The 144,179-nt window shown below is 33.1% G+C and overlaps 2 protein-coding genes across 2 annotated transcripts; one reads left to right on the top strand and one right to left on the bottom strand.

Moving 5' to 3' along the window:
• Positions 1–21,717: 21,717 nt before the first annotated feature.
• Positions 21,718–25,901, bottom strand: LOC129226122 (lysine-specific demethylase 3B-like). The gene has a single exon (XM_054860721.1). The coding sequence runs from the start codon at positions 25,818–25,820 to the stop codon at positions 22,023–22,025; it is 3,798 nt and encodes a 1,265-aa protein (XP_054716696.1). The 5' UTR covers positions 25,821–25,901; the 3' UTR covers positions 21,718–22,022.
• Positions 25,902–33,758: 7,857 nt separating this feature from the next.
• Positions 33,759–108,568, top strand: LOC129226839 (EF-hand calcium-binding domain-containing protein 6-like). Its single transcript, XM_054861469.1, has 14 exons — positions 33,759–33,929; positions 36,369–36,488; positions 37,973–38,067; positions 39,723–39,774; positions 41,156–41,292; positions 42,772–42,942; positions 56,900–56,999; positions 58,241–58,389; positions 70,159–70,307; positions 70,746–70,891; positions 78,686–78,874; positions 86,610–86,843; positions 89,560–89,793; positions 108,215–108,568. Exons 1-14 carry the CDS (start codon positions 33,759–33,761, stop codon positions 108,491–108,493), a joined length of 2,226 nt encoding a protein of 741 aa, XP_054717444.1. The 3' UTR covers positions 108,494–108,568.
• Positions 108,569–144,179: the final 35,611 nt, after the last annotated feature.

Below are 144,179 nucleotides of genomic sequence, written 5' to 3'. Positions count from 1 at the left end.
CATAAGAGGGATGTCCGCCTATGAGGGGTGTCCGTTAGGAGGGGTTTTACTGTATTTAATATTTTATCGACGGTTTAGACTTTTGCATGTTTACGACCGTAAAAACGATCCTAGTAAACGTAGAAAAAAAACCAATGCATCACAAGATAGGAAAAATAATTTTCTTCAAGAATATGGTTTGTTTGAAGTTCTAACGTAATTAACCGAATTTCTAAGAATTTACAAAGGGAGGTCACTTTTTCGACTTTTTCAATTATTCAATCAACAATGTAAACTAAAATTCCTGCATCCAATGTTCTAATAATGTTATGGCTCTGAAACTTTTTAAGGAAATAATATAAACACCTTACCTTCATTTACAGCGAAAACGGTGAAGTTATGTTGTTTCACTGATTTATATATATATATTTTTTTTTCACTGAGTTGAAATAAAAATTTTCAATAATTTTCACTCGATCCGAAATGGATGCCACAGTTGGCTTCTTGCCAATAATGCTTAGTCAAGTGATAAGTAAACATGTTCGATGCGAATGGCTGTTTTTCTTTGAAGATATGTAATTAAGTGCACTGTTCGAGGGGGGGGGGGGAAAGCAAAAAGCGGTTAAAAAATCCTAGTATTCTGTACAAAACACTAATTTGAAACCAAAAAAATAATCAATTTTATTCTTTTCGTTTGGTTTCAATCATTAAAACTCCGAGTTAATCATGCACAAAAAGAATTAAAGACAAGGGTTTCGGGGTTACAAAGAACCTTTTTTCTATTGTAAAAATAAATAAATGAACTAGGATGTTATAACTGTAAAAGTACTCAAAAATGGATATTCTGAAGCACTTTGTTTTTGAATTGTATATATTGTAACCGTACCTTGGGTCGATCCTTAGTTTTACATAGCGTGATGTGTCCCGCTAAAAATTTTACGAACAAAAACTTGGAACTAAAATTTTATATAACTTAAATTTTACAATGAGCAGGTAAAATGTCTTAAATGTGGATAGCTCGCTAGCGTTAGGAGACAGTTACAATTGTCTCCTAATGCTAGCAAGTGTGTGTGGGGGGAGGGTATTTTCCTCCTTTTGCTACGTATAAGGGGGAAAAGACCGGCACAATATTTGCTGCAATGATCTGAAAAAATATAAACATTTATTTATTTTATCTAAAATCTATCTCAATTTTAAGGAAGGGCAAATTTTCTTAGCGAGATCACAAAATAATTTAATTTAGTTACTCATTAACGTACATGAGAAAATTAGCATAATTGAACGCAAACACATGTTTTAGGGGTACAACGAATCTCTTTAGCGATGCATAAAGGCAAGCGTTTCGAAATTAAATGGATGATTCTCATTCCATAGCTTACATCTTTATACATTGATGAAGCAGATTCTCTTAACCCTGAAACTCGTGTCTGAAATTTTATTGCTGTTTGTGCGCTCAATTATGTCGATCTTTTCATTCAGTAGTACTTATGATAACTTTTTACAAATTTATTAAATCTTTGTAGGTAAATTCAGTTTAAAATCATGACTTGTCACAAAAAAAAAAAAAAAAAAAAAAACGGATTATGCACTTTTTCAAAAAAAATCATTTAACAAGAAGTTCCGTCTAGAACTAGACGAGCCTACTTTCCCGTATACCCATACTACTTTCTAGTGCCTGATCAATATTCTCAAAAATAGCTAAAATCGCTAATTTTTTCAAACATATTTTTTTTAATATGTTAAGCTGATTTCTAGGAATAAAATATTCCTTACTTTTCTTCAAAAAAACGAACAAATAAAATAGCAGCACCTTTTAAACAAAGCAGCTAATACACTTCTTTCCATTAAAAAATTTTTTTAACAGCTTTCAAAACGAAAAAATAATAATAATAAGTTCATTAAAATAAATACATCATATAAAAAAAATCGTTTCTTTTTCCCCTGTTGCCAAAAATAATTTTTTAAACGAACTTACCAAAATAACTTACCAAAATAAAAAAAAAACAATAAAATGTCAACTTAAAGAAATAATTTTCATTGTCAAAAAAAAAAAAAAAAAAAAATCGTCTGCGCATATTTTTCGATATTTTTCACCGAAAACTAAATACCTAAATTAAAACTTTAGCTCGAAAATAAAAACAAATCATATCAACAATAATTATTTCACAGTTAAAACCACAGCAGCGGAGTCGGAGTCGGAGTCAATCTCATTTTGGGATAAAAGAGTCGGAGTCGAATATCCAAGAATCGGAGTCAGTCATTTGTCCTCCGTGTATAAATGCTTGCCAAAGCTACGAAGTCAGAGTCGAAGTCGGGGAGTCGGAGTCCGATTAATTGTCGGGAACAGGAGTCAGAGTCGGTGTCAGGTGCCCCTAAATTCTCGGAGTCGGAGTCGGGAGTAGGTCGTCAAGAGCTATTTCCAACAAAGTTTGTTTAAAGTAAATCCGCCTTTCAGTTCGGAATCTATATTGACTTTCAGTTTCCCCTTAGGCGCTATTGTTAAGAGATTTGAACTGTTCAAAATTGAACGAAAACTTGTTCAAATCAAAAAGATATTTTTCGATACATATTTTTTATCAAAAGTTTTTCCCTACAAAGTTTGTTTGAAGCCACTTCGCTTCTAAGTTCAAGATTTATTTTTGATTTGAATTTCCCCGTAGGCGCTAATGTTAAGTTTTTTTGAACTGTTCAAAATTGAACGAAAAATGGTTCAAATCAAAAAATGAATTATGGGAATGAGATGTCCTCGCCGAGATCTTTCTAACAAAAAAAAATTTGTTCGAATCGGACTATTCATTCAAAAGTTATTAGGGGGGGACAGACAGACAGACCGACAGACAGACCGACAGACAGACAGACCGACAGACAGACAGACCGACAGACAGACAGACCGACAGACATTTTTCCCCATCTCAATACCCTACTTTCCAATTTTTAATTTTTCAATATTTATCTAACTATTTTATTTATTTTTGACTTTTTTTTGTTTTTCGGGATATTTTTAAGATGTATTAAGCCTTCTTTCATGCTTTTTTCTTCTTTCTCTGATTTTTACTGGGAAAGTAGGCTAAAAAAAGGGCAGTAGTAGGCCGGCTGAATTTTTTGCTGAAATTAGCACTAGAGACTTTGCAAAATACGATGCAACTTTCAAAACAGCCCGACCAAGCCCGACACCCATTTAAAAAGCTTTCTCTAGTTACAAATTAAGGTGAAAAGCCTTTAAAAATCTCACGTACCAAGTTTTCTTTATTTTTTTCACAAAAAGAAAATAAAAATATTTATTTTGATTTATGATTAGCACAAAGCCCTGACATTACTTTATACCGTAAAATTGATTTGGTTCAATTCCATTCATTTAGAAAGCCACAAAAAAATCTACATTGAAACGTAATAATTAAGCTGAAACGTAACAAAAAAGCGAAAATTCTTATAGAAATCTTATCTTTCACCGAGGCTGTGAGCAGTTGTACGCAAGGTTCATACTCTTTCAGACAAAATGAATTTCAGGAGTTTTCAGGAGTCAAAAGCAAAATTTTCAGGAGTAATAACACGAGCGATTTTTACAAGAAAATTAGTTTCAGTAACATTTCATCTACTTTGTCAAATTTTTAATCGATTAGTAATTTTTTCTTTCACATACTATTCAATCAAAAAAAAAAAAAAAAAAGAATTAAAAATTGGATTCAAAATATTTGAAAATAACAGGAATACACAAAATATTAGATATATCGGCATATTATCAGTACTAAATATACTACAAAATAGCAATAGCACTACTAATTAGCAATATAGAAAGTACACTTAATAGCTGTTGCTGTTAACACAAAAACTAGCACATGCTCTTGTTTCGTTCTCTATTGGCAGTTACAATCAGTAACCGTAATGGGCATTTTTGAACAGAGTAGCAGGTCAGTCGGATAAAACACAAAGATGTCTTTGCAAAAAGCACTGGGTGCTCTGTATAATACGAGAATTTTGATTGGTTGCCAGCGATTCAATATGGCAGCCTAAACGGAGATGACATGGAATTAAAATTAGCGATTGTTGTTGAAAATTATTTTTAGGAGAGAGGGGAAAAATCAGGAGATTAAAACAAAAATTCAGGAGTTTTAAGGGCCTTTAGAAGAATAAATTAAATTTCAGGAGTTTTTCAGGATTTTCAGGAGGCGTACGAACCCTGTGTACGTGACTCAAGTTTCCAAAACAGGTTCCGATCGATGCACCAGTTAGTCAACTATCATAGAATAGATTTTCATAAAAATCGAGTAAATTTTTAATTTTGGACTTTTAGCCAGGATTTTCAGTCAAATACTCCACTGTGCGGCATCCCACTCCATCTCTATTATATAAGTGCACCAAATACGACCACCCAGGGGTTCATAACCTAGTATCTTGCTCATTTAGAATTGAATTGGCTCCAGCTTTTGCATGCTTTCTAGATGACTCATAAAAATTAACAAAAAAATTAAACAATTGAAAATTTAAGTCTTAATTATATTTTTCGGCAGTTTTAACAAAAAAAAAAAGACGGTTTAGCCTTATTAGGAACATAAATTAGGCTCCGAGAACAACAAATACCTTTTTTCATGCTAGTAACCTACAGTGATCCATGTCGAAACGAAACGTACCGTAAAATATGGTCAGGTAATTTTGACATCACTCTTCTGTAGGACTGGGCGATATCAGAATTTTAATACCGCGATATATCGCTCTCGAAATATCGATATTTTCGATATATCGATATATTCTTGGGGAGGGGGGTGGAAAGGTTATAGTTTAGAGCATAATATATCGAAAAACAACAAAAAAAGAACATTTTCAAATATAATAAATACAATTATTTCTACAATTCAAAACTTTCCTGGAAGGGGGGGGAGGGGGGGAGGCGTGCAAATGGTATATTTCAATGCATGACAAAAGTGTTTCGCAACGAAAAAGTTTTAAATATTCAATTCAATATTTTCTTTTAATCTTTCAATTTGAGCAGTCTCAATAATTTGAATGTACTTTGAACTATGTTTCGTATTGACGTCTTAAATAGTTTATTTTTAGTCATTTAATAGCTCTTGCTTTAAGACTTTTTATTTCTTAGTTCAGTAACATTAAGTAAAATACTAATAATAAATCTTTAAAGAATGCAGCTATAAATTTCGGAAACTGTCACACCATACACCCATTAAACACACAGAACTATGAAATATACCATTAATTTATATGTCATTAGGTGCATTACCCGATGTTGCACGGTCTACCTCGAAAATGAAAGTTTCGCCTAGTGACACATGTATAACAATCAGATTTAAAAAAGACGGAAAAAAATAGTGTAAACATTTCCCGCCAATGTGTAGAAAGCAATGTGTAGAATGACTCAAAATTTAAATTTAGACATCATTGGATTTTTTCGTAATCATTCTGGATTTTCTGGTGACACCCCCCAAAGTGGTCCCTATAAACCTCATTTTGATAAAATATAACTTATGTGAGTTTCTGAGCATCAAAGGACCGCTGCGCCATGTTTGGAAAAAAATACGACGAAAACTGGATTTGCATAAGGAAAACCCCTCGTGGGGTGCATTCGCACACTCCCATCCTTTCCTCATAGGTAGGCGAAAACTCCTATGACAATTCCTGACCATCAAAGAACCGCTGTGCCAAATTTGGCAAAGATCCGACGAAAACTGTGGATTCGTAAAAGGAAACCCCTGATGGGAGGAAGAAAGATCCGATTGCGAACGAAAACTGCCCTATATGTGAATTCTTAAATATCAGTGAACCTCTATGCAATATTTTGCAAACATCCGACGTAAACTGGATTTGCATACGGAAAACCTCCGTGGGGTGTTTTCGCACCCCATCCCCTCCCTCTTAGGTAGGCGTAATACCACATCTGGTAATACTCCCTATGAAAATTCCTAACCAGGAAACATCACGATCAAGGAAATTCAAAAAAATTCCAAATTGGTGGCATTCGAAAGAGCATTGGAAAACATGTTTATGGCACTGAAACTACGTGCCCTCGTGACCACGTTATCAAAATATGAGGTCTTAAAAATCGCCGAAATTTTTAGTAAAGTCGCCAAATTTAGCGAGTTTTGTTCAGAAATGGAAGTACGGCGCGATTTCAACATCTTTATCTGACAAGACATTTCACTTCCATATTTGGTCACCACCAAAGCGCGTGAGAAATAGCGCATTAATTCTTTACTCGGGGTGACTACCATTAGCGCGGAGTGTCGTGGCACAGACTGCGGCATTGAAATTTTTAGGGGCTTGTGTTCCGGGATATTAACGTGCAACTGTATAGGGGAAAACGCCACCGCCCGAAATATTTGTTTTATTTTAATGTAAAAAACAATGGAAATATAATGTATATTGACTTCAAATCATATTTTCTTTTGACGAATCCCCTAGACCCCGAGGGGAGTTCCTTCAAACATTTATTTCCAACTACAGAAATGTGAATGTAGGTGTGTCTTTTGTTGCTTTTCGAATAACTAAAAGTAATTTTCTCGAATAATTTAATTTGAACCTCCCCTCTGTAAAATGTTATGGAGAAGGTCAAGATAAAAATGTCTTTTAGCATTTTAGGTAGTAGTAGTAGATGTAAGTAGATTTTTCTTCACTAGTTTTCGTGGTTATTACTATTGGTGAAATATATTTTATTTCTAAACAAGGTTCTCATAAGTATTAATTATTTTTTCTTTTAGGTTCTGTGCAAAGCTAATTTGTTCTGATTTTTGACATTTTACTTTAGTAACAAAGCAAATTAAAATATACTGCAGTGAGAGGTTCCCTGAAGTAGGAATATTAGGTAGTAGTAGTAGATGTAAGTAGATTTTTCTTCACTAGTTTTCGTGGTTATTACTATTGGTGAAATATATTTTATTTCTAAACAAGGTTCTCATAAGTATTAATTATTTTTTCTTTTAGGTTCTGTGCAAAGCTAATTTGTTCTGATTTTTGACATTTTACTTTAGTAACAAAGCAAATTAAAATATACTGCAGTGAGAGGTTCCCTGAGCTTAAACTTTTGGGAAAGCAAAAATTCTCAATTTACCGAAAGAAAATTCAAATTTTGCCGAGCGATAAAATGCGAGTATGCGCAAATAATAATGTATGAAAAGTGACTTTCGGGAGTTAAAAAATTGTAATTATGTCCTCTAATTTGCCGAACTGTCAGACGAACTTTGTGGAACAAGGAAAATATTTGGGAGGTCACAGTGACCTCCCATCAGTGCGCTTCTAACTGCAGTCAACAAGAACGATCTCCTATTACTGCGACCGATCTGTCATAGGGTTCGAGCACAAAATCTCGTTTAAAATTCCACAGATGTGTAATGATATTTTAGCATCCAATAGAACGTATTAACTGAATACATTTGAATATACCGTTCAAAGTTTAAACTTTTTTGTTATTCTTAAGACTGTCTGTTAAAAAACTGATGTTTAAAACTTTTATGCTTCTGCGGGTGAAATATTTCCACTGAAAGAGTTTATTCGATGATGAAACTGTTTTGAAAAAAATATGATAACCGTAGAGAAACGGTAAACACACTTTAAAGTCTTTTTTTTTTTTTTTGAAAAGTCGTAAATCTGAAGTCTTTAATAGTATCTAAATACGAAGAAAACGACAATTTTAAAGATTTCAAACCATGTTCTCAAATTAAAAAAAAAAAAACGATTTCTGTCAGCTATTTCCAGTGTGTTTTTCGTTATGTGTATCGTTTTCAAGTTATGTGTAAGCCCTCTAACAAGTCAAATAAAAAAAAAAAAAAAAAACTGTATTAATTTTTATTTTGCTCGTATTTGAATTCCCTTTTAACGTGAAACATAATTGGTAAAAGTGACTTCAGTATTTTTAAAAATGACTAAATAACATGCAATATGATGTGCATTTACGTTATAGCGACTTTCAGTTGCAGTGACAGACTTTTTCGAACTACAGGGGTTGTTGTAATGAACGTCGACTATAACATTTTTGATAAGAATCTGTTATGAAATAACTTCCGACATCGTTAGTTTTGCTGTGCAAATTTTTGACATTTACTATCCGTTGTTTTCTTTTTTTTTTAAATTGTTATTTTTTTATTTTAAATTAAAAATTAAACATTTTCGCTAGCAGTGGTCAGACAATAAAACTTCATGAATGATAATAACTTTTGAAAAAATAAATAAGAGCTGGGATACTACAATCCATGATCATTTTCTTTCAACATCAAAAACTATCCATTTTATTTTCAATATGTAGGCTTTAATAAGCATGTTTTTTTTTACTTGTTCATATTAATTCTCGTACATAATTATTAATTACTTACAACACATTTCATAACAAGAGTACAAACTTGAATTAGTTAAGTAAAGCACACTTGAAATACACTTAAATTCTAAAATGCATTATTATCACGATTACAAAGTTAAATCCTACGTTCAATTTCGTTATAAAGTTGTAGCTCCTCTGGATAAAGCTCTCTAGTTTCCATTTCACAGGCTTCATAGTTACTTTTTAATTTTACACACACAAGTAAAGGGTTAATTCGAAACATCGTTTACGCGCTTTGCAAGATGACCAGAAATGGGAATGAGAGTCTTGCTAGACGCAGGCAATGAAATCATGTGGTATTTTCCATTTCTTGCCAAGTCTTGAAATTTGGCGAATTTTCGTAAGATTTCGACAGACTTTGACCCCCCATATCTCAAAAACAAAAGGACGAGGGCACACAATATTTGGGTCAAATTTTTTTCTAAAGATACTCTTTCGAATGCGACCATTTTTAACTTTATTCATGATTACTGAACTCGTGATGTTTCCTGGTAAGCATCAAAGAATCGCTGGTCCAAATTTGGCAAAGATACGACAAAAACTGTGCATTCGTAAAAGGAAACCCCCCAGTGGGAGTGGGGGGGGGGAGGTCCGATTGCGAATGGAAACTGCCCGATATTTTAATTCTTGAGCATCAAGGGACCTCTATGCAAAATTTTGCAAAAATCCGACGTAAAATGGATTTGCATAAAGAAAACCCCTCGTGGAGTGTTTTCGCACCCTCCCCCTTTCCTAATAGGTAGGCGAAAACCCCTGCGACAATTCCTGACCATTAAAGAACCTCTGTGCCAAATTTGGCAAAGATCCGACGAAAACTGTGGATTCGTAAAAGGAAACCCCTGGTGGGAGGAGGGGAGATCCGATTGCGAACAAAAACTGCCCTATATGCGAATTCTCATATATATCAAGGGACCTATGGAAAATTTTGCAAAAATCTGACGTAAGCTGGTTTTGCATAAGGAAAACCTCCGTGGGGTGTTTTCGCACCCCATTCGCTCCCTCATAGGCAGGCGAAAAACTCCCCATGAAGATTCCTAAGCATCAAAGAACCGCTGTGCCACTAGCGTAACTACGTACCGCACGACTCCGCAACGCGGGGGGGGGGGGGGGCGGAGTCGGAAGGGGCCAGAAAGCTTTCGAGCTTTGTTTTCATTCAATTTTTAAAAAAAAATTCTTTAAATCAAACACAGTTTGAAAAGTTTATGCTGGTTCTGGGGCTCCTAGAACCCCGGAACCTATCGACATTGACCTCTGATTAAGATATCGGGGACCCAAGGTCAGACATTTTTTCGGGGCCCTCTTGTAGCCAAACATTACAATTTTTGCCATTAGCTAAAACAGTTTTCGCCAATTTGGGGCTCCCAAATAGCAGGGGCCCTAGGCCATGGCCTATTCAGTAATCGGCCTAAAAGTAGAAAAAAAAAGGCCCACGGACCACCTTCCATGTGCGAAAACCAAACCTTGGTACTGCACGGAGCAAAAAGTGGAGAGAAGAGGAAAATCCCTGGTAAAGAAAGGGAAAAGAAGGAAAAACTCCTGACCAAAGGATCCTGAAAAAGACAGTCAAGAGAAGTTTTTTGTGTTGGATCTGGATCTTGAGGGGGGGGAGAAGAGTCGACAAGGGCCCGAAAATTTTTGAGCTTTGTTTTTATTCAATTTTACTAATTTTTTCCATAAATTAAACTTGATTCTAAAAGCTTATATTGGTTGTGAGTCCCCCTAGGGCTATAATATCATTCAAGATCGTCTAAAATTGAGATTTTGGAGCAATACTAAAAAAAATCCGGGGCTGAATCCTGAAAACCGTCTTTTCTTATCATTTTTAAATATGGTGTACGTTTTCTTGGCTATGGCTTTTATAGAAACATTTTCGGGGGAGGACTCGAACCCTACGTCATCCCAATATCATCGAAAATCGCCTAAAATTTGGGGCTTTAAAACTTTGATTTTTAAAAAATCCCCAGAAACTTATCTTTTTTGTCAGGTCATCAAAGGCAATTCTATTTCAGGAGTTCAATTTTGGAAAAGTTCCGGGGGAGAGCCTCCGTACCCCCTTTTCTGTAAAATTATCGAAGATTCATCTAAAACTGCGTTTTGAGAGCTTCAATATCAAAAAAATTCCTGAAGTCTTATCTTTCAGCCCCTTCCCTTTACATAACATCCTAAAAACGCATTTGTACATCACTTTCGATGCTGTCAGGGCAAGGGATGAGGGGGTTTTCAACTTGCCCCGAACTTTTCCGAAATAGAAATCCATAAAGGTAACTTAATGATGGCAAACAATCGCATTTTAAATACTTCAATTTCAAAAAAAAAAAACAAAAAAAAAAAAAACAAAAACAAAGAAGGTCCCCAAAGCTTCCCCTCTTTTTAATATTGCGTTTTGGAATCTAAATCTTTAAGTCACCCTATCTACCCTTGTGATCACCAGCTAAATTTTTTTTGCAAAATGCGCAATTACTAGGGGATTTACCCTACCTTCGGATAAATACCCCAAAAAATATTTACCTTCCCACCCTAAATCATTAATTGCGTGTATAAAAAATTGTTTGAATACATTTTCATCACGAAGCACCGAGGAGCAAATGCAAATGAGCAAGGCATCAGAAAACTTCATTTTGACTTTTTTTTTTTTTTTTTGCTTATTAATGTGAAAACTGTATCTATATTTGCCACGTTACCACTTAAACAGCAATAAAATAAATAAATAACATCATAGTGTCTTAATAACTTCTCAGTTTATTCTTCCAAGTATCTTGCTTCCTTTTTTTTTCATTTTGGATATGACTAACCTAGATTGTGATTTTGAAATCCTGAAGTTCATCATTGAATTGCTTATACTTCTCCAATTATGACATTGAAAAGAAAGATTCTTTGGTTCACGATATGTTTCTTTCAGAACTTCATCAAGTCTTTCAATAAAAAATATTATAAACTGTGCAATACATATGTATGTATCAGTTTTACCAATTAGTTCATATTTAGATTTAAAAAAAATTCCCATTCACTTTTTGCATTTTTTTAAAATACCCAGTTTTTGGGTATTTACGCAGGCCTTGGGTAAGTACCCGAGTCAATACCCAAAAAATATTTACCCGATCCACATCACTAGTCCTAAAGAACAAAAATAATTTCACCTTCTAAAAATTTTTTAATAATATTGTTTGAAAATCTTTAACTACTAAAAAAGTACTAAAAGTTTCATAAATAGACATTGGCACGAATGAATAATCACTTATTTATTGTGATAGTTAAGACATGATTCCAGAGCCGTGTCCAAGGGGAGGGTTTTTAGGGGTTAAACCCCTCCCATTAAAAAAAAAAATCAATGAATCATTAAACGATTTTCCAAAACGTATTTTAGGTTTTAATTAATTTTAGAGTTAAACTCGGATACAGTATTCACCCTCTTTAATATTTCCCCAACTTTAACAATTAACAATTTCCTGAATTGTAGGATTCCCAAGCACCTTCGCTTCTAAGTGCTTGAAATAATGGAATGGTTGGAGAGTCCGGCAATGCTGTAAGCATGCAGGGGAAAACTATTTAAAAAAATATTAGACAATGACGTAGCCCCCCCCCCCAAAAAAAAAAAGAACTTTGGGGCAGGGAAAATGGTTACTTTGCTTACTGTTTTTTTATGGTACTCCTTTAGTGTTGGATGAATTAGTCGTTTCACACAGTAGAAAAATGTTTTTATGCGAAACAGCAATTTTTTTTTAAATAAAATTTTTATTTTCATTTAATTCCTGCTCAATGTTATTTGATGGAAAAACAAAAGAAAAAAATTGATAATTAATTTGAGTTCTGAATTCAAATTATGTTTTTTGCAATCACGAGTTGCAACAGGGCCCTGCTCATTGGGGGCTATTGTTTCTAGAAACAGCTCCTGTCCCCTCAAGCCTACCCTTCCTCCTGGGCGGTTACGTGTGTATAGTTGTGTGAGTGCAGGGGTATGCGTAGGTGTGCGTGTGTGCATGTGTTGGCTTTTGTGTGTGCGTAGACCTGTGTGTATGCACGTAGGCGTATGTGTATGTGTGTAAAGGCTTGTGTGTATGAGCGTGTGTGTATGAGCGCGCGTGTATGTAGGACATGGACGCCACCGGCCAGGAAAAACGGATTCCAGAACGCAATGCTCGGAGCCGCACCTGCAGAAGCCGGTGGTGCTGGTGCCCCTGGTCCAAGCTGAAAAAGGAACTAAATATCAAAGACGGTCAAGGGAGAACAATAAGCAATCGTGATTGCTCAAAAAAAAAAGAAGGAAAGTGAGGTGGCATAAAAGAAATATGTGTGCTTTTACAAAATGTTCAACTGTACAAATTATTTCATTTAAAAAAAAAACGCAAAACGTATAAAAAAAAGTCTAGTTATCGAACTAAAATGAACTATTCAACACGCGTAGTTAGTTTTCCTTTGACAACGTAAGTTACAAAGGGAAAAAGTTTCAACCCCTCCCTTTATGAAATCCTGGACACGGGCCTGTAAATAACCAATAATAAAATCTTGTAATTCAGTTTCCTCATATATTATAGTTTCTACGATAAATATATAAACAAAAGTGAAAAAGAACTCAAAGCATAGAAAGTATTTTGCAGTATCTACAAATGAATCACTTGTCTGATGAACATAACACAATTAAAAAAATCACGACTAACTCATATTTTGAAATAAGAAATAACAACGTCAAAAAGTACAAATTGTGCTTTTTGACATTAATTTCTTATTTTACTTTTTAGCAAAGGTATTTATTTATCCAACTCATATTTTGTTCAAAGATTTAATTTAAAAAAAAAAAAACAGTTACAGATCATGTAGGTAATAATTTACGTAATGTATAAAGACTTGTACACAAATAAGCTTAAGAAAATCATTATGTTTTCATCATAGACATTATTTCTCCATTGTAGACATCATTTTCTATAGTTTAATGCATTTAGGAAGACAATTAAAAAAAATCATTTTAATTAAAAGTCTCAAATAAAAAGACAAGTTCTGATGTTTTTTCCCCCAATCCCTAATCTATTCTTTATTTTATACAATCCAAATCCAAATGAGGAAACTATTCTTTTAACACATCTCAATAATAAAGACGTTGTATCATTAAAAATTAATGTTCTTTTATTATCATTACTATCCTACCATTCATACATCATTCTTTTATAGTACTGGGATTAAAAAAATTCTTCAAAAGGTGAAAATTTGCCATTAAACTTAGTTCTAAAAGTACAAACACAGATATTTTCTGTTTTCAAAATTTTATACTCCCCCCCCCCCCCCCCAAATGCTCTCACTTCATTGTCTATCGTAGATGCCAAAAAGCATGCAAAGTTTTTTTCTCTTGTCATTTAAATATTCGACAGAGTTTATATTTATATACACTACAGATAGCTTAAATGATACATGATTTTTCTCTATAAATCTTAAATAATTAAGCAAATTAGGTAGTAAAATGAAATTTTGGCTGAAATATGCTTTTGGGGCTATTTTGAAATGTAAATGTAAAATGAAAGAAAATAAGCGAATAGATAAAGACAACAAACTACTTAGAATTTTTCTCGATCTAATTTTAGAAAAAAATATTTGTCTTTGCTAATTCTATATTAGGGGTACCAGTTTTGTTGGCTCTCTTGGCTTGGCTGACAAGTGCTAATAAAAAAAAAAGTGTTTTTTTAAAAAAAAATGAACTACAATAAAACCCCTCGTAATGGACACCCCTCTTATGCGGACAATTTTTAATTCCCCAGTTCCAATGCAAATAACATTATTAAACCCCTGTCCTGCGGTCACATCTCTATTGCAGACAAAAAAAATTTGTCCCGTTAGTGTCCACATTAGAGGGATTTTACAGTACTTGGTTTAAAACAAATATCCAGATAGATACATCTGAGGGTGGGGAAAATTTTAACCAAGCAGTTTTGGGGAGGATGAAGATAGTTTCATATTCATGTGAATTCACGCCATTAGTCTTTGCAATTTTAAATTATTAATATTGTTTTACTTATGGTGTCCAAATGTGTCAAAAGCATGTTCAAATGTACACCATATCATGGCCGTATCCAGAAATTTTTTTCGGGAGGGGCCCGGATTAGCACATTGCCCTAACACACACACACACACACACACACACACACAAATAGTATATATAGACACACCAAACGCATAAAAATGTTAACATAGAAGACTTTTTGTCTCGATTTTTAATGATTGGACCGTTGTTATTTTAATTTCTTATTATTTTTCTTATTCACCTTGTAGTGATAAGGATAACAGGAGAGTGTCCCTTTAAGTCGGATGTAGAAAATTCTGTATTTTGAGGCCTTATATTAGGTAATTGAGACAACAAAAATATTTAAAAAAAATAGACAAAGTCTTTTAAAAGTTATACATTCTTTTGCAAATCAAGATCACACAAAATAAAAATTGCTTGCTCGACAAATCATGGAACTTAATGGACAGAAAGGAAAAACGAGAGAGGAGAAAAGAGAAGCACCCCGCCATCTGCTCATATTGGCTTTTAGTGAAGTTTATTTTTGATCACTCCCCCTACCCCCTATTTTTTTTCCATTAACTGCCCTACAGTATGAAAAATGTACAAAACAGTTTAAAAGAAATGGTGTAGACATTCAGAAAATAAGAACGGAAGAGTAATATTCTGGTCCTTTGGACAATTCATACTTTATTTTCTTGACAAAATACAAAATTGAAGAACTTTTCAAGGAATTTCAAAAACTTAAATAATTTTCAAAGACTCTCGAACAGTTGAAATTATTTGAAGCTTTTTATTTACACTTTTCAGAAGTTGATTGCACAGTCTTACAAAACGATTATAACTTTGTAAGACACACCCGTTTTAAGTAAAAAATAAATGCAACGAAATATTTCTCAAAACAAACTTTTTTTTTTTCAATCACAAGTAGTGCAGAAAATGAAAGAGAGTAGAGTAAGTGATATTTTTTTTCTCATACTTTAAGGTATTAACAGTATGCAGTAGAAGTAAGGGGAAAAAAACAAGCAATAACAAAAGAACTTCCATGATACTGAATTCGGCATTAAATAAATGCAAGACAAGAAACATATCAGTCACAAAAATGATCTTGAAAATTATGCTACAGAAACTCGAGAATCGTGATTTTTGCATTTTTTACTCAGGATGTATCAAGGAGCTGAATTTGGCACATCTTGGTAACAAGATACTCGCCTAATCGGAAACTAGGGGCCCAGCCTTTGGGGAGTTCCCGGCTCGAAATCAGTACAGTGTATGTTTTATAAGAGTTTCAGGGGGAGGAGGGCAGGGTCGTGCACAGAGGAGAGAAGGGACACCTGTTGGCCCGGGCCCGAGCTTAAATGGGGCCCAATATTTTTAAACCTAGGGTTGAAAATATGGGTAAACAATATGGAGGGGGCCCAAAAAAAAAAAAAGCATTTGTGACAGCCCCAAAATTTCTGTGCACGCGTCTGGAGGAGGAAGTGCACAGAAGTAGACTTGAAAAGTCTACCGAACTGACAAAGGGCCTGCCTTGACCCTGGACTGCCCTGAATTGAATTGGCAAAGAGAGCAGGAAGTCCTAATAAAAGGTCTAAATTTCAAGTGTGCCTTGCAGCTAATGAGAACAAGAACTGCTTTTTCTGTATTTCTTCAAAATATTATAAATTTTGAATAGTATCAAAATTAAGAATTAAAAAAAAATTGTTATTTTCCTTTTCTGACAATAGGAATTTAAAAAAAAAGAAAAAAAAAAGCTTCCTCTGTTTTACGGTACAAAACATTGCGGGTTTCGGGGGGGGCCCGGGCCCGTCAGGCCCCCCCTCTGGATACGGCCTTGCACCATATCATGTGGCACACGCAGGCAATTCTTGCATTTTAAAATATTTTTGTAAAATAAAATTGAATTTTATACCTCTTAATATTTGAGTATGCACATTTGAACGGATTAGGGGTAAGATCATGGTTAGTAAAAAAGATTGGGAAAATAAAATGAAAAAGGTTACTTCTAAGCAAAAAAAAAAAAAAAAAAAAAAAAACGCCCACATGTTCCCTTTCCACCTGACGAAAAATATCTTATAATATCAGGTATTAACACACAAACAAATATCAGAATTCTGGTATGAAACCAGAACATAATCATCCTGAATTAAATTTTATAAACAAATATAAATTTTTCATGTCAGTTTAAATCATGGTTTAAACTGTAAAAAACTAGTGGCAAAACATTGCTTTCCATATTATATTTGCTTTCACAGTATAGTCGGGGAAAACCTAACCTGGCAGCATTGTAACGCTATGCTTAGGATCTGCCTAGCCTTCATAATGCTGTCAGGTTAGGTTTTCCCCAACTATATAAAAAATATTTCCTCCTTATTTTAATCTAAACCAATATTCTTCCCGAAAAAGTAAATTTTATTAAAAAATAGACAATAGACAAAACTTTTAGGCCGACTAAAATTCACAATAGAAATTCTTTAATAGCACTAAAACACTGTGCTTCAGTATTTACAGAAAATAAACTTTTGCAACACATAAAAATAGCACAATTTCAATTTTTTAAAGTACTCTTCAGTCGTCAATCACAAAAAAATATTAGAAAATTTCATGAGAGAAAACTTTTTTTCAAACACACACATGTAACTTGAATTTAACATTTTAAAGAATAGGAATTTACTCGACATTTATTCTGATTTTTTTTAGAATTTTATAAATAAATATCATCTATTCTATAAATAAACACAAATAAACACCTCAACCCTGAACATAACTTGGAATTTTTTTACAGTCATACCAACATTGCTCAAAATACAAAAAAGAAAGATTAAAATTTTAACTACCAATCCATATTTTATGCCTACAGGCTACATTAGTTTAAACTGAGCAGCGATTGGGCAGATATTATCATTATGTAAAAAAAGAAAAAGAGTTTTCCAACAGAGCATGTAGGGCACACATTTTACAGTGTATCCCCGTTTAACCTGCAAGACCTCCGTGACACATCCCGATAAAAACGAGATAAACTCCCGATTATCCATGAGCGGATTATCCATGAGTCATTTAACAATCAGGAACATGTCCTTTTCACAGTAAAAAAAAAATACCAATGGGCCCTTTTTTTACGAAATTTTTTAAATAAACTTAGTTTTTATTTATTTACTTATTAATTGGGCATTCTTCATGGAACATACACTTTTTCTTTATTGATATTAAATTCTGTTTTGCAAAAATACAAAAGATTCTTATTGTAATGTATATATTTTTTGGAGAAAGTATTATGCATCAATACAGCTAAATAGTACGTTTTTGAAGAAGAAATTTTTTTACTTTATTTATCCCTCGATTAAGCCTTTTTGCGGTTAATCCGCGATTATTATTATCCGCAGCACTTGTGCCACCCATCTTTGGATAATCAGGAGTTTAATGTACTTCCATTTGCAAAAATGGTCAAAAGAGAGATGCAGAGTTAAGACGTTGAGAGTTCGAAGTAAAAAATTATTTAGTGAAAAAATAAGAAAAATTTTCTTTTATATGTTCCTTTCATCTCCATATTCATATTAGGGAAATCACAAACAAGCTTGATTCAAACTAAAATGTTGAATTTAAATTTCACTGACAGCTTTAGAATTTAGGGGAATGTGGAGCAAAGTGAAATAGTTAAGATCACTTTTTTTTTCAAAATGAACAAATTGGAACTTTGTTTTAAAAATTATTGTACACTAAGAAAGAACACTATATTTAAAAAAACTTGCGCTGAAACATTTTTTATTTTTGACAGTAAATTTGTACCTTTAAGAAAAGGTGGAAATCTTTCCCTTCTCTTTTTCATGGGGCAAAGTGAAAAGAAAAAATTTTTTGAATGAAATATTTTTTATTTAATTGTTAAAGATATTTTTGATAGAATAAATGAGTAAATAAAAGAATGAATGAAGAAATGAAAATAAAATGAAACAATAAATGAATATATAAACTAGTTGATATATGATAAAGATTAAATGAATAAGATAGCAAATAAAGAAGAAAAGTAGTGAATAAATGAACAAATATAAGGGAATTTTTAAATGAAAGAATGAAACTAATTAACTAATACGTAAATGATTTTATAAAAGATTGAATAAGTAGAGAACTATGTTTCACTTTGCTCCGCATGCACTTGACAAAAGACAAACTGTACAAAGCAATTGAAATACAAATAAGCTTAATGTTAAGCAAATAAATACTGCACAGAATATTAGAAGAATATATAATATTTAAAATATTAATAACAATAACTTTATCATTTAATAATGGCAAAAATAATTTTTGACTTGCAACAAAATATGACAATATGAGTATCTGTTTTTGAAAATTGCTTGTATTATCATATTCCTTGATTTTCAGAGATAAGTTTTTCTTGACTGGAATAGACTACATGTGTTACTAGATAGTTAAAATATTACTAGGCAGGTGATGCTAAAAGCAGAGTAAATATTTGAACATTTCACTTTGCTCTATATTCCCCTACCTAAATATAAAGGTACAGTAAAACTTGTAAAGTTGACCGCTTTTGTCAGGAACGGAATTAGTACTATCTCATACAATGAAGGAAAACCTCTGTAACTTGACCACCTCTCTATCTTGACCACTAATGTTTGCCAAATTTAGTTTGGAGTATTGTAAAAAACCCTTTGTAAACTGACCACTTGTTTTTTTTTTTGTTTTTTTTTTAACTTTCTTCAGCAAATTATTTTATTTTATTATTTATTTATTTTTTATTATTTTTATTTATCTATTTATTTTTTTTCATAGCTTTCTAAGAATGTTTTTAATACTTTGATGAGGAGAACAGCATTTTACTAACTAAACCAGCAGCATAAAGCTTAATGCTGCTTTTTATTCTTCAAACTTGTTTTTCATTTGTTGTTCTATTTGAGATAGTTTTTTGTACTCTGTTCAATGAAAATAGGTGTGAGTAGAAAAGTTCAAAGTCTTTCCTTTCAGTTGCAATATGTTGTGAGAACACAGGAATTGTGCTAAAAAGAGCAGGCCCGGATCTATACATTTTGATTCCCCTGCAACAAAATATGTATTGACCCTCCCTAGTGGCCAGTAGTGTCTATTAGTAAAGTGAATAAGTCTTACTGCTAGTTTTTTTTTTCTATTTTTTCTTCAATTTCTAGGGCGGTTAGCCCCTTTAAGGATGCGGGCCTCTCGCACTGCGGGTGCGCAGATCTGGGCTTGCTAATGAGCAAAGTTACATTGGGCAATCCCTTGGTGCAAGGGATTAAAAGATAGGACATTTTGATTTTGCCTTTATGAACTGGGAGTAGAGCTTGTTGCTCTTTGTGCAATAAGTTTTACATAAAAAGGCTTTAAAAAGAAAATTAGCTGAACTTGAGATTTTAATAAAAAGTATGAAATATTAAAATTAACTGAAAATGGAAAAAGCCAGAGAATATTAGCTGTCATATATGGAATGTGTAAAACTAAAGTGTCTAATATAGCTAAAAAGAAAGACAAACTAACAAATTATTTGAATAGTATTTTTAATTATTGTATCACTTTCAATAATGTTAAACAATGAAAGTGAGTAGAACAGAAAGAGTAAGGGTGAATTCCTCAAAAAATGAATACATGGTGCAAAAAATGACAAAAAATATAAAAAAAATTATTACCGCCCTTTATAAGTTGACCGCCAAACTACTGCACCGCGAGTGGTCAACTTACACAGGTTTTACTGTATTAAGATTAACTGCAATATTTTGGGGCCACGTCAGCCTAGTTGGGAACTATTGCACATACTCGCATATAAGTCAACCCCCTACTTTTAGGAGGAAAATCGGGGAAAAATTGAAAACCCATATATAAGTCGAGCCCCTACTTTCTGAAAATATCGGGAAGTCTTCCCGCTAATTTTGAATTTAAACGTTATGAATTGAAATTCTTTTGCACAAATAGGTTCATTTCTGTGATCACGATTTTTGAAAAGCATTCGATTCTGCTGTTACGATGTTCGTTACTTGTATTTATTTTTGATTAATAACAATAAAATTTTGTGCTGTAGCCTGCCATATTACGACTATTTGCAAATATGGCAATTCCCACTTTTTCGGCAGTCGGCTGTATGATGTAAAGTCTTTATTCCACAGTCAGAATGTGTAAAATTATAGCAGAATGTTTAAATATTTACTTCTTCCGCATCTACCTAAAAGGGTTGGACTTGAGTCAGGAAAATTTGCAGGTGTTATTATCGCAAGAATTGTTCGTGAAAATTTTTCGGAAATTCTGCCCCGCATATAATTCAACTCTCTAACTTTTAACATAATTTTCTGTGCTAAATTTCTTGACTTATATGTGAGTATATATACGACAGGGGTCTTGTGGGGATCCTGCTTACAATCAGAATAGCATAAATTTTATGGTGGTAGAGTACTTGGTGATCAAACTCACAAGAGGCCCAACTTGGCTCTTGGTAACAAAAGCATTGCGTCAGTCTTGCAATCCGAAGATGGTGGTTTTGATTAACACCCTCCCCTTGGTTCCAATTTCCTTTTCTATGCCATCAATTCTGTCCTTCACTATGAATGTATCATATTATGTGCAATATTGAACTTGATAATAATTGGATCTTGTGTGATCAAGTATACAAACTCAAAATGCACGTTTTCAATAAATGTCAAAAAAAAAAACTGCAAGTTTTGAGTATTGTAATCAAGAAACCATTCTTATTTTATTTTATATTTTTCAGTGCAAACTAGGTTGAAATAGTCTTTAGAATTTAAAAAAAAAACTATATTTTATTGATAATTTTAGAAGCTATTTTTGCATTTTTAAAGAAATCTTAGGTTATCAGCATTCGAACAAACTAATTCCTACTAGTGTAAAAATACTATCCATTTCCCAGAACAAACATTTGTGGAAAGTTCGAGAAAAAGCATAAAAATTCCCCAAGGAATTAGACAAGTTGGCAGCTGTGCTAGGGATGATTCTTGAACTGCAAATATATATATATATTTTTTTTTGAATGTGCATGTAAGAAATTTAGAGCCCCCCCCCCCCCCCATGATTCAGATAATATATAGAAATAATCATATTTAAGTTTTTTTTTTTAAACAAATTAATGAAAACATTTTGATACTCCAAATTGATTTTTTATTTCTTTTACATTTTTGAATTTATGACCAACTTTTAAAACTTATACTGAATAGACAGCCAAATTATCTAAATTTTTGGAATGGAATCAATTAGCCCTAAATTATGCCACAAACGAAAAATTAAGACAAACCTAATTAATTTGGAAATTTTATTTTAGATTTTTTTTTTTTTTTGCAGACTTTTGCCCACTCAGAAAATGACATCAGTTTCAATCAATTCAAAAGATACTAACTAGACTACACAATTAATAGAAATTTAAAAAGACATCAATCAAAGCATTTTTACAGTAACACCGCAGCAGTTGAATACTTTAGAATGAAATAGATGTAGATATCACTCACTTGCAACTAACCATTCCTCATTGTAATGTCACTTATATTGAGGTATATTATGAAATCCAAGCACTACCAAGAATGAAAGTTTGACAATATAAATACACATAAATTATGGCTCACAACATTAGATTTGTTCAAATGATATTGCATAGGCTGAAATGACTCAGCAGTTTAAAATAGGCAGTGTTTGCAAAACATCTAAAGCAAATGTCTTGTGAAACGAAAGTTGCACACAAAATTTTGCATAAACTTTATACTGTCAATTGAAATATCAACTTAGATTGTCAGGAAGTAAATGAGCAAGAGAATCTCTCACTACATGATAAATGATATTTTTTATTTGCAGTTTGTCTTCGTGATTTGTATGAGTATCTGATAAATGACGGAATTCTTGCGTTAATTTAAAGCAATGGGCAATGTTTTCAGGAGAAACAAAATCCTCCGCCACTTTTACACAACTATGTAGATTTCGGACTTGATGTGGAGCACCTGCCGGGATAAAGACAGCATCCCCTAGACACTGTGCAATAGCATAGCCTTCAACACCATAATCTCTGTATAAACGTTTGCGAAGTTCTGCATCTATGTACCAACTCTGATCATGAATGGGATCATTGTTCGCTTCGAGTTTTTCTCCCCTTTCAATAGCAACTTTAGTCAGCATATCTCGGATCTTATCAGCATCTCTGGCATTATATATGTGCCATAGTGCACCAGGAACTACAGTAGGATGTCTAACTCTAGCTCTCATCAGGGAATCGCAGCCTCCTTCATCAATGGCCTTTAATGCTTCTTGAATATGAAGGTGTGCATTCCCACCAGATGGAATACCTACATAAACCATGACATTGACAGCATCACTCACATCAAGATGTAAATTTGTTGTTCCTTTTGTGGGAAACAATGCTGAGCCGTAGGCGTTGTACATTTTCGGGCCAAGATCGGGCCTCACAAACCAAGAAGGTAACCTTCCAGCAAGATTCAAAACACCATCCCTGTGAGTATATTCAGGTAATGGCAAAGCTTGCATAAGATCTTTAAATCTACTGGGTAGCTTTTCACTGAAATCTTCCCCAGGAGGCCAGTCTTTCAATTTCAACAACATGTATTCACCATTATCATCTTTTAATCTTTTGTTGAAATTCTGAAATCCTTCCCAGAATCTTTTCATTGGAAGATTTTTGATGACTGCACCAGTCATACAATCTACTAAATCATTCCTTACTTCTCCAAAATCTCTACAGAATGCATCAGGGTGCCACAGATTTTTGTCAAGTTGTTCTTCTACTCCTCTGACTAATATTGGTTGTCCTCTTTTCCATTGCTCTTGAAATAAAGAAAGGTTAGATGGATGATTTGCTTTGTGGAGAAATAACAAGCGTCCATTGCAAAACCAAGAATGTGGTATACTTTCAAAGACTAAATTGCTCTCTAATTTGGTGTAAATTCGTATTGGCAATGGATCCCGACCACTACTTGCTTTTGGATATCTACGAGAAAAGTGTTTTAACAATGCTTTTTCTGAACTCTCCTTGGGATCACCATAGGCTTTTGATACACTTGCAATTATTTCATCAAATGAAAACCCAGAACATATTCCTTCAGTATCTGAAAAGGTTTCTTCATCTGGAAGATCTTGCAAAAGATTTCCTCTTAAAAGAGCAAAATCTTCATAGCTGTAAAAATCTTCTTTTTCTTTATTGTCATCTGAAGCATCGTTGGTTTCTTCAAGCCATTTTAAAGCAGAACCTGTAACCTCAATGTCTAAATCTTCATAGTTCAGTTCAGTATGGTTTTGATCTATCTCATTGTAAATACTTGGCTGTTTCTTTTCAGTACTAAAAGATTTAGTAACAAAACTCATAAGCTGCTTACATATTCCAGTAGTTATACTTTTGCCAGCAGAATCTGCCTCCTGTGGTACACATTTGCAATATGCAGGAACATTCCACTGATCACGAGCTTTATGTAATAAATCTCGCATAATCCATAAAGCTTGTCCAGGAATTATTTGAGCCATCACCATATTTTCTTGAACATGTAGTTCTTTCTGAGTACATAAGAGCCATTTATATTCATCACGATTTCTTGGTCTATCTTCTTCATCTTCAATGCTGCGTATACCTTGTTTTCGCATTTTATAACAGTCAATACATACTGCCAACCCACAAATTGGACAAACCCAATGAATGTTAAAAATGGTAGTATAACAGACATCACACATTTCTCGAACACCCTGTACAATCCTTTTCCACGTAATTGTTTTATCTTTCCCTATGTGAAGAGAAAGAGCTTCTTTCTCTTGCTCGATAAGATCACAAAATTGATCACCAATATGCTCAAGAAGAGCTTTTGCAGTTTCAATGTTCAAATCTTTGGGTGGATTAGAGGTTTCAGGAAGCCACTGACTTAAATGTTCAGATGTTGCATCAGAAGGTTCTGAAAATCCAGCATTTAAGATAGTACCTTGCCTGTTATAGCAGAGCTTACGATACTGCATAAAACGACAGTAAGCATTAAACATTCGGCAGTTTTTTCTGTGAAATGCTATACGACATTCTCGACATTTAGGAAGTTTCGGTGCAACGTCAAAACAAAAAGAGTTCTGTAGAAATGGGACTTGCCTGCGATCAAACACCAAGGGCATTTTACTTGGTACTGGTTTATTTTCACAAAGTCTAGGTCTGCCTCTTTTGCGCACTACTTTTTCAGCAGCATGTGCTTTACGTGCAAATTTACTCTTTGTTTTTCTTGGTTTTTCCCGAGATTTCTCTTTTTCTGCAGCAGAATCATTGTCAGAATGTGACATTTCTGAGGTAGATTTTGAAGAATCTTCTTCAGCTTTAGATGCTTTTAAATTTGCTGTTTCTTTCTTTATAAGTTTTCCACCTGTACTCTCTTTCTTATCTATTTTTAGTTTTAAAATTTTTTTATTATTTTTCAGACTTGAATCAGCAATTTCTTCATCTTTTGAAACAGTGCTATCTAAGTTATCAGTGGGCGAATTTGCTTCCTCACTTTTAGGATTTGAACATTCCAGATTTTCATCTCTTGAAATTTGATCATCCTCATTTCTGCTTTCTGATGCGTGATCTTCATGATTTTCTGTTTTTGGCTCAACATTTACATTTTTCAATGTCAAATTATCAGTCTCTTCAGTTTTGGAAACAAAGTTATCACCTTTTGCTTTCCTACTGGGAAGTTTTTTACCTTTTTGCCCATCCTCATTTTCAGTTTTTACTTCAACAAGCACTCTATCTTGATTTTCATCATCAACGTTACTTTGAACACTTCTTAACCTTTCATTATCCAAATCCAAGTTTTCATCAGCAGTCAAGGGTATGCTAGAATTTTTTATCAAATTGATATCATCCATGATACTTTTCTGTAAATCACTGTTATTTTTCTTGCTCTTTTTCGAAACTTTCTCACTGCGCAATGTACTAAGTCTAGATGTTTCACTAGGTGCATCGTTTCTGGAAGAACCTCTTCTTTTTTCACCTGATTGAGAGCTAACAGAATTTCTTTTATTTAAAGGATTTAGCCGTTCAGGCTTTTTTTTATTTTGAAATTCAAATCTTTTTCTCAGACTACGAATCTGTAGCTTTCTTACTTTTTTAAGAGGACGTCTTTTGGGTTTGGTATGATGTCTTACTGGTATTTGAGTTTGAGATAACTTTTTCACCAAATATTGCTTTCTTTTACAACTTCCTGAAGGAATCTGCGATGGTTTTGGTTTTGGCTTCTTTTTCTTTTTAACTTTTTCATATTCTGTTGATGAGGATGAATCAGAATCTTTATAGCTGGTAACATGTGTACATGAGCGCATCTGAACTCCAAGTTTTCTTATCAGTTCACCCCTAATTCTGGCTGTTCGATTTGGGCGAGAGCTGACAGTTGATTCAACATCATCACCACTATCAGAGTCCAAAGTAATTAAGATAGGTTCACTTTTCGTTTTTCTTACATCAGAATCAAGAGTGCTTGTACTGCTGGCAGTTCGCTTAGATCTTTGTCTGTCAAGTCTACGTCGCCTTGATCTTGTTGATCGGGGGTTAAGATCAGACATAGGTGAGTAAGGAGGATCTGATAATTCTTCTTGTTTTATCGGAGTACTCGCATAATCATCGATTTCAACGGGCGAATCATTCTTTGCTTCTCGCTCACTTTTACTTCGGCAATCCATGTCTGCACTTCAAATGCGAATTCGAAATATTATCGAATTTTTGGAAACAAATGGTTCTGCATTATGTTCTCTCTAACGCAAAGATATTTCAAAAAGTTATTGAAGTTTACTAAACTAATGGTTGTACATTATGTTCCCTCTATTATTGATACTTCATGCATCATGCTTTTCTAGTTACAAAATGTTTTCGTAGTTATTTCATTCACATAATCACATGGTTGGTTTTGCTTTTCGAAAACATACAAAAGAAATGACGAAGAACCTGCTTCTTGTTTTGCAGAAGTTCGATTGCTTGAAGTTTAGTTGAAAATGTAGTGTTTGGAAGCGGGAAATGAAGACGTTGATTGCTATGAAAGACAAACGCAAAGTATATGTCTGCTGTTCAAAAGCTCATGATGAATTACATTAAAATATACTCTAGGATAAAAAGCGTCAATTAGAAGTTTTAAAATACTGGAGACCTCAAAAATAATACAGCAACAACAAACATCTATGCAGTGCTGCAATATTAAACATTGTTTATACGTTGCCAAATGAAAATTTATTTTAAATGGGCGAAAAAAAATTAAAGAGTACAAAAATTAGATATGATAGAAAAATAATGAAAAATTTAATCAGCAATGTTTTCTATATCATGTATTACAACGTAATACAAAATTTGACATGACAAACCACTCTGATGTCACCGGTATTCCTTTCCGAACGCAACTAAAGTGGAAGTTTAAGTAAATGCTCAATTTATAAACATGACTATTTTCAAAATTTTAAATATTTTTAAGCTTTTGGAACCGTGCATAGTGTTTTGAGACTATGTCCTTTTGAAAACTGCGAAAAGCAAATAAGTTTTCTAAATCAGGTTTTTTTCTCCTGCAGCTTTTTATTTTCTTAGTTTTGTGATATTTCTAATAACCAATGCAATGTTCTACTTTTCATGAATATTTTGGGAAGATATATCATAGAAAACAAAAACGGACAGCCGTAGAAGGTTATAATTTTACATTTTGGCTGTGTTTAAAGCAGTGTTTTCCCATCTACTGAAGTCTCTGAGCAACCGTGCAGTTTTAAAGCAATATATAGTGTGCTACTGGCCCGTGCCCAGGAGTTCATACAGGGAAGGGTTATGGTTTCAATGTTTTCTCTTTTTTGAATACATTGTCAGATAAACACAATAATGTGTCAAATTATTCATTTCAATGGTCACAATGAGGGACTTAGGAGGAGGGGGGGGGGATTTTTCAAATCACCTGAAGATTTAGTGAAAAGAAATATTACCAATTCTGTTATTATATTTTTCAGTAGAACCTTGTTTGTCCGGATCAAATTTGTATAGTTAGAACACATATATCGACTGAAATAATAATTTCAAATTAGAGGAGCTTTAAGAAAAGATGTGTTAGCTCATTTAAGAACGTTTTTGCTTATTACTCAGATTTTCCGGATTTTGGTTTATTCAGATTGCTTTTGGTCCAAGTTAGTCTTGATAAACGAGGTTGTACTGCTCATGTAAGGACCGTTATGAACCCCATCTTCCATAAAGTCAATTCTGGCTGCACTACTAACCTCAGTATTTATGCATTTTAATTGTTTCTTTAGATTCAAACCTTATTATATTTACTGTGCGATTGATTGCAACAAAAACTAAAAAAATCATTGTTTTGTGACACATGTTTTCTTGTTTTATAATTCTAAGATTCCTCGCAAACTAAATAGGAAGGGGTTTGTTTCATATTCAAATTACATTACCAAACACAATTACTTTGCATCTTCATAGCCAGCAACACTTACCTCTTTTGTTTTTAAATGCACAAGTCGTCGTAACCCTTTGTAGGGGAAGCAATATTAAATGCGGTGAATGCTTTGTATTGACAATCTATTCAGAGGTTCAGCCATCAGTTTTTCCAAAATATTATTTTAGCCGATAAATAGAGGCTGTTTCTAAATTACCAGAAAACTAAAGGGAATATAAAATTTAAAAAAAAAATGCTGTGCACAAATTTCTTTATTACAGGTTAATTTTAAGTTAAATGTGCTTTTTTCTTCTTCGTGTTTTTATTATGTTTGCCCTAATGGGCAAGGTTTAATCCCTAAAACTCTCCCCTTAGGCTGGGGGTCTACTGCCTGCCTCATAAAGTTCAAATCTGAATCAGATTTTATATTTCAGAAAACAAGAGCGATATTAACCATTGAAAGGTATCTTTCCATATTCCTTATGTTTATGTCGGCAGTATTTTTTTGAGTTTCATTCTGACTCGCTATACAAATTTGCCATGGGAAGGTAAAACACAGTATCTGCAGAAATGATTTTTTGAGATATTCGATTAAAGATGTTTTGGGTTCCTTACCAACAACAAGAAAATATTGGAATTTGACATTTTCTTCATGCTTGAATTTCAGCTGAAACCAAATAACAAACTTGTACAATACTGCTGTAAGCAGGTGTAGGTAGGTGCTGCAGCAGGCGTCAGTGTCTACGGAAAGGAGTTTTCAAGACTATTAAAGAAATGCGTTTTGGTTTCAATACTAGCTATAGAGAAATGTTGGAGTAGGATATTTATTTCAGGGGAAAACCAAATAAGCAAGCTTGTATAATAAAGATAACATAGAATATATGACAAAAATGCAAAAAAAAATTAAAAATTTGCAGTTACTGCACTTTAGCTTTCCACGGCGGAAATAGTATTGCTGAAAAACAGTTTCAGTCAATCTTTTATCATAGTAGGAGAAGGAGAGGTTTGTTCCCACTAGGGAATTTTTTTAAAATTCATGTTGAAAATCATAATTACGTCCAGTTTTTCGTAACAGGAGAGGGAGAATGGGGTGTCCCCCAATTTTTTTTCTTCATTGAAGTCTGTTTTAAACTATCTTTGACAAAGTTGTCCCTCTCTTGGAGATTTATTGAAATTGACTGAACATAATTTTCACATGAATAAATATTACCATACAAAACGTGAACATTTCAGTGTTTCAAACAGCAAACAACCCTCAACATACTCAATGGATTTTAGTGTGCAGAAAAACTTCAAATTTTTTTTAAACCAAAGATGCAAATCGCAATGTTTTTTTAGCCATTAGTTTTCTTTAAAAACAATAGCACACAGAAAAAAGAATAAGGTATTACAAAATTTGCCAACAAACTTCTTTAGTACTGCACGGAAAAAAAAAATCTTGCATTTCTAAGTTTTAGAAAAAAAATTCAGACAGGTTTTTCCTGAGCACTCGGTTGTTATGAGGAAATATCACGGTCCCTTTTCGCTGCTCATAAGTAGTGATGTGCCGGATCGTTAAAAAAGTAGATCCACGGATACGGATACGGATCATTAGTGTCAAGATCCACAAATACGGATACAGAGCTCAATTTTTTTTAAAACCCAATTCAACTATCCAAGTAAAATATGTTACGGAAGGTATTCCCATCAGAATAATGGCAGTTTCTACAAAAAATGTCAACTGCAGCAAAAATATAATCAAGACTATGATTTACTCTTTAAAGAAATCTCCGTTAAAATTAAGGGAGAGTTGGAAGGAATGGGCCAGCGCTGCATTTATGATTAGATGGAATGTGAAAAATTATTTCTAGCTTGCTCGGTAGATGTAGGATACCGGAACAAGAGTGTAAAACTGCTACTGGACAGGCTAGAAATAATTTTTCTCATTTTATTTCAGCATAAATGCAGCACTGACCCATTCTACTGAACTTACTCCGCCCGACAAAATACAAAGGCGGGAACACCCTTTACAAACAGTAAATACAATAGAGAATTTAATCTCACTTTTTTGAAAGGATGCCGAGAAAAACAAAAATGAAGAATAACAGAAACCCCAAATCAATAACAAAAGCTAATATTAAATTAAAAATTAAAAAACCAAAACATATCCCAGAGAGCCGACCTCATATTAAGATGAATTTCGCGGGTCAGATTACACATTTGTGATCAAATATGAACTGACAGCAGTTAAAAATTTTAAATCATTGAACTTTTTCTCCTTATCTTCCGACTATGAAATCTCTACCAATCACGCATATAAAGGCTTAGAATTGCAATTAATATTTACTTAACAAGCTCCTACTGTATATCAGTTGGAAGTTTCAAATAAATACCAAACACGGGAAAACTTTGTTCTTTCAATTAGGGCCAACATTTTTTACGTACGGGTAAATTTTTACTACACTGATTGTGAAAAACGTTAAGTCAGTTTTTAATTAATATCTCCTTTAATTAAAGCTCTACAAAAACGAGGCCAAGCTAAGAGCACTTTCGATCAAGTCACATTTTGAATGAAAAATGAAATATCAAAATCGGTTTATCTGTTTAGGAGCTACGATGCCACAAAAAGATACACTAATACACACTTTTAAAACTTATTTCCCCTTCCTTTTTGCAACAGGGAGGGGGGATGCCAATTGGCTTCTGAAATGATACCTTAAAATTTAAATAGGGAATAAAAACCTAATTTAAACGGAATTTAAGAGTCTTTTATTCAAATATTTAAAAAATTTTAGAATAGAAATGATCCGTTTAAGATCCATCAAAAAAGTAACGAATACAGATTTTTATTTTCCCCTCGGACATCCACGGATACGGATATCCGGAACATCACTACTTATAAGTGAGCTTGACGGTATTATTGAAATTTCTGCAGCGTATCTTTTCAAGTTTCACTCTGGTAGTATTATTTTGCCAAATTGAATAAAAAATGAAAATATCATTGAAATATAAATTAATATTTTTTTTTGGTTTAGTTTGAAATGTCATCAATAGATGAAAATGAGTTCGATTCTTCACACATTATGGATAGCGCATCGTCTGCAGACCTCCCTACAGCTATGGATTATCCAATTGAGGAACTGGAACAAGCTGATGAACTAAGTCCTTTAAGCCCCCGACTCAACAGAGCCTGAAGATGTGAAAGACTCTAAAAGTTTAGAAAAGAATTCTGCATGTTCTAGAAATTGGTAATTGATTTTTATAACATGATAAAATTCACATTCATTGGTTTGCCCATGTGATTATTTTTAGTTTGGATAAGTTTCTGAAAATTTAACCTTTGAGTTAGTAATTGTTTCTTTTTAAGTTATTTTTGATCAATGTTTTCTGATTAAAATCAGCTTGATTTAAAGTTCATATTGTTACTAAACTATATTAAGTAAAATGCAAACATTGAAGCACATTTTTACAGCTGGGATATTATTGAAAGCAATTAACCATAAAAAGATTTTAAATAATTATTTGTAATTAAAAATAATGTCTCAATTATATTTCCAATGAGACTGACTCTCTCTGGTCCAAAAAAAAAAAAAAAAATTTGTAAGCTTCTCGTGAGCCGGACAAAATCTGTTCGCAGGGCCGTAGATTGGAGAGCCCTTGTTTAAACTATTGTTTCTAAACAAAGGTGATATTTTTCTTTTACATTGGAACCTTTGCTCTCAAAATCTACTATTATATTTATCTTATAGAAAAAAATATTAACGAATTCATAAACAAGTTACAAGAGGTTGACTTTGAATGTGACGCATGCAAATAAATTAAATTTTAAATAACAAAATTATTAAACAAAAATATAACTGTGTTATGAGTATCTTTGTATCAAATGTAAAGATTGAAAAATTTGTTTACCCCTGTTTAATTTAAATACCAAAAGAAATGACGAAAGTTTATTAAATTTAAGGGTCTTTTTGTCCTGCATGTGACGGATGAATGGCCCAATATCTGTTTCAACGAAAGAAATTTCCATTCCCCGCTTTTTTTCCATTATGTTGCTTGAATTCTATTACAACAAATATCTCAATACAATGAACAAAATTTGTGCTTTCCTTTAAGTTAACAGGATTTCACTGAAAATCTTTTTCTTCTTTTCAAGCAGCTAAATACAGGGAAATCGTGTTACAACGAACTTCAAGGGACCACAAATTTTGTTGGCTGTAACGGGAATTTCGTTGTGACGGAATCCAAGCAATGTATCAGCAATTACATTGTAAATAAACATTTATTTTATTGAAATGGAAATTTCGTTGTATTGGTACTTGTTGTAACGAGATTTCACTGTAATAATTATTTAACTAGGAATATATTTTGATAGTCAGCAATTAAGAGGGGGGAAAAATTTGTAAATTGCATGTATGTTGATAATTTTTGTTACTCTATATAACCCAAGATTGGATCCAGCTTCTGGTTTTGAAGGGGGTCGCTTCCTGGCAATGTTGTAAGAGTTTCGGCCAATGGTGGTTTTAACCATGGATAAAACCGCTTAAAACTGACCTGGATAAAATCAGTTTTATCCAGTTTTGGCCACTTAGATAATTATCAAATTTTAAATGAAAACCGAATAATTTATTCAAAAAAAAAAAAAAAAAAAAAAGCAAACATAATCAATCACCTTTCAATTATTTATCTAAATAGTACATTTTACAGTTTGTAGAAATTACAGCATGTTTAGAAGATGAGGTTTAACATGGAAAATATGCAGTAACATTAAAAAATAATAGAGTGAAACATTGTAAGCTGAATAGATAGGTTTTAATTCTCACACACGAACGTACAAAGTATTTCAAGTAATTTTGAAGAATAAATGAGAGAGAAAAAAAAAGAACTTCTTTTTAAAAGATATAGGCATATGTTAAAAACAAAACTAAAGGAGCAAGGGGGAAACACTTTTAAAAATTAAAAGGCAACACTACTGAAAAGTTACTATATTTATGTTACAAGCTGTTTTGTATTCCTTATGTCTTTTGTTTTAGTTGTGAACAATTTCAGTTATTAATTTTGAAGAAAGTTAAAATTTGCTCACTACTATTGTTATAATAATGTAAATTATTTCACTAATATTATATTTAATTAACTAAAATTGTTATGCTTAATTAAACAACTTCCAACTAACATATTTATTAGTTGCAAAACACACATCTCTCACATACATACAAATTAGAAGTGTATTTTCACGTAATTTAGTTTTTGCCAGCTCTATGGTGGTTAAATCCAGTTTTGGCCGGTTTTAACCAATTTTAGCCTGTGGCCTGGATAAAATCAGTTTTGTCTGACCAAAACTACAACCCTGCGTCCTGGGGGCGGGGATCCATAAGTGTCATTTTTTTGGGCAAAAATAGGGTGTCTGAGGGCAATTTTTTTGAAAGATAACTCCTAAAAATGCATTTTCAGGCAATTTTTGGTCTCTTGAAGAGGAATTATGACCCCTACCCCATACTGAAAAAATGTTATTAACATGATATTTCTTCAATAACGAGTAAATTTAAAACATTAGGGGTAAATTTCGACTGTCCATTACCTATTTGCGACCCATTAAGTTAATATGCAGTTAATACTGTACTTGTCTTGACTACTGTCACTTCTCCTTGACAAACTTTTAAATATTAAATTTTAACTGTTACAAAGCGCACCATAAATCAATTTCAATGTTCAGACTTACTGCTGCATATTTCAACTTTAAGGAATCAAATTCTGAAAATCCAGGTTTTCAGAGATATTGATCTAAAAACTGCTCTAAAAATCTCTAAAAAAAAGGCAATCTTGAGAATACTTAAATGTTACCTAAAAATTAAGCAAATTACAGTTTGTTGTTCTTTTTTCACTGTATTTTTAAAGACATTCATGCCTCGCTTGAAATTTTTCCATGTCCCACTGGAGGGAGGGGGAGCACTACCCCCAGGTTGAGAACCTGTTTTATATAAGGATTCAATTTCGCATGTCATTCACTCTAGTGTGGTAAAAAAGCTTTTTGTGTGTTGATTTTAGTTTTAAAACAAAAGGGGAATTTCTTAGCTGCTAATGTTATTCAACTTTTAATGTTGTTCAAGTTTTCTTTCACATGTTGATCGAAACTGTAAAATTGCATTTTACTATCTTAACAGCTTCCTCTGCTAATGTATCATCAATCCCTTCATTTCCTGAGTATGATTTAAATTCCAGTTTGTTACCATTAGAAATAAGGCAGAAGTTAACAGAAATAGTTCAAACCAAAGGATCAGACTTACTACAAGTAAGCATCTTTACTATGTTAATTATTATGTTTCACAATGTTTTGGAACTTTTTTTTTATTATTTGTGTTTACTTTGACTCAGCAGAAAATCAAATGCACCAAAAACGTATTGTATTAATGTAACAAGGCATTTTTCTTGTGTGGAACATTTTATTCCAAAGATCCAGATAATTTTGATTTTCCTGATAAAAAAAATTGTCCTGATTTTCAACTTTTGTCTTGATATTTCCGATTCTTTTAGAGTGTTTTACTTCATTTTTATAGAGCTATACTAGACAGCTAGTGTTAGTGTAACACCAAAACACACGTTTTGCTTCAAGAAGGCTGAATTTGTGCCATGCCAGAGTTAATTTTGGATTATGCTGAAGATACTCCAGTAGAGCCATGATATCCTATTGACCAGTGGTGGCGATTCCGCCCCCCCCCCCACTTTTTATGGCCTTTTTTTCTTTCAATTTAGGAACCATAACTAAAAATTATTTAAAAAAAAGCAGAAATGTCAAAATTTTCAGAACATAATTTTTTTTGTTGTATTTATGAAACATTTACCACAAGCAGTAACTTTTAGTTTATGCATTCATTGTTTAAATATTAGTAAATCAATTGTTTTACTTAAACATGCCATACTTGTTCAATGAAATTATTACCAAGTGTTTGTGACATCTCAAAATACTTTGGGGTAAAAAATGTAAGCCTAATTCATGTCTACGTGTTTCTTCGGGGAACGTTATGCCGTACAAAATTCATCAATCTTAATGATCTTAGTAAAAACGTGAGTTAAGTTGTTAGATTTACATCAATTACCACTCATCTGCTCTCAAAACAGCCCAGCAAAATTTTGAACTTTTTTCTTTCTCTTTCTTTCTTTTTTTTTTTTTCATATATAAATTTCTCTCTTTTTTTTTTTTTTTTTTTTGCCGCCTCACTGTTTAGTCCCAATCGCCGCCTCTGCTATTGACAATAGCAACATTCTAAAAAAAAAAAAATTGTGGCTAAACTATATTGCACTGTAAGATGGGGAAAGACCAAAGCTGCACTGTGTGGATACTGTGGAAGAAGATTGTATTGTGCTTAAGTCAAAGAACTGGAAGAGCTTAACTACAAATAGTAGAGGTTGGAAACAGCTGATAGGAGATAACACTGTTACTTGTATGACATTTTTACGCTATTTTTTCTTTTCTAAGTTCATTTTCACTGGCTCATTTTCAAAAAAAAAAAAATCAAGCATTTGTTAATGTTGTCTTATTTTACATTGGTATTCTACTAAAACTATCAAATACACAATATAATTATTCTCAGTTTTATGATTAATTATTAATTTAATAACACTTGCAACTTGTGTGTCAGTTTGGGATTTCAGTTGTCACTCACACACATTACAAGTTTTATTACATCAATAACTAATTACAAAAAAGTGAAAATAATTATACTGTGCATGTAGTTGTTTTAGAGAAATATGTAAAATAAATGCTTGATTTTTTTATGCTGAGTTAGTGAAAAAGAACTTGGAAAATAAAAAATAGTGTAAAAATTTTAAGATGGAATCGCCCTGGTACAGAAGGGATTGTCTCACTCTTGGCTGCCACACCATGGATGATGAGGATAAAGATACTGCAGCTCAGAAAAGTCTAATCTTTCACTGTACAAGTTTTTTTTTTTACTTTGTCTACTAACATTCAGCATTTGACTAGCAATCTCCTCCTCCCTCCAAATTAAAATCTTCAGTTCTCACTGTGAGATTTTTTAAGGAGAAAACAAAACTTTTTCTGCAGGCTTATAGTTGTATAAATGTCACTTTTTCATCTACACTTAGTTTTTTTTTTACTCTCCAGTGTTATAATAAATACAGGATCGAGCTATTAAAACCAATATTCATTTTAGTAACTAGTCGCCAGGTTGGCTAGATAAGCTTCATTCGGCGCTTGGCTCGATATTTGCAAATTCTACAGGTTTCTACTGAAAATCATCTTGCCCGAACCTGCTTTATGCCTCTTAAGCTCCATACAGGAGCAAGAGTTTTCTGGCTTTTTGGTAAAATTAGAGCTTTTTTTATGCTTGTATTGTAAAAATTTCCTCCTTGTTTCACTTTTTCAGGCCTCAGAGCGATCCTATATCTATAAATATAAAAATTGAAATTTATTTGTAGTGTGAGTATGTATATATTCCTTGTGAAATTCCAGTTTTTCTTAAATCTTTTTCAACTTTTGGCACAGAAGTTCTTTGATGCTCCGGAATCGTCATAGGAAGGGGGGGGGGGGGTCTAATGCAAATCTAGTTTACGTCAGATCTTTGCCAAACTTGACACAGATGTCCTTGGTATTTAGGAATGCACGTAGGGCTTTCCCTCTAAAGTTTCAGCGTATATACCCCCTTATTTTTTAAATTTATGTACTACAATACTGACTAAAACTATATAGATATATTTTTTCTATTTTCAGGCATGTAAGAACTTTGATCGCAGGGCTACAAATAAAATTTCTAAGACACAACTTAGGCAGGTTCTTAGAATGTTTTGTTTCCCCATTACTGCTGCACAATTTGACTCATTATGTGAATATGTAAGTATATATTATAGTGAATTTCAAAGCAGCGACTGATTTGTTTTTAAAACCATGATATAGTTGAGGTAACATATTGATACTACATGCCCTTTCCATTAATATTTTGGTTTTGCCAAGAAACTACCATGTGATTTTTTTCATTTTTTATAAGCTGAAAAAGAAACCTAATATTTTGCAAATAATTCTAATCAAAATGACGCTTCCAGGTAAAGCGACACATTTTTTTAAAATGTTAATTATAGGCTCCATTAAAGATGAATTAATGGTCAAATCGCATTATTTTGTTCCCTCAAATTCCAAACCAGGGAGTTAAATGTATTTTGCCACTCTGACTTCTAACTTCAGTAATACTTCTGTTGCAAACAAAATACTTTTGTTCAAATATGCTTTGTGTTCTTTTTAAACAACTGTTAAAAAAATTCTATATATGTTATAGAGAAGTGAATTAAAACATAATAAATGAAATAATTAAATTAATTTATACCTTTTTTGGAGGGAGGGCTGGCCCCTTAGGCTTGTGCCACTGAAATATACTATTATACTATATTTCAATTGTGCATATCGGAAAAATGGGAAAGTTGCAACGACCCTCACCTTCGAATTCAGTGTCCTGGATATGTGTTAGAACCATGTTTCAATTTTTTCTGGAATAACAAGTTCATATCATTCCCTTGTTGGAATTAAAACTAATTCTTATAATTGGCACTTCATTTATGCATAAAAATTAACTCCTATATTACGTTCTTTCAGATCAAGTGCAATGTTAGTGGAGTGCCAATTTTCCCTAGATACAATTAGATATGTACATATTGTTTCAAGGGCCCCCATGTAGGGGCAAGTGGGGGTTAAAGGCTCCCCCCCTAGAAATGAGAACTTCTTTGCTTTTGGTACTTTTTTCTTTGCAAAAATTTTTAAAAATTTCTTTTCCAACCATTAATGAATAAGCTATTAAAAATGTCAAATTTGAATATCTTTAATCTGTACTGAAATCGGTTTCTATGGGGAAAATGTTCTGCTAAACCATGGGGAAATTTTCTGAATCCCCCCCCCTCTTAAAATTTTGCAAATGTGTGCCCTTGTATTGTTTATAAACCCACTAAAATTTTAAACAGAAAAAAATGCTCAATTCCATTTCATGTTGTTTTGCTTTCTTCTGACCAAGGAAATTTAACCAAGGACTAAGTATTTGGGGAGACATTATTCAGAAGTTTTAAAGAACTTTAAAATTATTTTTAATTTGTTTTAAGTTGAATATATTTGAGTTTAAACCAAAATTAACATTTTGACAAACTAAAACTAGCATTTTAATTAAAAAAAATTGTCTAGTTTTTTTTTTTTTTTTTTTTTTTTTTTTATGAGGAAGGCAAAGATTCAAATTAAGAAAGTAAATTCTTTTCCCTTCTTTCAATACCTATATTTATTTTCTTTTATGCATATATTATTTTACCAACATTCATTTCGTGCCTTTTTTTTTCTTTTAGGCAAAGTTGAGCTCCACTGGAAAAATAAACTATCGAGATTTTTTCTTGAAAATATCGAATCTTAAAAAAATTTCCGATTGTAAGAAATCTGAAAGGTAAGTATCAAAATATAAGAAAGTTGGAAATCAGATTTGTGAAAGATTTAAATGTTGAAAAAATTTTGTAAAAAAACTTATCACTTTTCAGAACATGAAGTAAAGTTGATGAGAAAAAAAAATTATTTATTGTAAAACAGTTTTCTTAACTAAGAGTGGATCCAGTTTTTGATTTTGAAGGGGTCTTTTCGAGAAAAAAAGGGAAATGGGTGATAAGTGTCCTTTTTAGCATAAGTAGGAGTCTGGAGAATATGTTTCGAGACTTTAGCCGTCAAAATGCAACTTTAGGCTATCTCTCATCACTTAAAAAGGAGATCTTGACTCCCACACAGCCCCCCCCCCCCCCCGTTTTTTGAATCCATTCCTGTACTTAACACATACATTGTACGTATAGTTTCTACTACATTTATGGAGCTGTTTTAATTTTCTTTTTTTTCAAGAAAGATTGCATTCTAACATTGCTGTTTTGAAAACTGCCTCCACACATTTTTCTACTAAATCTGGAAATTCAAATTTTTAGTTAATCTCCAGTGACAGGTAGAGTGCTAAAAACGGAACCAGGGATGATTTTTTTTATGTGGGGGAAAGGGGGGGTCAATAGTCTTTTTCCGGAAATTTTTATAATATTCAAACTTTTTGGAGGGGCGATCGACCCCCTGTGGATCTGTCACTGGCTACATGGAGCACTATACAAAATAGAGATAACAAAATAGAAATGATTTGTTTTGGGGGGGAAAAAATCTGTTAAGTAATAATTACTTACGGCCATTTTGCTTTTTAAAAAACGACCGGTAGAGTATTTTTTTTAGTATTTTGTCTCCAAAATAAGACATTTAGCTGTCAAATAGCGAGTGGTCATTTTCAGGTCTGATTTCTATGCCAAAAAAAAAAAAAAAAGATTAATTTATGTATCAACTAAGGATTGAAGAGAAAATATCATCAATTTGAAGATTTTTTTTCTTTTGTTTCTAGTAGCCGCCAGTGGTGGAGTTACTATATTGCAATTGATACCCTCACTACCATTACAGGCTCTGAAAGGGATTCTAAAATTGTACATGATGCATGTTTTACATAGTTCTATGATAGACAAAGAGTAAACAAGGGGGGGGGGGAGTAAAAAAGTATCCTTTGCAAAGAAAAAAAGTAAAATGAAGTAAATAAAATAAGCAAATGAAACAATGGATAACGATCTGCCTTTAAAAAGATATGAAAATGAAAATATATCCCGAAGAAACTTAAAGTTTAACAAATTTGTTGTGTATTTAAAGTTAAAGTGTATTGTGTTTATTGCCTGACCAGATTTATGTTCATTTACTGATCAGAGGTGTTCATTCATTTGGTAGTTGTGCCACTTTTCCTTTAAACACCGGAGAAAGCCAGAAGCAATACCATTTAAATTTCAGCAGTTTATTTTACATATTTACATAGATCAATTATGATGTTCTAACTATCACAAACTAAACATTTTTGTGTTTAAAAATACTAGATTTTTTAAAAATGAAATTGTGTTTAAGTGTCTACTTACAAGAAATAAAGTTTAATTGCTATATTCTTATTATATGGTGTCAAATTTCCTTATGTTCATTTCAGTTTAGCTTTTTTTCCATGTAGATATTTTTAAATATTCATACTAAAATGCTTCACTTTCTCCTTAGGATTTCTGACAATCTTCCTGTAGATGAAGTTGAACTTAGAATTAAAGAAAAAGTAAAGTTTTGAAACTTTCTAACTTTATTATTTTCTGTATTTAAGGAAGGATATAAATTTATTCATAAACATTTATTTATAAATTTCAATTCAATTCAATTCATTTTATTTCAATCAGGGAAATATATATATATATATATATATATATATATATATATATATATATATATATTACAAATATGCATTTCACATATAAATTAAAAAGAAATTACAAACAGAAATATATTTCTCTCTGTCGAATTGAGAATCCCTGATTCAGTAGATGGGAGTAAAGGCTATACAATATCCTGACTAGCTCCCACCACTCAGAGAAGAGCTTAATTTAGAGCCAGTTTATAACATAATATAAAATTAACAAAAAATAAATGCATAATCATACAAAGAACACATAAACACAACACAAGTAATGCAATTAAAGTACGTCTAATTTTATAACAGAACTGAGGCATACTATTACGAATATGCTACTTTATCCTAAATTGACTGCAGTAGAATTGAGTATAAAATTTTTTAGCCTATTCTTAAACAAATTTCGATTATTAATGGTTTTTAAACAATAATAATTGTTTGTTTTTATAAGTTGCTTTAATTTCTTTCTTCTTCTTCTTCTTTTTTTTTTTTTTTTTTGCATCGAAAATGGAATTCCTTTTAATATCTGAACTTTTGTTTCTATTTTTGCTCTTTTAATACCATATTGTAATAATTGTGTTTTAACTTTTTGCACATTAGCAAACATTTGTAATTCTTGTTATACTAAAATGTAGAAGTTAAGTAAGTGTAATATTGTTCTTGAAATATATACTATTCATAACTTTAAAATTAAGAGCAATTTAGAGTAAACTGAGTAGCAGTAAAGAAGAAGGTAAGGCATTTACTACAATATAAAGCATTTGGCACCAAAATTTATGGTACTAAACAAGTGTTAACGAGTGCTGGTTTCAATAACTGCATTAATATTACTGATTTTGCAACAACACTGCTTTTTAATAGTGACAAAACTTCTTTGACTTTTTTTTTATCAGCATTGCATTTTAATTATGGCAAAACTTCATTTCATCAAGATACTTTTGAATAAATATCTTGTTGTAAAGTAAATTTGTAACTCAAGAGATTTTAATATTGTAACCATCTAATATTTTTTTGCACACTTGCTTTGCTTTTTCATGGATGGAAATTTTTGTAACAGAATGAGAAGATGTGGCAAACTGTCCTGCTGACTATAGTTTTTTTAAGGCTATTTCAAAGTTGAACTTGAATTTAAAAACCTCTGCAAAGGAAATAGAATTATTGATTTAAAACAAAATAAAATCAACTATGTTTTAGGGTGTCAAATTAGTGTTGTATGCTTTTACAGTCTTTTAAAATGAATGTTTATTCGTAGATAAAACCTCGATTACGTGACATCATTCGTTCCTTCTGGCTATTTGATATCAACAAAGATGGATTCATTCAGAAAAGTGAATTGAGACGAATCATTCGCAATTATTGTTTTGATTTGAGTGATAATGCTTATGAGGAGTAAGATTTTTATTAACAGTCTCAGTATCAGCAAATATTAGACAAATAAAATACTTTTAATAAATGATTATGTTATCTGTTACATCTGATTTTAGATATCAACTATTGTGAAATAAACAATTACAATGAAATGCGGCCAATGTGTTTTTAGTGGGTTGAAATTTTGTAGTGTGACTATTTATGCAAAGTATTGAAACCTTTTTATCTGTAAAATGTGCCTATAGCACATTTTTTAACCTATTTTCCTGGTAAAAGTCAAAGGGAAAAAAAGCATAAAAAGAAGACTGAATGCATTTTTAAAATATCGCTAAAAACAAAAAAAAAAGTCCAAAACAGATTTAATGCTTGTAAAAGTATTGAAAAATTTAAATTGTAAAGTATGGTTTTGAGATGAGGAAAATAGTGTCTGTCACAAGAAACAACAAACAAAATGTTACTGGATATATTTTTAAATGTTAAGATAAATGCATACACCAAAAAGAAGTATTTTACAAATGTTGAAAATTTAAAACAAATGCAAGCAATCTATAACCAAATGAATACAAATATGAGAACTCATACAAGCTTTGGTTTATTAATAAGTCAAAATATTTCTCTCTCCTGACACAATTACTTTTCTGGGAATTTGGGATTGTAAAAGGTTGTAAATGCATAACAAACCTTATACCAGAAAGTAAAAATCGTGATTGTCAAAATGGACCATTCTTTTTATTTGACTAGTTATAAAATCATCAGGAATTTTGTTATGTTAACTGGAAACACAAGAGAGGGACTCATAGAGTGCTCACACGTAAATTCTCTTTAAGGTACAACAATGCCACCATGCACGCGCAGTATAGTTAGAGCACCATCAGTGGTCTTGGCTATGGATGTTTTGCAAGGGGGAAATAAGGATAAGATTGGATTGAAAGCAGTTGTCGTAGTGCAATATTATGTTTAACAAAGGAAGAAACACATAGTTTTCACATTTTGACTGGAACTTAAATTTTTTGTAGCCATTTTCAATGAAATGGTCGTCTGTTTGTGACTGGCAGCCGCTAATCTAGAGCTTTACTGAAAATTAATGTCTAACGCTTTGAAATTATTTATTTTGTATCATTTTCTGTCTTAACTAGGGAAACTAGTTAAAATGGAAAGTTCCTTTTTATATAAAAGATTTGGATTGCCTTGCAACATTTTTTTTAAGCATTGAAAAGGTATTTTTAAGATAAATTAAAGCCAAAGGTAATTGAGAGGGAGAAGGGAGGTAGAGAGCTAATGGTTACAAATGATTTTGGATTTAATCTACTAGGAAGTAGGATTGTTTAGTTCTATATGAATTTGTTTTACATTTGAAAAAAAGAACAATTAGTAGTAAATGATTCATTTAAAAGATTTTAAGTTGGACATTTTGACTTTAAGAGAAATATAAATTCATATGATTGCGTCAACTTTTCAAAGTGTGTAGTTACATAACAATAATATTAATTTTAATTTTAGACTTTGGAAAAACTATGATCCTAAAGGATCTAGTATCATCAAGTATCGGGATTTCTTGGTGAAGCTCGGTATTAATACGGATAGATATGAAAAATATATGCCACCTGAAAATGTTGCAAGTTCTCTTAGTTGGACTGACAAAAAGGCAAAGGATAAAGTGGATGGTATCAGGTAATAAAAGAACGAAAAATTATCCTATATCTAAAAAAATGGAATAATTATTAAAAAATTTGATTTAATCTAATGATTTGTCTAGGGTTTGAAAATATATGCATATATTTTTTTTTTCCTGTAAAACTCTGAAATCTGGAAATTTTGACATTAGCCAGTGAATATCAACATTCATATGGCAAAGAGATAGGTGAAAGATTGAATATTTCCATTTGATCACAGGTGAAAGTCGACCTTTTCCATTTTTGTCTTTCTTGGTAACATGTATATTATCACCTCAGAGCAACAGTAAGATGACTCAGTGTTATTTCTGAGATTAGATATCTTACTGTTGCTCTGAGGCGATGATATATATAGTAAGCTTCATACCACATATCTTGAAACCGGAAGCTTTGCAGTTTGTAGGTTCTGCCCTAATATTTCACAGATCAATTTAATGATTGGCAAATTAGCGATGTGTGCACCAAATTAAAATAATTTAAAAGTGCAAATAGTAGTAAACCGCTAATCATTAAACTGAATAACAAGCTATAATAATTCAGAAAAAAAAAATGCTTCACAATAAAAATTAATTTTATTATATGTGTTTTTTCTTGCTCAGTTGTTTGCTCTAAGCTTATGGTGGCTTAAGCTAGTGGTTTGCTAAGGTATTTATGAATCCAATACTGTGCCACAATTTGACTGTAGTAATTCTAATATGCATTAAGGAACTTTGAATCAACGATAAAATATGAAAATCTAACTTGAAACTTAATTTACTGGAGAATACTACTAGTCAATATTGTAGGATATGGGATTTATAAACTACACAACTTACTGTATACTTGCAAAAAGACATAATTCATAGAAAATTTTCTTTTATGGATTAGCATTTTAAAGAACTACTGCAAAGCATTTCTCGCTCTTTCTCTCTGTGTACACATGTCATTGCTTCAGGAAAACAGTAAGGTATCTTAGTGTTATTTCTGCGATTAGATATCTTATTGTTGCTCTGAGGTTACGATATATATATATTAGAGATGTTATAAAATTTGACTTGTGTAGCTTTATCGGTGGTTCCAAAAATCAACACTAATTTAAAAACTAACTTTTATTTAAAACTTAAAAGAGAATGAAGATAACGAGGCAGTGCTCGTTCTTGCCAGTATTATGAGGGCTGGCGGCTCCCTTCAACTGATGTAACATAACATCACCAACATAAGCTTAACATAACATAACACAAAAGATACAAGACAACTTGCTTAAATAGGTGAGGAACACGCCCTCTTACGGCAAATCGCAACACTCCCCACCTAAACTCTACTTAGAGTTTACAAACTTACCAGATAGGACATCTAATGTTTCCTTTCTACATAAATGATAAACATAACATTTATTCTATGACTACCTTGTCAAAATATAAACAACAATTATTAACACAATACAGTTTTAAATACATTTAAACAAAAAATTTTAATATGCTTACTAAAATTTTCAAATTTTGTGCACAAACTTAACAGTCTATTTGCTCAAGTGAGCTCTAAGTTGTAAATTAGTTGAACAGGTCTTCTGATAATTCCTGTCTTAGTTTTGATCGAACAAGAGCGCACTTTGTTATCCCTGCCATGAAAAATTTCAGTAATTTTCCCTAAAGACCACATATTTCTTGGGTAATGATCATCTTCGATTAAAACAACATCATTAGGCTTAAATTCCTTATTTTTTGAAGTTTGCTGACACACATGAGCAGATCTTAACATTAATAGATAATTTTTTCGCCAGCGATTCCAAAAATGATTTAACACATTTTGTTGATGTTTAAATTTTTTAACTGTGGATTTTCTAGATCCTAATAAATCATCCTTTGAAATTCTCGTTGGAGGGAGGGATAGCAATCGTTTACCTACTAAAAAATATGCAGGAGTGAGGGGAGAGGGTTCTGAGGGATCATTATATACGTAAGTAATGGGTCGAGAATTAATTATTGCTTCAATCTCAATAAACACCGTTTCAAGTTCATTGAGAGAGAGCGATGAGCTCCCAACAATTTTTCTTAAGCTTGTTTTAATTGTTCTTACCATTTTCTCCCAGAATCCTCCCCACCATGCACCTCTTTCTACAATATATTTCCATTTTATATTGTAATGTGAAAATAAATCTTTAACAGAAGGATGACCAAAGCATTTAAATACTTTTTTCAACTCAATATCTGCTCGTTTAAATGACTTTGCATTGTCAGAATAAATTGTATTACACAGTCCTCGTCGAGATATAAACCGTCGGAAGGCCAGTAAAAATGATTCAGTGTTCATGGAAGGTACCAGTTCTAAGTGGATTGCGCGCGTAACTGCACACATAAATAAAAGCAAATAATGTTTTTCATTATTTTCTCTGCAATAAAAGGGTCCTGCGTAATTGAGTCCAGTTACTGCAAAGGGTGGTGACTCAATTATTCTATCTGCAGGGAGTGGAGCTACAACCTGAGCCCCTGGACGCGCGTTGAATCTTTTACAAATCAAACACTTGTGAAGAACCGTTTTAACTCTTTGTCGTGCTTTAATGATCCAGAACTTTTCACGGAGATGTGTTAGTGTGGCTTCTACTCCAGAATGAAATACTCTTTCGTGTGCATCCATTATTAAAAGTTCCACGTATCTGCACTTTGATGGCAATATCAATGGGTGCTTTGCTGATTCTTGACAATCTGCAAACTGTATTCGCCCCTTTAAACGCAGAAGACCATTCTCATCAATTTCAGGATGCAACAAATATAGGCTGGAATTTTTGTCGATATTCTTTCCATCGGATAGGGTTTCAATTTCCTTTTTGAAGTGTTCCATTTGCGTGGTTTTACTCCAAAATATTTCGGCAGTCATAATTTCTTCTGCTGCAATTGGTCCACACAACTTCTCAGATTTTGGTTTGCAGTTACTGATGAATCTCATTATCCATGCGGTAATACGATACACTTTCTTCAAAGTGCCGAATTCATCTAAATCAAATAGTGAACTATCAGATTGCTTGGGTTCACTATTAGCGGAAATTTGTAGGACGTTTCGCGATTTTCTGCTTTCAATGGACATTTCTCCCTTGTTGAACTTTGCTATTTTCTTTGGCCATAACTCTTCGGATTCGGTAAGCTAACTAGGTCCATTTCGCCACAGTGGACTAGAAGCCATTGTTTCAGCTTGTTCTCCTCTTGTTAACATATCTGCTGGATTACTTCTTGAATCGCAGTAGAAAAACTGATTTGGACTGCAAATTGCCTGAATTTCTGCTACGCGATTGCTAACAAAGGGCTTCCACTCATTTGGAGATCTTCTTAGCCAGTGTAGTACAATTGTTGAATCGCTCCAACAATACAGATTTTCGGTTAAGTTCGGAAAAATGCCTTTTAAATATTTCGCTAATCGAGCACCTATAAGAGCTCCCATTAGCTCACATCTTGGCAAAGATAAAGTTTTCAAAGGTGCAACTCTACCCTTGGCCATTATGAAGGAAGTTTTAATCTCCCCGTAACTATTAGAGTATCTAAAATAAGCAAACGCTCTAGGAGAGGCGTCGCAAAAAATTTGAATGCTCAGTTCCGTGTAATCAGCCTCACTGAAGAATTTCCTTGGGAAAGTCAGATTTTTTAAGAACTCAAGTTCTGAGCACCAATTATTCCACCTTCCTTTTAAAGCACTAGGAAGACTTTCATCCCAGTTTAGACCTAACAGCCAAATATCTTGTAACAATATCTTCATCCGCACAGTAAAAGGTTGAAGAAATCCCACTGGATCGAATATTTTAGCTACAGTTCTTAAAACTGTCCTTTTTGTGTCGTCTAGTTTGCTTTTCACAGATTCAATTACAGAGGTTAGCTCTAAATTGATAGAATCATTAATGGGATTCCAATTCATGCCTAAAAATTTTGATTTCTTACTCAAATTTTCATCCTGTTTAATATTATCCTTGAGCCACAAAGCATTAAGTTCAATTGAATTTGATTTCAATTTTCTCAAATTCATTCCTGCGTCACGGAAATATTTACTGCATCTACAGACAATTTGTATGCATCTTCCACCGTTTTAGCACCATAAAACAAATCATCTACATAAATTGATGAATTAAGCATTTCAAATACATCAGGGTTTTTATTTTTATATTTTTTAATATGATATTTAATAGTAGCGGCTAGTATAAATGGGCTAATACTGGTACCGAACGGCGTGCGGCACATACGCAAAATTTTGAACTGTTCGTTTGATTCCCCAAACCAGAGAAATCTCAAAAAATCCCGATCTTGTTTAGCTATCCCAATCATAAAAAACGCCTTTTGTAGGTCTCCACTAAATGCTATTTCATGCTCCCGAAACCTAAGAATAATATCAAGAACGGACGGATTCAAGTTAGGACCAATTTCTAAACATTCATTTAAGGATTTACAATTTTCAGATTTAGAAGATGCTTCAAATACGATACGAACATTCGTCGTTTTGCTATTACGAATGACTGCTCTGTGGGGCATATAATAATCTTTATCTTTGATTTCATTAGCGCATTTCAAAACTATATTTTCGTTTAACTGCTGTTCTATTATTTCCTTATACTTCGCTAATATTTCTGGAGTTTTATCCAGTTTTTGTTTTAAAGTTTCAAAGCGTCTTTTAGTTACCTCAAAATTATTTTCGAGACCGTCAGTTGTGGTTTTCCAAAGTAATTTACATTCGTATCTCCCGTCTACAAATCGCAAATCTGTTTCGAAGCGATGAATTAAATCTTCATCTTTTTTGGAATATTTACTAGATTCTTCATTTAACCCCATAGAATCCAATTCCCAAAATATTCTTAAATCATTTAAAATAATTGCATTTCCTACCGATACATTTGAATGCTTCGAAAAGTTGGCTTGCTTAAACGTATTTCTGTCTAAACCCACTAAAAACCACCCAAATATAGAGTTAACGGCCTGAAGATCTCTATTTATGCATTTTCTCGCTGTAAACACTACATCCCAAAATTTGTCGGCCCCAATTAATACCCCCAAATGTCGTAAATCGGAGACATTATCTACAATATCGGCCGGCTTTAGTCCCAAGCACTGCATTTTTTCGAGTGAGCATAAACTTGGACCCTTCACAGGACATGAGGAAATTGTGTCGGTTACCAAACATTCTAATCTTATTTTGTTTTTCAACTCCCTGTCGCAAAGTTCAATTATTACCACATGATAATTTTTAACGATGGGTTTTTCCGCTCCGAATGCGAAAACTGATAATTTCTCAATGCGTATGGGTTTCAAATTCAAAGATTTAACCAAAGTGTCTTTTATGAAAGAACGTTCACTACCTTGGTCCAAAATTGCACGCGTAGTTTTCGAGTCTGATTCTGTACAAATTACTACAGTACACGTTTGTAGCAATACATTTTTCGCGCTCAAAGCATTATTATAGTTCTGAGAAACAAAAGCGTTTGCATTTACGTTAGGAACTACAGATTCATTATTTGAATTAGAAGCGACTAAAGTATTTTCCGAAGTTTTAAGTTGCTCTAAAGATTTACTTGAGTTAGAACGTTCGTCACTATTTCTGAAACAAATCGATTCATGATGATTTTTCCCATTACATTTGAAACAAACACTCTTATCATTACAAACCCTACTCAAATGAAATTTCTTAAAGCATTTAAAACATCTGTTATCCGTTTTAAGCTGTTTTAATTTTTCCGTTGCACAAATGTTACACTTGTAGGAACTATGCGCATTTTGGCAGAAGATGCATACTTGATTTATGGAAGTATTCAATGCACTGGCTGTAGAAATATCTCTATCGTACTTTTTACTAACATTCTTTTGATTACTATAACCTTTAGAAATTGTCGAAGCTTTATTTTCATTACATGCTGCTAAAGTAATTTCCCAACATTCCACTTCTTTCCTTAAAAATGAAATGAATTCAGAAATTTCAATATCACCGTCCTCTCTCTGCTTGTTAAATTGCAGTATTAAATCATGAGGTAGCTTTTTTTGCAAAATAGGCATTAATAAGAGTCCGAAGGACTTAGATTCTACATTCATTGCCTCTAAATTTCTCAAAGCGATTTCAATTTCGTCATGAATTCTCCGTAGCACTTGAACATTGGAAGAGCTCTTAACCTCTTCTAAGTTAATTATTTTGTTCATAAAAGAGTTAATTATGATATCTCTTTTGCCAAATCTATTTTTTAGCATTTCTTTACAATTATAATAGTTTTCGCTTGAAAGATCGAATCCAGACACAACATTAGCTGCCTGACCGATTAAAAGAGCTTTTAAATACGCGAATTTTTCGACTTCTGAAATTGTTTCATTTTTGTCTATTGTGCTTTCAAAGCTGTTCCAAAAACTTTGCCAATGCTTTGGATCTCCTGAGAACTTTTCTATAACTAGCTTAGGTAATTTAACTGAACCTTGTCTAGAGTTTTTATTAATTCTAGCATTTGTACTTTGGTTGCTTGAAGAACTTAAATTTCGATTGCCTTTATTTTTGTCTTCTAAATAACGCAATATTCTTTTAGAAAACTTTAGGCATTTAGCTTCGTATTCATCATTTAAAGTTACTTCTTTCTCTATTTGTTCGAGTTCAATAAATTCTAACATTTCGCTATCAAGCACTGTCAATCCGTTAGACCTTGCAATTAAAAGTTCATAATTGTCGCGTAATTCTGCTTCATCAATTTCACCTACATGTTTTAACTTTTTCTCAACTTGATTGACTAATTGAGTAGTCAACCTTCGCAAAACAGTTATCTTTGCTGTAAGTTTTTGAAACTTATCGCTTTCCAATTCTTGGATTGAAGTCATTTTTTTAAACTTATTTTCATACAATTGAAACTTGAGATAAACTGAATAATGAAGTTTATGAGCCTACCTTAGTTTCTGTAGAAGCTTTAATTCACTGTACATTCTCTTTTACTCAAATTCATAGCAGCTCCATTCGTGGCCGTAATGCACCATATAAAATTTGACTTGTGTAGCTTTATCGGTGGTTCCAAAAATCAACACTAATTTAAAAACTAACTTTTATTTAAAACTTAAAAGAGAATGAAGATAACAAGGCAGTGCTTGTTCTTGCCAGTATTATGAGGGCTGGCGGCTCCCTTCAACTGATGTAACATAACATCACCAACATAAGCTTAACATAACATAACACAAAAGATACAAGACAACTTGCTTAAATAGGTGAGGAACACGCCCTCTTACGGCAAATCGCAACAGATGTACCGAGTACTCGGTAACTACTCGGCACTCGGCCTACTTGGCCAATTTGCCGAGTACTCGGTACTCAGCCAAATTCTGATCAGATACTCGGCCAATACCGAATAGTTGCAAAAAATTGAATATTGTCCAAGACAGATAATAAAATTTATAAAAAGAAAGTGCAAGCATTATATTCTGCAATCATTTACAATCTTACTACTATTATGTATGCGGAAGTTTGTCTGTATGGATGTTTGTTACTCTTTCACGCAAAAACTACTGAATGGATTTTGATGAAACTTCATAATAACATAGTTTATGCATCAGAATAACACATAGGGTAGTTTTCACCCCGTTATGGGGGGCGAAACCCCCATGGGGGGCGATAAAACCCAATTTTTTGTATAAATTCTCTAGTATGAAGATGAAAAAATACTTGCACTTATTAACAATATAAGTCCATCGAAAGCTCTGATTTTTCTGCCAAAGATGACACCTGTTCCAAATTTCTAAGTTGAGTAAAACACGAGTTATGAGCATTTTAGTTCCATGTTCGAAGGCTTTCCTCAACACAATATAGTATTTAGGGTATCATCTCAACTTCTTGTCGACAGCGACAATTGTTGTATTGTTGACTATTTTTGCTTTTCGTCTGACAGTTCAAGGCTTTTCTCAAGTGAAATTTTAAAGTAAGATTTTTTGCACAAGATAGGCAAATAATACATGGATTTGGCTCTCTATTTTCCAGTTTTACGCAACTTTGAGGCAATTAATGTTTTTTTTTTTAAATTTATTTGTGTTGACTGGGTGCTTGATCGACAAGCAGGAATCTCGCCAAACTTTTTTTGCGGAATCATTTTAATAGCTAAGGCATGTGGCAATTTTTTCAATTGTCGCTATTTTTGAAGCTAAAAACTGCGCGAAAACTGTTTCTCAGTTTTCCCCATGTAACCAAAATATTGTCATTTCTTTAATATTTCTTTCTTTATATCATTTGTTAACATGTAAAATGATCCGTCAACTAAATTAATCAAATCCATAAACAGCACAAGTTTGCGCACAATTTCAAACACAATTGCCAAACTTTACTACTTATTTGGAAACATTTCGGATAGCATCATTTCATGGTCACCAGAAGTATCTCAGTATTTGGAGACACTATCTCTTAGATAAAATTAGTAACACACAGTTTTACAAAGTAGGGAGGGGGAGACTTATCCAAGGTATCCCAAAACAATTACCTAAAATTTCGTAGCGTTTTAAATCGCAGTAAAGGATTACGGACGGCTACATTTTTTTAAAGTTTGTACTTCAATAGCAATATAGAGACGATTTTAGAATGATTTTTAATCACGTCAAGTCGGTGTGTTTTTGAGTTATTTCAGTTACAGAGGAAAACAAATTAAAGTAACTATATTGTTTCTTACAATTATTACACACCCAGGCAACGCCGGGTATTTTTGCTATGTACAACAATCCTGCTGCCCCCCTGCCCCCAGTTACTGTCGAAAAAATATTTATTTTTTACTAGGAAATCCCAAATACATACAAAACATTTTCTTTGTAGCATCTTCTGTTCAGAATTAAAATTCATATCTTATGAATGTAGATTAAGCAAACATTTTACGCAGTTTTATAAACTTGGCAAGTCTCTGGCGAATGTATGGCACTGTGGTCCTTTTCCGATAAATAATGGATTTGGATTATTTTACATTTTTACGCTGCTTTTAATTGCAAAAATAGATAATGAATTAGATTGCATTTATTGAAAATGAATTTAATTGCAAAAAAACAAAATGACATTTTAAAAACTTATTCGATCGGCAGAGTTATGATAACGCGATCGGGACAAGTGTTAAAAAATCTTGGCGCTACAGTTATTACAAAATTCGCACTAAAATGTAAAAACTTCACCAAACAAATTTTGGTAAAAATATCATTAAATACTATGTAAAGGGTATTGCAGTTAAAATTAATCCACCAAGTTAGTGAAACAACACGCTCAAATAACATTAAAACTGCTGCTAAAATGAAAATTAATCCACCAAGTTCATTTTATATCTCCAGACTCACCCGGCGACTACGTTAGCGCATTGGCGATTTTTTAAAAATTTTCATGAAACTTTCAATTTTCTTTCTTTTTTTTTTTTTTGTGTGTGTTTTTAAAGATTAATGGTGCTAATTAGGATTTTGCGGAATTAATATCCCTACTGTAATAGCAACACGAGAACATTGTTCTTTCTTTCTTTCTTTTTTTTTTTTAAATTTGTTTTTTATGCTATCGGACCTGTACTGATGAAGATTTTTGGAATTAATCATGAAGGAGGGAGATGTTATTTGAAAACGCTGATATCACCATTCTAATAGAGACATTAGGGAATGTTTCTCTTTCCGAAATGAGAATTTTTTTGTACTATTGTCCTCATTTAAATGGGAACTTTAAAAAAAAAAAAAACTGTTGTGATTACTCTGATTTCAATGGTACTTTTACTCCGAACTTTTTTGGTATTTTAATCAAGACTGTTAACGTTGTTAAAAAGCAGTTGATTTCCTGCACGTGTGGGATTTTAAAGGTTTGATGTTCTCACTCTAAAGGGACATTATTAGAATCTGGATTTGTAGTGACTGTTGACCCTATTTTGGGACGATTTCTCCGGGAAGAAGCTATACAATAATTTAGATAGCAGGTGTAGCGCTGGACACCATTTGACGGGGATGGAAATTATAAGGGAAATGGTTGACTTTATTTAAGAATTGTTGACCTCACTCGAATTGGAATTTTTGAGAATTACCCAAACTAACTTCTTTACAACTCCTGAACGTTTTCCTGATTTATGTTGTGTGATTTTTTGGGTGTTTTCCCAGTTTCGCCGACATTTCATTTACCCGCCCCCCTTTGTTTTTCAGTTTAATATCATATCTATTGATATATTAAAGTGGGGAGGCCATTTTAAATGTCGGTGAAACTGGGGAGAAACCATTTTTTGGTAATTGTATGATCTCTCCCTGTGTTGACTATTAACTTGAATCGATAAAAAAAAACTACATCAACGTGAGCGAAGCCGCGGGTAAAAACTAATTAAAATTTATAAGTCAAATTTAAATTTTGAGAATAATGAAGTTTAATGCTTCAGTGGAATAAATCTCTATTTCAATGTTCCCAAAGTTAATAAAACTTATTTATTAAAAATGATGCAAAAAAGGTAAGTATAGAAAATATGGAATTTTTATATTAAAAATGGATTTTTGCTACAAACAAAAATTAGTTATAAAAAAATTTAAAAATACCTTTGCTTAAAAAATAAAAGGAAATAAAACAATGTTAAAAGCACTGTACAGGAACACTGCAGACACGTGTTTTGGCGTTACAAGGAATTCCTTTTTCAATGCACAAAATGGGAACTTGTGGATTTAAAGGCATCCAACAAAAGCCGGATTTTTTTGTCGAATGTCTTTACAATCTTTAGCTCACAAGTTATGCACTGAAAAAGACGTTCCTTGTAATGGGGAGGTGGGGGGGGGGGGGGGCAGAAACACGTGTCTGCAGTGTTCTTGCACATTTGTTGTATTAAAATTATTTATATTTGGCGGACTAAAACTATAAATGATTGGTATACAGTGAAACCCCTCCTAATGAACACCCCTCAAAGGCGGACGTCCCTCTTATGCGGATAATTTTTAATTCCCCACTTCCAATGCAAATAACATTATTAAACCCCTGTCCTGCGAACACCTCTCTATTGCGGACAAAAAAAATTGTCCTGTTAGTGTCCGCATTAGAGGGATTTTACTGTAATTTGTTTTAATTCCAACTTGATTAATTATACCTTTTATTTATTTATTTTTAATTTTAAAAATAATTTTTTTGTAAAATTTTTGACACAAACAAAATTGTTTATATAATGCGTAATTAAATTTCAGCAGGAATTTAGTTTTAAAAACTATTATATGGACAAGGTCTATACTACTATTCCAATAAGTTCAAAATTCATCACATGTGTGTCGGTGGTTCTTCTTAAAACATAATTGGTACTTGGTAACTCGGCCAAAGTGCTACTCGGTACGTCTCTAATATATATATATATATATATATATATATATATATATATATATATATATATATATATATATATATTAAATACATAAACCTATACAAAGTAACAAAAATACCAATTTTATTTGTTTGTATAAAAGCAAGTGGTGCATGTAACCTAGTGCTGTGATGCTGTGTAAATATTCAGAACTTATGCATTCCTCTCTTAGTTTATTTTAAAATATTTTTGGTTTTTCAACCATAGATGGAGTTTTCACTGCTGATGAGTACTGGCTCCATTTATTAATTAATTTTTAGTCTTCTTTCTAATTTTTTTGTGGTACCATAATGTATTTTGTTTAAAACTCAAACTCTTTTATAAGTACCCGTACAGCGATGCCCATGCTAAAAATTTAACAGAAGTCCGTTGAATAAAGAATTGACGCCCCCTCCCCCTCTGATGTGAAATGATCATTTTTCTTTGTATAAAGTACATACACACCTTTTCGAAAAGAAAAAACTATTAAAGTTTCTTTGAAATTTAAAACTTTTCGTCAAATCATTAAATTAGACTTACAGTTGCTTTAAAACTCTATTTAGCGAGTGAAGCGATTTTTACTGCAATTTAAAATATTTCGCCAAATAAACAAAAAAAAAGACATCAAATATCTTTCAAATGTAAAAATAGTTCCTCAACTCTATTGTTTATCGCCAAACTCGCCCAGCAACCACACTATCATAATCCATCCATCTAACGAAAAAAAAACATCCAGTGAAACATTCAAAAATCATCATCAGAAGAAAAGAAGAAAATGTCGTACATTTCACTCGGATAAAAACAAATCAAAAGTTTCTTTTCTTTCAAAACAAATCGCCTAAACAGTGAATTACATTTACAGTTGCTTTAAAACAATAATCCTAGACTGAACTGCTCAGCACCTAATGAGCCAAGCGACCACGCTGCTGGAACCCAGTCCTTTTGCGAGTGAAGCGGATGTTTTTTCTTCGGAAATAATAAATGTTTTGCCATACAAATAAAAAAGTATAAAATCACATTAACAGTAGTTTTCAAATCTTTATATATTAGGAGCTGTGTTGCTCAGCTTTGCCCGGTCTACCTTGAGAGTAAAAATTGTGTCAAGTGACATATATTCAACAATCAGGCTTAAATAATAATAATAAAAAAACATGCAAAATTATCCTTTGAAACAATGACGACAGATATTAAAATACTTTTAAGAAATTACAATGCGAAAGAATGGATTTCAAAAGCATAACCATGGAAACACGAAATAAAATAAGCTTAAGATATTAAATGCAAAATAAGGAAAGAAACAATGGATTCAAAAAGCGTAACCGTGGAAACGCGAAAATAAAATGGTTGACAACCGGAATCAACATGACATTTTTGGAATTTGATTTTAAAATGCTTGTAACATTTTTTTCCTTTGAAAATAGAAGCTAAGTTTTTCAACCATAGATTAAGAGAGATCTAGAGTAATAAATGTCGGTTTTTCCAATGGTGTCAAAAAGAAAACTGTGGGACAATTCCTTCGCTTTTTATTGATAGCTTTAAAGAAGAAAGTAGCGCCTAAATTTCAGCTAAGCCTAAAAAATTTCGAGCTAAAACGCAAATTTCTCCCGCCGTAATTAAGCTAGAGCATTGAAACAAAATGTTTAGAATGCGTGAAATTCTACCCTTTTTAGCGATATGTAATATTAATATGTGCAAGTAATTTTTCACTCCCATATTCGGGAATTTATGTGAAATTTGGGTTTAAATTGGAATTAAAAAAGAACTATTTATCAAATTTTTTCGAATTATAGCCTGTGTCACTCAGTAAGAAAGCTCCTTTCATATATTGAAGGAATTTTTCAAATAGGAGCAGTGGTTCCAGAGATTACCTCAAACATATAAACACACAAAAATCCGCTCTCTCTCTTTATAATATATATATATATATATATATATATATATATATATATATATATATATATATATATATATATATATATATATATATATATATATATATATATACAGCTCTGTTTGTCTGCCCTGTTGAAACTCATTAGGGTGATTCTTGAAAAAATGTCCTGTGTGTAACTCTAAGTTTTTTATTTTTTCCAGCTGACCAAAACCTTTAAAAAATAATGCTGTTGGAGAATAACACATGCTTTAATATACTATCAAAGCATAACAGTTAATCCCATATTTAATTAATAGTTACTTGTATAAAATAAAAAAACTTAGCATTATGCACAGGACTTTTTATCGAGAATCACCCATTAGCTGCTTGTTGACACACCTTTGGACAACTTCCGTTGGGTATCCTTTGGCTATCCATCATACATTGGCATCCCAGTGAACCCCACACCTACTAATTGCTTAGTTTATAAGTCATCCATGATATGATCCTTATTTGGCACCATCAGACTTTTCATCTTTTTCCAAAACTTTTGGAATTTTTTGGTCAAAAGTGCTTTCAAAATGATAACATGGTGCAGGAAACTGTTACTAAACTGGCTAAATAGTAAGGTGCCAGAGTTTATTGAAGAGAAGATACAAAAGCTGGTGCCACACCTTAACAAATGGACCATTAATGGTGACAATATGGAAAGTAATAAAATGTTAATTTCTTGGGCTGTAATGTGTGTGTGTGTGTATATTTTGTAACGAGTTGAGGTTTTTTTTTTCTGAAATTTTGTTACCATTTCTCTTTCAGCAATGAACAGAAATGTAAAAGAGCTGCTTTAGAAAATAGAGATGATCCAATTATTCAGGGTCTTCCCATGGAAGAAGTGATGATTATTTTTGCTGACAGAGTAAGAAAAATAGTTTAAATACCTTTTCATAGCTAATTTTGTTCCAAACATGTTCGAGCTTTTTGCCTTTATTGCATAAATCAATCACTCAAAATTTTCAGAACTTTTAACCCTTTTCTAAGTTTACTGGTTTTTACTAAAGTTTTCAAGTACATACAGATTTTTTTTTCTTTTTTTTCTAGTGCATATACTTTTTAAGACATTTTTAAAAAATTCACTTTTTTAAAAATAAGCAAAATATATTTTTAAAATTATGTAAAAATCAAACAAAACTTTTTGGTTTCCTGAAAACCTGATAAAAGATTCTATAGTGTAGTTAAAATCTTAATTACCTTTCTTTCTTGAATTTGGCAGTGAAAAAATATTTGCACGTTTAAAATTTTGAAACTAATTAAAAGAGCAGATTTTTCTGCAATAAAATGAGTAATAGGATTATATAAGTTATTTCAAGCTGAATTTCTGAAGCTTTTTGGTGGTACAAATTCTAATTTTTCATTTATTACATTAGCAGTCATTTCTTTTTCACCAATGATTAATATTTCTCAGGTGCATAGCTCAGAAAAGAATTTGCGGATATTTCCTTCCAGAAATTTTCCTTTTTCAACTATGAAAAATAGCTAAAACTAACCATATCCCTCTCCAAAACTTTTTCCTGGCTTTGCCACTGATATTACTCAATGATTTAAACATTATCTGTTACTGTTGCCTATAAGGAGTATTAATATTGGAAAACTATATTAATAATCGTAACCTTTCCCTTATTAACCTACAAGCCATTTGATGTTTTATTTATTACTTGCTGTCACCACACCGCGATGTCCATGCTAAGAATTTAGAGGCATTTTTTTTCTTGTTCGGAGAAATGAGGAAGTTTTTTTTCTTGAATTAATGAAAATCCTTTTATTTGACTTAAAATATACTTCTTTTAACTTTGAGTTTTACGGTAGGTTCTCAGGCATGCCGTACATGCTGGTACAGCATTTTAAAATGTTATTATGTGAATAAATTTACTTTGATGAAATGAAAAGCATTGCAAATTTAAAGCACCATTTCACCATTTTATGTTTATTCTCGTGGCTGTTGGTCATATATTGTCTGCTGTGTTAATCTCAATGTTTAAAATTATTTTTTAATTATTAGGTATAATTTCCTGTATCAGGCATCAGTATGAAATTGTAAATTTTGTGAAGAAACATTTTAATTTGCTATGATACTGAATTTTGTCCTATTTTCTCACACAGATTCAGAATAGAGAAAAATTACTGAAGAAAACTTTTAAATTGTTTGATTATGAAAAGAATGGCACAGTTTCTTTATCTGATTTCCGTGGAGTTTTAAATTTTTTCGTTATGGCTATGTCTGCTAATTTGTTTAATCGTATTATCAAGAGGTATATTAGAACTTTTCCTTTGAAATGCAATTACTAGAGCTACTTTAAAAAATAAGAGCTTATGTGTAGTTCCATTTGGCAGTTATTTTAGATGAAATGATACTGATCTCAGATTTACAATTTAGAGGAAATTAAAATAATAATTCTTGTCCAAAAAAAAATGATATTTTGAGTCTTGCACAAGACCTCATGATAAAACATATATTAATTTACAGAAAGTTCAAACTTTTTCAGAGAAAAAGAATAATCTATAAATAAATTATTGTATGGTTTCAAATGGTGGCAATTCAGATTTTTTTTTTTTTTTTTCTTTAAAAAGTTACTTGATATAAACAAAACACAAGTATTAAAAAAAAAAATTTGTTTAATATTTGAAATTCTGTTTGCTTAATTTTATATTTACTTGGCTTTTTAGTTTTGCTGCGTTGCGCATCTATGGGCTTTTGGTGTGGTCTTTTCAATATTTTTCACTTTTATTATATATATATATATATATATATATATATATATATCGTAATATATAAAAATCTTCTGTGCGTACATTTGTCACCATAAGGCTTTTAAACGGTTGGACCGATTTTGATCAAATTTTTTGTATGTAATTAAATTGTGGCAAGCATGGTTTCGAAGCATGATGGATCGAATTGGAAACGCTTTTGTTAATTAATTAATTAATTTAAACATTGGATGACGAAATCTCCCAAATGATTAATATTTATTTTAACCTATTGTTGAGCGAGAACTGAAATAAATATTTAACATGTTGCCAAAGGACAATAAGAAAGCCAGCTCTTCTTTTTATAATGAAATTTCCTACTGTGATATGTCAACTGATAATAGATAAAACGTAGAGAGTGAGAGTGAAGCCTTCATTTCTTGAAAGCAACGATTTTAGGTCCAGTGATATATTTTGAAGTAAAGTACTGCAAGGTTCACCCAAAACGTGTATTCTATCGTCGCAGTTGAACCATGTGACCGGATCGGTGCTTTAGATTTTCCTAAAATGATCAGAAAGTACCGTACCTAGCAACATTTGTTTCTCGGCTGAAATCCATCTGAGTTTTGGCACCAATGTCCCGAAAACTTTAAAGATTATCTAACTAATCAGTACATTATTAAAGGAAAAGATGATGGAATTTAAAGACGAAACAAATTTTATTTTCGTCCAGATAAATTACAACAGGGTTGTTCTGTACACAAAAGGTCAGTGCAGTGGAAGATCTTTATCTTTGGTGGAAAGAACAAATTAGGCAATATATGAAGCTTAAAATGTTTTAGTTCAAAACATCGCACCACTAATTGGTCGGAGTTGGCTTCTCTCACTTATCGGCTGGACTACAGTAACGTGGTGACTTGGCAAGTTTGGCCATAAACAATTTTGTTGCGCAACCATTTGTTTACATTTTAACGATACTGTTAATGTAATTTATTGTATTTTTTTGTTTATTTGGCGAAATATTTCAAATTGCAAAGAATTGTTTTTCGTTTTTAAAGGGTTTTTAGTCATTTTAGTTGAGAATGTGTTTATTTTACATCGGGAGGGGAGGGGAGGGATGAGTGATTTTCGCTTATTCAGAGAACTGTTTTTATCTTCATCATTTTTCTAAACGATATCCTTTCGATTGTTTTATTCTTTTTCATATGCGGGATGTTGCAGCGGGATTTCCCGTTTGTTATAGATAGGCAGTTAGATTTCTACACTTAATATCTGAGGACACTTTTTATCTTCTGAGTATGGCTAAAAGAACAAAATATCAAGTACGAGAGAAAAAATAGTTAATAAAACAACTGCTCAGTGGGCATTAGATAAATCAAGTTGTAATAAATATGCGCATTCTGACATCATAGCAACTTAAAACATTTTTTTTACTTATTTTTTTTCAACAGAATGGTTCAAACACTTGATTGTTTACTTATACATGTATAAATTGATAATATATATCTATTTATTTCTCTATTTTTCAAGTAACAATTCAAGCAAAAGTTTAAAGTTAATCAACAAAGCTTCAAATTTGTCCTGGATTCATTGCGATACAAAAAGCTAACTCATCTGTTTTACTTAATTTTTTTTTTAATTTGATGTTGCATTTTTCTCCAAAATAATTCTCAGAAAAGTAAATGCTGATGCGAAATAAATAAATTATTACTTGTTTTTAAGGCTGGAATTTGTGATACCTGTGAACAGTGATGTAAATTATAAAGACTTTTTGCGGCATTTCAAGAGTACCAACGAATATGCAAAGATGTGTGAAAGGTAGTTAAATTTATTTAATGGAAGCATTTAAGTAGTTTTTCTTGTTTTGATTTCTTCTTGTAGTTATCTGAATGTTATTTATATGCAGACACACACACAGAAACATGTATGCAGGGCTGAATTTTGCTGCATGCTACCTGTTTGTTGGCTTGAAATCTACTTTTTCCTTTAAAATAACAATGAAACCTTTTTTGATTTACTATCAAAACCTCTAATAAGAGTTTTCAAAAATTGTTTTAAAATAATTTAGAAGAGTTTTTGAATTTATTAGCGACGTTCAGAGAGTTTTTAAAATTGATTTTAACTGTTGCAATAGCTCCTTGACAGATTGTAATGCATAAATTCCAGGTTGCTATGCAAATTCACTCACAAGCAGGGGCGTGCACAGTAGTTTTGAGGCCCATCACGAATGACTTTTATGGACCCTCTCCATATTGTTTACCCTTTCGCCTTACCCCTGATTCACCCCTGATTTCAAATATCTGAGGCCCCCTTCCGGCTCAGACCAACAGGTGTCCCTTCTTTCCTCCCCCCCCCCCCCACATGCATGCCTCAGCTGCCAGGCCCCTCCCTATTTGAAATTTATTATTTGGGACTGAAACAGTTTTTTTTTTTTTTTTTGCAGTTCTATGCAACTATAAACAGTGACTAAAATAAATACAGTATTTATGACATAATTAAAAAAGTCAAAATCTTAATTTTTTTAAATCTATTTTTATAAAATATCATCAAGTCTGTTTTTCTATTGAAATACTTTTGGAGCCCTGGCCCCCTCCAAATTTTATATCTGTGAGTGCATTAAATTCATCACAACATTGTACTTTAATATAAATAAAGACTGGGTCTTGTGGGGTCCTCTTTAAACAATCATCTTCCTAAATAACTGAAACTCCTTGAAATGTTGCTTTTCTCATGGATTCCATCTGTATTAACCCTCCATTAAACAATCGTGTTTTCATAGCTCTTTCTTCCAATTACCACTTATTTTTGTTTTAAGCATTGATTTTTACATAAACAATTTTCTGGAAGTATTTTTGTCTTAGCCACATGTCTCTCACTCCTGTCAACGACATTTATTTCAAAAAACGTGATTTATCAGGAGAGTGATTTTTAAGTTAAAAAGTAAGATATCATGAAGTAAAAGAATATTTCAAGCCACTGATTGAACTTTTTCGTACACATAAGGTCTTTTTCAAAAAAATCTGGTGTTTCTTCTCTGTTTCAGGAAGAAGAAGTGTAAAAAGTTTGAGTTTTAAAAAGTTGTGTTTTATTTATGACCTTCTTGCATTTTTAGTTTCAAAGATACTATTTGAAATATCTCAAAATGTGTCATTATTGTTATTAATTGTTCTCCTTACAATACCGATATAAATGCAAGTAGTGTGTTCTTGATTAAAAAATAAGAATTAAAAATGCTCTTTTTTGTTTGCAATACTGTTTTTGGACTAAGAAATATCACATTTCACTAAATGACTTGCATGTTTCATGCCAAATGCAGGGATGAGATTTTGCCGGAATTCCGACTTTTTCTGTTGACTTTTAAAACCTTCTCTCCTTTTCCTCCTTTTTTTTTTTGCCTCTTTCAGACCTTATTTTTTCTATTTTTACCACAATACTTTCTACCACATAAAAAAAAAATTTTGATTTTTCTCTCTGTTGTAAATTTTTACTTTTAAAAACAGACCTAATTTTAAAATTTATGTTCTCACTCATTTAACACTATAAACTCAAATGTTTTTAATGAAATAAATGTATTTTTCTCTAAAAAAATATAAAAAGTTGACACTATTGTGTGATGCAGCCAAGATTGACCTCAGGTTCCTCCAACGATTTGTTCAAGGAATCAGGGGTTAGAAATTGTTGCCTCTTTTTCAAAATTCATATTTATTTAGGAATAAACGCTCTTGCAAGAAATGGTACAATGCAGCAAATTTTACAAAATTATTATTTATAACTTATTTAAATACGTATTACCTTCAAAACTGATAAATTAGCCATTTTTTGTTGAATTTTTGAATATCATGGCTTCCAGGTTCTTTTTTGATGTGGTTTTGGATATCATCGCTTTTACGAATTTTTTTTGGATTTCCTCTTTTTTGCTGTCTGACCACTCTCATCCATGCTAATGGATCAAGCACAACCCAAGATGTGACATTCTTGAAAGGGACATTCTGAAAATACTTAAAAGTGCAAATACCACACTTTTTCTCTCAACGGCGATATATTAAATTATACAAATGCAGGTTTTGCAGAGCTATGCTACACATTCATGGCACTTCCAAAAAAGTGATAACTCAAAATTGCTAATTTTTGAGATATGTTTTTGAAAGATGTGAGCGATATGTGTAAAAATTCTGAATAATAGGCATACCAATAAACCAATAAATATTTGATTTACCAATAAAAATGTAAAAATGTGGTATTATATCATCAAAATTTTGCTTTACCTGTAACAGGGGAGGTGAGAAATTTGGACATAGCAAGGACGTGAGGTCTCAGAGACTGTTCTACTTTAAAATTTTTTAAAACTCATGTAATTAAGATACAATCCTGTAATTTCTGTTAGATGTTCTTTAAACTTTTATTAGCACGAAAAAAAACATATTTTTGAATTTTTAACTGAAATATACTTTTTACCCGACTGCGCGTGCCCGACGCAAAGGAGGGTAATGTGTTTATCAGTCAATGTATGCATGTCCGTTTCTATGTGGCGTTCTAGGGGCTAAATGCCTTGGTCAATTTTCGTAATTCTTACGTCAATCGATTTGTCTTAACCTTGGGAGTGTCACTAAACACATAACAGTAGTCAAAATTCACCATATCAACAACCAGTTGACAAAATATTGCAGTTCGGGATCGTTGCACGTTTGGTGTTGCACACTGTGTCGCACGCTACCTGCGTGCGACAAATGCAGGTAATTCTTGCTGCCTGAATTTCTTTGTTTACTAAGTCTACTAATTGGGGTTTCAATGACCAAGTGGTCTAAGCGATTGCTTCTCCCACTTAAAGCGGTGGGTCAAGACATCCTCGCTCTGGATGTACTTTCCCCTCTTTCTGATGTAAATTCTTTCATGTGTTCTTTATATGTATTCTGTACTGTAGTAAAAAGTATATTATGCATAACAAAGGCAAGATACTCAGATTGTAGTCCTCATCAAAATAAACCCATGCAATAAGCACTAAACGAAAGAAAGTCTACTAATTCGATATTCATCTGTAACATGTTGCATTTGTATTTGCCTTGATTCAAGGGACTGAGTTTCGCGACGTGTACTTTCTTGACAGGCTTTTTTAGTTTTGCGAGAAAGATTTGATTGACAAGGGGGGGGGGGGACGTTTCCGATTTTGCGTCATCATGAGTCATGCAGGCTGTTTATATAGCTGTGCTGTGGTTGACTTAAGTTTGCGCATTTTTGCCGAAGGCCAAGCACATGTAGCTTTAAGCGGAGTTAGGTCCCTATAAAGGGACTAATTATCAGTAGTTTAGACCACCGCAAGTACTTAATAGACTTCACGATGCAAACAAGCTCTCTCAATGAAATGACAAGATTGCAAAATGTACCGTATCATAATCATAATAACTAAGTCGATCAAAATTAACTAAAAAGTGTCAAATAAAAAATTATTAAATAAAAACAAAAACCCGACTGCGTAAAAACCAAAAAAACTAAAAAGAAAAATGTATAAGCCGAGTAGTTTAGAATGTTATTAAGTACTACTGAATAATTACACCGTTGAAATAGTTTTATAACCGTACACAGATAAGACAAATCATAAATTCAAAAGCAGAATAGAAGGATCAACAGTAGGGGCCCATTCAAATTTTACGGGTTTCTTTGAATCAGAAAGGAATGGGCCTCGACTGTTGATCCTTCTATTCTGCTTTTGAATGTATGATTTGTCTTATCTGTGTACGGTTATAAAACTATTTCAACGGTGTAGTTATTCAGTAGTACTTAATAACATTCTAAACTACTGGGCTTATACATTTTTCTTTTTAATTTTTTTTTGTTTTTACGCAGTCGAGGTTTCTTGTTTTTATTTAATAATTTTTTATTTTGAGGAACTTTTTTTAGAGCCCTAAGATTTTTTGAGAAAAATTGTATACTGCAGTAAATGATTTACTATTAAAAAAAATAATTAAAATGATTTTATTTTCATTATTTATTGTATACAGAGCATTTTAATGCCAGGAAATGGATTATATCACATTACGGGAAAATTTTGACAGCACCTTAACTATTGGTGTATAGCAGAGGTTCCCAACTTTTTCCCTCTTGCGAACCCCTTCCAAACTCTGAAAGAAGTCAGTGAACCCTTTGGGTACTAGGTTATAAGCAACTAGCAAATATAGCTTATAGTGATGCTGTTACTTAGTTCATAAGTAGAATGAAAACGTAATTGAAAAATATAGAATTACAAATATTGCTACGAACTTAAAATGATCGCTAAAAAATAAATGCGAAACAAATTCACCAAAAAGTAAATCCATTTATTATTCTGTGTTGAGTTTCAATCAACTTTGAAAACATTTTGAAAATGGGATACTTGCAAAACAAAGAGGTTCAAAGATTGGCTGAAATTTTTCTGATACAAGGATACATTCATCAATATTATCACTAAATCAGAAGTCAATTAAAAAATGACCTTTAAAATACCTTTCAAGGAACTGTCTAAGATTAACTAAATTAACTTTTTTCTTTCAATAAAATGAGAAATATCTCCAGGTCTAAGTCTTCTTGAAAAGGACTATTTGCTAGCTTTTTGATAAAGATATACTGCGCTCATTATTTATTTGATTGTTGATTGATTTTCTTGTAATGGGGTTGTTTCTTTCAGTCAAAAGTAGTACTTTTTGTCACTGAAATTGATAGAATAAGTAAATAAAATAACATGTACCCGGAAAATACTTTCATTTTCCCAACAGTTATTTTTTAATTAATTTTTTAACATGTCTGATTTTTCAAACAAGGCCTGGTCTTGATGACGTCACAAATGATGCTCTTTGGCTCATGTTTCTACCACTTTCCCACGTTATGATAATCAAAAAGCGAATTAAAATTGCGCTGTATGCTTTCCATCAGTCACATCGTTGCCAATACATGTGAGTAAAGATGATAATTAAATATTTTTCTCTGTAAATGGCAACACTGAATGGCATTTCATCATTTGTGATGTCATCGACAGAAGCGTAAACAATAAAAGTGCACCAATTTAAGTATTTTTTTTTAAATACTAAACTTAAACAAATTATTTAAAAAATGGTCAGATCTTATGTTTTTAAGCATGCTCTTTCAGAAAAAAATACTTTTAAAATTTTGGAAACTACCCCATTATGCTATAAGTGCGGAGTAAAATGCATATATTGAAAATAATAGAAGCATCTATTTCCAATATACACAATTACTCTAATTTTTACGCAAAAGGTAATTTTTATCAAAACAAATATTTTTAAGCTCACTTACTACAAGAGTAATTTTCTACACAAATTTCATAAATTCCTTATTTACATATAAGCACAAATGAAGTTGCATAGTTAAATTCTGTTGATTTTTTTTTTTTACTTCATAAACCTCACACTGCCAAACTTTCCCCCACGACATTTTCTATAGCAATTAATTTTTCATACTTCCTGTGGTATTTTTTAGTTGCTAGCCATACTTTCCCTTGTTTGACAATAAAGCTAGAGTGAAATTGTAGTTCATGTAGAAAATTATAGCAACTAATAACAGTGTAATCTCACTTATATGAATTTTTGACTCAACACAAGAAAAGAAAAATAGCTCTTTGCCAGACTCAAATAGTAAAGAAACTAGGCATCAAAATAATTTTAGATGCTTGCATATGCTCTATGTAATGTTTCCATCAACTTTAATCAATCTTTCCGATAAAACGCTTTTGAGGAAACGAAACGCTTTCAAATTCTTTCATCTGCGGACATTGTATTCATAAGTAGAACTTTTTCAGCATGGCTTCAGGGCTATCATTCTCAATGGAAACGCTAAAACCAGCGCTTTGCAATGACAGACTAAGTTATTTAAATGTAAAATGTCAGGAAGTGTGCAAATATTTTCATGCTAAGAGTATCGAATGCGCAAGAGCCAAATGAATAAAAAAGGAGCAAATTTGCTTGAAACCGCTTGAACATGAAACTTTATCAGAAACAGGCATGATAAAATTCCGCCATTACAATATTTTTTTCACGAACCCCCTGAAAACCTCTTGCGAACCCCCGGTTGGGAACCAATGGTATATAGCATTGTATTTCCAGGAAAAATTCAGTCCTTATTCTCCTTAGAACATTTATTGCATAACTCCTAAGAACATTTCAAACAAATCTCAACTTCAACAAGAAAATTTTGCATCTCTTCCGCATAACGCGGGTAAAATAAAATGAATCTATCTTTGCGGTCTTAAGGTTAAGAATCATGTTTACCAGTGCCGGAAATTGTAACACTGAAGAGGAGATGAGGTCTCACAGACCGCTCCTAAAGAATGCAATGAAATTTAAACCAGATGCGCTTGCCAAATGATACTGATTAGCAAGGGAGTGTTGAAGGTCACAAAACAGAAAGCTATTGGGGGGAAAACCATTCAGTCCGACTAAAAATGAAAAAGGGGGTGGTGGGATGAACTTTTGAGTAGTCTGTAAGACTGCACATCCCCTGTTACGGGTTAATCTACCAATCGCTCGTAAAGGTTTTCCCATCAACATTCTTCTTTTTTCTTGCAGAAAGAGTGAAAAACTTGATTGTGCTCCAGTTGTTCAGAAGATTAAAAACCGCATTTTGAATCCAGAAACACGGCTTCGCAGTGTTTTCACAAGAATCAGTAACACTGTATGTACTTTCTAAATTTATAACTTCCTCATTGATTTTTCATGGTTAAAAATTCCACTTTTTTTTAAATGTAGAGATTGACAGCAAAAGACTATAAAGTTCAGGCATAGCCAATACTTACCTACATTTAATAGCTGTTTTAAACTTAGATGTACATTGATATTGGCATTTTAAATATGTTTTGTAACCTATAATCTTATGACATAGGTGATAAAACTGTCTCTGCCTTGTTAAAAGGTAAATCCTCTTAACTAAGTATACCTTAAAATTTAGGCTGAAACAGCACAAAAATTTTGCAAAGAACGAGAAGTAACTAAGCTTTCTATAGCCAAACATTGTTGGGATGCTGGTAATGAATCTAAATTATCCAAGAACCAAAATTATTTGCAGATCTTTCACTATCAGAGAGTTGTATATATTTAAAACTCGTTTATGATTATGGGATTTTTAAATATTTGTAATAAGTTTTTTTTTTTTGTACTTCACATTCTTTTTGTTCTGCTAAATGGTTTTAAATTTGCATCTTCAGACACCTATGTGCCCGATTGTGGTTCAGATTATGCTAAAGCCTGCTTGGTTTTGGAGCCATGTCCTAGATATTTAATCTCTACACTCACTCTCACAATAGTATTTTCTTTGATTGTTTGCTAAGTTTGGATAAAGGGAAATTATTCTTAAAACTTGTGTGCTGAGATTAATGTCTTTAATTATCTTATTGTTAATTTTACAGTTGGATGATGTTTTTCTCATTTCAGCTATAAATATAATATTTTGTTCAAACAATGTTATTTTATCTACATTTTGATATTTTACTCCACATTTTTGTATTAAAATGTTTCCCTTTATTTTGCAAGTGTAGTAAAAGAATATATGTATAAAAAAAAAAAAAACTGGCCACCCAGTTGTAATTTTATCCAAGAAAGTCATCTTGATTTTTTTCCCCTCAAAAGTTAAGTTAAGAAAAAGTGGTGCAATGAAAGTTAAAAAAGAAAGATTATATCTTACATTTTAAAGTTTTAAACCATATTGTAGAAATAGTACCAACCCTAATTTCATCACAAATTAAATCTCTATTTTTTGAAACTGCAAGAAAAACTTTGATTTGCAAAGTTTAAGTTTTAAAAAAGGAGAGTTCAAATATCAGTGCCCAGAATAGAATTAAACTTTTATGAAAATACACCAAACTAGATTGTCTACTAGTAGTGGAAATTCTTAAAATTATGGAAATGTGCTGGATTTTTTTACATACTGGAACTATACTGGAAATACCGAAAAGTTATTTAAAATTTAAATGGAATGTCATGGCTGATGCATCCCCCCTCCCCCCCCCCCCATGTACACAAAATCATATTTTTTATTTGTTTTTTCCTTAATTTAAGAGCTATTACATTGCAGATTGGTCTCAAAAACCTGCATGTCGGTATTGATGCTTTGACCAAAAAATTCAGAAACTGCTATTTGTTTACTTGGAAAACTGCCTCTAAACCTGCTATGGGAATATTGTTTAAATAAATGTCAAAGCTAATATGTTCCATTAAAGGCAATAAAATTAAAATTGAAACCTAAGTTTCACATTCAGATAAATGTTTTCAAGTGATAAATATTTTTATTTTATTCTTGAACAATAATATCCAAATGCACAGTGGGTTTTGGAGGCACATCAACATGACCTTGAGGTTGAGGTGCTGTGAGTTGAAACCAAAACTCACAGAAAACCAAAAGAAAAAGTTGAAACCAGAGAGAAAAAACAAGTGTTTGGCAGGGAAAGAAAAGCTTTTACATTCATGACTTGAATCAAGGAAATACTCGAAATCCTGTGTTATTTGCAAAGTTTCAAAAGCCCATAATCCATGAGATCACCAGATCAGCATGCAGCTGCAGGAAAATGAAAATCTGTCTTACTTGAATGGCTCTAAGTTCAGACAGCATAGCATGAATTTCTTTTTAACAAAAATGTAAAATATATTTAAAAATTTATTCTATAGTTTATACATTTTTTACACATATTATTATCAATAAAATTACTTTACTTTCATTTTACAAAATTCATCTCGGGTGATATTTGTATTTAAAAAAAAAGAAAAGTAGTTTTCTATTAAGTTACTTGTCCACTTAATAATAATCTCCTGTATTTTTGTGCTCAAGTTATGTAACTGTAAAATTAACAGCATGAGCAAAAATATTTTTTTTTTTTTTTTTGTCTTTTTACTTCATCAAAAACATGATTTTTTTAAAAAACTTTTTTAGCTCTTATTTTCCAAGTACAGACTCTTACTTTCATTAATAAAGATTTAGCTGGTCTTATAGATTTTTAAGTTCAGAACAAACACTGTAGTAAGGACGTTTGATCTGAAAAAGTTGCAGAGGCAAGAAAAGAAATTAAAGTCAGCTAACATACTTCAAAGAAAGCCTAAAAAAGCTATGACTTTTATGAAATCTTTTGGGAGAACCGATGCTGTGATGAAAACAATATGTTTTATTTTTTGATTCCATATGGGTGGTTATAATAGCCTATAAAATTTTAATAAATTTACATATTTTAGACTCTGTCCTTATAAATAATTACATAATATTCTATATTTCTTTAGTTGTATATGTGTTTATCAAAATATTTTTGAAAAAATTTATAATGATAGGATTCAGAGTGGCAAATTACTCGACCAGAACTAAAAAAAAGCTGTAGAAATCGGTCTGAACTTTAAACTATCTGATGAGGAGTATAAAGAATTGACTAATCTATTGGACCCAGGAAGTACAAACCTCATCAAATGCATGGACTTTCTAAGGCTGTTTGAAGGACCTTGTGAGAGTACATGTCAAGTAAGTTATTTGAAGGCAATTAACCAAATTTCAAAATATTTGTTCATTGTTGTTTATGAGCTTTTGCTACAAAATTACTTTAATTCTTGTAGTCCTGTTCTTTTAAATCCTACAGAAACAATGCCAAAGAGGATTTATGAACTATTCCTAACAAAGAAATTAGGCAAAGTTTCTTATAAAATTGTGACGTTTTGGTTCAGTAAACCTATGTTTTTTAAACAGCTGTTTCTAAACTTTTTTGATTTCTTTAAAATTGCCATGTTTTGCATAGTTTTTGTGTAATTTTTTATTATATGAAGTTCAGGAAGTAATTTTTACTCATTAAAAAATGATTTTGCAATGGTTATTACATATTTATTGGTGGACCTATCATGTTGAGATGCACAGGAATGTTTTTTTGTAGTTAATTCAGACCATGATTCTTTATTTTAAACATAGGGAGAAGCTATGGATTGTGTTGGCTCAAGTGGAGTTTTGGATGTTTCAGAAAAACCAATGGATTTGAAAAAATATTGTGATTTGACTGGCGAGAAACTTGTTTCCAAATTGAAGCATCATGTGAACAAAAATATCTCAAATATTGAAAAAGTAAGTAAATACCACAGTAGAATTAATAGGTTACGTAAAGCAAAGATAAGCAAGCAGGTAAATAACATTTAAAAAGTGTGGCTTCTTTAAAACTAAAGTCGAATCCCGGCTAATGCGAGTGGATGCATTCCAAGACTCCTTGGGTAAGTCGAAATTTCACGTTGTAGAAAAGGGTATGTATGCAATTTTTTTTGAAACATACTAAATTCTTTTAGACACTTATAAACAACCCTGAAACTGCTTTAAAGCATTCCTCAACTATACATTAAAGTTTCTTATAATTAAGAACTGTACTTAAAAAATAAAAAAGCAGCTTCATTCGACATAAAAAACTGTTAAGATCTACAAAATAAATGATCAATGGCAGGGAAAGACATAAAATAAAACTACATGGTACGTACATCACATATACTTATTGTCATGTTACTGTCGACGTACTTTTTAGTTGTTCAGGCATATCAAATATCTTAAGCTTTTTTTTTCCCCACTTTCTTTTTCTTCTCATCTTTAAACTTTAAATAAAACAGTGCTCTAAGGTGCCATTTTATTTCATCAACTTTAATATTTAGAAAGAAAAAAGAAAGAAAGAAGCAGAGTGGTTATTGACGCACTAACAAAGCGATGCGTGTACTAGTATGGTGAAGGGAACTTCCGCTATCAGTGACGCTATAGGGAGAAAATATTTTCACGAAATCAATATTTAGGACCCAATAACGAAACTGATACTTCTTTCCAAAAAAATTCGTATTGAGGACGAGGAATTTGCATTAGCCCTAAAATTCGTTACACGGGAAAAACTTGCGTTATAGCCATTTCACGTAAGTCGAATCGCGTTGTAGCGGGAGTCGACTGTAACTTGTTTCCAATGTCTCCCCCCCCCCCCCGCTGAACATGGAGAATGGGGCTGTAAACAAGAATCTATTAGCTACAAGAATAGGAGTTTTAAATTGGAGACTTAATTATGAAGTGACACACTGCAAACTGAAACACCATCTGTACACTGAAAACACCATCTACAGAATGACTAGATTGTTTCCGAAATTTGGCTCCTGTGCCAATTCAGAGTTATCAAAGTATCCTTTTCATGAACTATGTCTCGTGCCAGCACATACACAGGCATCGCAGCGTTCCTATATTCCTATATTTCTGAAAAAGTTCCTATATTTCCTATAATTCCTATATTTTCCTATATTTTTAGTTTCCGATTCCTTTTTTTTTAAACTTTTTCCCTCGACTTTTGGCTACCGCCTTTTCCGCGATCCACGTGCAGCCGCCATTTTATCTTTCCTACTGTGCAGGGATCCCAAATGGTTCGCTTTTCCCGCCAAAGTCCGTGTTTTATGGTAAAGTCCGCTTTAGACTTTTAACATTATGGTCTGATTAGTTCGCTTTTATATTGTTTTTACTTAAATATCAGATTTTTAAAATTTTTCATTTCGTTAAAAGTTACTGTTCTCCCAAGCACGCCGCCGCAGCGCGTGTTAAACAAAGTTCGTACGCCCATGAAAAACCTTGAAAAGTTCTTGGGGGGGGGGGGGGAGAGGTCACACACACACATTTTCTAGTGTTTGAAAACCTTGAAAAAGTATAAAAAGTTTCTTTATTGCTTGAATTTATTTATTGTTTGGATTGTGCTTGTAATTCTTTTAAAAATATTTCATTAGTGCAATTTTCTGAACATATATATTCGATATGATTTATCGCGAAAAATTGCTTTCGTGTTTGAGGTTTCAATCCTTTTGCATCTTGTTAATATTTTGATTCTTTTTACAATCCAAAGTGATTTTGACATGTGCTTACCTTAGCTTAGCTTATTTTTCGTTTAATTTCAATAATTAATGAAGGAATTATTTTGGAAACCATGGCAACATTGAACTTACTCGGCTCGGACGCGGAAAAATGCTTCTCGCTTTTGAAATTTCAATCCTTATGCATCTTGTAAATATGTTGATGTTTTCCACAATTAGAAGTTATTTTAGTATATGCTACTTTAGTTTAGCTTATTTTTCGTTTGATTTCAATAATTAACGAAGGAAATATTTTGGAAACCATAACAATAACATTGAGCTTATTCGGACTTCGCAGAAAATTGCATCTCGCGTTTGAAATTTCAATCCTTTTGCATCTTGTGAACATTTTGATGTTTTTGGCAATTTGAAGTTATTTTGACGTATGTTTCTATAGATTGGCTTATTTTTCGTTTAATTTCAATAGTTAACCAAGGAAATATTTTGGAAACCATAACAATAACATTAAGCTTATTCGGACCTCGCGGAAAATTGCATCTCGCGTTTGAAATTTCAATCCTTTTGCATCTTGTGAACATTTTGATGTTTTGACAATTGGAAGTTATTTTGACATATGCTACCTTAGTTTAGCTTATTTTTCGTTTAATTTCAATAATTAACGAAGGAAATATTTTGAAAACAATAGCAACATTGAGCTTATTCGGACTTCGCGGAAAATAATTTCAATCCTTTTGCATCTTGTAAACATTTAGATGTTTTTGACAATTGGAAGTTATTTTGACATATACTACTTTAGATTAGCTTATTTTTCATTTAATTTCAATAATTAACGTAGGAATTATTTTGGAAACCATGGTAACATTGAACTTACTCGGACTTCGCCGAAAATTGCTTTTAATGTTTGAAATTTCAATCTTTTTGAATCATGTAAATATTAAAATATTTTGCCCAATCGAATGTTATTTTCCCATATTCCAACTTAGATTAGCATGTTTTAGGTTTAATTTAGTAGAAAATAAATAATTTTATCTTATGGGAAGCATGCCAACATTGAACTTGGTTCGTGAAAATTTGCTTCTCTGTGCTTTCAATCGTTTTGCATCTTATAAATATTTTTATATTTATGGCAATTAGAAGTTATTTTGACATGCTACGTCAGATTAACTCCATTAAATTTTTACTTAAATAACTAAAAAATTAATATTTTTTCTGTTGTTTAATTCAAGCTTATTTAGTTTTCCAAACATAATTTTGATTATCATTAGCTTATTTTCGGTTATTACTATTTTTTTGTGTGGGAGGGGGAGGGGTATTAAATTTAAACAATTGAGCACATAACATTTTAAAGTAGCGTCTGTATATGAAACAAAGTTGAATTATGTAATTATATGAAGTTGAATTTGTACATCATTTCATTGTCATGATGCCTGCTGCTGTTGTTGTCGTGTGCCAAGTAGGCTGGCAATTTGAGGTGCACTGCTTCACTTTTCCAACTGTAGAGTAATTTGGTGTGAAGTCCGACTTCTACTGTACACACATGCCATAAGGACCCGTTTATAGGGGACAAGGACAGGAGAGAGAAAGTACGTCCATGCCCGAGCCGGGATTCGAACCCGGACCTTCCTATCGCAGTCAGACTTCTCTGACCCTAGACAAGGCAGGCGGCATGATGCCTGCTAAAGGGGGGAATTTGTTTTCCCCCCCATAAAAGTTCAAAGCACTCATGGCCCTGCAATCATGGATTATTTTTTTTTAATGTAAGCTTTGATTCTTGAAAATATACTTTGAATATGAAAATTGCAAAACTATGCCTCATGTGATCTGCTTCTCTTTGTGATTGAGAATTTCAGACATTTTTAGGGAAACTTTCAATACAGTAGATCTGTTTGGTGTGTGATGGATTCATATCGGTGGAGAAGGGATATAAATGCTATTAAAGAAGCATTACAATACAGAAAAACACAAAAATAATTTTAAACTATAGAAAGATGAAGCACAGCTTCATCTATCCTTCAGTGAGACTACCAGCATCCCTGGTTCAATTCAAAATGTATCATTACGCCCATTTAGTTCTATGGAGGCTGCCTTAAGTGCTGCGCTAAGTGCCTCCCCCCCCCTCCCATCCAAATGTTTGTGTAAATAATATTATTCAATGGATAAAAAGATCAGTTGTGCAGAAGGTGATAAAGGAATTGTATCATTAAAAATCAGTATTATGGTTAATTAACAAATTGTTTTCAGGGATTTAGCAGCATGCAGCTAATTTGCCTTTTGATGCTTCCTTGTGTTTAAATGAATGGTCCTCTCAAGATCCTCTTTTTAATCCTAACTGGTCCTCTTTAGTCCTCTTTTTGATTGAAATTGGTCCTCTTTTACCCTTTTCTAAAACTAAAATGTGTTGGGAGCCCTGCATTAGTTTCTAGAAAAGTGAAATTTTATCTGCACAATTGCATTCGATCCTCATTGATTTGGAGGCTTTGGTATGAACTTAAAGAAACGGTTTTGATTACTAAAATGCAGTTTCCTAACGACTTCTCATTTATTTATTTTGAAGTAATTTAAAAACCTATTTTAACTTAAATTTTCCAAAATGCATGTTTTTGTAAACAAGTGCAAGGTTCTATTTATTAATTTTTTTTATGAAAGTAGTAAAAACTAACCCCCCCCCCCTCACTTTTTGTACTTTAAAACTTTGGGACAGTGGTGGCCACCAAGTTTTTTAGGTCTGGATTATTTTGCTTTAATGACCAAATATTTCTAAATCAAATATATATTTTACTGGGTGTCCTTCAAAGTCATGGGAAATCGTGGATTTCAACTATGATCGAAATTGGTACTGAAAAGTCAGGATTTTCAGGGGGGAAAAATGGTCAAAAAGTGTCATATCAGAGATTTTTCTGAAAAAAAACACAGTATACATTTAAATTTTTAATTTGCATACATTTAAATTTTTACCTGAACACTTTTTTTCTAGAAAAGAAAAGGAAATTCACAATAATTTCTTTTTCACAAAAATAAAGAAAATTCACAAAAAATATTTTTCTTTTTCGCATAATGGGGACTTAAAAAATGAAACCTGGATTGACCCCTGATATTACTGTGACATGTGACTTTGATTTCAGCATAGCACATGTTTCAACAATTTATAAAACTTTAAGTTTGGCTTTTACTGCATTGTCAAGTGATAACATAAATTAGAACAGAACTTCACGAATTTCATTCTACTGCACAGCTTGCCCATCGCAGTATCGGATCATGCAAAATCTTTCATTAAAAATTAGATTAGTGACACAACTATTTTAAGAAAGATTTGTGTTCATCTACAAAAAGTTTCGTCTATTTTTTTTTATTTTTAAAGAAGTATGCCTTAATATGTTTAGTACAAATTACAGTTTTACGCTCTTTTACTGTTTGTAAAATTGATTTTGTGTGTATTTTTAGACTTAATTATGCGTATGTATTGCACTTATGTCAGGTAGTGTAATTACATGTTTTTAATCGAATAGTAGTATTGCATTTTGAAAAAAAAGTCATACTGGCGAGCTTTGTTATCGAAATTCCTGTATATCCTTTTTTTTTTCAAAATATTCCTATATTATTTTGAAAAATTCCTATATTGTTTGCAGAAAACTCCTATATTTTCCATCGAATTCCTATATTTTTTTCAGAAAATTCCTATATTTTCCTATATTTTTGTTGGCAAATGTCACTTCTATCCCTGACATACAGTAAATTCCCAAAAACCCCGAGTCTCAAAAATTCAAATTTCCGTTTAATTCGAGGTGCTTTTTTTACATTTTAAGTTATGTTTTGTAGTCGATGAAAAACGATTTTTTTAAATTAAAATTTGATATTAGAAATTTTAATTAAAAAAATCTCTTTTAACTATGTACAATAAATAATAAAATGGTATTGAGAGCTCAGCATTAGTATCACTTCCTAAGTATCATACAATTTTCATCGACTTTAAGATATAGAATAAGAGATGTCTTAGAGATAATAACTTGAATAATTTAACTTAAATGTATTTGAGATAATTACTGAAATATCCAATTGATATCCGAAAACGAGGTGTGCACTTTGATAGCGTATGAGTTGTATATTATATACGTTATTTAAACCTTCTATTATTAACTGTATGAAGCTGAGAACATATATGCCTGTACCCACACAGATACAGACGTCATGGCGAAACTTGTTGAACTGCAATCAGGGCCACTCAAAAATGCATCTTATGCCTGCCCACAAATATAGACAGAAATTGTTTTAAAAAAAAACAGTCATAGTTTGGGATAATTAAACGGGACATTTATGTCAAACTTTAAGTGATAATTTCTTCTGAAGGCAATAATCATTTTTCTTTGTACTATAAGGAAGTAACAAATGCTGGTCCTCATGTCATCTGAATAGTGTAAAATTTTAATCGGGTTGGAAGTAACAGGTGCTGGTCCTCATGTCATCCGAATAGTGTAAAATTTTAATTGGGTTATCTGAGGTAGTGTGAGCCCCAATTACCTCCAAATTTCGAGACTCTACTGTATTTGGATGCTAGATGATAAGGTTTGTTAAGATTTGTGTTGACTGGCATGTGAAGAACTTCCCTTTACCAAAAGTAGTCAAATTGAAATGTTATTTGTGTTTCCACAAAAAGCATGTATTAAATTAGAATTAACAAAGGACATTGTTTTAAACATGTTTGCTAACTTCTTGTGAAATTTGTATTACTCAAAATCAATGTTATGTGTAATAATGTCTGTGGTAGCCCAATAGATAAGGTGTTGCACTCTTAAGTAACTGGCTAGTGGCAGGTTTAATGTCTGGAGGTTGAAGATCTCCTGTGTATCATAACAGTGACTGATGCATGCTAAATTTGTTTTCATTACAAAGTCCTACAAGTTTCCATTCCAAATCAATGTCTCTGAGGGTACTAGATCAAGGGTCTGAATAAAAAAACAGAGCTATCATCTTAGCCCCATCTAACCGGTGAAACCACATATAGTTGTAGATACAAGGTGCCCTAGATTGTAGCGTGTTATGCACAATATAAAGACAAAACATGCTTTTCAGAAATTATTTCAAGCAGTGGCAATCCAATGGATCACAAAATGAATAAAACACAAAATTTTCCGTAAAAATTATTTTTAACTAGCTGTACCCGACGCGCGTTGCTACGGCAACAAAAAAATACATCATTATACTGATTTTCATGACAATCGGTTGAACGGGGCGGAAGTTGCTACTCTGCAGTGCCACCTGGTGGCGAGTGGCTTCAATGAGCATATTCTGCACCTTCTCCGTGGAAAAATACATATATATATATATATATCAATTTTCATAATAATCGGTCCAGGTATCAAGTGAAGCCATGACTATACTCAAATTTTTTACTCACGCAGTTTGCAAGATCAATCAATCGCTAAAAATATCAAATAGAAAAAGTTTTAAATCCCCCCGATGCATGAAAAGCCATAAAACAATAAAGAAAGAATTTATTTGTTCAAACTCAAGAAAAATGTCAACAGCTTACTTCTTATCAATGAGGTCTTTCACGCGAATTAATTTCTGCAGCCGATAATTTTATTCGTATTTATCCAATAGATTGTGACTTAAATTGGAATAAAAAAGGAACTATCGATCAGATTTTTTTCGAACTGGTCTATAAACATTCCCAGTACCAAAAATAACAAACGGTGAAAGTTTCAGCCAAATCTGCCGGGTAGTTTTTGAGTTCATGAATGACATACAGACAAACATTCATTTTTATATATATAGATAGAAGTATTTTGATTGTAAATTTAACTTTCTAGAAATGAATTGCTCATTTCATATCTAATTCTATATTTAAATTTGGTTTTGCAAGTAATTCAATTTTAGTGTAACATCTTAAAAATTAAAAAAAAAAAATATGGAGACATTGAAAGTCTTTGTCGATAAATCTTTGTTTAAATTATAATTTATCATGGTTTGTTTTCAATAAATAATTAAATTAGTAGTTATAAAGAGTATATGTGAAATTTGGAATTAAAATGTGGGATGATTTTTGCAGGCTATTCTTGTTTGTGATCCTGATCAAAGTGGTTTCATAGCACCTGAATGTCTTCAAAACATTTTGTCTGGTTATTGCTTTCCTTTGTCAAATAAACAATGTCAAGAAATAGTTTCAGACTTGAGACTTTACGGGAAAGACATTAATTACAATGATTTTTTCCAAAAGTACAAGAAAAAGCCCGAAGATGTAAGTTGATAACATTAAGTATCAGGTAGCCTTTTTTTACTTTCTTCTATATCTAATATATAGAAGAAAGTATTGGATTCGTGCAAATTTTCGAATTTCGAATTTTGACGGATTCGAACGTTTTGAGGTGTGCTAAGTCCATTTCGACCATTTTTGGAAAATGTCTGTCTGTCTGTGTGTGTGTGTGTGTATGTATGTATGTGTGTGTGTGTGTGTGTATGTATGTGTGTCACGTCTGTGTGTGACCAGTTTTTTGTGGCCGCTCTACAACAAAAACTACCGCATGAAATCGAACGAAATTTAATACACATATGTCCCCCTATGTGAACTTGTGCCCATTAGTTTTTGGCGCGAATTCCTCCAAGGGGGGTGGAGCAATGGGACGTTTTTCGAGTTACGCGTCGCTTGCTATTCCTCAGGAAGTTACTGGCGGAATCAAACAAAATTTGGTCCATATGTTGGTATTAACAGGAACAGGTGCTGATTCAATTTTGGTGTCAATAACTCAAACGGGGGTTGAGCTATAGAACGTTTTTTGTCGTCAATTGTGACTGCTGTATCTCAAGAAATAATGAACGGAATGAAAGAAAAATTTATCGGCAAGTAGCCCTTAGTGGGTATAAGAACTGATTTTATTTTTGTGTCAACAGCTAAAAAGGGGGGGGTAGCGCAATCACCCGTTCTTTTTTTCCATTTTGAGTGCCCTATCTCAAGAAGTAATGCTACGTTCTGGTTGAAATTTGGAATATATGTGAATCCATATGTAAACAGGCTTTGGTTCTATTTTGACGCCGATCGCTCCAAGAGGTGTTGATTTTTTTTTTTTTTTTTTTGCGAATAAAAATATTTTTATTAATGCAACAATAAGAAAGATAAATCGTAATAGATTGTCGTCTGCGTATTTCTAGTGATTTTAATTGTATGGAAATGATTGGAAATATTATCTCAATGATTTAAAATTTTTAACTGTTGCCATCTTATGTTTGTTAACAAATAAAATATTTGTAATTCATTCAAGCAAGGCTTTTAAAATAACTTTCAATTTTCGCTCTTTGCTTTGCTTTTGCAATAATTCAGACATTGGGATAGTCGTCAAGTTTTTGCATGTGTCATTTTGTTTTTGTTGGGAATATTGCTTTCTCGTCAAGCATGGGGAGGGATCAGAAAAAAAAAGAAAAGAAAAATATAGAAGAAAGTTTCGTGATGGCCACAACATACTAGTTTCTTTTTACTTTCTTCTATATCTAATACATAGAAGAAAGTATTGGATTCGTGCAAATTTTCGAATTTCGAATTTTGACGGATTCGAACGTTTTGAGGTGTGCTGAGTCCATTTCGACTATTTTTGGAAAATGTCTGTCTGTCTGTGTGTGTATGTATGTGTGTGTGTATGTGTGTGTGTCACGTCTGTGTGTGACCAGTTTTTTGTGGCCGCTCTACAGCAAAAACTACCGCATGAAATCGAACGAAATTTGGTACACATATGTGCCCCTATGTGAACTTGTGCCCATTGGTTTTTGGCGCGAATTCCTGCAAGGGGGGTGGAGCAATGGGACGTTTTTTGAGTTACGCGTGCTTGCTATTCCTCAGGAAGTAACTGGCGGAATCAGACAAAATTTGGTCCATATGTTGCCATTAACAGGAACAGGTGCTGATTCAATTTTGGTGTCAATAACTCAAACGGGGGTTGAGCTATAGAATGTTTTTTGTCGTCAATTGTGACTGCTGTATCTCAAGAAATAATGAACAGAATGAAAGAAAAATTTATCGGCAAGTAGTCCTTAGTGGGTATAAGAGCTGATTTTATTTTGGTGTCAACAGCTAAAAAGGGGGGTAGCGCAATCGCTCGTTCTTTTTTTCCATTGTGAGTGCCCTATCTCAAGAAGTAATGCTAAGTTATGGTTGAAATTTGGAATATATGTGAATCCATATGTAAACAGGCTTTGGTTCAATTTTGATGCCAATCGCTCCAAGAGGTGTTGATTTTTTTTTTTTTTTTTAAATAAAAATAGCTTTATTAATGCAACAATAAGAAAGATAAATCGTAATAGATTGTCGTCTGCGTATTTCTCGTGATTTTAATTGAATGGAAATGATCGGAAATATTATCTCAATGATTTAAAATTTTTAACTGTTGCCATCTTATGTTTGTTAACAAATAAAATATTTGTAATTAAGCAAGGCTTTTAAAATAACTTTCAATTTTCGCTCTTTGCTTTGCTTTTGCAATAATTCAGACATTGGGATGGTAGTCAAGTTTTTGCATGTGTAATTTTGTTTTTGTTGGGAATATTGCTTCCTCGTCAAGCATGGGGAGGGATCAGAAAAAAAAAAAGAAAAATATAGAAGAAAGTTTCGTGATGGCCACAACATACTAGTTTTTTTTTTATTCTTACTCTTTTATCTGTAAGACTCCATGAACTCTCTCAAAATGAGCAATTATATTTTATTTATACTTTTAATTTCTTAGTTCTTCAAAGTATCCAACTTTCTATATTTGTATCAATCTGCCTTTCTTTTTGAATATAAATAGATAAGTAGATAATTATGTATATTGGGTTGGAGGTGGAGGCAAGAAAATGATTGCAGAATTATTTCTAGTGGATAATAGAATGATTGACAGATAGTACGGTGCAAATAGACCAAAAAAAGGCCTAACCTCAACATCCAAAGTAAAAGTTTCCCTTCATCTCCAAATTGTTCTATACAGTCCACATATTGTTTGGTAAAAAGTTACACCGTTTTCAGCGTCGGGTTTTGGGGGGAGGGGGGGGAGATGTTGGTAAATTAGCAGTTTTTATCAGTTTTTCCGAAATATTTAGAAAACTATGGCGTTTAGCACGAAAAGTGCAATATACAAAATAATCTACACTGAAATTCGAACAAAATGGTCCTAAACATTATTTTGTTAAGTGAATGGTTGCAGAGTTACGGCAGGTGAAAAATAGAAAAATTTCATTTTTTTTTTAGATTTTTCGGAAAAAATATTCATTATCACTTAGAAAACTAATTTTTTGTATGAGGAGTGTTTTGTAAAAGCAAATTGCGATCTATAGGGCTGGTGGTATGTTTGTGATAAACCCTTGAAGGAACGACAACCTCACCACCTACTCAAGGGGCTCTACTTTTAAGGGAAAAGAAGCATTCATGTACCGTGGCTATACAAATCTGCAGCATGGAGAAACACAAACTTTCTCTAGACAATGCCGCAATAAAAATGAATATATTTTAAACATAGATGATTTTTTAAATTATAAAAATTCATAACAATTATGATTTATTGCTATATTATTTTTAATTATGACATTTTTATAAGTGCAGCTTTTGAAGTTCTTTCTGTAGAAAATAGGAATATTTGCCTGTATATTACAACCATATTTTATTGTTGTATATTTTTGACGTTCGTAAACTGAGTTCAATACTAATGTTTAGTAAAAATGTAGAACGTTGAATGCGACAGATTGTGATGTAAATTATTCACCAGTATTCAGTCCTCTTCAAGCATACCACCGTCCTCTTCTAGATCTTCGTCTATGATATTAGTGTCCCTGTTATTATATCTTAGACCTGAGCAATTGCTGCACATGCTTGAGCAGTTTAGACCACTACTTCTGCACTCGCAGCTACGGAAGCATTCGGCTTTGCAAACGCGCACTATGAGGGAAAGTAATTCCCAGGGAGCTGGAGAACGCATTGTTATAATTGCTCTCAGGTATTCACTAATCTTCTTCCACCCCCACTGGAGGTAAATTCTTTTTCTCATCCAGCCTGAAGTGAGGGTAAGCCAACTTGAACAATGAATGTATGGGCTGCTTTGCAATAAATAGCCTGCAAGTAACACTGCTAGTGAAAGCTATATAGATCTTCAGTATTATTTGCTCTAAACATCGCAAGAAAGAAATACTTCCGTGCGCCAGCCACCGCACTGGGGTCAACTTTGGAATCATTAAAGACTTAGAAGCTTCGTACGAAGAGCGTTGTTGACTTACACTTTCCTATACGGTGAAATGTTTCCCTTCTTGTAGAAAGATGGTACATTGTCACATCCTGTGAAGGCGTATATTGCAAAGAGTACACCCTTCATATCTCCAATGCTTCGCTGAATGTCGAAACAGTGCATACCTTCTCCTGCTGATTGCCTTTCTTTGGTACCACTATTTTCAATTTGTTTTCTGATGGTGTGTGAACATTCAACAAGAATAGTAAGTCCATGTCATCACCGATCACACAAGTTTCAACTCCATTCTTAGCTTTATCAATCGCTGTTAAAACTATTAATAAGACAGCATCACCTGATGCTTGATGAACTGTGCAACCACCTCTTTGCAAGTACATTGTCAGGAGAGAAATAAGCCCCATTTTGTTCTTAGTGTTAGCTAGAAATTCACTTTGGTTGATAGTTGCATCGATTGAGTCTTCAACTTTGACTTCAATGTTAGTGGTAGAATGTGATCTATGTAATTGTTCTTCATCTTTTATGGTTCCTTGCTCTTATTCATCAAAAACAAGTTGCTGGCCTATAATGAACAATTACGTAATTTATGTATTGCTCGCAAATCTGTCTGAAAGTAGCTGGGAAACCTCAGAAAACACAATGAAGAAGGTGATCATCATCAATGATGTAGGACACTTTTTCTAAATCTGGGGTGACCGATGATTCATTTGAATCTGGAACCAAAACAGACACCATTGAAGATTTGCTCCCCATCCTTATCAAGCCAGATTCGTCGAACAAGGATGGAGGATATGCACATAATTCAAATTAAAATACAGTTGAGCCCGCTTATTAGAACATCGGTTAAAAGAATATCCCGCTTAATATAATACATTTTCAATGTACCAAACCAATATAATGTGTTATTTTTATCCAGGTTTTCGGAATATCCCGCTTATTAAAATATTTTCTCGTGGCAAAATGGCTATTCACTTAAGCGGGTTCGACAGTATTTCTTACAATCTCTCATATTTTCATGCAGTGCACACAATCCGATGTAAGAGAGTATTAGGCAGGGGCGCACGTGGACTCAATTAAAATTTTCTGAAGGCAATGTGAAATTTTCTGAAACTATGAGGAAGCTCGACCCTTCCCCCTCCCCAGTAAACTCTTCAAAGTTGCATACAAAAATCATTTAAATCATTAATAAAAATTATTTTAAAAGTTTTTTAAATTTTTTAAAATAATTTTTCCGTTTTAAAATGTGTTGTTAACCCAAAATTTTCGGAATTTTCTAAAATTTCGGATCAAAAACACCCCTGGTATTAGGGTTCACACATACAGTGGTGTTGTTAATTGTCATAGACTTGGTAATAGAGGCTAGAGACTGAACAGCTAACTTTCGTTTCAAGTGTATCTCTGAATGTTTTGTTCTCAGTCTTTTTTAAAGCTAATAGTCTAACTTCAAGTGCTTTATCACAGTTCACGCAAATTGCAGTAAACCGGTTCCCGTTCCCAGTATTTCTACGTTTCTAGAAAGAGGTAGAAATTCTTACTTTCACGTTTTACAACTTTTGCTCTTCATCTATGGTAACAATTTTAGGAAACTCGATGAGGGTAGGCCAAGCCTAGTGGGATCCCATGTAATGCCTCATAGCTTCTTTTAGACTAGAATACGACTATACAATATTACTTTTTAATAAAATTGTTTAGTTATTTCTGTTTACGTAGTAGTTAGAATTTCATTTTCCAAAAAAATCTGAAAATTTTCTACTTTTACACCCGCCGTAACTATGGAACCGTTCACTTAGCAAAATAATGCTTAGGACCATTTTGTTCGTAATTTAGTGTAGATTATTTTGTATATTGCACTTTTTGCGCTAAACCCCATAGTTTTTTAAATATTTCCAAAAAACTGATAAAAACTACTAATTTACCAACCTCTTCCCCCCCTCCCCCCAAAACCCGACGCTGAAAACGGTGTAACTTTTTACCAAACAATATTTGGACAGTATACAACAATTTGGAGTTGACGGAAAACTTTTACTTTGGATGTTGAGGTTTATGTCTAATTGCACTGTACTAAGAGTTGATTGTAGGAAAGGTTTTGGCTGTAGAAAGTTATTCAAATAACCCATATTTGAATAAATTCAAAGCTACCATCTTTCTGCTTGGTTCTCTTATAGTCTACGTTTTCCTACCCAAATAAAAAAAATATTCAAAAAAGAAAGAAAACAGAATGAGTAAATTAATATTTAAAAAAAATAATTTAAAAAATATAGCAAGGAACCATCTAATTCTGGTCATTCATTGTTATCTTTAAAAATAGGTGAAAAGTGATATTTGTTATTTTTTTTTCATACATTTATTGAATTAGTATTATTTAGTCATTGAAATTTGTTACATTATTGCTAAAGCTTTTTTTTTTTTTTTTTAGTATTTTATCTCTACATATCCTGTCTTTAACAAACAAAAAAATTAGCAAGTATTTTGAGGCATTTTTATCAACGTATAGGATCTATCTTAACGAAAAAAAGATGACTCTTCCTAATGCATGTCAATACTTTTATATGTGTACATATGTACATTTGGATCTCTATTTAGCATAATCTATTTTAAAACTAACTCCTTTTATAAATTTTTAAATGCTGCAAGCATTTCTTCTTGAGTAGGTATTTTTAATGGGTTACTTCTTCATTATCATCTTTGCCACTCACAATAGTGACCTTATTACACATGAAAAAATGCTTATTTTGCATTAAATAATCAATAAACCCGATGTTTTTTTTCTATATTTTATTCCTCCTTCATCAGCACCGTATTCACATGCTTCCATTTGTCTTCCAAATCTGTACATTATTCTTTATAATTTCAACACAGTAACTCTTAATATCTCAATTTGCTTTATATGCATGCATATTTGCAGGGGCGTAGCTAAGGGGGGGGTTTTGGGGACAAAACCCCCCCCCCCGAAAAGTTAGTCTCAAAAAAAAAGAGAAAAAGAAGAGAGAAGAGAAAGAAAAAAAAATGAAGAAAAGGAAAAAATTCCAAGCGATTACACACATACATATATATATATATATATATATATATATATATATATATATATATATATATATATATATATATATATATATATATATATATATATACACATACATATATATATATATATATATATATATACACATATATATATATATATATATATACACACATATATATATACACATATATATACACATATATATATATTTACACATATATATACACATATACATACATATATATACATATATATACATATATACACATATATATACACATATACATACATATATATACATATATATATATATATATATATATATATTTTATATATATATATATATATAGAGATATATATAAAAGAAGTAACCCCCCCCCCGAAAGTCGGGTCTAGCTACGCCACTGCATATTTGCATTTAATAACATCATGATATGTAATGTATATGTGTGCTCATTGTCGTTGCAAAAATTTTGCTTTCACACACAGTTTTTTTTTTTTTTTTGACAGGTCCACACTGTTATGTTTTTTTAATATATAGTAAAACTTGTTAGATTTTTTTTTTTTTTTTGGCATTTTATTGTTCATTTCTTCTTTCTTTTGATGCTTCAGCTATGAAATAAATGAAGTTGTGGAAGTAATATATAGGCTACATGTGTAAATGACATATCTTTTTAGAAAAGTTCTGAAGATTTTAAAAGTTAGCTTTGTAATGCGCATTTCGTACATATCAGAAGGGTTTCTGCCTGTTTCAGGACATGAAAAAATGGGTTGCAATGGTGGATAAATTAGTCACATTCAAATCCAGATGCCCTCCTGAACTGCCAGTGGATGAATCTGAAGAAATGTTATACGACTGTGTGAGAGCTAGAAAGACAGGCATGTTGAAGGATTTTAAATCTCTGGATTTGTGCAATGTTGGTGTTGTATGTAAAGATGATGTGAAAACAGTTTTCAAAAAGTATGCATTTCGATTCAACGATAAGCAGGTAAGATGCTTAAAAGTTATAGAAATTATTATATTAAAAGATAGAAACACATCACTTATCAACTAGAAACACAAGATTGTATTTCTTAAAAGTTGTCACTCTACCTCTATAAAAGTTGATGGAGAAAAGACGTGAAAGAGGAATGTTCCTTTGCCATTAAATGATGTATCTGATGAAACACATTATTAAGCAACACTATTACTACAACAAATGTATATTTATGTGTCATCAAAATTTTGAATGAAAAAAATTCACTTTAATGTAAGCATAAAAATTGCAGTAATCATAATGAAATATTTGTTTGCAATTAGCAATAAAAGATGTCATTGGATCTATGTGATGTATCACACTATTTTTAGTGTTTTGAGTAAATAACATTCCTATTAAGTTTTCAGAATGCTTGCCTTTACTTATAGGGGGAGAGTGTTTATTTATGTTTAAGCAAAAGGTCATTTAAAAGTTAAATATCCTTGCCTCAGATGGGTTTAAATTCTGCAATATGTACTTATATTTGTGAACTTAAAAGTTTCATACATACACACACACACAAAAGCTAATTCTTTATTTAATCATCTTCCTTACTAATATTATAAATGCAAAAGTGACTTCGTTTGTTTGTAATTCTTTCACGCCTTAACTACTCAACCCATCGTGAAATTTTTTATAGACATTGCCAGGGTTGCAGAATAGAACATAGGGTAACTTGTATCCAGAAAAAAAAGTTTTTTTTTAAACGACATCATGTTGTTAACGGGGGTCATGACTCAGACTGTGCCACCGAAATTTTTAGAGGGGTGTTTCGATGGGTATTTTTCTTATTTTGGGATGGGGGGGGTTAAAAGATTTTTAGGGGCATGCACCCTTGTTGCTCTTGGGGGGGGGGGCACCCCTAGTTTAGGTTTGACACCTTGTTAAAGTTTTTGATTTTACAGTTTTTATGATCGACTAATTTTCCCAATTCAGTGCTTTTAGTTAGTCATTTGGTTGAAAGCTGTGGTATTGCCGGAAATATCTCATTTCCACAGAAATAATAACAGTCCAGTTAAAAAAATGAACTCCTATATGAAACGATTTTGATTTTTGGCACCCAATTTGTGGAAAATATCATGTTTTTTCGTGTACAATCTTGAAGTACTTGCAGAACAATTTTTGTCAAATCATTTTACGTTGCAGAACATCCTAAAGTATTCTTCTTTGGAGAGTACCTGTACCTGTGGACCAATTTTTATTTCATTCCACCTGTTACTTATTCAGATATAGCAGTCACACATAATAGAGAAAATATTTATTAGCTCCTTCCTCCTTGGAAGAATTGGTGCCAAAAACTAATGAGCACTAATTCACATGTGAGTACAATGTGTACCAAATTTTGTTCAATTTCATACATTAGTCTTTGCTCTAGATCAGCAAAAAAAAAAACAATCACCCACATTTTCCATACACTCACATTTTCCATAAATAATGGTCAAAACCAGTAGCGGATTTTAGCGGGAGCCCAGGGGGCCTATGCCCCCCCCCCCCAAAGGATGAATTAATTTCACTATTTTATTTATTACTTTCTAATTGACCTTTCTTTTGCATTTTTTACATAGTTAATTAAAAAGAACACAAAACACACACAGCATATTTGGAATAAAAGCATTTTTATTTGCTAAAGAAGTATTACTGGAGTCAGAAGCCCAGAGTTGCAGAATACATTTAACTCACTGGTTACCAATTCAAGGGACCGTATTATCACGATTCGTTCACTAATTCTTCTTTGATGGAATCAATAATTAACATCTTTTTTTTTTTTTTTAATGTGTAGGCGCACCTAAAATAGTTATTTTGATCCAGGAACCTATTTGAGAAATAATAGATTTCTTTTTCAGCTTACAAAAAACGCAAAATGAAAGAAATTATATGGTAGTTCCTAGGAAAAACCATGATTTTTAATGGAAACGGCATGTAGTATCAATATGTTATCTCAACTGTATTATGGCTTTAAGACCAAATCAGCAACTGTTTTGAAATTCACACAAAAATAGTTTCTGAATTCTTCAGTAAAACTTATATGTTATGAAATTATGATTTTCTCAACTCAAACTCAAGTGAGGTAAGGGTTTATTTAATAACCTTGCCCTCGTGTTATAATCATTATGACAATGTTCCTAAGTAAAGCCGCTTATTGTCTAGCATCTTGATGACATTATATTGGGTTTAGTATTTAAATGGCTTGAAACGTTAAAGATGTTTTCCGTCCACATTCAAAGTATATTAGTGCATAATATTCATGTACTTAAAAGTAGATTCATTGACCTAAAGGAATCCTAAAAAAATTAATAAATAAAATAATAATAATAAAAAACACACACATTTAAAAATAAAGTTATTAAAACTTTGTTGTGAAACATCAAAAGTGGCGGGAGGGGGGGGGGGGCTATTCAATTTCCAGTGCCCCCCCCCCCCAAAAAAAAAGATTTTTCTGTATCCGCCCCTGGTCAAAACAGACTTAGCAGACCTCAAAACGTGTAAGTCCGTTGAAATTTGAAAATTTTCACGATTCCAATATTTTTTTTCTATTGATAGTAATATAGAAGAAAGTCAAAATTATGAATACTGATAATTTTGGCATTGACCACATCCTTTTTCAAATTCTTAAGGTTTGTTCTTACAAACAATATTTTGGAATAAAAACTAAAAAGATATGTTTTTTATGATAAAATTTTACTTTCAGTTTAATGAGTTATGGAAAAAGTTTCCCCGCAACCAGTTTGATCAACTTATTTATGACCAGTTTTTTGAAGAATACTCAACTAAAGTACAGAAGCCCTTTGACTCACCAAAAACAGAAAACAATATCAAACCTGAGAATGAAAGTGGTGAAGAAGATCTTAAATCTGAAGCAAAAGTGAAAGTTAAATTGGGTAATGATAGCAACCAGAAGGAAGAAAACAGGAAAAGTGCAAAAGTAAGATGTTTTTTTTTAAATAAAAATCTTAAGTCTTGTAAGTGTACAAAATAAGTAAAAATGCTCTATGCTTGAAGGGCCATTGAACACTCAATAAATAAATTTAAAAATAAATAATAATATTAATAATGATAATTAATTAATGAATAAATAGAAAGGGGTATTGAATGAAATTGGTGCTCTTCATTTCTTTTCTTTCTTATTTTAATTACATTAATGTTTCTTTCTTTCTTTATTATTTTCCCCCATCCTTATGTGTACTGAAACTTCTGTAATTTGTTAAAAGTGCAACCATAATTTCAGATCTTTAACCAGAAATATGTTTAGTTGATGCAAAGATGAAGCTTAAGTATTTGTTAATACAGTTGGCTCTCTGTTTAACGACGCTCTATTTATCGACTTTCTCTATTTAAGCACGGCTTTTCACTGTCCCAGATGGCCCACTATAGTGTTAAAAGCATTCTATTTAAGGAAGATTTTTACTTAAGGACAAATTTTTGTGGTCCCTTGAAAGTCGTTAAACAGAGAGTCAACTGTATTTATTTATTCATTCATTTGATAAATTTTTTTAAATTTAAAACGGCGAGTACAAAAGACAATTTTGAAGTCAAACAGCAGTAAATAAAACTGATAGGCAACATGAAAAAGTCTATGACCTCATTCGGTACTTTCCCTCCAAGTTGCATTCGCACAAAGACTTGAAGTTTATAGGTAAAATTTAAAAACAAAAATATTTTTGGTTGTATTTTTTTTTTTTAATTTTTTTTTACGTTAATACTGACTTTCTTTTTGGCTTGATAACTTTTCTTGCTGAATTTTCCTTCTATTCAATTAATCTTTTTTCATGCATGTTGATCAATTAATGATTTGCCTTTTTGATACAATGACAGAAATACAAATTCATTTCTACCCCCTCCAGTATTTAAAAAAAGAAAAAAATACACACTTACTGTATAGACTGATAACCACCTCCTTTTGAAGTTTGTCAGAAGTAGCCTTCTGGGGTCTGTTAAATCTGCGGATGTTGAAAAATAATTGATGTAACGACAAGTTCAAAATGGCATTTTAAGCACTGTATTTGCTCCGAATTCATATGGATCATCCACGCATATATACGAGTAATATCTTATATAATCAAAAACTGAGCGTATGTACCTATGTATGTTCAAGCTTCTTCTCCCGAACGACAGTGAACTGACCATCGAACCAGGTATCAATGGATTCATAATCTTCCCATCGTCATGTTTGGCTATTTAACATAATCCTCCGACAATAATTAGCGGAGATATCAATTAAAAACTATTAATCATGACACTTGGGTTTCGACATAAAATCCCTATTTTTCGAAGGCTTTCCTCCATTTAAATTATTATTCAGTGCTTCATCTCAACTTTTCGCAATAATGCGTTTATTAAAATGTATAGCAATGAAGAAAATCATTGAGATGAAAGATCTGTTGCCATTTTTTTTTCTCAAATATTAACAGGTAAAATTATTGTTTTTGTTTTGAGGCTTTTTCTGTAATCAGGGGATTTAAAATGTTTACTTTTTGGGGGGTTTTCTGCAATCAGCCGAAAAATTTCACTGACTATTTTTTTTTTCTTTTTTGGTTCAAGCCTGAGTGTTGAACTTGAGTCACTTGACATAACTTTTATTTTCAAGGTGGACCGTGCAAAGCCGGGCGACGCAGCTAGTATAATGTTATATGCGGTAAAACCCACTGAATATAACAATTATTGGAATGGGAATAAATCCACCATTTGTTTACGGATAGGATGTGTACACACTCCTGTGATTCTGGGGAACTATTTGGAAAAAAAGTGGTTGTTTCGAAGGTGCTTGGAACTCCTTGGATTTTCTTAACAGTCTTTAAAATTATTCGTGAATCAAAACTAACGCAACTTAGATCGTGTTCGAAATTGTTAGAAAAAGAAATCATTAGATTTCAGGGTTTAAGGTGAATTTAAAAGATGTGAAGCAAAAAAGCTTAAAAAAAAAGCTTAAGCAAAATGCTAAAATGTTGAAGGTTAGTGTTCACAGCTTTCAAAATGCCTCAATGTGTTTCCACTGTAGTTGAAAACCAAATTCAAAGTTCAGCCATGACATCTTTAAAGAAATAAATATGCAATAGCTATTTTTATTTAAAACTTAAAAAAAAATGGAATTGTACTTAGAGGCCATTCAATAATTACCTAAGGGTCTTGAGGGGGGGGGGGGGGTTGGAAAAATATCTACATACCCTTACTTTGGGGGGGGGGGCATCAAACTCATTCTTATGTAATATTTTTCCAGTCAATATTTTATATTAGAAATCACACGCTGAAGTGGTTTGGCAGGAATCCTATTTCATTTGCTTCTGGAAGGTAAAAAACCTATTAGGATAAGCTGTTTTTTAATTGTTTCACAAAGAATGAATAGTGTAAAATATAATAAAAGAATCGGACTGCGTATGGCATGTTTATTTTTAATTAGTATCGCATCATCAACAAAAAAATGTCGGAGAAAACATTCAGTCTAGATGCCAACTTTTTAGAAAATATTTCTTTACACAACAAAGTTTTTAAAAATAATTTTATAGTAATGAATTTAATAGCGATTCAAGTGATGTAAGATTCGTATACATTAGACAAAGAACTAGATTGAGATTTTTGCTTATGTTACGAGCAGCATATTTGATTGCCCTGCGTGTAACAATACTTAAAGTACTTAGATAACGTGGACCAACCACGACATCAGCAAGAGTAATAAAATAATATACCTTATCTGTTTAAAAATAAAAATCTTTGATTTTCATCAAACTGGGAGTTATAGTGTCACTGATTATTTTCTAACAACATTAAATTATTTTTAAAAACGAAACAGAATCTTACGTAAGAATAATGGGGAGGGGGTTTGAAACTGCTAATATCATCCTTATATAATTAATAAATGGCCCCTTACTATTGAGAAAGCACAAATGTTATTTTTAAAAGTGAACTTGTCTACTCCCCTCAATACATGCAGTTACAGAAGTCGACATAATGCTCATTAAGCAGGGTTGGCAAAAACCCGGGTTTTTTTAAAAAAGCCCATGGACCCAGGGTTTTTTGGGTTTTTTTAAATAAAACCCAAAAAAACCCAACTAAAGCTGGGTTTTTTAAAAGAAATGTGGGGTTTTTTTGTCTTTTTTTAGGGAAAATGTAGGGTACTTGTAGCATATTGTAGCGTAAGTATATGAACAAAGCACAAGAATTGTCTTGGGGTAAAAAAAGCTGGAAAACTAGTTAAAAATTCAGCGTTTTCTGAAGAAGAGTATGAAAGACGACGAAACCCAAGAATGGTGAAGTTTCAGATTTTTTAGTTTCCATGATTACCAACAGTTAAGGCAAAATTACTTCTTGAGTGATAAAATCTATTGTTCGTTTTTAATTACTACTATTTTTTTTGCATTTTACTTCATTGTATTTCATTTTTTTATGCAAAACTACTGTAGAACCTCAAGTAGTTTAAATCCCTATTTACTGAATTCCAGCTTAATCAAGACATTTCTTTAAATTTTATGTTGCCTGTTTTTCTATTTCTGTGTACAGATTAAGAAATATTAAACTTTTTTGTAAGATAATGAAAATACTGTACATCCTATTCTGTTTTCTGTCCGACCATTTGTAAAACCTGTTAATTTCTAAAAAAAATATAACTTGTTAATTCGAAATTTGTGACGTGTCGGGTTGGAGAAAATAATTCACATGAAAGCCTTTTAGCTAGAGTAGTTTTCTCTGTACAACCTACAAATATTGAGAAAACCAGACGTGACAGGACTTAGTCAATATAATTTGAATTATTTATTGACCAGTTAAAGATAAAAGTTAAATATATATTTTTTAAATCTTTGAAGTATTTTTAATGCCGTTAAGAGTTAAGAAATACTATTAAAGTTCAAAATTCATTTTTTATGTCCATTGTCTGTGGTGAAGAACAAATAAAATAGAAGTTTAAATTGTAAAAGTATTTAAATTAATTACTTTTTTAAAAAACTTCTCAAAAAATTTAAAAAAACCCAAAAGTGGGCTAAATAATGGGTTTTTTTAAATGGGTTTTTTCAAAAAAACCCATTGGGTCCAACCCAATTGGGTCCAATCTGGCCAACCCTGTCATTAAGACTAATAATTGTTAAACTAAATTAATTTTAACACCTTAGCTAAGATTTCTAATAGGATTAAGTTGAATATCACCTTTCTACCTTCTTCTCTGGGATCGTTTTTGTTTACTTATTTAGTGTTTTACTTAAACTAAAAACCAAAAATGATTTGCTTCATTTTCATATTTTAGATAGTACTTTCACATTTTGTGAAAAATGCAACCATAGCGTAAACTCTGTTACATTTTGGTTATAAAATGTAAAAATAACTGTTTGGCGCCCCACCATCCCATATAGTCTTGTGGGGTATACGCCCAAAATGTCGCGGCCAAAATGTCGCGGCCAAAATGTCGCCGTCCCAAAATGTCGCCGTCCCAAAATGTCGCCGGTCCAAAATGTCGCCGTCCCAAAATGTCGCCGGTCCAAAATGTCGCCGTCCCAAAATGTCGCCAGTCCAAAATGTCGCCGGTCCGAAATGTCGCCGGTCCAAAATGTCGCCGTCCCAAAATGTCGCCGTCCCAAAATGTCGCCGTCTCAAAATGTCGCCGTCCCAAAATGTCGCCGGCCCAAAATGTCGCCAGTCCGAAATGTCGCCAGTCCGAAATGTCGCCAGTCCAAAATGTCGCCAGTCCAAAATGTCGCCAGTCCACAATGTCGCCGGCCCAAAATGTCGCCAGTCCAAAATATCGCCGGTTCAAAATGTCGCCGGCCCAAAATTCGCAGTTCAATTGGTACGAAAAATTTAAATGTACGTCGATGCTTCTCAGCATAAAAGTTGCGAAAGAATATTAATTGCCTTTCAAAGTAAGTTCCTTCAAAAATTCCAAACGTTTTCTCCTGTCTTAATTCGTAAGCATCAGATTAATTCCAGAAAATTAATAGTTTTCAGAAAAACATACGTTTTTCTGTATACTATTAAGAACGTAAACATGCGAAAGGCTGCTGCAACGGATTTCTCTTTCTCGTTTAATCTGATTAATAATAATACTCAAGATGTAAAGCAAAGGATCAAGATGTAACGCAAGGATTCAGACAAAAAATTGGTATGGAAGTAAAACTAAACTGTTCTAAAGGCGAATGAAAGAATAGTGAGGCGCTATGTGAATATGGCAAGAGAATAGGCGGTTTGTATTTTTTGGCGTAATGAAGTAAAAACAAATAACTCCTTCACTCTAGCATATTATTACCTTAGCGACAAGTCAGTAAATTAGGTGATCAGGCGGAATGGCCCCTGACTTAGAATTTTTTTTTTATATATACAAGTGGAAGTGCTTTTTATAGCAATCCTATGAAATTTGCATTGGTTATATGCCCGTTATCCTCCCTCTCCCCTTTCACTTGAAAAATTCGAAATCACGGGCCAGGGTGGAAATCAAGTAGAAAGGTATCTTAATGAAATTTAATTTTCTCATAGATTTTTTAACATCACCCTAAGAACTGTAAAAAAAAAAAAAAAAAACTGTACGTTTTCAGTGAGATATACGTTGGTTAAAGTAAGATCAAAACTGTTCTGAGACTTTTTCTGGAAATGAAACTGAAGAAGTTTAACAAGACTGCTCGAGACCTTCCTCTGAGAGGACATTTGTATGTCCTTTGCGACCGGGATTTTGGGACGGCAAAACAAATGTTTAACAGAGATGACAGATTATTGCCGTGGAAACTCTGTCTTATGAGTAAAATTCTGAAATTACGTCGAAATCTTCACCGTCAAATCTTTTGAAATCAATGAAACCCGTAATTGCTAAAACAGGTGTCTTTCACTCAGATTTTTGAAAAACGACTCTACGCGATGACAAATATTTTCAATTCTCAACATTCATGAAATTTATATATTCGATAGAACATCAAGGGGGACAATTTCAGAACAGCTATTTTATTAGAGGTTTTCAAGAGGATACTTTCATGCTTGCGAAGTAGCGCTTGTCAGCTGAATCACATTTTCCAATTTTAAATAGAAAAGAAAAAATTTCACAATGTAGGGTGAAATAACTGATATCAATGAGATTATTCAGATCAATTATGACCTAGACTTATTTTTAAAATGAGTTTCAAAAAGTAATAGTTCTAGCTCAATATAGCTTGGTAATTCAGAAAGAAAAGAATACTGATAATAATAATAATAAACAAATAATTTTTCCCCTCTCAGAAAAAAATGCTGTTTTAATTATTGAATTTTTACTACGCAAATTGTATAAGAATGCAAACTCAGTTTTTATTTAACACCCACGCTAGTTAAAGTGCTACAAAAATGAGAGGAATACACGGCTAATTTAGATTTTATTGATATCTTGCTCAACCTCTCATATTTAAATTCAGTATATTTTTCATTGTTTAATTAATTACACTGACTCACGTAAACGATTACGAAATTCAACTTAGAACGAAAATAAGGCTTGTTTTCGTTTAATTTCACTTGCATACTACATTTTTGTATGAATCCTCGCATTACTTCTTGAGATATAGCAGTCACATAAAACGATTAAAAATATTCGGTGATCCATCCTTTTGGGATGACTGAAGCCAAAAATAAATGAGCAACTCGCCCTTTAAGATATACCTGTAGACCAAATTTTGTCTTAACCCTTGTACAGTAGACCCTCGTTTTACGCGGGTGTTATGTTCCACGGAAATGCTGCGTAAATCGAAACCGCGTAAATTGAGACCTAATATCAAAAATAGGGAATGGGTTCAAAATATGGATTAGGTTCCGTAGATAAAAAAATACTTCATTCTAGTTATGACTAATTGTATGAAAAGTTTAATGTGTACTTATATCGATTTTTATGCTTAATATGCATAAAGAAAACAAACTAATTTCGTGTTCTGTTTATGAAGAAGAGCTGGCTATGATAGTCTTTTGGTAGTCATTAAGAATTTTTCCTCTAATTCTTTGCTGAGCATTAACGCATCCATGACCACTTGCGTCATTTCCTTGATAAAATCTTCCTTTACTAACAAATCAGAAAAAAGATTATTTCTATTGTCTACGAATGGTTCAAAATTTTCAATGTGAGCGTTTTTGGTTGTGTGTCACCGGAGTCGGTATCCTCGTTGGTTTTGACCTCCTTTGTCACTCCTAAAAGCTCTTCTTCAAGTGAGTTCAGAACTGTGTGAGTTTAATCACTTTACTTCTATAATGGAAAAAGCTCTGGAACCAATCGCATAAAATGTCTCCAAGGACCCAAGTTCGATTATTAGCACGCCAAAATGCAGTTAGTTACGAGTAATCTGCAATCTATAGGAGCTAGGGTTTTGAAAGAGAGGAAAATGTTACCTGTTTGCATTGCCGCATCAGCGTAAAACCGAAACTCATCTGCGTAAATAAAATAAAGGTGTCAAATCTTCAACCGCGTATAATCGAAACCGCGTAAAATAAACCTGCTGAAAACGAGGGTCTACTGTATTACTTTTTGAGATATATCAGTCACAGATAAAAAAAAAGAAAGGAAAAAAAAACATTCGATTGCTCCACCCTCTGGTGTTATTGGCCCCAAAATCTGTCCCCCTGCTGCTTCCTAACATTTTATTTGATTCCGTTCATCATTTTTTGAGCAATGACAGTCACGCATATCGATGAAAACGTTCAGTTACTCCACTATCTTGAACGAATTGACGCAAAAAAACCACGCAGCCCTAAATCATATATGGGTACTTGCGGGTATCGTTCGAATTTTTACCACAGGTTTTGACGTAGAATGGCCCCAAAAAATCGGTCACATACAAACGCACACTATTCTTGAAGAAAAGTTTTAAAAAATTTATCGAACGTCAGAACTGAACGCCGTCAGAACGTTTTACAGTTGGTAGATAGCGAGTCACAACAGGGTTCGTACGCTCCGGGAATTCCGGGAAAACCGGGAATTGTCAGGGAAAATGACACTGTCAAAAATGTCAGGGAAAAGTCAGGGAATTTTCAAATTTTGTCCTCCAAAAAAAAATTTTCCATTTTTTTTCCCAAGGAATTAAGTACCATGAGATCTAGTCTTCGTTTTTATTGTGATTTCACGAAAAAAAAATTGTAAATTTTTATCTAAACCGACGCTGGCACTTAAAAACTGCGATCGAGAAATAAACGTTTTTTTTTTTCACAACGAAAAATGCGCCAAAAGAGCGAAGATTTTCTTGCATGGAGTCAGTGAGGGGAACGCATTTCTTTCTACTGCCTAAAGTTTTAGATGGGTTGCCACAACATTCTATTCGGTTCAGGGTTCGTACGCTCCGGGAAAACTTGGAATTATCATGGAAAATGACATAGTCAAAAATGTCAGGGAATTTTCCAAATGTGTCCCCAAAATTTTTCTTTTCCCAATTTTTTCCCAGGGAATTTGGTTTTATAAGATCTAATCTTCATTTTTATCGATGTATTTAAAAAAAATTGTGACAATTTTAAAGCAATGAAAAAAGTGGCGACCCAAAAAATCTTCAGCAGTTGCCATTTTTGGCTCTCAGTAGTTCCCAAGGGAAAAAAAATCAGGTGAACAGCAATTATGCACTAACTCAAAAGGAGAGAAGACAATTTACTGCTTCGGAAGCACAACCTGTAGATGGGAAGGTCGATCGGGGAAAATAGTTTTTTTTTTTGATCGGAAAATCATTTCAGCTACGTGTGAAACGTAGTCGCCATCTTTGGTCATTCACAAGATAGATGTAGATACGATCCTAAAATGCCTAAGTTTCTAAAAACAAAGCAGAATTGGATGTTTTCTTTAATTGAAAACTGATGAAAATAACAAAAAATGGTCTACAAATTGTTTTTCTATTGTTATTTAAAATAATTTTCTTGAGAAATGAAAAATTTTGTTCTTAAAATTTAATCTTATCCTCACTGCCTCGGACGCAAATGTGATAAAAACTTTTCAATGAATTGTAGTTTCATGAAGATTATTTTTTAATTGTCTTCATGCGACAAATTAAAAAAGTTATTTCTTATTTTTGGGCATAGCCGCCATATTTGGTCATTCCCAAGATGGAAGTACACATGACTTTTTAAGTGCCTAAGTTCCCGAAAGCGGCATTGGATGTTAATTGCAATGCAAACTATTGAAAACAACACAAATTGTGCCTTTTTTCCGGATAATTTGTAATTATTTTCTGGAAAAATGCAAAATTTAATCTTCATAACATTTTTTTGTTTTAATTGATTTAGACTCTTATGTGCTAAATACTGACTATTTTGCTTTTATTGTATCCTTTTAAGGATTATTAATTATTTATTACTACTTTTATACTACAAATCCAAAAATCTACTTATTTTAAATTTTTCACTTTGTCGCCATATTTGATCGTTTGCACAATGGAAGTAGACTTAAACTTCCAGAAACAGAATTAGATGTTTATATCAATGAGTAACATTGAAAATAACATTAAAATGTGCAAAAAGTTGTGAATTTTTGAAAATTAACTAATACTTTCTGGAAAAGAAAATTTGAAATTTTAATGTAAGCATCCTTTAATATGTGAAAAAAAAAAGATTATTGGCATTGGCCTATGATCGGCGGATGTTGATTTTTGTTACTATGCATTACATGGTATGCCAATTGATGCAACAAGTTAACGATATTTATACTAAAATTTAGCTTTGCATTTTGCTCAATATGTTTTGTGTAACCTACTTATAAGAAAATAAAAAGTATTGCAAACCAAAAGCGGATGCTAAAAGCTTGCTGCAGGACTACAGCAAAACGCTATATTATTACGCGTGACATCAAAAAAACGCTAAAATAAGTTGAAAGTACTCTGTTTTCAACAAATAGTAAACAAATTAAAACAATTTTGAACAAAGTGTTTAAAAAAAACTTAAAATTTTGACAGAGAAAACAAAGGAAAAAAATCCAAGTTTTTTTTTTTTAAATCTAAGGGGAGAAGTTTCAGTTCTTCTGCATTGCTACTTTAAACAATTTTAATTATTTTGAAAATATTACTATTTAAACTTAAATTTTTAATGAAATAAGTAACCTGGAATTTTCTAAAAAAACAACCTGGAAAACCTGGAAAAGTCAGGGAACTTTTTTTAACCAAAAGTGTATGAACCCTGGTCACAAGAAATAAGATAACGTAACGCTTGTATTCTATTTGTTTGCTGAAAAACAGCCGAGAGTTGCGAATCAAAACGGAATAATCTTTTTAGAATTCATCAAGAAACTCAGTTAGTTCAGTCCTATTTTTAACGAAGACATTCATTAAAGGCAGTAATCATTTATTCTGCAAATTTGGTGTTAAACAGCATTTTTGTACATTTGCATTTTTCTTACCAACTGAATGAGCGAATTTTGGTTCTACGACATTTTGGCCCGGCGACATTTTGGATCGGCGACATTTTGGCCCGGCGACATTTTGGACCGGCGACATTTTGGATCGGCGACATTTTGGCCTGGCGACATTTTGGCCAAGCGACATTTTGGACCGGCGACATTTTGGCCTGGCGACATTTTGGACAAGCGACATTTCGGCCCGGCGACATTTTGGACCGGCGACATTTTGGCCGCGACATTTTGTCCCGCGACATTTCGGTGGCGACATTTTGACCCCAAACCGTCTTGTGGTGATGGTGCATAAATGGCCCGATGCTCTCAGCACAACTATTGAAAAATGATTCAGAATCAGTGGTTCTCACCCTTTTTACTACTGAGACCACTTGGTACCCTTCTGAATCCTATGTAGACCACATACATTAGAAATATTGTTTTCACAACAAGTATATTTGGTGAAATGAATCCAAAAGTTTTTTTCAATAAATTGAATGTAAAAATAGTTTAAATAATTTTCACTAACTGTTTGCGAACCAAATGAAAATTGCTCATTAACCTCAGGTTGAAAATTCTGGTATAAACAACAAAAGTGCAGCAGCATATTTTAGGCAATTTGAAACTTTAAAAAGAGAAAAAAGTTATTGATGTTTAGAAAATGGGTATTGCCGTTTTGAATTCGTTCATTGTTGAAGTACAAGGTGAAGTTAATAAATCTTTAGAAGAAATTTGCTAATGTGTATTTCACTCAGTGTATGTAAGTTCTATGCAGCAATCATCACTTAATCCAGGGCTGTCCAACTGGCGGCCCGCGGGCCGCCAACTTCTTATTCAGCATATTTCTTTTTTCGACATTTATTGCTATCAAGAAGCATCCGAGACTACCTTTCTTGGTCAAGCCGGGGTCCCCGAAATTTCCTCTTGATCGCCCTTTTATACTCTTTTCATTGTTTTGAGAGAAAAAGGTACAGGACATCTACAGGTCAAGGTCAAGCAGTCCTACCCTGCACGTTGGTGTTCAAACAAATTAATAAAAATAGTATTGCCTCGCGTTGGCGGAGGGAGACAGGGAGGGAAGAAAGAAACATTTTAGGTAAGCAAAACCTGCCTTTAATTGGTTAAAAATAAAGACCCCCCCCCCCCCCACTAATTCTACGGTGTTTGTTGATTTCGAAAAAGAAATCGAGAATTTGCTCTCGTCGCTTCCATGTTTGGGAGCACATATTTATGCGAAAGTGTTTCTTTGACAATGAACTTTATCAAGAATCGTCACAGGAGCTCTCTCTCTGACACTTCATTGATAGACCTTCTTCTGCTGGCAACAAAAAACATTGAGGTTGGCATTATTGCTCTTGTAAAAAAGGCGGATCTGCCTCAATTTTCCCATTAAAATTTAAGCAAATTGTTTTAAAATTCTCCTGTTTCATTGTTTTATAATTAATTACCTCTTACACATTAAGAATTATTATTAATTGTTATTGTATAAGAGGTAAGAACTTATTGTTCAAATTTTTCAAACTGCAGCCCGCCAGGTGATCAGTGACCTGAATTCTGGCCCGTGGGCTCTTTGCAGTTAGACAGCCTTGACTTAATCAATTTATTGTATCAGATATTGTTGCAATAAGACAACTATATTTATCCAAAGTTGACTACCTGACTTAATAATATAGTCATATCTTCTCTTTTCTTTTCATTTTCTTTCTTTTTTTTTAAACACTTCATATAGTGAATATTTCACCTTTGTTATTTTCCATTGCTTCAAGATTTTTTACCGATGTTCAGCACATGCACATGTTGGTGATTTCAGTTGTTTCCTCTTCTAAGTCACCTCAATGATTGGCTTTGCTACTTCTATCAGGATTGTATCAGCAATATTTTGCTTTTGATGATATATGTTGAGTAAAAAAATCACTTCGAATATTTCTGAATTTTTTGTGCTGAACCGGAGAAAAGTAAAAGGGTCATTTCACAGTAGTTCAGACAAATGTAGAGTCTGCAACTGTAGCGAGTGCAGGGCTTAACTTGCCCTTTATCCGCTTTGGTTCTTTGAAGATTTAGTGAACTCTTCTGATTAATTTTAAGATCTTTTATTTACACACATTCTCTAATCTATGTACAATATATACACAAGAAACAGCTTAAAGCATAACGCACAACATGAAACAGATCAACCACAGGTCAGAGCCAGCGCACAACACCGCTGCTCTCTCTCAGACCTCAGTCACCTTTCCCAAACATCCCTTCTTCGCTCCTCCACACCCGAGCACCAGGCTGAAGTAATCGTGCGACCAGGAGAGAGGGGTCGAAAAATGTCTCTGTTGGGGTGCCGGACACTACACCTCCCCCCCAAGATTGTGATTATCACTGCAGTCGAAAATCACCATCTGAGAATTAATAGTTCGGCAATCTCAACATACACACATAGTAATTACACTCACCAAATTACTAGCACTTTACATTACAATACAAGAAAAATACAATATCAAAAATCCTCTCCTGTAATAATCACATATGTAAAATTTTAACAGATACTAAAATTTACCTTCAAAAAATGCTAACATATTTTCTTGATGACATGCAATAAATTACCTGATTAGCATAAATTAACATAATACAACTCTGTATTTCTCCAGTCTACGTACTTAAAGTCTATTTTCACACCTGTAAAATAAACTAACATACGAAATGTAAGTTTTAAGTTTTGAAATATTATAGCACACAAAAAGAAATTGTCACTATGATAACTAATGTTCAAATTAGTCCAAGTTCGTTAGTTAGTTCAAGTTCTAAATTAGTCCACAGGTAACCGTGATAAGGCATCTGCATTTCCAAGTTTGGCACCTGGGCAGCGTCCGATTGAAATATTGTATCTCTGGAGTGCCAATGCCTAACGTTGTAGTTTGGCTGATTGAGGAACTCCCTTGGTAATAAATGTCAGAGAGTCATGATCTGTTATCAGCTCCAAAAATCCAGGTTTCGAACTTCCGAAGGCTCCAAATGACGGCATAGGCCTCTCGCTCTACAGTAGGCGATGCTTGCTGCGTCGCGTTCAACTTTTGGCTAGCGAAGCTGATGGGACGTAGGTCTCCTTCGTCATCACGTTGTGATAGACAGGCTCCAATCGCATATGTAGAGGCATCCGATTGAATGACGTACGGCTGATCCAACTTAAGTGTAAACAGCTTAGGTGCGTCACATAACGCATTCTTCAGGCTTTGGAAACAGCTTTCGTGAGACTCTAACCATGGAATATCTTCTTGTACACCTTTCTTTGTGAGTTCTGTCAATGGATATACTAATTTTGAATAACCCTCTATGTACTTTCTGTAATAGCTACAAAGTCCTAATACACTTCGTAATTGGGTCTTTGTTTTGGGGGTTGGTAGCTTCTTGATTGCTGAGAGTTTTTCTGGATCCGGCTCGTGCCGGCCTGATCCAATCACGTGACCCAAATATTTCACATTGTTTTTGGCAAACACACATTTTGTCACGTTAACTGTGAATCGCAATTCTTCTAATTTCTTCAATATTAAATCGAGATGCACTAAATGTGTTTTCCAATCTTGAGAGAAAACTGCGATATCATCGATATATGCTTTACAATATTCTTGGTGGTCACTTAAAGCTGAGTTAATCGCGCGCTGAAACGTAGCGGAAGCGTTTTTAAGACCGTAAGGCATGACTTTCCAACGATATTGGGCTCTGTGTGTTTTAAATGAAGTCAAGTCTCGACTTCCTTCTTCAAGCGGTATCTCCCAATAGCCTTTTAAAATGTCTAAGGAAGTTATTACATTCGCTTGTCCGATGCTATTGATTAAGTCATCGACATTTTGCATAGGAAAATCGTCTTTCTTCGTTGCAATATTCAAAGATCTAAAATCTATGCAGGGTCTTATTGATCCGTCTTTCTTGTTGACACATACTACTGGATATGCAATCTCCGCGTCACTAGGCTCAATTAAATCAAGGCGTTCTAATTCCCGAATTTGTTCGTCTACTTTTTATTTTAAATTTTCAGGAATACGGTATATGTAAGGCTTCTTCCTCGTAACTCCTTCTGCAAGTCTTATTTTATGCTCCGAAACTCGAGCAATTTGTAATCTCCCTGAAAATACATCACCGTGTTTTTGTAGAACTTCTACTAATTGCTCTCTTTCCTCAGTATGTAGATGCCTTAAATCTAATTGAGACATAAGATCAAGTTCAAGTCCATCTGATCTTTGAATTGGTACTTCATAGATGTCTCCGAATTCATTATCTTCGTCAAAGACCACTCCGACAGTTTGAGCGCGAGGATAATATTTCTTCATTTTGTTCACGTGCACATGACGAATGCTCCCATCGGAAAGTTTCACTTTGAAGGAATGCTCCGAACAACGCTCTACCACTATACCAGGACCCGTCCATCGTGCATATAATTTATTAGTCGAGTCGGGAATTAATAAAATTACCTGATCGCCTATATCGAATTTCCTGACCGATGAGCGTCGATTAAAATAATCCTCATATGACTTTTGCTTGCTCGCAGCTACTAAAGACGCTTGTTCTGCCGCCTTCTCTAAGTTAATTTTAAGATTTTGCAAATAGTCTACAGCGGATTCAGTTATATTTGTAGGGATATGTACTTCTCCCGCCCACGTAGATTTTAAGATAGCGAGTGGACCTTTAGCCTCCCTACTGTACATCAATTTAAATGGTGATAATCCCGTTGTTCCATTTGGTACTTCCCTATAAGCCCATAGCATAAATGGTATTTGCTTATCCCAATTCGACGGATCCTCCCTTATTGCATGGTGCATCATATTTTTGAGAATTTTGCTCCACCTTTCCACCAAACCGTTACTGGCGGGATACCCTGGAGTAGATAAGCGTGGAGAACTGCCTATTCTCTTCATAAATTCCTGAGTTAAACTAGCAATAAAATTTCTACCACAATCACTAGCTATTATATTCGGAATTCCAGTACGAGTAAATATTTGAAGCAATGCGTCGCATGTAGCTTTTGCAGTAAGTGATCTTAGGGGTACGGCTTCTGGCCAACGCGTATGCTGATCCATTAAGCATAATACATAACGGTGCCCCCTTGCTGAAGGTGGACTGATTTCTCCAATTATGTCAATATTAACTACTTCGAAAGGTAAAGATGGCCTAACTACTGCAGTAATAGGTGCTCTATCTGAAATCTTATTTTCCTTTCTTAATTGACAACTCTCACACGTTTTGCAATATTCCTTTATTTCTTTTGCCATTTCCAGCCAATAAAAATTATAACTAATTCTTTCCTTCGTTTTCCGCATTCCCATATGACCTCCAAAAACAGATTCATGTGCTAAACGCAACACTTTCTCCCTCCTATTGTATGGTAATACCAGCTGCATCACTGTTTCTCCCAGAACCTTATCTTTGTGAAAAAGAATACCATCAATGCAACAAAAGTTTCCCTTTCCCCTCTGGAAATCTTTACGCATTCCCTCTAATGTGGGACATCTTAATTGCTCTTCCTTCAACTTAGAAGACTCAGAATGGGATGCAGATGCAACACTTTCACTTTCCAGCCCTTGGGATAATTTACGATCTCCACCACCCACTTTCGTTCTAGCCCGGTGGTCATTTCCCATGCTCCCCGAGTGATAACAGGACAGCTGCGTTTCTCCTTCCTCCCCCTTAGACGAAAAGGACCCCTCGTATTCTGCCGGCGGGGTGTCGTTTTCCTCCTCTTGAATGTCCGTTTCAAAAGTAAAAGTCGGATCATTCGCGTTTATAAGCATTTGGTGATTATTTGGGGGTATTAAACAAGGCACATTTAATTTATCCGTTACAGCAGCAAGAATTTCAGTTTGCTCTAAAATACAATTGCCTGGACTGTCAGATTTTAGGGACACGGGAATTCTACACAATTTTGCTTCAAGTTCTTCCCCGAAAGCAGAAGTTAAAATTACTTTCCCTCGGCTGATTTCATTCAAATTTGGAATATATCTAGAATTCAAAATTGGAATCTGACTTCCACTATCAATTATTGATTCAATTTCTTGTCCATCAATTACAATATTTGCGTACTGCAATGGTTGAATCGGTATTTGAGGCTCCAAAAATTTCGTTTCGACATTGGCTGCCAAACATTCGTTGTCTTGGGTTTAGAATTTTTATCCCTCGACGGGTGCTCATCAGAATTTCTATGATGCTTATTACAATCCCGAAGTAAATGAGTAGTTGATCCACACAAGTAGCATTCCTTAGTTTTGCCCTTGTTATTAACATCTACCCTTCTATTCTTATCATTTCTTAAGTGAGGTGGGACGTATCTAGCATCTTTCCCAGAAGTGTGAGGTGTGTCTACATCAGTTTTGAAATTAAATCCCTCCGCGTGGTTGGTTTTATGGAATGATTTGCCCTTAGATACAAAATAGGTATCACATTCTTTTCCCATTTGAACAGGTTTAAACCAATTTTCCCCCTGCCGTATGCCAATGTGCATTTGCGTTTCCTGGTCCAGGGTTTCGTACAATTTGTCAGACACCATCAAATCTACAATGCTTTTGACATCATTACACTCCCTCAATTTTAAATAATACTCAAAAGTTGTTTTTAATCTAGATGCAAACTGTACATGAGTTTCGTTACTTTGTCTTTTAGCACGTTTGAAATTTGCTAAACAAATTTGAGCAGTGGGCTCGAATTCTCTTAATACTATCGTTTTTATTGACTCATAGCTTTTAATTTGTTCATCGTCGATATAAATTAATATATTCGCTGCCTTTTCCCCTAACAGATTTAGTAAAATCTCTGCTTTGTTTACTTCCTCAACGTCCTTTGCCACAAAAGCACGTTCTAAAGAGCTGAAAAACAAATTCCATAGCTCGGGCTTAGACGGACATGGAATTGTAAGTGACTTAATTGTTTTAATAATTTCATTCAAACTACTAGCAGCACTTTGGGCAGGCCCTAATTTTGTGGGATTTTGAGCATTTAAGATTTCAATTTGTTTCTGATGCTCCTCGCATTTTTTCCTGTCTTCCACAGTGGTGACCAAAAATTCTTCTATAAATTCCTTATTTTCTTCGTAAGTTTTCGGTTTGGTAATGAGATCTTTTAAATCCACTATCTTTAGGTCGGGAGTAACATTTAACCCACATTCCTCAGCTACTAGCTTCAAATCTTCCTTCTTTAAACCTTTCACACTGAATATTTTACTTTTTAGAATTTAATCTTCTTGTTTGAATAATCAATGATCCCCCAAAACAGAACAATCAATAAGAGCTCACCTATCCATTTTGTCATCCTACCGGCTGCGCCAGTGTAGCGAGTGCAGGGCTTAACTTGCCCTTTATCCGCTTTGGTTCGTTGAAGATTTAGTGAACTCTTCTGATTAATTTTAAGATCTTTTATTTACACACATTCTCTAATCTATGTACAATATATACACAAGAAACAGCTTAAAGCATAACGCACAACATGAAACAGATCAACCACAGGTCAGAGCCAGCGCACAACACCGCTGCTCTCTCTCAGACCTCAGTCACCTCTCCCAAACATTCCTTCTTCGCTCCTCCACACCCGAGCACCAGGCTGAAGTAATCGTGCGACCAGGAGAGAGGGGTCGAAAAATGTCTCTGTTGGGGTGCCGGACACTACAGCAACACAACACTTTTTTTCCAAAACTATTAAATTTATGTTTATATTTGCATTATTTTAGTTTGAGTTTGTGTGTGGGTAGGACAAACTCAAAGAAAAACAATGTTCTAATCAAACAGTAAACTAAAAGTTGTGGCAAAAAAAAAGTCATGTTAAGGACTCTACATATTTTTTCAAAATACTGTGAAATGACCCAAAAGCAAAAATTGCATTCTAAAAAGGCATACCCCATTGCTGCTATAACATTGTACCAAATCAAACCTTTATTTTCTCTTGTTAAATTTAGCTCATTAAAAATGGATCCTACTGTATGTACATATAATTATTAATAAATAATTCTATAAACTTGCTTTGTCTTTTCAAGTAAAAAAATGTTTTTTCTTTTGCTTGTCTAATTTGCTTCATGTATGTATTTATTTAATTTCAGGAAATTTTATATTCCAAAGCTCCTCAATTGAAAAATATCTTTGAATCCATTGAGCCTGCAATAATAAGAAATTTTCGAACAATTCGTTTCAATTTACGTCGTGCTGACCCCAAGGTTACAGGGATAATTGATTTTAAAGTTTTAAAGAGCATCTTGGCAAAATCTGGAATATATTTTAGCAAAGAAGATGAATTCCAAATTCTAGAGTATTTTGATTCTCATCTTGCTGGGAAAATTAACTACAGAGATTTTTTACGCATATTTGTATGGTATGCTTGACCCAGTTTTGGATTTTGTTTAAATATATTTGAAAATAATTCTAAATTGCTTATTCTGTAAATAAAATTTACATACTTTGAAGATCTATGTGAAAACTTGAATTCTTGTTAATTTTTTTTTAAATTTACATCTGAATAAATCTGGAAATCATCATATGTTGGGATATACAATGCACATAGTTAATGATACACAAAAAGGGATATGTAGGTTGATTATTCATAATATTCTAATGGTTTTGATACACAATTTTCAATAATTACAAAATTAAATTTTTCCACAATTTAAAGTTGGTGACCAGTATCAGTGTCATCAACTTAGCAAAGTATTTATGGTAATCATGTATCAGTGTCCGACTCATTTCAAAATTTCTGCATTTTTAATGAGACAGTGACACGCAAAGGGATCAATGGATTGGAAGTTTTGAGCCAGGGCGCCCATACCCAAAATTTAAGGGGGCAGGCTCAAAATTTTCCCCCATGGTTTAGCAGAATATTTTCCCCATGGAAACCGATTTCAGTACAGATTAGAGATATTAAAGTTCGACATTTTTAATAACTTATTCATTAATGGCTGGAAAAGAAATTTTTATACGTAATTGCAAAGAAAAAAACACTAAAAGCAAGGAAGTTCTCATTTCAAAAGGGGAGCTTGAGCCCCCCTATATGGGCTCAAGCCCCACTTGGTTTTGAGTAAAATGCATTCAAAGACGGGCTTTTCTTGAATTTTTCTTTTATGTCATGCTGCATAACTGCAGCTACAAAGGTTATTAGTACTATTTCTAGCCATAAAACGGGAGAGGTTTCCCTGCCATTTGTACTGGTTGATCCAAATTTTTAATTCTGGCACTTACATCCCCTTTCTTCTCTCTGCCTCAATTGTTTACAATTAGCTTTGATTTCAAAAAAAATCACAATATTAAAGTAATAAAAAGCCTTTATTACAATTATCTCTAATGTACATTTATGAAAGCTTACATGTTTTCTTTCAAAATATTTTAAAACCCGTATATGCACTGCACATTGTGCAGTCATTTATAAAAGTTTCATTTTTTCCATTTCTAAGTTCCACAAAAGATAAAAAGATCACTTAACAACAAATTATAAAGATGAAGACAACCAAACTTTTATTTACATCATGAGTAATGAGTATATTTAGCCTGGAACAAAAGAAAATGATCTCTAAGTTGATTTTATTTTATTTTTAGAAGGTATTGAAATAAAGTTTTTATAACTTAATTTTTACATTGAAAATATATGAGTATTTTTATGAAAGTATAAAACCACACAATTATCTTGATCTAGTTTGTATGGACTAACTATCACATTGATATTTTAATGTTATGAGTTGACAAATTAAAAAAAAAAAATGTACTTTTTAAAAATGTACCTTTTAAATGGAAAAATGAATAAGGAAAACATTAGAGATGTTGTGCGCATGAATACAACTCTTTTAGCAATAAAAGAAAAAGCTTGGAATTTTTTTTTTAAAGTTAAATATCATATCTTTTCTTCCTTTTTAGTTTTTTTTAAAGGATGAATTGCAGTCATAAATCTAATGTGAAAATACTATTTATAAAAATACAAACCAGATACATTTTTTGAATTGAATTCAAATCTCAAATCAAAGATAAATGAGCAGATGAATAGAAACATGTTTTTGACTGACAAAGGGTTTAAAAAGAATTTGTAGGATATAATATTTAATTGAGAAAAGTGAACAGTCAAGAGAAAATTAAAAAATTGAACAGTAAAATTACAAAAACTTACTTTGAACTATTGAAATAAATTTGGTAAAAGTTATTTTACGATTTCATATTAGAAGATAAATCACCAATCATTTAAACCCGTCCCCCAGAAAAGTTTAAAACTTTAGTCTTTAATTTTCTCTTGTTTTTCAAGTGAGCCAATTGTTCGTATGAACTTAACATTAAATTGGTTTTGAATTCATACCATTTTTCTAAGGACTTTTTCCAACATTGTCAAAGATGCAAGTATCTACTGACTGACTTTTTTTCACAATGTAACCTTTTTTTGCATAGAAAAAGTACCTATTACACTCTTTTAATGGAATTTGTTGCTGCCACATATTTATGAAAAATTGTTTGTTACCATTAAAAAAAAAAATTGGAGCTTATGAAAAATGCAAAAAAAAAAAAAAAAAAAAAAAAAACCTTACTTATCAACTAAAAAATTCAAAAAGTGACATGTTTTTTAAATGTTACAGTTAAGTAACCAGAGAAGAGAAAAAGTGATTTTTTAGTTTCAACAGTGATCACTGAAAATTGAACAAACCTCAAATAACTATCAAGTAGAAGTGCTCACTTTACCACCAATACAAGTTACTGCACCAATCTTAATCAAACTAGTTTAAGGTTGCCGACGTAATTTACTCAGCAGAGATGAAATTCAACTTGCTGGAATAAAACTGCTCAGTACCACTGCATTATTTATTATAGGGTTTGAAGAACCAGAAGTATCAATCATTAGTTATAAAATGCAGTAAAAAACATTAAAATAATTGAAATTCTTTTAACAAGCTCCAACATACAAAACCTCAGGATAGCATATTAGATGATATGATCAGGTATAGTAGCCGATTTTTTTGGGGGGGGGGGGGGCATGGGGCCCTTTCAAAGTAATAAAATAATTTTTAAATATCTCTTTAAATATTTTTTAATTTATTTTTCTTTCGTGCAAAAAAAAATTTTCAACAGTTGTATAGAAAAACAGAAGCATATTTGAATAAAATCACTTTAGATTGCCAAAGGAGCAATGTTGGAGTCGATGGTCAGTGCAAAAGAATCAATTTAACTCACTAGCTCAATGTTTTAAATGAATTCAAGAGTTCATAATATAGCAGTTTGTTCGTCAATTCTTTATTAATAGAATTAATTATAATTAACATTCAAAAAAAGTCATACATACCTAGTCAAGTCATTTCAATCAAGAAAGCTTTTCTCAAATTATCGACCTTTGTTTCAGCTTATAAAGACATGAAAAGTGAAAGAAAACCACAAGGTATTTTTTTGGCAAAACCAAAATATTAACGTAATGACATGTAGTACCAAAATGTCATCCGACTTGCATCATGGCTTTGCAAACAAAACAGGCACTGCTTTGAAATTGCCAAAGAAATCGTTTCCGAATACTGCAATTAAAATTATATGCTCAGAAGATATGTTTTTTTTTTTAAATTTCGTAATATTTTCTAGTCTAAACTAATAAGTTCAAAGTCTTGTTCTAGCTGGTTTTATAACGTATTTCTCGTAGGAAAAAATATTAATTAGAAAAATTCAACACAGGGCTATGGGTGGGTTTAATAACCTAGTTCTCATCTCACCATTATAATGACTGTTTTTAATTGAAATACTGCTCATTATTATAGCATTTGGGGAAAATTATACCCCAAACTTACCTACTTTAGAATTTTATTATTACCTACTTTAGAATTTAACTGACTTTAAACATTAAAGATGTCTGCATTCAAAGTATATATGAATATAATGCTTCTGTACTTTGAAATAGATTAAGGTAAGGCCCATAAAACATTTTACTAGGATCCCAGGAGAATTTTGTTTGGAAACATTTGCATGAGGGATGTTTCTTGTTCCTCTCCCTTGCCCCCCCCCCCCCATATAATTTCTGTAACAACCAGTGATCAGGCATATATTTCCAATACACCTTTTGACTGTTAACTTTTCCGTCCCTTCAGTTGCTGCTTCCAGAAAATAATGGTACATTGGAAAATTTATTCACATGTGAAAATAGATCTAACCTTTTCTGACATAAATTGTAAGAATCAGAGGGAACACCAGCCAGGTACTACTAGTCAAGTTGAAAATATTTACAAGGTTATAACTCTGTATTTACCAAATGTTTCTAAGACTCTTTTAAAAACATTAAAAAAAATATATATATGTATATATATATATATATATATATATATATATATATATATATATATATATATATATATATATATATGTGTGTGTGTGTGTGTGTATGTATATACAGTGGAGCATCAAAGATCCGCCACCCTAAAATCCCCCAACATCCAAAATCCGCTTTGATTTTCCCCAAAACTTAATTTTTTAAATAATGAGGATGAAGGAGAGGCAGAATCTAAAAAAATTCTAATCTTGGAGGGTGTGCAGGTAGGAGAAGACTACATGGAATTTTTAAAACAACAAGATATTGTGTCTGAGCAAGAACTCCTAATGCTGTACAACATACAAAAAAGACTTAAGCTTAAACTATCAAAAAATATGAAACAAGCTACAATTTCTGAAATGTTTTCAAAATGTAAATAGCAAATGATTTGTAAACTTGTATATATCAAATAATGTAAATAACTGTAACTATTATATTTTTATTCCTTGTTATTTTTATTTTTCCAATTTAAAGGTACAACTCCCACCTATTTCCTTAGTGACCTGAAATCCGCAAAATCAAAAATCCGCACAACCACTTCTCCCAATTTGTGCGGATTTTTGATGCTCCACTGTGTGTGTATATATATATATATATATATATATGGATTCTCTTTTTAAACAGGTGTTTGGCAATTGATGACCTTTGTACAATAAGGAGACAGCTCCACTTCTAACAAATATATTTAATAGCAAAAAATGTATACAGAATTGTTGGATGAACTCATGTGTAAGGCAAAGTGCCGAAAAATTGCTACAATAGCACTTAATGTTCCAAATTCAGGAAATTTCCTCAATTTTAGTCATCTCTATAAACTAAATACCAGAAGATAAATAAAAAATTATGTATATGGACATAATTTTACACTTTCAGAATATTGACTAAAGTTTAAATAAAAGTTTTTCTAGGTAGAATGCAGGACTTAAAATATTTTTAAACAGCTGATTGCATGAGAATTCAAAATTGTTAAAAATAAATAATATAATAGTAATTAAAAAAGGCTACACTTGAAAAACATAAGTTTAATGTGATCAAAAAAAAAATATATATATATATATATGAATATGAATTCAAAACTTAAACAAGGTCATTACATTAAATTAAAGGGAACAATATACATATTTGTTCCCCCCTCCCTTAAAAGTAGGTACAGGAATAGAGCTCTAATACAAAGAGGAGGCTTGGCGGTTCATCTGTTGCCCAATTGAGTATGGCAAAAGAAGCGTTTTTTTTTTTTTTAAACTCAAGTTTTATTCTATAAAGCGTTTTGCCACGCATTTTCAGTCCTTAATCTGTTTAATTCATTATAGCAAAAAATGGGTCTTTTCTCATTTAACAAGATGTTTCATTATGCAAAACTGCCATACTAGCTCAAAATCAAGACCACAAGCTTCATTGCTGAAGAATAGGAATGCAAAAAGAAAATGACATTTTATTATTTACGGTTTGAAACCATACATGATAAAAAAAGCATTTTTCTCATCAAGCTGAAGCTATAATTTTTTGTACCGGCTGTGTGTTGTAACAAACTGGTGGATGTCTTTTGTTTGAACCAAGGGCAAAAAAGTTGAATAGTGAGGATGAGGGGGTAGAGATTGCAATAAATATTTCATAAAAAATGATGAGGAGGAAGCATGGTTCATCGATTTAAATCAGGTGATTTTTTTTCAAAAAAAAAAAAAAAATCACCTGATTTTTTTTAAATGTTCACTTAATTTTTTTTAAATCACTTCATTTAAATCAAGTGATTTTTTTTACAAAATCATTAATTAAAATAATCATTTTTAGAGTGTATTGCTCTAAATTTAACTACACTTAACGTCAACAGGCAAAAGTATATAGATCCCTCTGTGTGTATAACAGATTTTCACTCTGGCAATATTGCATTTACTCCAAAATTACAGTGCAAAACAAAATAAAAATTTAGTTCTTCTTGTACACCATGACTAATATAGTTAAGAACAGTAATTGTTCATTATATTATTTTACACTAAGAACATACATAATGATGAAAACCTTATTTTTGCGCAAAGCATAAAACAAAATCGGATATTATCCAAGCATTATTACGCATTTTTAAATTTTTAAAAATGCATTTATAGTTAGAGAACTTATCTGAATTTAAAAAGTAAGCTGAATGGATTCATCTATTATATGAAGTATATTATATTTAAAAATGCAAATAATTAATATCTACAAATTTTTGAAGATTTAAAAAAAAATCTGACTTTTTTTTATTTTATTTTTTATAAATCAGGAACCCTGGGAGGAAGGAATAGCTCCATGAACAATAAGGATTTCCTTTTCATAAAACTGGTTACATTTTTCAATGATTTTTTTAGTGGTCAAACATTATTTCCTGAAGAATTGATCGAAGGTGCTGCTTTTATTCAACTAGTTAAAATTGTCTCATGCTACATTCTTTGGTCAGTTCTATCTAAAAAAGCTCAAAAATTCAAGTACTTTCAGCAGTTTTTAAGAGAAAAGTATGACGTCAGAGCCAATGTGTGTGTGGGGGGGGGAACGAGAAATCAGCTATTGCATGGAAATCTGAAAGCTAGATATTTTGTACATCTTCTTGGATATACAATACATATGGGTTATTCCATACGAAATGAGCAAAATTTACAAAAAAGTGGTGGCCGCATGGTAACAGATTTTTATGAAATTTGGTATACAGGTTCCGTTTATGCCTATATAAAAATATCTAAAATATTTTTGCTTAATATTATTTATTTGAATAGTTACATGCGATTGAAAATTGGTCAAATTGAACAGCATTCTCATAAATGCTAAATGTTGCATTTTTGAAAGCTTTTATCTTATTAACTTTAATGAAAACATAAAAGTTATATGTTGTTGTAATCTATGGAGTAGGGTAATTAATCTGATGTCAGTAAAACTTTCAAAGTTATTATAGTTAACTTTAAACCCAGTTTCAAAAACTGAAAATATTTCAGTTTTCTCATAACTAAGCATTTTATTTTTTAATCTCAATCTTTAAGGAATGCATTAGCTTTGCTGAAATTAATACCCAATAATGTACTAAGTATCATAAAAGAGATACTTTACTTTTGAAGTTTTATTTTAACTCTTTTGTCTTCAAAATCAGTTTTAAACTTAGTGACATTTTGTAAAATTATGATTTTCCACTTCACATAGATACAAAGATTCAAATGAGGGAAAATTCTGACAACTTTAAAATTTTGCAAGAATATAGAGCTGTTCTTCTACTACTTGCTTGAAGAAACTCAAAATTGGTTTTCGATTTCCAAACGTAAAATAAAATTCAGAAAAATAGCATTTTCTTTGTGTTTTATGGGTCAATCCATACAGGTTCGACGGATGGGTGCGCTCGACCATTCTTAATATTTTTTTCAAATTCATATCTCTAAAAGCTGCATATGAAAGATGTTTAAAACCACTTTTATTTTTTTCGGTCAACTGGACCTTTGATTTTTTATAGGTCATCAAAAGTGATTTTCGTGGTCAAAAATAGGACTTTTAGACCTTTGCATTTTGGCCAAAATCTATTTGAATTACATTTATAACAGTTAATTTAACGCTTTGTTGTTAAAGTGCATAAGTTGATAGTTTATGTTTGTATTCAGTTTGATTTTGCAGGGGAAGAAAGTGATAAAAATAAATTTTATTTTTTCATTTATCAAATCTGAAATTGTTTACTTTTTTACGAATTAGTTTACGCACTACATACACAGGATTATCTTCTGTCAAAAAAAAAAACTCAAGGGCGATGGGAGGGGAACTTAAATGTTTGTGAGGGCAGAAAATCTGAATTTGTCAAATGGAACTCAAACTTTTTCGAAACATGATAATATTTGCCAAATGGAATTCCAAATTTCGCCAAATGATAGTTTTACTGAATAGAACTCAATTTTACCAAATAGTGATAATTTTGCCAAATCATCAAACAAAATTACAGAATAAGGAAATTTTTCGAAGGTCACAGTGACCTCCCATCAGGGCTCTTCTGGTGGAAAGTGGGAAAATTGTTTGGCTTTGACCAATTCTTGCTACATAAGACTATACCTTTGTTAAAATATAATTCAGTTTTACAATTAGGCTCTTAAATTAAAGAGAAAAGATCTGTAAGGCTAAGCTATTTTTTAAAAACTTTACACACCTTCAGAAAAAAATCCATGTAGATGACACAACTTGAAAATAACTTTTACAAAAGAGAATATTCATTGTAGATTATCACAATAATTGATAATGAAAGCAAAATTTATTGGATGATGAATTTTGAATAGTTTAACAAGAATATGTAACAATCGGAAAATATATTTAACAGATAAATTTCGAAAAAGCACAATGTCATTTTACCCTTGTTTAAGATGAAAGTGTGTTTTTCATATTCATGATATTCATTTTTTCCAAACTTTTACACAAATCTGTTTTTGATGAATGTGCATAAACAATAGGCACAACTTTCTCTGTTGCAGGCAATTTATATGGGCCAATAAAAATTATTCCATCTTTTGTAAATATATCAGGATTTTTAATCATGTCTTTGATTTCCTGACATTCAAACAGTTCATCAACATCTATTCCAATGGCAGCACAGGACTCACGTAATTTGTTGTATTCTTTATATTTCTTTTGCATTGTTGGTGATAATACTGGCTGAATGTTATCATGAACAGTACTCGATCCCATATCATTTGAGGTTTTCTCTTTTTCTTCAGAAGCTGTATCAATCAATTTCTCTTTCAACTGACTTCTTTTAGTTTTTAATATTTTATTTTTTATCAAGTTTCTTCCTTTTATTTGGCAAAGGTTTTGACATGGTATCAGCAACCATAATATTGCCCCTTTCTGTAGCATTTTGTTTTAAACTGTTTTTGGATTCATCTGTTTCTAAGGATATGTTTTCAGTTGGATTTTTAACACCGATTTCTTTTCCATTATTTGTTTCATCTGAAGTTAGGGTCATTCCCAAATTAGCTTTATTTACTTTTTCAGACTTATTTATTTCTGAAGCAACACACTCCTTAACTTCATTATTCTGACCTTTTCTTTTTCTATTAATTGGCAATTTGCTATCCTTCTTTTGACACTCAAACTGTTCCTTTGACATTTCCTTAATATTATCACTAAATGCATTAGACAGTGTATTTTCAGGAAATTTTTCCTTTTTAGCAGTAACTGAAATTTTGTTTTCAGTTTCATCACTTAAATCACTGCTAAACTTTCTCTTTGTTCTCCGAGATATTTTGAGATCTTCTGATTTATTTATTTTTGGGCCGACTTTTGAAGATGATCTTTTCAGAGGAACAAAATTTGTAAGCTGATCATTATGCGCTATTTCTTCATTCTGGTCAGCAACATCTATTTTCTTACTTTTTTCAACAGATAGAGAGTTATCAACAAAATCATTTTGATCCATTATTGAATTGTTTTCACATACCATTTCTGCTGAAGGGGTTTCGATTGGTGTTTTCTTACAGTTAATTTTACTTCGTGTAAGCCTACTTTTACTCTTTAGCAAGCCAAGATCTATCTTATCTTCTACATTTTTATGATGAATATTTGTTATTCTTGTAACTTCAGCTTGCTGCAATTGAATTGACACTGGAGAACTCCCAACATTTTTTACATCTTTTCGCTCAATATTTGTTGTGGATTCTGACAAAGGTACTGTTTCAGTTTCATCAATCGAACCGATTACATTATCAGTATCAGAAGCATTAACTAAGGAAGCACATTTATGTACTTGTTTTCTGTTTCTTTTCCCAGCTTTTCCAATCAATCTGTTATCCTTTGTTATCTCAGACTTATCACTATGTTTTTCAGATTTCTTTTTCGGTGATTGAAAGTGTTTGTCCATGGTACATTGCAATAATGTTGATTCATTTGTTTCAGTAGTTTTTAAACCGGAACTGCCACCTTGAGATTTACATATTGATGAATTTTTAGCCATTGTCATATACATATTAATTTCATCATTTAATTCTTTATACTGTTGTGACAGATTAGATTTGGGTGATATTTTTGACTGCTTTGGTGAAGGTAAGATTTGTTTTTCACTTTCAGTAGAATCATCAAGAGTCACTTTTTGTTTAGAATTAATTTGATGCTTGGATAAAGGTTTCTCAGCAAGTTGAATCGAATTCTCCAAATTTGTTGACTGTTTTACAGGGGAAAAAGTCATTTTATTTACACTTTCTAGTTCAACGGTACGGTTACATGACTCTAGTGTTCCTGAGTTTTTAGTTTTCTCAGAACAAGCAGAAAGCATATCTTTTTCACTGGTTTCATGAAGTTTGGGAATATTTGGAGAAAACCTAGCAGTAATTGAATTTCTCTCCTCACTAACAATATTTTCATGAGGTATTCCAAATTTACTAGAGTTTTTGAGAGATAAATTTTTGCTTGGTTTCAAAAACTGTGAAGCTGATTCAGTTTCATTGGAATCTAATGTTATTTTAGTTTTTTTCATAACACACATATTTATATCTTCTACACTTGAATCTGAAGTGCATTTAGATTTTAACTTGGAAGCTTTATTCGCTAGTCTTGAAGATTTTATAGGTGATTTAGTATTTTTATTTTTGTTCGAAGATATGGTATTTTCTTCACTTATCATGTTTGCAGACATTGATGAAGATGGAATATCAGGCTGAATATTGGCATCATCTATGTGTAATTCAGCATGATTTTCAGTCAGATTCATGATCTTGCTCTCCCCAGAGTTACAAGATTCAGTTAAACTTCTTGACAGTTCAGATTTTAGGGGAAATTTGCATCCTTTCAGTCGAGCTTTCTTATCCTTTTCAGATTTTATCTTAGGACAGTTATTAGTCACGGAATCAGAATCTACAGAGAGCTCATTCTCTGCGTCTTTTGATTTGTTAAAAGCTACATTTGAAGCGCGTTTGGGAGACATTAGAGTTTTACCAGTTTCCTCAATATGTATTTTGATGGGATCTTTAGCAGTTACTTCCACCTTGTTATCAGCTACAGTGGTCAACTCACATTTTGGAGAAAATTTATCTTGTTTTAAAGGAATTTTAGTAGTCTTTTTAATGTTAGCCAGTCTCACAGATCTTTTAGACAATTCAGTAGTCTTGTTTGAAGATATGGCATTTTCTTCACTTATTATGTTTGCACCCAAACATGAAGAAGATGGAGTATCAGGTTGAAAATTAACATCATCTGCGCATAATTCAACTTGATTTTCAATAACTATCTTCCTCTCTTGAGAATTACAAGATTCAGTTGATCTTGTAGACATTTCACAATGTGGGGAAATTTTGCTTCCTTTTAATAGTGTTCTAGAAACTTTATCATTTTTAGATTTTATCTTAGAGTTGTAATTAGTCACTATAATAGAATCTCCAGATGCCACAGTTTTTGGGTCCTTGGCTTTATTAGAACATACATTTGAAGCATATTCGGAAGACATTTGAGTTTCACTAGTTTTCTTAATACGTATTATAATAGGATCTTCAACAGTTGCTTCTACCTTGGTATTAGCTCCAGTGGTTAATGTACATGTTGGAGAAAAATTGCCTTCTTTTAAAGGAGTTTTAGTCATTTTACTGGTTTTGGGTTTCATCTCAGACTTGTTTTTTGTAGTGATAACAGAGTTTGCAGTTGTGTCATTTTTATTTATTGTCTTAAAATTTTCTGAATCTTTTGTTTTGTCAGCATACGTATTTAGAAAACTTTTTGTACCAGTGCTCTCATTATCTATAAGTGATGTAACAGATTCTTTGGGAGTTTTTTCCCTTTTCTGTGCATTATGTGATTCAGTTTGCGTATTTGACAATTCACATTCCATAGAAAACGTGCCTTGTTTTAACAAAGACTTGTTGGTTTGATTACCCCTGATCCTTGTTGCCCTTTTCAGTTGCTGAATTGTTTTAAGGTTTTTAGTATGTGTTGATTTTGTTAGACATTCAGTCTCCTTCATATACGGCAAGCTTGAGAAATCTGATTTTGATGGGACTGATACTAGCTCATCAGTATTTATATTCTTTTCCAAAGATTCATCACTTCTGTTCTTACTTCTATTTCGAGTTTTTCTGATAAAATGTTTAGTATTTTCTACTTCACCAGTTGATTCTGTAACTGGCGACTTCACCGACTTCTGAATTTCCTGCGGTGGAGTATCTTCTACAACAGTTTCAGCTTTTCTTTTGCAGCGCCTTTTTCCAAGCTGCTTGGGCGAATCTGACGCTTCATACAGTTCATTTTCAATAATAACATTAACTTCTACAGGATTTTTATCGATACCATCATCCTTCATTTGAGCAGCTTCCACTTTATTACATTTTGACAACTGTTTGTTACTTTTAACTGATTTACCTTTGATAGCAGGTAAGTTAGATATTTTACTTTTTTTATTAGATTCAGACTCGCTTTCATTCCCTGTTTTATTAATTTTATCCAGACTAATTGACGCAATTAAAGAATCTACTTGCTGAGATTTTTTAACAGCATCACATTTTTCAGATGTAGAAAATTTTTTTCCTGTTTCACTATTTGCCTCCGAGAAACTTATGTTGCTGTGCTGTTTTCCTGTATTTTCGATACTTTTCGTATTTGTAACATCCTTAGAATTAGTTGCATAATTTTCTCTTGATTTATTTTCATTCCTGTTTTCAAAAATACTTTCATTACATTTACTTTCTTTCTCCAAGGACTTCTTTTTTGGACTATTTTTACTGATGACCCAAGAATCTAGAGTTTTTTGTTTCAATTTCGAGTTTTCCTCAGTAGGCACAGTAAAAAGCAGAGCTAAATTAGGTTTAGTAATGGTTTCAAAAAATACTTCCTGTTCAGCTATGCTCAATGATTCGTATTCATCAAGAGAATTTACTAATGGTACACCAAACCTTGCAGAAGTTTTCAAGAAAGGTTTTAAACCTTCGAAAATTTTTTTCTTTCTCCGGGGACACTAAGACTGGGCAAATTTAGTAGCGTCCATCCTGTACTGCAAATTGTGAAGTGAGTAAAAACTGCAACAATTACATACCAGTATAAACTAGGTTTACCATTCACCCTCGATTTATTATTTATTGATATGCATCACTAACAATGCACTCGCACATGCACGATGTAAACACAGCTGAGTCTATCGAACCGGCAGACCTGCAAAGACATATGCATCTTGATCATGCGCATTGGTTCAAAACCCCTCTAAGCTGCTATTGAACCTTGCTGCTAGGTGTCGCTAGTATACTCTAAAACTATACTCACACTAGCGTATGAAATACGTTAACTTTGGAATATACAAATACAAATGTGACGACCAGCTACAGGCTCTGGGCCCCAGCTAGGCTGGTCCTAGTCAATTTAACAATCCCCAGTGAAGATCAATGGCCCTCTTAAAACTACTAAAAAACTATTACTCTACTCCCTTGCTCATTACCACCTTTTCCGGTAAGCTGTTCCATCCAAGGTTACACTACCCTGTTAAAAATAATAATTTTTCCTAATATCCATGTTAGCCTGAGATTTAAATACTTTAAAACAATGAGCCCTTGTCCTGTTTTCAGTGCTAAACTTCAGCCCGTAACATCTTTCATTTTAATAAATTTAAACAGCTGAATCATGTCCCCCTCGGTCGGTTGCTCAAGACTGTACATTTTTAGCCTTCTAAACCTGGAATCATAGTCTAAATGAGAAAGTCCATTTATTAGCCATGTAGTCCGCCTTTTGAACCCTTTCCAATGCATTAATATCTTTCTTAAGATAAGGAGACTAAAACTGAACAGCATACTCCAAATGAGATCTTACCAAACTTCTATGTAACAGAACTTCTTTAGATTTGTTTGAAACAGATCTATTGATAAACCCAAGCATCTTATTGGCTTTGTTACTAGCTATGCTGCACTGTTGACTAAACTTTAAATCCTGACTTATTAAGACGCCCAGCAGTAAATTTTTCTGCCTGACTAATGACTGAACCTTGCAAATAATAACTTATACACTTATTTGCTTGCCCTAAATGTAGCACTCTGACATTTCCCAACGTTAACAGCCAAACAGCCATACCCCATTTATCAGTTCACTCCGTAATATGATCTAGATTCTCTTGCAGCTTATTTGCTTGTTCTTCATTTTTTACAATCCCATAACTTTGACATCATCAGCAAAACAATTCATGCTCCCAGAAATATTTTTATGAATATCGTTCATAAAAACAAATGAACAAAACAGGCCCTAACACTGATCCTTGAGGAACCCCACTTGAAACCTCACTCCATTTTGAATAATTTCCCCTCACAACTACCCTTTATTTCCTTCTAGTCAGCCAGTTTTTCATCAAAATGAAAAAAAATTCCCTCCTATTCCTATATCAGCTATATTGCTATGTAGAGCAACATGCGGTACCTTATCGAAAGCTTTTTGAAAATCAATGTAAACAACATCTACAGGCTTCTTATTGTCTAAAGCCATGGTAACTTTGTCATAGGAAATGTAATAAATTAGTCGCACAAGATTTACCTTTCCTGAAACCATACTGAAAAACTAGTCAACAGATTATTTGTCTCTAAAAAATTTAATATCTTAATTTTTATTAATGTTTCAAAAATTTTGCAAACCAAAGAAGTTAGACTCACAGGTCTATAATTCCCCGCACTCCCTTTAGATCCTTTCTTGAAGAGCGGTGTAATGTTAGCCAGCTTCCAAATGGCACTGTCCCCGAGTTATAAGAAGCATTGAAAATATTTACAATTACATCTTCTAATTCCTCTGCACATTCAACTAAAATTTTTGGATAAATATTATCTGGTCCCGGAGCCTTAGTCTCCTTAATTTTTTTCAAATGAAGTAAAAACGTCATTTGAGATTTTGTGTAAATGTAAATAAAAGCTTTATCTGCAAAAGTGAAATAAAATTTCAGATCAGTATTAAACATTTTTCTTTTGTAATTTAAAAGCCTCATGTACCATATAAAACACTTTAGTGCGGTGGCGGATCAACAGGGGAAGGGGGGGGGGCGATTTTGGGGCAATCGCCCTCAAACGGCTTGTAAATTTAAAAAATTTGCGGAAGAAGACCACCAAACGACTCCCCCTCCCCCCCCTTGCAACTCCATCACAAAAAGTAGTAGACAACTGTATTTTTACGACTTTAATTCCAAAAATTTTCCAAAATTTTCCTTGAACCCCCCCCTCTCTCGAATAATCGAAGATCGTCGAAATCTTTGAACTTTTGGAGCTTTAATTACGAAAAAATCGCCGGGGAAGATTCCTTGAATCCTACTTTTTTTACCTAATGTTATCAAAGTCATCCTACAATTATGTTTTTAAGATTCTCCAATTCCAAAAAACTTTCACTGCAAAAACATCTCATTTTCCTAACTTGACAAAAAAGATCTTAAACTATGTTTTTGTTGCTTTAATATCAACATATTTCAGAGAGAGAGTTTTAAACTTCAATCCTTCACATGTTGTCTTTAAAGAGGGCTTTCAATTGCGTTTTTGAAGCTTCACTATCGAAAAGGTGAGCGACAGCTCCTGACTCCATAAAACTCTTAACGCCAAAGATGGCCAACAACCCAGTAAGCAAAATATCTTGCCTCAGTATTGCATAAAGGTTGACATGCAAGAAAAATCATCTTGCATTAATGTTGCCTCAATGTTGTTATGTTACTCCATTTATGCTGTCAGGAGGCTGCCACAATATTGACTGACGAGATGTATGCAGCATAATATCAGGAAAATATCAAGGTAGACTGCTTTTGTAATCTTGCATACGTATTGATATGACAGGATAATATCAAGATGTTGTCATAACAGCATGAAATCAAGGTCTACGCAAGATGATCTTGCTTTTGTAATCTTGCATACGTATTGATATGACAGGATAATATCAATATGTTGTTATGACAGCATGAAATCAAGGTCTAGGCAAGATGATCTTGCTTTTGTAATCTTGCATACGTATTGATATGACGGGAAAATGTCAGGATACATTGACATGACAGTATGAAATCAGTACGTTTGCAAGGTGTTTTATTTGTTTATTTATTTGTATTATTTTCACTTCAAACTAGAGAATTAAATTTCATTTTTTAATTATTTCTGTTATTCTTCAAGACTGATTAGTTTTTCCCAGCCTAAGAATATTTTCTTAAAGCTGACATCTGATCGGAAATTCATATAAAGATATTAATAGTACTCGTAATTTAATTTAAAAAATGAAAAATTCTTCGTTTTGCGTAATACTTGACTTATTTTTTTTTAAATTTATGCTTCTAATTGTATTATAAAGGACATAAAATACTTAGTAAGGAATAATTGCAAAAGTTTTTATAGCACATTAAAGAATAAAGATAACAATAAATAAATAGATACAATAAAGTACATTTCTGAATGGATGTCAGCATTGAAAATATCCTCTGGACAAAACATATGAAGTTATCTTAAAGAATAACATAAATAATCATTGAATAAAAATAATCTTACTCGTGAGGATTGAAGTTATAATACGAAATTCTCGGCTGCTGATCCTTTGTTTCAAAGTCTAAGGACGATCTCGGGCATTTCTATCATTGATCGCACAACGTCTGCGATATGGCTTGTCTTAGTACTATAGTAATCAACAAATGCAGTTATCAGTCATTCATAAGTTATTCCTAAAACAATACTATTCCACACTAATAACTAAGCAACCAACTTAGCGAAACCTAAAGAATGCAACGCCACGTGCAGCGTGGAGCTCTATGAAGGTCGAAGGAGGAAGATAACATGCCAGCAATGCAAGGGACGCTGGGTATAAAGAACTGAGCGCATGCGCAAGTATCAACGAAATTCCCCCTGTTCTATTGTGTACTAATTACCTTGACGGCGACAGAATGAAATCAATACATCTTGACGGCGTCAACAGCATGTATGCAATGCTGATATTGTAAGGTAATATCAATATTGGTATTTTAAGATGAATGCAATGTTGCATACGTGTTGTTATTGCAATATTGCTTTTTAATCTTTATGCAACCTTTATGCAGTATGAAACACGTCAATATTGACGCCGTCAGCATAATATCAAGATCTGTCAAGGTTGTTGCAAGAAATTTTGCTAGTAGGGAAGAACAACCATATTTTCAAGACTCCTATTTCGAACAATTTTCGGTGGAAAGTTCTCGTTGCTTTCAAGAGAAATGAAGGCTTCACTCTCTCTCTCTCTCTCTCTCTCTCTCTACGCTTTATCTATTCTCAATTGACATTTCACAGTAGGAAATTTCATTACAAAAAGCAGAGCTGGCTTTCTTATTGTCCTTTGTCAACGGGTTAAATATTTATTTCAGTTCTTGCTCAACAATAGGTTAAAATAAATATAATATTAATGATTATACAACCATCCAAAATTTAAATTAATTAATTAATTAACAAAGACGTTTTCGATTCGATCCATCGCGCATCGAAACCATGCTTGTCACAACTTAATTACACACAAAAAGTTTGATCAAAATCGGCCCAGCCGTTTAAAAGCCTTACGGTGACAAACGTCCGCACAGAAGATTTTTATATATTAAGATTTATTATTTATTTGAAGTTTTTAATTATTTTTAATGTTATTTATTCTGTTGATCGCTAGATGGCAGCATCAGTAACTAATGCTGAAGATCGTAAGATTGGAAGTAGGATTTTGTTTCAGGGAAAGGGTGGAGGTTCTGGTTTTGATATTCACATCAATAATTTTACATTCTTTCACTTTTTTGACTGACTATCTTAGCGACTGTGATAGAATATTTAAGTTTTTCCCCTCCAATTTCGGACCGTCTCCATTGCTTAAAAATTTTTCTCACTTAAAAAGAGCCGATGACAGTACAATAACACAATTTTTTGTATGAAACAACTACAATATCTAAGAAGAATAGGGAAGTATCAACCTATCAAATATTCCAATTTTAACTATTGCACATTGTTGACAGGCTTACAAAACACAAAAATTCACCATGACCGGATTTTTAAAACCAACGATTGATTTTTTATGAATTTTTTAAAGAGCGATGCGCAAAAAAGAGGTGTGGCCTAAAACGTCAGCAACTGACGTCATTTCCCTGTTCCGATCAGAACTCCATTTCCATGCCATGTTGCGCCTACCAGGAGGTGAATAGCACTGTCGTTTTCAGCCTTTTTAAAGCCTTTAACCAGCATTTTTTCCATCATGGAGCTAGGATTCACGAAAGGTCAATCCAATAACCTTCCTCAAGTAAAGTAATTCATGGTGTTTGACTTTTTTCGAAAGGACGAGAGATTTAATGTCCTAGAAGTACGGGGAGTGAAACAACAAAGTTTCACCATTGTTAGTCTTTAAAATTGTACGTACATATCCGTCTATATTTGCAGTTCATGTTATTCGCATTAGTTTCCCTTATCAAGATTGATCATTTCCATTTGTGTGTCGATGGTTTTTTTATCTGAATATATAAATTACAATGTAAGAGCGCTATTCCAGTTCTTACTTGGCGGCTTTTAATGAGGCGCGCATTTTGTAACAACCCTACTGCAAGTGATTCCAGTACTAAGTTTTAGAGTAGTTTTTGCATGAAATTTTTTCGCTTTGTTTTCAATAAAAGTTGATCTGCTTTTTTTTTTGTGGAAAATTGTTTTAAATCCATTAATACATGTTAATTATCCTTGAGTTTTTGTGCAACTTAGCAAAAAAAGGAAAAATATATTTTTTTGCTCTTTTGATAAAAATAATAAATTTGAAAATGGTGTTCATTTCATAAAATAAGTACCTTTTTGCATGTGAGAAAGGTCTTGTATATATAGAAACGCTTCTGGTGATAAACTGAAAATGTATTTTTAAATTATTAATTTGTAATAGTTAAAATTTGAAGATAGTTTGAATGTTAAAAAGAAAGTATTAATAGTTTTTGCACTGTTATTAAAATGGAAATAGTAATGCATCTATTACTTTCTATTTAAGTTTATTGTGCAGGGTTTAAATTCCTTTGTTTACTTGCATTTTTTAAAAAATATCTCAAATGCTTATTAAACATTTATTTACGAACAGTTGTGAACATATATTTCAAACTGTATTTCTCACTTGACACAGTTTTTAATTGAAATGCAGTGCAAATTTTCATTTTCAAATTTTAATTAATAAACACACTTGAAAACACTTCTTTCGAAGATCCTGCTGGGACGGAACAATAACAAATCGCTTGTGAGGAGTTTTTTTAGATGTAGATACGCATCCAGGAACGAAGCAATACTTGTAATTGATTCTACTAGCCATGACAAAGAAAATCAAATTAAAAACAATCGCAAAATGCATTAAACCCTACACACAGCAAAGGATTTTCACTAGCCTTTTATGCGCGCTGCTGTTAGAAGGCTCTTGTTTTCCCGCGCCTTCCCCCAAAGATCGCCAAGCACTTCTTTGTCCTAGCCAACCCCGCCGCCTCGCAGCGCGGCAGTGACGTCAGTCAAAGGACTTACAAGCAAATGACGTCACTCGCGCGTGAACTTTAAAAAATTATTTAAAAAAAAAGTATTAGTCGTATCGTAAAATTTTTTTTGCAGATGATGTCCATGTATGTTACTCTATCATATAAAAATAAAATTAGAAAATCGAATACTTCCCTATTGCAGGGATTTAAATAAAAATCGGTATACAAGTGGGCAGGCCCCGGACCTGCGTACCCGCACACCCCGCAGTTCGAGGGGGGGGGCACTACTTCCTTAACCTTAAGGGGCCCAAGAAATTAGAAAAAATAAAATAATAATAATATTTAATTTGAGCTTTGACATCTTGAATTCAAATTATCTTTTTCGCAATCACGAGTGTGTGTATGTAGGCGAGTGTGTTTGTGTGTGTGGGGTATGTGTATGTATGTAGGCATGTGTGTTTGTGTGTGTGAGGGTGTTTGTGTGTATGTGTGTTTGTGTGTGGGGGGGGGTATGTATGTGTGGGTAGGTGTGTGTGTATATGTTTGTGTGTGTAGGTGTATGTGTAAGCATAGGCAAGTAAGTGACGCAACCTGGAGACGGTTTTCGCTAGAGGAGCAGCATCGTGAGGCGGCCGGTGGACGGTGGTGCTGCAGAGGGAGGCGGGGCGGCGGGAGGAAAATAAATTCATTGGAACATCAAAACCGTCAAGTGAAAACAATAAGCAATCGTGATTGCTCAAAAAAAAAAAAAAAAAAAAAAACTAGCTTCGAGACATATAACGTTGCAAACATACACTACCGGCCTCTGGAAAGAGGCCCTACATATTTTGTTACAGGGGTTCCAAAATTTATAGATCCGGGCCTGCAAGTGGGCAACAGAAACTGGTTAGATTTTCCCTAGGCGACAGTTTCTCGCACGCTGATTGATAGGCTCAGTGGAACGTTATTCTCATAAAGTTTGCCTGTTGTAACGAAGGGGTATATTTGTTCTTTTTAGGGTTCAACAGGTATTAATTTCAAATTTCACCCCAGCCCTTAAGTCGTTTTTCGTGAAATTTTAAGAATTAGAACATTTTAAATTCTGTTTAAATCAATCTTTTTCTTTCATAAAACAATGAGACAAAAAAACGAAAAATAAAGTGGAAGTTCAAAAACCAAAAAAAAAAAAAAAAAAACCACGCTTTGTTGTAAAATGAACTAAAACGCAAAAAATAATCTTTGATTGTCCTCTGGATGAAAATCTGGATTAAGGTCAATTCATTTCGGATATAAACCCAGGAAAAGAGGTTTGACTGTATAAGCCCTACAGTTCGTCTACAACGAGGGACCAAAGTTGCTAGTTCAGGTCCAGAAAAATGGCTTTGCTTTTGAAATTAAACTCTTTTTACCGTTTTCTTGCTATTGCATTGCAGTGTAAGCCTACTGAATTCATTCACTATGTAGAGTAAATTCCCCTTTCCATTCCGTTGTATTGACAAGAAACGCCAAATCTGTTAGGAAAGCAATAATTGTACCAAAGCTTTAAACCGATATCAAAACATCAATTTTCAAAATTAAAACATCGATGGTATCGATATATCATAAGATTAAAACATTGTTCCATGTTCCTAAACTTATCTTAATTATTAAGAACTATGCATATGTTGTGTCTTAGAACGTGCCCTAAGGTACAATATGTTTGGCTGTCCCAAAGTACAATCACCACGTGGTTTAAGGAAAACCAAAAGAGTGGTCTCTAGATGCACTATCATTATTTTCTCATAACCGAAATATTTAAAGTATACTCCTCTTTTGTAACAAAATAAATTTCAGTTGATAAGTTTTATAAATACGAAGACCGAAAATGAAATAAAAATGAAGAAAATATTTACTTTGGAGTCATGAGAGGAGGCGTTTCTTTCTCTCACAAAGTTTCTTTGGAGTTTTCTTTCTCTCACAAAGTCGTCAGTTTTATTCATTTGATGCTGATTTTTACTATTAGATTCTTAGAAATTCGCAATGCCCCAAGGTACAACACTCTCCCCTACCCTGCACTACATAACTTCATTCCTGTTAAATATTCGATGTCTTTTTAACAACTAAAAAGAATCGATGCATGTAACTAATATACGACTATTCGAAGTAATACTTTTTTAACTCATGTTTTATGATACATATAAAATATGTTAAACATCGAGTTTGGCACTTTCAAACCAAAAATAAATAAATAATAATAACAATAAAAAAAAATTAATTTTAATTTTGACCCTTTGAATTTAAATTATGTTTTTCACAATCACGAGTGTGTGTGTGTGTGTGTGTGTGTGTATGCAGGCATGTGTGTTTATGTGGGGGGGGGGGGTATGTGTGTTTGTGTGTAGGGAGTATGTGTATGTGTGTGTAGGCATGTGTGTTTGTGTCAGTGTGCAGGTATGAGTGTGTGGGTAGTTGTGTGTATTAGTGTTTGTGTGTGGTGGGGAATGTGTATGTGTGTGTAGGTGCGTGTGTATGTGTAGGTGTCTGTATGTATGTGTAGGTGTTTGTATGTATGCTTGTGTGTGTATGTATGTATGTGTTTGAGTGTTTGTATGTGTTTGAGCGTAAGTATGTGTTTGTGTGTGTATGTGTTTGTGTATGAGTGTGTAGGTGTATGTATTTGTGTGTAGGTGTGTGTATGTGTAGGTGTCTGTGTGTATGTGTATGTATTTGTGTGTAGGTGTGTGTGTATGTGTCTGTATGTATGTGTAGGTGTCTGTATGCGCGTGTGTGTAGTATATGGATGCAACCTGGAGACGGTTTTCGCTATAGGAGCAGCATCGTGAGGAGCCGGTCGACGGTGGTGCTGCAGAGGGTGCAAGCGGGAAAATAAAATGATAGCACATCAAAACAGTCAAGTGAGAACAAGAAGCAGTCGTGATTGCTCAAAAAAAGGTGTTTTTGTTAGTGGTATTCAAAGTCAGAAGGAAAGCGCTGTAATGTTTTGTAAGAAATAATGTTCGAAGTAACTGTAATAAAAATTAATACTGCAGATAAAGCACTGAATTTGTGCAAAAATTAAATAACTAGAAAATTGCCAGACTGGGGGAATCGTACGACGGGTGAAAATTGCTTCTATATTTGAACGAAGCAATTACCTGTTTGAGAATATTTTGATAGTTGAAATTTTAACCCTAAACACCAGTAGATAGCGTTCATTGCTGACCACTTTTTCGTTTTGATGAAACACGATTGTTACTCGATCGTGGGTTACTCGATCATCGGCTATTATTTATATGAAGAATGAAACAAGGGACGGGTTGTGGTTCCGCTTCTTCTTGTTCATCTTTATTGGTGGACGAGAAGTCCATACGGCCAACTACGGATGGAGCAATAACACTTCTGTTTTCATAAATTATCTTCAGACAGCGTGTATTTTCTTTAAAAACGCATAAAAGAAAACGCATTGCTTCAAAAATTTAGAACTTTTTTTTTCCTTCATTTTTTAGGGAAATTGTAAAATGCGGGAAATTTATAAATAACAAACTTTGATCCGTGTAAAATTAACATTATTAGAATACGGAAAAACTTGAACCTGATTTTAAAAAAAAACGTAAAATGGGGGGTGGGGGGGCGTTGATTTGGTGGACGCAAAATCGGGGTTGCACTGTGCATAAATGATTGTTCATGTATACAGTGGCCGTCGCTTATACGAATCACGTTTGTTCCAAACAATTTTGATTCCATAAAGCGGCTGGTTCAATAAAGCAGCAAATTCAATGGAGCTGGATATTGTTCTGTTTTTGACGGTTTGATTCATTAAAGCGGTTGATTCAATTAACCACTGATTCAATTAACCGGCATCCACTGAACTTACTTCCAACGGAATTGCATGGAAACTTGTGCAACTTATGTTGAAAGCTCACATTATGTTCAAAGATTATAAATATTTATAGCGACTTGAAATGCATAAGTGCAAGCTCAAAGTACATTTTTAAGTAAAATTATAGTTTATAAAATCAACGACCTTTTGGGAGCGGAGAACAATAGTATTGGTATATACACTCAAACCTGTTTTTATGCGGTCTTTTTTCATGAGATTTTTCTTTTGCGCGATTTTTTTTTTCTTTGAGCAATCACGATTGCTTATTGCTTTCATTTTTACCGTCCTTGATGTTGTGGTTCCTTTTCCAGCTTGGACCAGGCACACCAGCACCATCGCCCACAAGTCCTCTGCAGGCGCGGCTCCGAGCACTGCCCCCTGGAATACGTTTCTCCTGGTCGATGGCGTCCATGTCCTACACACACACACACACTCATACACACAAGCCTTTACACACATACACACGCCTACGTGCGTACACACAGGTCTACGCACACACACACTGCCTACACATACACACACGCCTGCACACACACACAACTATACACACGTAACCGCCCAGGAGGAGGGGTAGGCTTGGGGGGACAGGAGCTGTTTCTAGAAACAACAGCCCCCAAAGAGTAGGGCCCTGGCGCAACTCGTGATTGCGAAAAACATAATTTGAATACAAAATTTCAGAATTCAAATTATTATTATTATTTTTTTTTTTTGTGTGAATCTTTTTTGTGCGGTAAATTAAAATTTTAATCAGATTGGGATTCAATTGACGAAATTAATTTTAAAACGAGTGCGAGGTAGTATTTTCAAGTGTTGATATAGGCACCCCGACGGGAAGTCACTGTGACCTCCCAAAAATTTCACTACTCGGGAAATTTTGTCCGACTACTCGGAAAAAAATTATCATCACTTGGTTTATTTTAATTTCGTTTAAAGATTATTTTGTAAGTTTTTGAGTTATTTTTTTATGAAAGACTTTTTTTGTGCGGTCCCTATCCACCGCATTAAAAAAAAAAAAAAAAAAAAAAAAAAATAACTGTGTTGCGAAAACAACTTCTTAAAGCTTCTCGTGAGGTTTCGAAAAATTTTTTTTTCTTCGATTTTGTTTATGCGGTCCCTATCCACATAATAAAAACAGGTTTGGGTGTATGTTAGAAAAAAACAATGATGACAAATCCATGTTTTTTCTAAGGGAAAAGTTTATAAACATTCGATATTATTCTTATCACAGCGCTGAAAACAAAGGATTGTTGAATCTGCAAGTCTACAATGGAGTTGTTTACATCAGTAGTACTTTTAGTTACTGAAGTTGACTACTGTTGGGGGGGGGGGGGGATGGAGCGAGAGGAAAATCTTTTATTTTTAAAACGTTTAATTTTTCATAAATTCTTTAAAGTGTCCGATTTTTCAAACAAGGCGTGGTCTTTATGACGTCACAAGTGATGTACTTTGGCGCTACTCCACTGGCGCGATGAATGATGCTTACACTTGCTGTCGAAAACGATTCCAGGTTATGATAATTCAGAAGCGAATTGAATATTGCGCTCTACGCTTGCTATTAACCATATCGTTGCCATTACATATGAGCAAAAAAAAAAAAAAAAAAAAAAGAAGCGAATTAAAAATTGTGCTCTGTGCCAATGACATCAGTGAATGGCATTTCATCATTTGTGATGCCAAGTGTAGAAGCTTAAAAAAGAAATTGAATCTGTCTTTGCACCGATTAAAATAATTTTAAAAATGTTTAACTTTGTAAAATTATTTAAAAAATGGTCAGTTCCAATGTTTTTAAGAAAAAAATACATTATAAATTTTGGAAACGACCCCTTTCGGATGCGATAAATCTCGCGACAGCTAATTAATAATAAAGCTTTCATCATAACTGAATACATATTCACATTTAAAATAAATATTTTTGACGTCGACATCGAAAAAACATCGAACGCAAAACATCGATGTTAAAAAGAATCATTGACCGTCAAACATCGATGGTAAAAACATTAGTATGTTAAGAAAAACATCTAGATATTTTTAAAATATCGATGTTTCAACAAAACATTGATATTTTGAAAACATCGGTGTTTCAACAAAATCATCGATATTTTGACTAATATGCACTTGTGGAAGGGCAGGGAAAAAAAAAAAAAAAAACATTCATTCGGGGAAAGTTAAATGAAAGCTTAGTCCGAAATGTAAGTGAATTTTTTTCGCAAATGCATTACTTCTTGCACTTCGTGCAAGAAAGCAAAAAGAGACAAAATAAAATAACAAAATTTTCCTTTCTACTATGTTTGAACTAATAACTCGTGCATAAGCAAGCAGCCAGCTTTAAAGGCCAGTGGTTTATTATGCAGCCTAAACTTGCTCGTGATGATAGAGTAAAACCCCTTTTCTATTGAAAATACTTGTTTTTTTTCCTTGAAGATCTTCATCGCCGTTTCAAGGATATTATTAGTCTAATAACAAGTTCCTTCAGACCGCTATGACAAAAAATTGCGCTTTGAACTTTACCGATAGCTCTCAACACTACTCGCTTCTTTGACCATCCGTGTATTTGCTCCAGTGGGGGTGAGCACTAGGGTTGCTGGATTATTTTTGTTTTTCGATGCCAAATTCAAATAATTAAGACGCCAAAGCTTTTTTGTTAAACATTTGAAATCGTTTCTAGGACTGCGAGTTTCAAAATCGATTATGAGTTACTGCTTATAACTAATGCCAGGAGGAGGGGTGCCCATCCCCCCTAAGTTCAATGGCGCAATTCTCCCCCCCCCCCCTGTCCAAATTTTCCTCAACTCTCTCCCTCCTTTTTTGTTCTTAGCTCTTTTTTATTTTATTTATTTATTTTTTAAAAATAATTTATATTTTTTTTTCTTTTTAATATTTTTTATTTATGTTTTCTTTTAAATATTTTTTATTTATTTATGTATTTAATTATTTTTAATTATTATTATTATTTTATTGGGAAATTTCTGTGCTACGCCAAGACACACACACACAAACTAAATAAATGAAATAAAAAATAAACAGAATAATATAAAATAAAATAAATACTAATTTAAATGAAAAATAAATCAATAAATAAATAAATAAAAAGCAATTTTAAAAATCCCCCTCCCCCCAGAAATTTTGATGGCGCAACTTTTCCATAATCCCCCCTTGTGGGCACCCCTGGTCAGGGGCGCCCCGATGGGAGGTCACTATGATCTCCCAAAAATGTCGTTATTTGCAGGGCCTGATGTAGTTGCAGGCCAACTAAGCCTGGGCCTGGGACCCTATCTTCCTAAGGGGCCTCGAATTTTTAAAATACTTATACATAGCATAAAATAATATAATTTTTAAAAAATTACGAAGCACTTTTCATAATGCACTCAAAATGACAAAATAACTTTTCTGGGTCAGAAAGGACAATTTAAGTATTCCTGTAGTTTTCAATTATTCGGAGAAAAAGACTTCTCAAACGAAGAAAAGTGCGGCTCAAGAAGGCCGCGCTGTCCCTATGTGCAAGGTCGTGCGGCGCACGACGGCGCTAGAGCCAAAAAGTTGTCTGTTGCAACAGTAACGGTCAGAGACGCCCTGAACTTAAATTTTTGGGAGGGAGAAAATCTTAATTTGCCGTGTGAGAAAATACGGGTATGCACAAATACGTACGGAACATTCGGAAATGAAAAGGGGCATTCGGACGTTTAAAAATTGACTTATAACAACTATGTATGTAAATTTGTCGAATCATCAGACAAAGTTTGCCGAATAAGGCTATTTTAAGGAGGCCACAGTGCCCTCCTGCGACCTCCGGTTGAGGCGCCCCTGCTTTTAGTACCTGGAAAAAACGTTCTTTGTAAATATTTTGAGGCTCACCAATTTCTGTTGCAAATATAATTACACATTGTAAAAAGACTAGAGCAAAAAATGCAATACGTGTTCAAACTTTTTAGACCCAGAGACTTGCAAATATTTTTCACGTGTTCTAACTAAATGTGTTTATAGTTGGGCACTTCATCAGGCATTGGAGCGAGGCCAATGCTCTGGTTTTACAAGGAAAAATAAGAGAAAAAATTGTGATACAAAACCCTAGAAAAAAAAACAAGATCGTTTTAGATGATTTTTAAAGTTATTTAGGAAAGAATACACTCCTCAGTGTCCTTCCTTATGCTTATGTTTTTGAACTTACACGGAAAAATAAGAGAAAAAATTGTGATACAAAACCCTAGAAAAAAACAAGATGGTTTTAGATGATTTTTAAAGTTATTTAGGAAAGAATGCACTCCTCAGTGTCCTTGCTACTTATGCTTATGTTTTTGAACTTACACGGAAAAATAAGAGAAACAATTGTGATACAAAACCCAGGAAAATAACAAGATCGTTTTAGAGGATTTTTAAAGTTATTTAGGAAAGAATACACTCATCAGTGTCCGTCCTTGCTACTTATGCTTATGTTTTTGAACTTTCCAACTACTCTAGCCCTTCATAAGGATAATATAATGCTCCCTTCCCCTCCAAATCAAAATAATTTTCTATAAAACTGGCGAAAGGGGGAACTGGGGAGGGAGAACCAACTAGCATTCAGCCTCTAGTATAGTTCATTCAATTTTGATGGCTTGAATTAAAGTTATGTTTCCTGCTTTCACAAATTGCGATAGGACACTACTCGTTGAGTTTCTTTTTTCTGCAACTGGAATGGAATGGAAGTGGCCAAGAAATTTGCACCCGTCATATTATGACTGATGATTTTCTAAAATAAGTAATATGAGGCTTATTCAGAAGAAAAAAAAAATTTGACTAGGATGCGGTAATAAAGATAAAGATTTTATGGCCGATATCTACCAGTACATTTATCATAAAGATTTTTACATCGCATAACGTTATGTATTTTTAATTCTTTTAATCTTAAATGTTGGTAATTAGTAATCTGGAAATTTTGTATTTGGATGAAGTTTTGCTGTTTAAGTTCATCTAAATAAATGTGTTTTCTAGAAAAACGTAATGGGGTTGTTTCCACCAGTCAAAAGTACTACTTTTAGTCATTAAAGTTGATAGAATGAGCAAAAAAAAAAGGAGAACATGCATCGGAAAAAATCCTTAATTTTCAAAATGTTTCATTTTTAATTAATTTTTTTATATGTCCGATTTTTCAAAAAAGGCGTGATCTTTATGACGTCACAAGTGATGAACTTTGGCGCGCTATCCACTGGCGTGCTTAGTGCTTACGCTTGCTGTCTACCGAGTTTCCAGATTATGATAATTCAGAAGCGAATAAAATATTGCGCTCTACGCTTGCTACCAACCATATTGTTGCCAGTATATGTGCTTAAAGAAGCGAAGTAAATATTGCGCTCTGCGCTAATGGCATTAGCGAATGGCTTTTCATTGTGATGTCATGTGCAGAAGCCTAAAAAATGAAACTGAATTTGCTCACCGATTAGAATAATTGTTAAAAAATATTAAACTTTGTCAAACTATTTAAAAAATGGTCAAATCTTATGCTCTTAAGCATGCTCTTTCAGAAAAAAAAAAACTTTTGAAATTTTGAAATAGATCCCATTTTATAGAAAAATGCTTTTTTAGAATGTAAAGTCTGCTTCAGTTAAGCCCTGAGTGAAATAGGAATGAAATCAAACAAACCGCAGACGATTTGTAATTATGACGACAAAAATTTTGCTCTCTAAATAAATATTAAAAAAACAACCGTCGTCATGGCAATCTGAAAATTCAGAGCATCAGCAACTTTGGCGAAGTGAGGAAAATAAGAAATTCCCGATTGCTCAATTAATAAAAAAAGAACGTTCCGCTCAGCCTTTTCTGAGAACAACTTGTTTCAAAAAAGCGGTTACATTAAACTCCCCTTTCTCCCAACCGACTCGTAACACCTTAAAGAGATTACACGAAAGCAAAAAAAAAAAAAAAAGAAAAAAAGAAAAAAAAATCCAATGCCTGAAAGTTTTTTAAAAAAAATTCACCTAATGAGCGAAATTTACAAGAGCAGCGTTTAATTTCTCACATGCCCCACTTAGCTCCCAATGCGAGATAAACTGTAGCGAAAGTGGGCGAACGACGGTAACCAAATGGAAATCGCGCGGGGGTGCCTCGCCTGCGTTTTCCCAGCCCCATGCGGCGCGGGGCCCGCTCTTGACCCCTCGGAGGGCCACACCCAGGGGCCGTGGGAGTCCTCTCCCTTCCACGCAATAAAGAGAGATGCATTCCTCGGCCTGTTTGTGGACGAGGATTTGTTTGAATTGTGCGTGTGTAATCGACTGGGGTTTACGCTGCTTGGAAGGGGATTCGAAGCTCCTTATGAAAGAGTCATTTTTGTTGAGAAGTGTCTGAGAATAGGATCGGGAAGCACGTTAAGTGGGAGGCGGGTCTGTGGTAGTGATGAGCGCGAAGGATGAGTGAAGATGATTTCATTTTCGATAAAGCTGTGCGACGATTTTGTCAGGTATAGGGTAATCTGATAAAGATCGAGCCTAGCGGTGGCCTTTCGCTACGTGGCGACAGTGATGCAGCAAAAGAGGAGCGGGGGGGGGGGGGGGTAATTTGTTTAAAGCCATTGGTTTTAACATAAATGCAAATTCTAATACAGTAGTTAGGCATATGAAGGGGCTGCTTTGATCAAAAATATCCTTCTAGAAAGTGTTTTTGATTAAAAAAAAAAAAAAAAAACTCTCCAGAAGGTATTTTTCATCAAAAAACCCCCTACAGAAAATATTTTTGATCAAAATACCCCTTCTAGAAGGTATTTCTGGCTGCTATAGTGGTGGCGACTAATTAGCGGCTAAAATTTTTTTTATCATTTGCCACTCAGTATCATTTTCCGCATTAACTGATTGACTTTCTCCTCAACTCCACCTGTGGTATCATTTACTTTTTTTTTTAAGTGAGACAATGCGCTCTTCTCAATTTCTTTCTTTCACGTTGTCCGTGGTTGCATGTACTAAGTTTGAGTACAACTGTTGTTTATCAACAGAGTATTCCTTAAAATAAACGTGTGTAACCAATGCATTTCGAGTATTGTTTAGTATTCTTGAGATGGAAAGGCCAACATCCGGTTTACAGTCGGAAATGGACGTATCTGTTAACTTTCAGGGATGCCAACTTTTGCATATGCTTGTTATTTAGCTGAGACACATTGAAATCAACGAATCATTTAAAATTTTTGCTTTTCCGCTTCATTCAGATAGGTTCGTCTTAAATGGGCGCTTGCCGATTTCATAACAACCGTTGATTGACAGCACGTAAATAATTTCTAAGGTGAAATTTTTTTTATTAAATGACAATATCTTATGTCATTCAAAACTGAACGTATGTACCTATGTATGTGCGTATGTCCAAGTTACTTCTCCCAAACACCAGTGAACTGACCGTCGAATAATTAGCGGAGATATCAATTAAAAACTATAATAATTAGGATGCTTGGATTCTGACATAAAATCCCTATTTTTCAAAGGTTTTTTCCTCCATTCAAATTATTATTCAGTGTTTCATCTCAACATTCCGTAACAGTGCTTTCATTAAAATGAACGCTCGCGTGAAGAAAATCACTGAGAAGAAAGATCTCTGTTACCATTTTATTCTTGATTATGAACAAATAAAATTCTGGGTTTTATTTTTACTTTCTTCTATATCTAATATATAGAAGAAAGTATTGGATTCGTGCAAATTTTCGAATTTCGAATTTTGATGGATTCGAACGTTTTGAGGTGTGTTGAGTCCATTTCGACCATTTTTGGAAAATGCGCGTGTGTGTGTGTGTCCGTGTGTGTGTTACATATGTGTGACCTGTTTTTTGTGGCCGCTCTACAGCAAAAACAACCGCATGAAATCGAACGAAATTTGGTACACGTATGTGCCCTTATGTGAACTTGTGCTCATTGGTTTTTGGCGCGAATTCCTCCAAGAGGGGTGGAGCAATGGAACGTTTCTTGAGTTATGTTTGCCTGCCCTTACCCAAAAAGTAACTGGCGGAACCAAACAAAATTTAGTCCATATGTTGCCCCTAACAGGAACAGCTGCTGATCCAATTTTTGTGTCAATAGCTTAAACGAGGGTTGAGCTAGAGAGCGTTTTTGGTCGTCAATTGTGACTGCTGTATCTCAAGAAACAATGAACGGAATCAAACAAAAATTTATGGACAAGTGGCCCTCTCCCCACCCAATGACGCTAGCGCTTATTGAGTGGGGCCATGCTCAAAGATTTAAAATTTTTAACTGTTGCCATCTTATGTTTGTTAACAAATAAAATATTTGTAATTAATTCAAGCAAGGCTTTTAAAAGAACTTTCAATTTTCGTTCTTTGCTTTGCTTTTGCGATAATTCAGACTTTGGGATGGTCGTCAAGTTTTTGCATGTGTAATTTTGTTTTTGTTGGGAATATTGCTTCCTCGTCAAGCATGAGGAGGGATCGGAATTATAAGAAAGATATAGAAGAAAGTTTCGTGATGGCTACAACATACTAGTTTGACTTTTCCTGTAATCGCGGGATTTAAAATGTTTACTTTTTGGTTATTTTTCCGCAGCCTGCCGCACAATTTTACTAATTATTATTTTTTACTTCCTTTTACAAAAAGGAAAGTATTGTATTCGCGAAAAAATTTTCACGCAAAAATCGGCCTTAATTTTTATTTTGCTCACACGCGAATGAATATTGAGTTTTATTTTTTCGACACCACACGTGGATATATGCCTAGGAACGTAAACACACCCGAAATATCCATTTTTACGAATAACGAGTTAATTACAACGAATTTTCTCGTGACGTCCGTATTTACGTGTGTATGTGTGTATGTACGTATGTATCTCGCATAATTTAAAAACGGGATGTCCTAGAAAGTTGAAATTTGGTACGTAGACTTATAGTGGGGTCTAGTTGTGCATCTATGTCGGACTGATTTCGGGTGGAGGAATCGGAGTCGGGACTGAAGGCTTAAAATTCGAGGAGTCGGAGTCGGTCATTTTCCCTCCAAGTCTGTATTTCTGCCAACGCTGCGTAATCTGTGTGGCAACTCTGCCACTGCTTGCGGAGTCGAAGTCGGGCTGATTTTGGGATTGCGGAGTCGGGAGTCGAAGGTTTAAAATTCCAATAATCGGAGTCAGTCATTTCCCCTCCGAGTCTTTATTTCTGTCAATGCTGAGTAATCAGAGTCACAACCCTGCACGTGCATGTGGAGTCGGAGTCGGGCTGATTTTGGGGTAACAAAGTCGGAAGTCGATAATTTAAAATTCTAAGAGTCGGAGTCGGTCGGTTTCCCTCTATGCCTGCAACTTTGCTGGTTCTTACGGAGTAAGTCATTTTCCAACCAACTCTGCAGCCCTGCTTAAAGCTCGCTTGCATTTCCGTACATGCAATTGAATTTTTTCGCGGAGCCAGGCTGGGAAACAACGCTGGGGCTGGAATCAAATTGTATCTTCATTTTTTCCTTCAGTTTTGGCGGCAGTGGAAATGCAACGACCGACGAGGGGGCCCAGGCGGTGTGGCCCGGCCGAATGGATCCGGATCCCGAAGGCCGAAAGCTTGCGTCGGGTGGTCGACCTATCGACCTCCGGCCAAGCCGCGAACGGTTCCGTGAGAAAGTGGAACCTCCCGCCTCGAAACAGCCAAATGCGTTGCACAAAGGACTCGCTGGGCTCACTACCGAGCCAGCCTCCTGGCCGCAAAACCGGAACTTAATATAGCATGTACTTAATTTCTGATTTCGACAAACCTCCAGATGAGAATCCTTTCGTGAGTCGGGGTGCAAAGCAGGGTCGTGGACGCGGAGGGAAAATTACCGAATCCTTTACCTAAAATCAGCTCGACCCCTACACCGCAAGCACTGTTAGACAGGGGTGCCCCTCCCCGAGCAAGGACGCACCCACCCCCCAGAAAGTAAAAATACCTCTCAACCCCCCCCCCCTAAAATTTTCAATCATGGCCCCTTCTAGGTGGGCACCTCTGCTCAAGGGCGCCCATGTGCAAAATTTTAAGGGAGGGCTCAAAAATTTTCCCCCATGGTTTAGCAGAATATTTTCCCCATGGAAACCGATTTCAGTACAGATTAGCGATATTAAAATTTGACATTTTTAATAACTTATTCATTAAGGGTTGGAAAAGAAATTTTTATACATTTTTGCAAAGAAAAAAAGCACTAAAAGCAAGGAAATTCTCATTTCTAAGGGAGGGCTCGAGCCCCCCTATATGGGCTCCCTTGCCCCTGCTGGTAGAGTTGCGGGTTCTTAGGGAAAACTACTAAATCTGACTCCGACTCCGACTCGTGGAGTTTTCAACTTTCGACTCCAGACTCCAGACTCTGACTACTTTACCCCAAAATCAGTCTGATAACGGCTTTACAGTTCCGACTCTGATTCCGCAACCCTGGTGCAAAGAGAAATGAAAAGGAACTGCTACAAATTAAATTTAAAAATATGTAATCTTAACTTTTGACAGGAGGTAGAAAATACACAGCCTGGAAGAAAAATTTAAACACATTTTAAGGAGCGAAAAGTATTATACTTATGTGTTTATTTTACATTTATATATACTAATCCCACATGTTGTACAAACTTCATTTTAACTATGTTCAAAATGTTGACTGTTGGCAAACCGTTGACTCAGTATGCGGTTTGTTGGTGTCGCAGACGTTTGCATGTCAAAACATGAAAAACATTATGGAAGAAGTTGAAAATTTCATTATGGAAAACCAAAACCGTTACATGTTTTTGGAAAAGAAAAATTGGAGCAGAGTTTCCATGGTATTTTTATTGGGAAAAAAAGAGAGAAAAGGTTTGGATTTTTACAAGAAAGTGGTAGGGAGCCTCCAATTTCGAAAATTTTTAGGGGTGAGTCTTCGAATCGCAACTCATCCTCTAACGTCGTCAAAGATGGCATACGGTTGAATTTCCTAAGCGTCAATTAAAATAAAAAGTCTTAATATTTCGGGGCTCGCCCCCTCACCCTTCCCTCAGAAAAACATCATTAGAGATCTTCTACAAATTTTGTTTTATTTAAAGGATTTCAGACTCGAACAATTGCTGGTGGGGAGTACTTCACTGTTTGAAGGTCATTGTTAAAAAAATAGCAGTTTCTTTCTTCTTCTTCTTCTTTTTCTTTTTTTTTTTTTTTTTGAAAAATACAGTGCAAACTTTCATGTTCTACCGCGAAGCTTATAGTCATCAAAGAGTTAATGCGAGTCCTTTGCTTTTGATTCTGTAATTAAATACGTTAAACGTATAGAATTTTAATTGTAGATTAGGGTGTTTGGATAGAGCCTAATCTACAACATGATAATTAATTCTACAAACTAAGTACCAGACTTAAGTGTAAAAACAGAAATATCAGAGAAGTTACCAAAAGATTTATAAGTTGAAATATCTTATGTGCTTTCTGAGAATAGTTCATTCTTAGATCAAAGAATTGAAAGTTCTTTTCTAAAAGCTTAACTCTCAAGTAACTCGTCAAACTCCTGAGGGAGAGGACACTGGTATGTATTAAATACATCGCAATAAAACTCAAATCCTAACAGCCATAACAGTATAGAAAAAAGCTCGAATAGGCATGAAGAAGCCGAATGGAACAACCCCTACCGAATAAACACAATTAATGGACGCAGGGTGTTCTAAAAGACCGCCCAGCCATTACAGATCGATTATTCGCATGTCTACAGGGGGCCCAAATAGCAACTACTAAAGAGCGTGGGAACATCTTTATGACGTAGTACTTATAATGGCTGAATCCCTTTTGACATATGAGATTTTCTTCGCTAAATGTTTAACTGTTGCTGTCAGAGCAACTTACTAAAGGCTTTCATGGTCTTTAATCTAGAAAATGGAATAAAAAAATAAAAAAAGGGATATCGTCGGCTGAGTATTACAACTAAGCAACAGCAAATTTGGAAAAAATAGAATGTTTTACTTTTGTTGAAACTTTTTGTTCGAAAGAAAACATTAATAATTCTAATAAAAAAATGTAACTTACCCCAGTGCGAAGCATTCGCATTCAACAGAAGAAATTCAACCCCACCCCCCCTTTTTTTTTCTAATAACATCAAAAATGTGACTTGTTTGTTTATTTTCAACTAATAGCGGTGCAAAAATTTTTAAAATGACATCTTACTTTTGAAGTTTGATGAGATATTAAGGAAGTTATGGGGGGGGGGGGGGGAGCTATTCCATCAAGACTGTTTTGTAGAGAGGGTTAAATACTCAAAAGCTCATATCTTTGATTCTACAGCCAGTACAAAGAGTAGTGTTGGGCTTTCTGTCCCATTTGCCGTCGGAATCTGCTTTCAGTGACTTGTTCAATGTTAATTTTTTGATAGGTGCAACTATTTCTGAATCAAAAACACCTGTTAAAATAGCCTTCTAGAAATCCAAGGAGGAGAGTAGTTATGCTTTTATTTCTCTCAATTTTCTAGGGGACGTCTCTAAAGTCTTGGCAATTCTTAAAAAAAAAATTGATAATATAAAACAATAATATAAATCAAATATTGAAATTCAATCGCAAACTGTAGCAACATTGCTTTATTAACAAGTGTTACTTACGTATTAACTTTAGCAGGCAACAAAACTTTC

Source organism: Uloborus diversus, chromosome 7, assembly GCF_026930045.1.
Source record: "Uloborus diversus isolate 005 chromosome 7, Udiv.v.3.1, whole genome shotgun sequence".
Classification (NCBI taxonomy): domain Eukaryota; kingdom Metazoa; phylum Arthropoda; class Arachnida; order Araneae; family Uloboridae; genus Uloborus; species Uloborus diversus.
The sequence above is the reverse complement of the archived record's forward strand: the minus strand, read 5'-3'. Positions and strand labels throughout refer to the sequence as shown.

What these genes read in the sequence shown, in the direction of transcription:
- LOC129226122 (XM_054860721.1), bottom strand. Translation starts at nt 25,820, where the DNA reads ATGTCTGATCTTAACCCCCGATCAACAAGATCAAGGCGACGTAGACTT.
- LOC129226839 (XM_054861469.1), top strand. Translation starts at nt 33,759, where the DNA reads ATGTTGATCGAAACTGTAAAATTGCATTTTACTATCTTAACAGCTTCC. An exon ending in AGTGATAATGCTTATGAGGA is followed by an intron (nt 41,293 to 42,771) that starts GTAAGATTTTTA and finishes TTTTAATTTTAG; the next exon opens with ACTTTGGAAAAACTATGATC. An exon ending in TGATTATTTTTGCTGACAGA is followed by an intron (nt 57,000 to 58,240) that starts GTAAGAAAAATA and finishes TTTCTCACACAG; the next exon opens with ATTCAGAATAGAGAAAAATT.